This window comes from Carcharodon carcharias, chromosome 4 (genome assembly GCF_017639515.1).
Source record: "Carcharodon carcharias isolate sCarCar2 chromosome 4, sCarCar2.pri, whole genome shotgun sequence".
NCBI classification, from domain to species: domain Eukaryota; kingdom Metazoa; phylum Chordata; class Chondrichthyes; order Lamniformes; family Lamnidae; genus Carcharodon; species Carcharodon carcharias.
The window spans coordinates 180,959,948-181,104,126 of NC_054470.1; the positions used below are offsets into that span (position 1 = coordinate 180,959,948).

At 45.3% G+C, this 144,179-nt stretch overlaps 1 protein-coding gene across 1 annotated transcript; it reads left to right on the top strand.

Annotated features, from left to right (window-relative positions):
- Positions 1-3,851: 3,851 nt before the first annotated feature.
- Positions 3,852-81,839, top strand: LOC121277488 (15-hydroxyprostaglandin dehydrogenase [NAD(+)]-like). Its single transcript, XM_041187046.1, has 7 exons — positions 3,852-4,044; positions 19,518-19,641; positions 46,408-46,514; positions 50,067-50,163; positions 72,274-72,350; positions 75,986-76,149; positions 79,881-81,839. Exons 1-7 carry the CDS (start codon positions 3,952-3,954, stop codon positions 79,987-79,989), a joined length of 771 nt encoding a protein of 256 aa, XP_041042980.1. The 5' UTR covers positions 3,852-3,951; the 3' UTR covers positions 79,990-81,839.
- The last annotated feature ends 62,340 nt before the right edge of the window (positions 81,840-144,179 follow it).

The window sequence follows — 144,179 nt, forward strand, 5'->3', positions numbered from 1 at the left end:
CCCTTTCCAGGGCAAGATTGTGTAGAGCTACCTCTATCACTGACACACGATCTGGGGGGTACTGGAGTGCGCCCCCTGAACGGTCCAGGCATCAGAAGCACATCTTGAGAAGACCAATGGCTCTCATTGCCACAGCCCTTGTGGAGGCGTGGCTCCTGTTGTAGCGCAGCTCAGCTTCTGTTCTTGGATGGTGGAGAGACGTCATGAGCCACCTTCTGAGGGGATAGACCTTGTCACCCAGCAGCCAACCATCCAGCCGAGCTGGAGCACTGAATAGCCCCGGCACCTGGGAGTGTCTGAGGATGTAGGCACTGTGGGAGCTGCCTGGGTACCTTGCACAGACTTGTAGAATCAGCATCCTGTGATCACGCACTATCTGCACGTTCATGGAGTGGAAGCCCTTCCTGTTGACGAAGGCACCGGGCTCACCTGCTGGAGCCTTGATGGCCACATGTGTACAGTCTATAGCACCCTGGACACGGGGGAAGCCAGCAATGGCCGCGAAGCCTCTGGCTCACTGTGTCTGACTTGCCTGGTCCCAACGGTAGTGGACGAAGGTCAATGCCCGTCCGAACAGAGCGTCTGTAACCAGCTTGACACAAGTGTGGACAGCTGATTGGGAAACACTGCAAAGATCACCCACTGACCCCTGGAAGGAGCCAGAGGCATAGAAGTTGAGGGCAGCTGTGACCTTTAGAGCCACTGGCATGGGGTGTCCACCCACACAGATCTCAGGCCCAATCATCTGACAGATATAGTTGACTGTCTCCCTTGAGAGACGGAGCCTCCTTGAGCACTGCACCTCAGACATATTGAGGTAGCTGTTTCACCACCTGTACACCCTGGCAGCAGGATAATGGCGTCATGTGTGGCCCCTTCTGCCTTGGACTACCACTTGGCCCTGCACCCCTTGTGCCTGCACGTCTCCTCCCAAAGCTGGATCCCCTGAAAGCTGATTATGCTCTCCTGGCTTCCTCCCCCTTCTAGCCCTCCCTTCCTCCTCAGAGGAGGTGCTTCCAGTGGAGAGTTCAACTCCCATTCCCAGGCTAAGGGAAGGCTTCCTGAAACTTGCAGGCCCAATAAAGATTCTTCACTGCAGTGTGCTGACCTGAAGGTTGAGAGTTCAGTCCAAGCAGCTGGTATGCATTTTGAAGTATTGCAGATCACACAGGCAACTATCAGTAACTTTAAAAAATCAATATTTGACAGAGCACACTCGCAACCCCACTGACCCCTCTTATCCTGCCCATGGATGAGGTTTATACAAACATGTCCTGCCCGTTGCGCCCATGCAACGACCCAAAGATCACATGGGTGCCGAAAAATAGCCATCAATTGGCACCTGAAGGGCCTTAAGTGGCCCGTTAATTAACGGCGGGTGCGCACCAGATATCATCACGCGCCCACCCAAAAAGATCACGATGGCGTGCGGTGACATCAGGACGCTCGCCTGACATCACCGCGCATCATTTTACACATCGGCATGCAAGTCCCGCCCCCACACGCTAGCGGGAAAATTCTGTCCCTGGAATTCTCTCCACCCAAAAGGCTGTGAATACTGGGGAACATTTGGAGGTTCAGAGGCAGAGATCGATAAATTCCTATTGGGTCATGATAACAAGTGTAATTGGAACTGGGGTGCAGATAAGCCTTGGTGTAATAGAATAGATTTGAGGAGCTGAATAGCCTACTTTGACACTAAAATCCTTTGATACGAACGCATTAATGAAGTGTCCTCTCACCTCTTCGCCAACATTAAAAATTGTCACTTTAGATGTCATGGAACTCAGTGCTGCCAGACATCTTAATATCTAGAAAATAAAACTTGCAAAAAAGAACATACAGAACATGAAAACTAAAGCAATTTTTAGTGGTGTTTTTATAATCTAGCAGCTAATGGTGGTGTTTCTTATTTTGAAAATGTAAGGCTTCCATGAATTAGTTGTCGCTAACCTAACCGCTCCTGCACATGAACAACTGAGTGTCCATCCAACTGAAGGATGGAAGGAAAGTTTCCAAGCTGTTGTCGCTTCTGCAGGTCACAACATGTTCCCCTGAGTATGATAAAAACAAAAAACTGCGGATGCTGGAAATCTAAAACAAAAGCAGAATTACCTGGAAAAACTCAGCAGGTCTGAGTCATGAGGACTCGAAACGTCAACTCTTTTCTTCTCCGCCGATGCTGCCAGACCTGCTGAGTTTTTCCAGGTAATTCTGTTTTTGTTTCCCCTGAGTATGATGCCGGTCTGCCACCCTAGATGGCGCTGATGCTTCATTCAAGCCACAACAAAGGGGATCCCTCGTCACTGCAATTTCATTCATCCTTCTTATGGGGAAGTTGGCTCCTTTAAGGGAAGCTTCATTGGCAAATGAACATGAACTTTGCCCTGATGACACCTGTCACATAACATTGCACCGTCAATGCTATTGCTAGAAGGACTTGACATTAATCCGGTATAATCAGTTACATGCTGGCAAGTTGCCTGGGGATGTCAAGCAAGTTTTCGTAAATTACTGAACTCATTTAAATAAGGTGCAAGGCCCAAGGCTGGATCTGACATGGCAAGGTGTGTCAATGGGCCTCAATGTAATCTTGTGACACTAGTTACACCCTGCACCTTGGAGTGGAACAACTGCAGTGAGGGATGTCATTAAAGGAGTATGCGCTCAGATAGATAATTTCCAATATTAATGTGGAGCTAGGAGCATATTATAAAAATATTAAAACTATTTTAATACATGTGACTTAAACATTAGACTGCATTACATCTGCAAGCCCTGGCCAAATAAAAATCGCCACCCCCACAACCATCTCTCTCCCTGCGACTGAAAACTGCAATGGACTAAAAGTTCATCCCCTGCACCTGAACGGATGGGCCTAAGGCACAAGCAATATTGGGCCCTGAGCCTCAAAAGGGTGACTAGGAAAGGGAGGGCAACCTGGACACCGGGAGCCAGGAGTCGATCAGTAAGGGGCAGATTTGTACCTTGGGATTGGGGGTTGGGAGGGGTGGGCATTGGGGAATTGTCGGGACAAGAGGCAAGGTAGCAGTCAGGGGTGGGGTTGGCAGGTTCAGTGGGCTGCAGTTTTAATGTGGAGCCTGGAAGAATACTCCCGCACCTCCAGACTCCACTTTCTGGTACTTTTTGGCTATAAATTCATCCTTTTGGTGGCAGACTGCAGCAGTCCCCTTAAGGACAGTGCACTAGGCCCCGCGTAGACCTGATTTTCCTGTCTCTGGCTGAGTTCAGGGCAACCCAATTTGGCGTGGGGGACATCAAAAAAGACATGACGTCCTTTATTTGCATATACAAAGGGTTAAATGTCTGCTTTTAGTCACGGGCGTTAAATGGCTTTTGTTTTCCTGTGCCAATACGTGCGCTTTCAGCATGGTGCCTGGCCAGCAACCCGGAAGCTAGGGCACCCATTTAGTTCTTGACAAATAGGTGGGGTGACATCAGGTTTCTCGGTCTTGACCTTCATTCCTTCTGCGCAGGGGAGATCATCGAGGGTGCAATAATTCTTCACTGTTAAACAATGATTTCGAATACGACGTAGTTCGAGAAATGCACCTCCTATTCACAGCGATGTTTAATTAGTAAATATGAAGAAATAAAGCTCTCCCACCTCCACACAGGGTGCATGGAGGGTCATTCCATGCATGGACATGAGCAATCTCTGAATTAGCACTTGATCTGCAGAACAGTGTCAATTCTGGCGAGGATGAGTAAGCTAGATCAGAATCGCCAGGCAGTAGAAAAGGCAGCATGAAAGGATTTGGGAATGTGGCTGCCACTTCTTGAAATTGTTGCTGCAGCAGGCGTTTCCTGGCTGGGTGCCAGCTTTGAGGAGTGTTAGAGCAGCAAGTCGCCTGCCTTGTTCATTCGAAGACAGGTAGAAGAGGAAAGCACACAGAGAACTCAGCAGCGGGGGAACCCTTGGCAAGCGGAATGATCCTGAAGAACTGCGTGGGTTTGATAACAGGCGCATCACAAGGGCTGGGGAAGGCATTTGCTGAAGCCTTGTTAAAGAAAGAAGCAAAGGTAACACAATGGTACCTCATACGGAACCGGTGGAGTGGGGAGGGGATGTGAGGGGGTGGGGGTGGGCTGCGGCTGTTGCTTTGCTCAGAGCAAACCAGGAAAGTCTGATAAGTATTTGTTTGCCAAGTGCAATGGTTAAGTAAATATTTTTTGCATTTCCGCCTGCAGTTTAGCCTTCAACTGGAGAAGGGAGGAACTGTGCTTGTGCTGCACAAATATTATGGATTCCATCATTTCACCATGAACAGAGAATGCGTTGAGCAGATTTTCACTTTTTTAAAGCAACAGCGTTGAGTGGGTGGGAGAATATCTGTGTTTTGAGGCACGCCATGGGGGTGGGGTTTGAAATGCAAGGCTTTTGTTTTATTTGTGAATCACTGTGCTGGACACCTTGTGAAATATCCACCCACCTGTTCCTGGTCCCATCCTCTTCCTATCTATTTCTTACCTCTCCTGATCCAGTCCACACCCCCGGTCTCCCAATCCCATGCGAAAGCTTGTTAGCAAATTAGAGAAAGTTCAGCATCAAAGCCATCGGGTCCTGTTCTCTGTCGGGTGGGGGGGGGGGCATCAATGCAACTAGTTGTCTTCCCCTTGGGGTAGGGGAGAGAGGGAATGTCACATGAGCTCTGAGTCAGTGCGGATGTTTGGGAAAGGTTTTTACTATAAGTAATAAACAGACTCATGTACCTAAATTTAGCATGGGACAAGTAACACACATTCTTAAAAATAGTGGTGAAAGACACAAATTCTCTTCATGTTCCCAGATAAGATCAAAACCCAACGTCAGGACGGAGGTGGAGGACATGGTGTGATCCAAGGTGATCCAGAGCGAACACATCTGTACCAAGTGTTTGCAGCTCGGGAAACTTGGGATCCGAGTTAAGGAGCTGGAGTCTGAGCTGCAGACATTGCTCCACATCAGGGAGGGGGAAAGTTACTCGGACACTTCACTCCAGGAGGTGGTCACTCGCCTCAGATTAGGTCATTCAAATTTGGTTTGTGATCAGGGATAGGAGGGTGTGACAGCAGGTGAAGCAGGTATGAGGGCCCAGGGGGTAGTGTTCAAGGAGCCTTGGCCCCTGTGACTGTCCAACCAGCTACAAGGTTCTTGCAAGCTGCATGGATGAGAGCGGGGACTGCAGGGAGGATGAGCCAACTGACCACGGCACCATGCCCTCATTCAAGCTGGGGGAGGAAATAGGAATGTAGTAGGGGTAGGGGACAGTATGATTAGGGAGATAGATACTATTCTTTGCAGCCATGAGGGTGAGTCCTGAAGGCTGTGTTGCCTGCCTGGTGCCAGGGTTAAAGGCATCTCCTCAGGGCTGCAGAGGAACTTGGAGTGGGAGGGGAGGGATCCAGTTGTCGTTGTCCACATTGATACGAATGACATTGATAGGACTAGAAAGGAGGTTCTGCTGAAAGAATTTGCACAGTTAGGAGCTAAATTAAAAAGCAGAACCTCCAAGGTAATAATCTCGGGATTACTACCTGAGCCACGGGCAAAATGGCATAGGGTAAATAAAGTCAAGGAGTTCAATGTGTGGCTCAGAGAGTGGTGGGGGGCAATTCATGGGGCACTGACACCAGTACTGGAGTAGAAGGGAGCTGTTCCAGTGGGACGGGCTTCATTTGAACCATGCTGGGACCAGTGTCCTGGTGAAGCAAATAACTAGGGCTGTAGAGAGGGCTTTAAACTAAATAGATGGGGGGAGGGTTCTGGAGAGGGGATACCTAGGTTAGCAAAGCAAAAGGATATGGCAGACTTGCAGGGCAGCTGTTTAGTTAATGATACCCAGAGTGTGACACGGAGGGGCAGAGTGTACAAACATAAAAAAACAGCAGCAAATAGGGTCAAAGGGGGAAAAAATGGTAAAAAGATAAAATTAATGGCTCTTTACTTAAATGCACATTGTATTCGGAACAAAGTAAATGAATTAACGGCACAAATAGAAGCTAATGGGTATGATCTTATAGTCATTATGGAGACACGGTTACAAGGAGATCAAAGCCAGGAACTAAATATTCAGGGGTATATGACTTTTCAAAAGGAGAGGCAGGAAGGAAAGGGTGGTGGGGTAGCTCTGTTAGTATGAGATGGAATAAGTGCAATAGAAAGAAAGGATCTTGGATCGAAGATATAGAATCTATATGGGTGGAGGTAAGAAATAACAAGAGGCAGAAGACACCGGTGGGAGTAACCTGTAGGCCCCCTAACAGTAGTTCTACTGTAGGACAGAGAAAAAATCAGGAGATAACAAAGCTGTGTAAAAATGGCAGTACATTAATCATGCGTGAACTTAATCTTCATGTAGATTGGGAAAATCAACTTGACAAAGGTAGCCATGAGCAAGAAGTCATTGAGCGTATTTGGGACAGTTTCCTCAAACAACATGTTGTGGATCCAACCAGGGATCAGGCAATTTTGGATCTGGTAATGTATAATGAGGCAAATTTAATAAATGATCTCAGAATAAAAGAGACCCTAGGAAACAGTGACCATAATGTGGTAGAATTTAGCATTCAGTTTGAGAGTGAGAAACTTGGGTTGGAAGCAACTGTGCTAAACTTAAATAAGCGTAATTACAAAGGAATGAGGGCAGAGTTGGCTGGAGTGGCCTGGGAAAGCAGTTTAGCAGAAAAATGGTTAATGAACAATGGCAGACGTTTAAGAAAATAGTTCATGACTCACAACAAAGATATATCCCAGTGAGTAAGAAGGATTCTAGGAAGGGGATAAACCAACTATGGTTGAACAAGGAAGTTAAGGATAGTATCAAATTAAAAGATAAGATATACAATGTGGCAAATATTAGTGGTAAGCCAGAGGATTGGGAAAGTTTTAAAAACCTACAAAAGATTACCAAAAAATAATAAAGAGGGAGAAAATAAACTTTGAGGGTAAACTAGCAAGTATTATAAAAATGGGCAGTAAGAGCTTCATTAAATATATAAAAAGGAAGAGAGGGGCCAAAGTAAACATAGGCCCCTTAGAGAACGAGGCTGTGGAAATAATAATGTAGAAACAGGAAATGGCAGATGAGTTGAGTAAATGCTTTGCTTCAGTCTTCATGGTAGAAGACACTAACAGCATTCCAATGCTAAGTAATCAAGGGGCAAAAGAGGGGGAGGAAATAAATATAATAACTATCACTAGAGAAAAATGTACTAGGGAAACTAATGAGGATAAAGGCCCATAAGTCCTCTGGACCTGATGAGCTGCATCCTAGGATATTGAAGGGAGTTGCTACACAGATAGTGGATGCACTGGTAGTAATCTTCCAAACATCCTTAGATTCTGGAAAATTCCAGAGGATTGGAAAATTGCCGGTGTAATACCCTTATTCAAAAAGGGAGGGAGACAAAAAAATAGAAACTATAGGCCAGTTAGCTTAACATCTGTCATTTGGAAAATGTTAGAGGCTATTATAAAGGATGTAATAGCAGAGCATGGCTTCATGAAGGGGAAATCATGCCTGACAAATTTATTGGAATCCTTTGAGGAGTTAACTAACAGGATAGATAAAGGGGAACCAGTAGATATAATATGTTTGGATTTCCAAAAGGCATTCAGTAAGGTACTGCACTTAAAGCTATTTAATAAGATAAGAGCCCATTGTATTGTGGGAAGTATATTAGCATGGGTAGAGGATTGGATAAATAATAGAAGACAGAGAGTTGGGATAAGGGGGGCATTTTCAGGACGGCAAACCTGTAACTAGTTGAGTGCTACAGGGATCAATGCTGGGGCTGCAATTATTTACAATATATATTAATGCCTTAGATGAGGGAGGTGAATGTACTATTGCCAAATTTGCGGATGATACAAAAATACGTGGGAAGGCAAGTGGTGAGGATGACACAAAGAGTCTACAGAGGGATATAGACAGGTTAAGGGAGTGGGCAAAAAAGTGGCAGATGGAATATAATGTGGGAAAATGTGAGGCTATGCCTGGCTTGTTTGGGTGGTGAGTGACCCCATGGTTGGGTTGAGGACAATGAAGGTGAGTGTGAGAGACTGAATGGTGATTTCCCTTGACCTGACAGTGAGTGAGGGCCCTGTGGATGTGTGATGGGTTTGTGAGTGAGAATGATGAGAAGAGTGACTTACCCTGACAGGACAGAGGAGATCATTCATCCTCTTGCGGCGCTGGGCAGCTGTCCTCTTTTGCAGGGCATTGGCATTGACCACCGCTGGCACTGCCTCCCAAGCCAGATTGGTGATGTTGTTGCCATCGTGCAGCCAGAGCGGGGGAAGAGAACATCATGGTGCACCTCCACTGTGTCCAAAAGGCACTCAAGGGATGCATCATTGAACCTGGGAACTGCAGTCTTCTTGCCTTTTGGGGCCATGCCTTCTGTGCAGCAGTGGTGGTGATCTGGAAGTACTGAGAGGAGTGCGCCCAGCTGCAGTTTAAATATGGCGCCCTCCATGGAAACGACGTGTTTCCCAGGAATGCATAATGAATGCGGTGGGTTTGGGGCAATATGGCATGAGAAGCTGCCATTGCGGCTTCTACCGTGCTTAGTACAAATCTGGGACGATTCTGCCCTATGTGTGACTCCAGACCAACAGCAACTCTGAAATGGCCTAGCAAGCCACTCAGCTGTACAAAATCACTACAGAAAAGTCATAAAGGAATAAAACGGGATGGACCGCCTGGCATCAGCCTGAGCACCAGAAATGACAACAGCACACTGAGCCTGTAGGGATGGGCGTGAGAATCACTATCAGAGGCTCACTCACGTTCGGAGCCATACTCCAGACGTAACAGGAATGAGTGAATATAACAAGTAACGTGTTAAAAAAATTTTATTGAGTAATGATTATAATAATAATAATCATAATGATATGACAGTTATAATTGATAATATATAAAAAGGAGAAAAATAAATATAAAGTAAGAAAGATAACTTTATTGAAAGGAGAAAGCACTTTACATATATCAGAAGAAAAGAAGAAAGACAGATTTTCCTAAAGCACAAAGAATAACCCCAACTTAGTCTGTTACACGACAGCACCCTAAATCAGTACATAAAAAATCGGTACCATCTCTTTGGTAAATGCATTACCAATTCGCTGAGTAACCTTACGGGTGGGCACTACGGTCAGTTACTCCGCTCTTGGCCCTTCTCGCCATCTTCAGTGGTGGCTGTTCCACTACAGCTGCAGCAGCGGGTCCTTGAAGTAGCGTCCCTTTAAGCCGAATTTCTGGCTCCATTCCAGCCTTCCAAGGCCTGGTATAGTCCTTTCCCAGAACAAGTCTCAGCTCTCATTAGCTGTCCTCACGGGTACTGCAAGGCCATGCAGACTTCTCAATATCCAATTTGTTTATGCATCTGTTGATGGTGTCTTCCCATCTGGTCATCCTTCAAGTGTTATGCCCATCAATCAAACTTCATATTCTGATGAGCATGCTAGGTGACCACCATAAAGTTACTCATCATCCTGACCTGGAATCCAAGGGTCACTGAATCCAGGAAGAAAAAGGACTTCTGATAAACAAAAGGCAGCTTATTTAAGTACTCTAGCTTGAAAAATGGAAAACAAAAATGTAGTCTAAATACCAGCTGTGCATGGCCAGAACCAAAAAACAAGGGCTGGGAAAATGGTCAGTACTGATTATTATAGTTTAATTGATCAAAGCACAATCACAGCTGGGTTTAGATCAATGTCTACCAAGTAAGATTTAATACAAAATAACTTTAAGTGTTCACTATAGGCTTAAAATCAAGAGCAAAGCAGAAATAAAATACAAAATTGCAAAAATTTGTGGCTGCAGGCCTGAGGCCCACAAACCCAGATGACCCTGCAAGTCTTCCTTGCTAACGTCTGGGGACTTGTGCCAAAATTGGGAGAGCTGTCCCACAGACTAGTCAAGCAACAGCTTGACATAGTCATACTTACAGAATCATACCTTACAGATAATGTCCCAGACACCACCATCACCACCCCAGGTCTGTCCTGCCTGGTGGCAGCACAGTTGTATGCAGGAGGGAGTTGCCCTCAACATTTACTCCAGACCCTATAAAGTCTCATGGTATCAGGGCAAGCATAGGCAAGGAAACCACCTCCTGGTTACCATCCACTGAACAAACCTCCCTCTCAGCTGATGAATCAATACTTATCTATGTTGAACATCACTTGGAGGAAGCACTGAGGATAGTAAGGGTGCAGAATGTACTCTGGGTGGGGGACTTCAATGTCCATTGCCAAGTGTTTCTTGATAGCACCACTACTGACCGAGCTGGCCAAGTCCTGAAGGACACAGCTGCTATATTGGGTCTGCAGCTAGTGGTGAGAGAACTAACAAGATGGAAAAACCAACTAGACTTTGTCCTCACCAACCTACCTGCCACTGACGACTGTGTTGATAGGAGTGACTGCTGCACAGTCCTTTTGAAGATCCATCTTCACATTGAGGATATCTTACATCATGTTCTGTGGCAGTAGCACCGTGCTAAATGGGATAATTTCAGAACAGATCCAGCAATTCAAAACAGGGCATCCATGAGGTGCTGTGGGCCATCAGCAGCAGCAGAATTAAACTCAACTACAACCTGTAACCTCATGACCCGGCATATCCCCCATTCTACCATTACCATCAAGCTAAGGGATCAACCCTTCAATGAAGAGTGCAGGAGGGTGTGCCAGGAGCAGCACCAGGCAAAACAATAAAATTAAGTCTCAACCTGGCGAAGCTACAACACAAGAACACTGACAAGCCAAACAGCATAATCAAAAGATCCACCTATAGGGACAACCAAACTGATGAAAGATCACATTTCCCCTGCTACTGCCTGTCAGTGCTTATTAACGCCCCTAGGGGTACCCCCCTTTTCTCTCTTTCTCTCTTTCTCTCTTTCTCTCTCTCTCTCTCTCTCTTCAGCACAAGCAGCTCTTGTAGCAGACCCTTCCACATTTTCAGGAAAATCTTGTCATCCCGCACGGGATGCGGTTGTCCTGAAAACCGTACATACGTCTCACACTTCCGCTCTGCATAGTCCATTATGGACTCACCCTTCTGTACGACGGACATTATACACCTCTAATTCGTCTCTCCCTCCCTCAAGGTTTCCTTAACTGCCTCCTCAAAGTCCCTGTGCAGGGCTGTCGCCCTCTCCCGATCTGGGACGTCCCCAGGTTTGGCCCAGTCTCCACTTCTAAACTGCAGGGGTAATCTTCCCTAGATATCCCCTGGGCATTTAGCCTTCACCAGTATATGGGTATCAAGGGGGTGCATTGCATGGAAATCTTGCATTTCCCGCAGGTTGGTCCAAAAATCCACTATGCCGAGTTTTAATTCTCAGCAGTTCTTTAAGCATAACCTGCTTCTCCCCCGGGCTGAATGGTATGTGCTTAACTTTCTCCGTAACCCTCTCAATCTCCTCATCCTCCCGCTATTCCTCAGCCTCCCTTTCTCTCTTCGGATTTTAATTCGTCTTTCCTGACTTTACTGTTCCTAACAGTTACTGCCATAGGGGCCATGGGGTTCAACGGGCACAGTGGGGCAGTTGGTTCGTATGAGGGCGGTTTTGTCCCAAATCCATCATAGGTTTCTCCTTTGGACCTCTCCCCCTCTTGATCAGTATCACTACAAGCTGCCACCACTGCTCTGATCTGTCCTGAATCTGACTTTGTCTCTCTCTCTCTCTCTCTAATCGACTGGAACTTAGTATTAACCCATCTGCACAACTGCAGGTACAAGATAATAATAACCGTCACCCCTTTCTTTTCCTTATCCTTTTTCTGCTCTATCCACCACTGTTTTTGTTCTCCGGGGGCTCCCTGTGGATTCCACCCCTCCTTCCACAGGTTTGTGATTAGTCTTGGCTGCTGTTCCTCTATGAACCTCGCAACAGGGTCCCCAGTTCCCCAATCGAGTTCCATAGCGCTATTTTGTTTCCCTGATGGCATTCTGTTCCTATTTTCCATCTATCTCTGCGCAGTACATTCGCACAGTCCTAACAACTTAATTATCTGAGGTATGTGCGATTTCACTGGGACCTGACCTCCCTGCACGGCTTCGGCTAAGGTTATAATTCAAACCGTAACCCACCAGCACGGCTCCGCCCTCCTCTTACTGGGTCCTGGCCTCCCTGCGCGGCTTCGGTTATGGTTATATTTCAAACCGTACCCTACCAGCATGACTCTGCCTCCTATCTCTACTAATGGTCCGGCCGTCCCTGCGCAGCTTTGGCACTGCTAGGCTGCCTGCACGGCTCTGCCTCTTATCCCTGGCGCCTCCTATCTCCTGTCCTGAGTCCTCCTCCTGATTCTTTGATACTTGACCGGACCGTTCTCGGGTAGGCTTACTGCACTAACTACAGATGGTAAATGAATATACTCACCCACTTTGCAGAGCTGACCCGAGCATCCAATCCAAGTATCCCACCGACTGTGCCAAATTGTTGTGGTCATTTTGACGAACGGACCACAGGAGTCTCAGGTACAGGTCACGATTGTTTATTCGAGCAATTGCAAGGGGAGCACCATCTCAATACATCTTGAGACAGTACTCTGCTAAACTTCAAGTATTCAACATATTTATACATTATTGGTCACATACAAGAACAGTTTCCAGATTCCGATCTCATCAACATATAGGTTAACTTTACATGACATCACTGGTAACAAGTACATCCCTATTTGTTTTCACCCAGGCAGAGACCTTCCCCTATCTGTTGAAGAGCACACGTAATCTTAGTTGTTATTGCCATCCTCTGACTACAGTCCAGCTCCAAGGCCTTTCTGTTTGCAGGACCTTAAGGCTGCGCAAGGTTCATCTGGTAACCTTTAACTGCCAATGTGCTTGGAGATTTTAAGTAATTCATTCCCTTTCAATAAGTTCTTACCATTATATTCCCCCCTAACAATGGACAAAATATCTGAACTCAAGAGCTGAGGTGAGAGTCACTGCCCTTGACAATAAGGCAGCATTTAGCTAAGTGTGGCCTCAAGGAGCCCTAGCAAAGCTGAAGTCAGTGGGAATCAGGGGAAAATTCCCCACTGGTTGGAGTCACACCTAGCACAAAGGAACATGGTTGTGGTTGTTGGAGGTCAGCCATCTCAGCTCCAGGACATCACTGCAGGAGTTCCTCAGGGTAGTGTCCTAGGCCCAACCATCTTCAGCTGCTTCATCAATGACCTTCCTTCCATCATACGGTCAGAAGTGGGAATGATAATGGTAAGTAACATTTGCGCCGCACAAGTGCCAGGCAATGGCCACCTCCAACTAGAGAATCTAAGCATCCCCCCTTTTCGTTCAATGGTATTACCATTGCTGAGTTCCCCACTATCAACATCCTGGGGGTTTTCATTGACCAGAAACTAAACTGGACTAGCTATATAAACACTGTGGCTACAAGAGAAGCTCAGAGGCTGGGAATCCTGCGGTGAGTAACTCACCTCTGACTCCTCAAACCTGTTCACCATCTACAAGGCACAAGCCAGGAGTGTGATGGAATACTCTCCACTTGCTTGAATGAGTGTGGTTCCAACAATACTCAAGAAGCTCAAAACCTTCCAGGACAAAGCAGCCCATTTGATTGGCACCACATCCACAAACATTCACTCCCTCCACCACCGATGCACAGTGGCAATAGTGTGTACCATCTAAAGGATGCACTGCTGCAACTCATCAAGGGTCTTTCTAAACCCATGACCTATTTCCAGCATTTTCTGTTTTTTTAATTTCATATTTTTAGCATTCGCTTTTGAAAGTATTTAATTGGCTGCAAAATGCTGGAAGGTCATGCAGCTTCGACAGCACCTACCAAACTCGTGACCGCCACCATCTAGAAGGACAAGGGCAGCAGATAGATGGCAACACCACCACCTTCAAATTCCCCTCCAAGCCACTCACCATGCTGACTTGGAAATATATCACGGTTCCCTCAATGTCACTCGGTCAAAGTCCTGGAATTCCCTTCCTAACAGCACTGTGGATGTATCTACACCACACAGACTGCGCATGGTTCAAGAAGATGGCTCACCACCACCTTCTCAAGGGCAATTAGGGATGGGCAATAAATATGCTGACCTCACCAGTGACGCCCACATCACTTGAAACAATTTAAAAAACCCAAGAGCTGGAGCAATTTGAAACAATTGTTAGCACATTGTCATATTGCTTATTTAAAAGAGAAAGAGAGACTTGCATTTCAATTGTGTCCCAAAGCACTTTGCAGCCAATAAAGTGCTTTTGAAATGTAATCAATGTTATAATGTAGGAACTGTGGCAGTCAATTGGTGTTTAGCAATGTTCCACAAACAGAAATGTGATAATGACAAGATATTTTGTTTCTGCTGATGTTGATTGAGGGCCAGGACACTGAAGATAATACCCCTGCTCTTTTTTGAAGTAGTGTCATGGGATCTTTTACATCCATTGAGAAGGCAGGCAGGGCCTCAGATGGATGTTTTATATGAGAGATAGCACTTCCAGCAATGTAGTACTCCCACAGTAATGCATTGAAATGTCAGCCTAGATCTTGTGCTCAAGGCATTTAAATGACAACCTTCAGACTCAGAGATAAGAGTGCTACCAACTGACCAACAGCTGACTCCAAAGGTGCTATATGAATGCAAATTCTTGAATAATTACTGTTGAGGAGGATGGAAAATTAACTGCTTAATAAAAATGATAACGGTAGAATTGTGAGTGCATAGCTGAAGAGATGCTGAGGGTTAATTTAGGATGTTGAGGAAATGTCTAATGGTAACTTCAAGTGTAATCATAACTGATAAAGAGAAATACATCATTAAGACAAAAACCAAAATACCTGGAAAAACTCAGCAGGTCTGGCAGCATCTGCGGAGAGGAACACAGTTAACGTTTTGAATCCGATTGAACTTTCAACAGAACTAAGAGTTAACTAACTTAGTTCTGTTGAAGGGTCACTTGGACTCGAAATGTTAACTATGCTCCTCTCCGCTGATGCTGCCAGACCTGCTGAGTTTTTCCAGGTATTTTTGTTTTTGTTTTGGATTTCCAGCATCCGCAGTTTTTTGCTTTTTGCTTACAGCATTAAGACCGTTAGAGATATGATGAGGGAGTGGGGAGAAATAGTAGCAAGTTGAAAAAGAGGGGACGTGAGGCATTTCCACTGCTGGGCAAAGCAAACATAAAAATTACAAAAGTTACGCTAATAAAGCACTTTTGAAATGTAATCAATGTTATAATGTAGGAACTGTGGCAGTCAATTGTGTATAGCAATGTTCCACAAACAGAAATGTGATAACGTGATAATTCACTTACTAAATAGTGAAACACTGAGTATGTCTGTAGCAGAGATTGCTTCCAGGATGATAAAGAGTTGCTAGGGAAACAAGGAGACGCACATTAAAGCACAATACCTGACACCTGCTTTGGTACAGCATTTCAATGGATTGAGTTGGGGGCAAAGACAGAGAACAGGCTTAACTGTGCCAACGATGTATCCAGATAGTAAAACCAGACAGAAGGTGGAGGGAGGGGGAAAATTGGGGAGGTAGGAGGAGGGGTAAACAAATTTAGACATTAAAAGCGTGAACGTCAAAAGCAGTTAATAGAGAATGGTGGAGCAGGAGGCACAGGAGGCAAGACTAAAACAATAAGAATTTGCATTTGTCTGGTGCCTTTAATATAATAAAATATCCCGGAGTCCTTCACACGAGCATTATGAAACAATATTTGGCACTGAGCCTTATAAGGAGATATTAGGCTACCAATGATGAGACAAAGGAAATCATAGACTGACACGAGGCTGGAGTTAGAGAAAGGCTGTGTTCTGGGAAGGATACAGGTTTGAGGAGGTTACTGAAATGGGGAGGACCAATTTATATTGTGCCTTTTGCAACTGAAGGATATAATGCAGTGTTTTACAGTGCATATGCCCTGTAATCACTGTTGTAATATAGGAACAGCCAATTTGTACATAACAAACTCCCACAAACAGCTTTTTTGCTTTCTCCTGGTTTTCATGGTTGGGGAACAAATATGGCCAGGACACCATGGAGAATTCCCCTGCTATATTCATATCGTACTGTAATGTTTTTCATATTCACCTGCGGAGGAATTCAGTGCCTCAGTGTAACGTTTCAATGGAAGGATGATACCTCCAACAATGCAGCACTCCCTCAGCATTGAACTGGACTGTTGCCTTGCTAATATGCTCCAGAGTGTGAATATGATCATCTAATTCAGAGGCCAACACTTAGCCAAGACCGATAAGCAATCTTCCAATTGTCGCTTGGTAGTACAGAACTTGAGAGTTGCTGAGAAAAGAGACATGCTGGCGAAGCTTTTCACCTTGCACTGATCAGGACAGATGAAAGAATACCAAATTTCAAAGGGAACAACAATTTATACTACATGACTGGTTGGCAAGTGGACTCTGATTGGTCAAGGCATTGCCATGGAGAGTGCACCAGGGAACAGTTAACTCCCAAGCTTTTGTTTAAATTCAAACCAGGCAAGTCGACTCTGATTAGTCAAGGCATTGTCATGGGGAATGAACCAGGGAATGGTTGTCCCATGAGCTTTTGCTTAGTTGGAAGAGGCACGTGGATATATTCTTTTTCTTTTCAAAGGCCGGGGCCGTGTGTGTGAATATATGTAGCTTCAAGCACATGTAAGTGAGCCACCCTGTGAGCGCAACTGATAATCTTAAATTGGTGGCTAGAATAATTCTTAGCACAATCAGGATTGTTCAGTAACTATTGTCCAATCACAGAATCATACCAAATGTTTGTTGCTATGTTTTGACATTTGCAGGCATGAGCTGGTTGAGTATGGTCAACACTTTGCCTGTTGGGAACAGCTGAATGGGTATGCTGTTTGATATGAAGCCCCAGTTGTTAGGACATATGGCTGCATACCCGTCGTCACACAAGCACGGAAATTCACAAACCACTTTACTCCTTTGTGTGATAGGCAGAACACCTTTTGGCTTGACGGCAGCATCCTGTTAGTGGAGAGTACCACTCGTGTTGCTCCTGAATAGTAGCAGCATGAAACAGCTAGCTTCACCTGTTGCACACATTTTTCAGGCACCTTTCCCTTTCTGGGCACTTTTCAGGACCGAAAGTGGGGGCCTGAGGTCCACTCATGAGTTTCTGTGAAATACGGCGAGCAATAGTCTGATCAGGGTAGCCATTATCCTGCAGGAAGGCTTTGATGTGCCCAATTACTGCATCAAGGTACACAGTGAACAAATGGCTTGGGCTTATTTATGGTTGCCAATAAGGCCAATCTTATAGCTCGTGGAGCTGTTGGAATCCCAACACATATAATGACCAGTGAAGCTGGTACGTTTGCTATATTTGAATCTGCAGCTGCATGTAAGAAGTTCCTTAATTCCATAATGGACTTCATCCTGGGCTCAAATTCCCCTTTCAAATGGAGCAGTCAAATGAGCTCCCTTTCCTTGGTGTGCTAGTATAGAAATCTGCCAATGGGTTCTCTACTACTGTCTACTGCAAGCCTACGTTCACTGGTCAATATACACTTTGGGATTCCTACAGTTTGACACGCTGTAAGATTGGCCTTATTGGTAACCTCATAAATAAGACCTGAACTGTTTCCTCACCATGCAAGCTTGATGGCCATGTGGAAATGTGATGTTGTGGCGATAACAGAGACCTGGCCCAAGGAAGGGCAGAATTGGGTGTTAAATCTTCCCGGGTACAAGGTGTTCAGAAAAGAGAGGAAAGGAAGGAAGGGAGGAGGGGTGGCGGCATTGGTTAAGGAGAGCATTGCAGTGGTGGAGAAAAAGGATGTCCCAGCGGGTTCAAGGACAGAATCAGTTTGGCTAGAGCTAAGGAACAAAAAGAGTGTAATTATATTGCTCAGTGTAGTTTATAGGCTGCCAAATATTGAGAAGGACGTAGAAAAACAAATTGCAGGGAAATTGCAGAGAGATGCAGGTATTATAGAGAAGTTACAATGGGGGACTTTAATTACCTGAATGTAGACTGGGACAGTGGTAATGTAAAGGGCAGAGAGGGGCAAAAGTTCCTAGACTGTGTTCAGGAAAATTTTCTACAGCAGCATGTGTCCAATCCAATAAGAAAAGATGCACTGTTGGACCTGGTTCTTGGTAATGAGGTGGGCCTATTAGATCAAGGGGAGAATATTTCCTATGGCAGATGGGCTGGGTGGGAGCGGGCAGGGCTGTGCGCCGCCATTTTATGTGGGCGGCCAATTAAGGCCCGCCAAGCGTAACACATGGCCAGTAGCGCTCAGCGGGGGGAAGGAGGGAGAGTCGGGGCCTGCGCTCTTTCATGCATGTGCATGAAAGAGCAGGGAGATTGAATGGGTGACAAAACTTTTTAATAAATGAAGTAAAAATTTATGTTTTAGGATGATGATAGAAAAGGACGATAGGCCACCCAGAGTAAAAATAATTAACTGGACAAGAGCTGACTTTGATGGGGCAGGAACGGAGCTGGACTAGGTAGACTGGAATGAAAGATTGGTGGGAAAAACTGTAGCTGAACCTTCAAAAAGGCTACTTTCAAAAAAGAATTGCTTTGGGCACAGTCAAGGTATATTCCACCAAAAGGGAAAGGTAGGGCAAACAAATGCAGAACTCCCTGGGTGAAAAAGGAGATGGAAATTAAGGTAAAGAAGAAAAAGTGTGCTTATGACATGCGTCAGATAAAAAATACAGTTGAGAACCAAAAGGAATACAAAAGGTTCATTGATAAGGTGGAAGTTTTGAATAGACTGTCGGTACTTAAAGTTGACAAGGCACCTGGACCAAATGAGATGCATCCAAGCATATTGAAGGAAATGAGGGTAGAAATTGCAGAGGCACTGGCCATAACTTTTCAGTCTTCCCTACATTCATGGGAGGTGCCAGAGGACTGGAGAATTGAGTGCGATTTCACTCTTGCCTAAATCTTCCAAGCAGAGGCCCTTTGTTTTGGTTTATGCCTAAGTTATGATAACTTACACATCCAAATTCCATTTCCCAGGGATAAGTAGATTGGTAGCATGATTTGGCAATGTTTCAGTGGATGATAATTGATCCATGCCTATCTAAAGACTTATCTACAAACATCACATGAAGCACAAGTGAAACAGCCACTAAAAATGCTGAATTTTTATAAAATGGCTAAGTGTTATACAAACTTAAATTAGGCATATCTGAGTTCCACTCAGCTGCATGCACAAAGTTCAGACCTGAGCAGATTTAATGGTTTTCCAACATCACAATTATGATAGCATTTTAAAAATACTTCACTGGCAATGCAGCATGTTGGGACATACTTAGAATGTGAAATGCTCTTTCCTTCTTTTGTTGGAAATAAGGATTTCTTTTAATAGTGGCAGATTCTTCTGCCAAATACCAATAAGTGTTGAAGGTACTTCTGCCACTCTTACACTCAATGTGCAATGGATTATTGAAATAATTGGTTTTTCATCTCATTCTGCATCATCTTCTTTCTAGGTTAGTGTAAAGGTCTATTTTTCACCTTTCAGGTCGTGATATGTGATATCAATCATGCACAAGGTGTAGCTACTAAAGCAGAGTTTGATCAGGGATATGGGCCTGATAGAACTGCATTTATTCCCTGTGACGTCACATCACTGTCCCAAATGAAAGGTCAGTAAAAACTATTTTACAGTTTGCACACTCAAAGATTTCTTGGCTGAGCGCATTGAACAGTCTGAAAGTAAAACTCCTCCAATATTTATACATTACTTGAACGGAATCTCTCTCAAATAGCAGCTTTGTTGTCCAAGGATTGCTAACCATGGCTTGTGCTATGATTTCACTATGGGGCAAGGTGATGAGGCAGGCCTCAAGAACTACCTCAGTTGGTACAGTGATTGGACCAGCCCTGTTAGTGCTGTTATGCACTACATTCCAGCCATCTAGCCAACTGAGCTAACCAACCCCTATTTGCATGTATTAAACATTGTTAAATGAAATGCCAAAAATTGTTAATACCATGTCTCGAATGGATCCCCAAAAATTTGCAAGGCACTAGTATGAGTCTTGAGTTAGAGGAGCACAGTTTTGGGAGTAAAGTGTGGAGGTGGAATCAGGCACTACAGAAGGAAGCCATTCTGCCCATCATGTTTGTGCCAGCTCTTTGAAAGAACTATCCAATTAGTCACACTCACCTGCTATTTCTGTATTGCTTGGACATTTCTCCTCCTCAAGCACTTATCCAATTTCCTTTTGGAAGTTATTATTTGTTGTTTCCGCCACTCTTTCAGCTGGTGCATTCCACATTATAACAACTGACTGCATAAAAAAATCTCCTCATCCTCCACCTGCTTCTTTTGCCAATACTGTCTGAAGTCAGTGTCCTCTGGTTACCAACCATAGAGCCGGTGGAAACTCAACCTTATTCACTCTATCAAAATCCTGCATTATTTTGAACAACTCAATTAAAACATCTTTATTCCTCCTCAGCTCTGAGGAGAACAACTCAGGCCTCAGCAGAGAACTGAGGTCATGCATTCCTAGTACCATTCTAGTAAATGTCCTCTGCACTTTTTTCAAGACACTGAAATCCATCTATAGGCATATAAATAGTAAAAGGATGGTAAAAGGAGGAGTAGGGCCAATTAGGGACTTAAAAGGGAATTTACACATGGACAAAGGGGCCATGGCTGAGGTATTAAATGAATACTTTGCATTCGTCTTTACCAAGTAGGTAGATGCTACCCCAGGCCATGGTGACAGATGAGGAAACTCTGTCACTAGAAGGGTTCAAAATTGACAAGGAGGAAGCGTTGAATAGACTGTCGGTACTTAACGTTCACAAGGCACCGAGACTGGACCAGAAGCATCCAAGGATATTGAAGGAAGTGAAACTAGAAATTGCAGGGGCACTGGCCATAATCTTTCAGTCTTCCCTAGACTCAGTGGTAGTGCCAGAGGACTGGAGAATTGCAAACATTACACCCTTGTTGAAAAAAGGTTGTAAGGATAAGCCCAGCAATTACAGACCAGTCAGTTTAATTTCAGTGATGGGCAAGATTCTAGAAACAATTATTCAGGATAGAATTAGTAGTCACATGGAAAAATATGGGTTGATAAGGAAGAGCCAGCATGGATTTCTAAAGGGGAAATTGTGTTTGACTAACTTGCTGGAGTTTTTTGAAGAGGTAACTGAAAAGGTCGATGAGGGTAATGCTGTTGATCTGGTGTCCATGAACTTTCAAAAGGCATTTAACACAGGGCCACACAACAGGTTTGCAAGAAGAGTTATTGCTCATGGAATAAAAGGAACAGTAGCAACGTGGATAAAAAATTGGCTGAAAAATAGGAAGCAGAGAGTAATGGTCAATGGATGTTTTTCAGGCTGGAGGAAAGTTTGTGGTGGAATTCCCCAGCAGTCAGTATTGGGGCCCTTGCTTTTCCTGATAATGATCTAGATCCTGGTGTGCAGGGGACAATTTCAAAGTTGTGGATGATACAAAGCTTGGGAGTGTTGTGAACTGCGAGGACAGTGTAGAACTTCATAAGGACATAGACAAGTTGGTGGAGTGGGCAGATAGATGGCAGATGAAGTTCAGTGCGGCGAAGTGTGAGGTGATGCATTTTGGTAGGAAGAACATGGACAGTCAATATAAATAAGGGGTGAAATCTTGAAGTGGGCGCAGGAGCAGAAAGACTTGGGTGTATATGTGTATAGATCACTGAATGTAGCACGATGGGTGGAAAGGGCAGTTAATAAAGCATATAGTATCCTAGGCTTTATTAATAGGGGCATAGAGTACAAGAGCAGGGAGGTCAAGCTGAATTTATATAAGACCCATGTTAGACCTCAGCTGGAATATTGTGTACAGTTCTGAGCACCATATTATAGGAAGGATGTGAAGTGCAGAAAAGGTTTGCAAGAATGGATCTAGAGATGAGAAACTTCAGCTACAAGGATAGATTCGAGAAGGTGGGACTGTTTTCCTTGAAGAGGAGAAGGCTGAAAGGAAACTAGATAGAAGTTTTCAAAATCATGAGGATGCTGGACAGAGTAGATAGGGAGAAGCTGTTCCCACTCGTAAAAGGATCAAGAACGAGAGGGCACAGATTTAAAGTGATTTGCAAAAGAAGCAAATGTGATGTGAGAAAAAACGTTTTCACACAACGAGTGGTTTGGGTCTGGAATGTACTGCCTGGAAGTGTGGTGGAGGCAGGTTCAATCGAGGCATTCAAGAGGATATTTGATGATTATTTGAATAGAAACAAGGTGCAGGGGTATGGGGAAAAGACAGCGCAATGGCACTAGGTCATAATGCTCATTAGAAAGCTGGTGCAATGGGCCAAATGGCCTCCTTCTGTGCCTTTAAGATTCAATGATTCTGTGAGAGCACAGGGAAAGGGCCCTGGACTGAGACACCTGCCTTTATCTTGTGCAGAAAAGTTTCATATCTGAGTGACACGAACACTGCTCATCAGAACAAGGAGCCTTAGGCAGGAAGACATTCTTGGATGTTTATTGACAATGTGAACCGTATGTACAAGTGATTAATACCCATGCCCAGGCTGTACAATTATATATTCGTAACTTTTTAACCTACCGCTCCCCAGACATCCACAGCGGAGGTGGAGGCAGCCTGCTGACTGTTACCCCCTGTCTGGGATGACCTTGGAGGCGTCCTCTGGAGGGCCAAGCCTTGGAAGGCCCCTGCCTGCTTTCGGTGTCCTGTTGTGTGGCAATGGAACCCTGCTCGGCCTCTTGAGCTGAGGCTGCTGGGGTGACAGGAAAAGGTGATTCGGATGGGTTGGACTCTCCTGGAGTCTCTTGGATGGATGCTCCTGGGGAGGGGGTGGGGGGGGGGTGGGGGGGCGACACCTGCTGATCCTTCTCCCTATGGCTGCCCAAGGTCCCCAGGCTGACTCCTGGAGGAGAAGGGGTAGCTGCAGTGAGATCGAGCTGCCCCACACTCCTCTCACATACACTGTCGGAGGCCAACTATGGCATCAGTGATGGAGTTCAGCCCACGCAGCAGGGCACGAGTGACAACCTGGACCAAGGTCTCCATGGCAGCAGCCATCCTACCAGTGTTGACCTCAGTCCATTGGCATGCCAGCACTATCACCTCAGCCTGAAGTTGGTGTACTTGGTGACCACTCTCGTGCCTTTGGAGGCGGCATGTTTGGCCAGTTCACCTGGCAGCATGAGGCGGACGGCACTCTGGATCTCCCTGGCTGAGATGGTGTGGCACTTGTTGTAGTGAATGAGGTGCGAGGCCTCGGAGGTGATGCACTCGAAAATGTTGACAACAAAGGAATTTATTACACTCATGGTCTTGAACGAGATCCTGCTGGGAGGGTAGACCTGGGTCAGCACCCTGTACATGTAAGTGGAATTGCTCTGCTTGCAAGATTTCCTCTGTTTCTTGGATAAGTCTTGGTGATTTTAGTCAGCGACTGCTTTGACATCTTGCACCGCCCTTGGCTGCAGCCACCGAATGCCACCTCAGGCACTCCACTCAACTTGGACCAACTCAATGGCGGACGGACTCCTCCATCATGCCTTGCATCTGAGGAGTGCAGCGGACCAAGCTTGCCCTTGCAACTCCAGCAACTGTGACATGACTGAGCCCCGAGGCTCGTCATCCTGATTGGAGGCCCTGTGTCATGGACTCCATCGGCTGTTTCCCAGATGTGCCTGCGAAAGCAGAGGAGATAATTAGTGCATGGCAGTTGCCTATGAACAGGATACATCAGTCACAGCATGGTTGTCTGATGGATGTTGAGCTGCTGGACCCTCACTTGGTAGAGCAGCGCAGACCTCACTGTCAGCACAGGAATGGTCCAGATCCGCACCGGCCAGCTGGGTGGGCCTGTATTCAAAGTCTGCGACCTCTCCTTCTTGTTATGTGCCAGCTTATCCTGCATGAATAGAGATGGAGAGAATGTAAGCAGGATGCCTGCCAGCCCAGATGATAAGTATGCCTGACATGTGTGGTCGTGAGTGGTCCCATAGACAGGATGAGGACAATGAAGAAGTGTGTGAGAGAGTGAATGGTGATGTCCCTTGAACTGGCAGTGAGTGAGGGCCCTGTGGATGTGTGATGGGCTTGTGAGTGGGTGAGTTGAGAGTGTGAGAAGAGCGACTTACCCTGATGGAATGGAGGAGATCATTCTTTCTCTTGCAGCATTGGGTGGTTATCCTCTTACGAGGGACCACTGGTGCTGACCACCACGGCCACTGCCTCCCAAGCCTGGGTTCATCACGCCACTGCCCGCCCTGCAGGACATCATGGTGGGCCTCCACGGCATCCAAAAGGCCTTCCAATGATACATCACTAAACCTGGGGGCTGCAGGCTTTTGGCCTTTCATGGACATTTTGCCTGCAGCAGTCAGGGGCTGGAAGCACTGAGGTGTGTGCGTGCGGCTAGACATTGAATATGGCGCCCGGCGGGATGAAACAGCAAGGTGATGGCGTGGCGGACAAATGAGAGCCCGCCTGCCATGGAAGCGGCGTGTTTCCCAGGAATGCTTAAGTAATGCGGTAGGTTTGTGATGATACAGCATGAAAATATTGTTTTACCCACCCGCTACCGCACTTTGTGCAAATCTAGGACGATTCTGCCCTTTGTTTCCTTTGCACAAAAAATTGCTCCCAATTGAAAGGAAGGGATGCAGCTGTGCTTTTGCTGAAATTTAACAACATGGTATAAGAAAAAAAAACCTCCTGCTTTACAGCCAATAAAGTATTATCACTGTTGTAATGTGGGAAATACAGCAAATTGGGGATAGCAAGCTCTTAAAATGAAATAAATGACTAGATAATCTGCTTCTTCAGTGTTGTTGATTGAGGGATATTGGCCAGGACATGAGAAAGCTCCCTGCTCTTTTCTAAAATAGCAACACTGAATTGTCTGAGAGGACAGTCACAGCCTAGGTTTAATGTTTTACCTGAAAACTGACATCCCCCAGCAGAGCAGCAGTTCCTCAGTATTGTAATTGAGTGTAAGCCTAGATTTTTGGGCCCAAGCCTCTGGTGTGGGAGTTGAACGCACAACTTTCCTGACTCAGAGGTATGTGCATGTTATATCGTGGCAGATGATGTGTGCCAGGTGGATCAAATCCACGAGGGAAAATTGATCACGTGGTCACAACTGTTTTGCAATTTTTATTTTATTTCAAGATGCCTGCCTAGAATTCAGACATAATAAGACTATCATGACTTTGGAGGTTTTTAGAAAACTAAATTAAACAACTGTTAACAAAAGAAAAGCTTTCAAGCACATACATAAGTCTATAAATTACTAATATAATAACGCCTAAAACTCCTAATTAATCTGGCTCCAGTTACCCCTCTGTTCAGGCAACAGTAAAAACAAATAGATTTAAATAGACCCAGGCAAAGCAAAACGATTACCTGGACAGTGATATTCGAAGTGAGTTTTCTTAGCTTCGGTTCCTGTAGACAGCAACTTGATACACAGAGGTTGAAAGCTTTTCACACTTGTGTTAGATCTTAGAATGCCTTCTTCCTTACACATAACCTCATCTCCATTATACATGTTTCTCCCTTTTTAATGCAAATTCCATTGCTCTGATATGTCTTTGCAACTTTACTTTTCTCATAATATAAATCTTTCATAGTACTAATTTTATCAATAATCTTTGAGAAAAATGAACACAGTTTGTCTCCACTTCTTCTGGCTATGTGTAACATCTTACCATCCCTTAGAAATTCAAACTAACCTAATTTATCTAAAAATGCAAATGTTCCTTATGCCTCACATTCTAAAACTTCAGCCATGTTTACATATTTAGCATTTCACTCTTAGTTTCTTAATGATAACTCAAAGCCTCCAGACCAGCTGTCTCCAATTCAATTAAATCCCACACACACGCGCACACACACACACACACACACAAACACACACATATACACACAGAGAAACTAATCCAAACCCCACTATTCACCCACTTCTACAATAAATCACAATAATGTTATGAAAATTGTTATATTTTCACAACAGTACACTATAACTGGGCCAAGGCTGACACAGTAAGAGGAATGAAAGGAGCTGAGAACAATCACAGTTGTTGCTATGGTTTCCCTTCTGTTGCTAAATTCACAGGAACAATTATTTGTATAAAGATGATATTCAGAATGCCTCTGAGTGCAAAGGAAATTGTTAAGGTGTACAATTTTCTTGCAGAAGAGATAAAGAGCAATTTAATTACTTCTGCCAAACTGACACAAAGGATAAAATGAGAAAAGGCCAGCTAAAGTGGCTTAGTTTAATTAAAATGATCAGTAGTGCCATCTTGGTAAAGCAACAATCGTTGGGATGCATTTGAATTCAAAATGATGTTTGATTTGCATCAATCATGATTTTGAAAAAACTAACATATGAATAAGATACAGCATTGACACCAGAGGAATTAAAAGCTTCTTGTTTAAAATGTTAGAGGGATTTGATAGAGTAAATACAGAGAAGCTACATTCTCAACCATTGCAATCAAGAACAAGAGAGACATCATATTAAAATTAGAGCCAGGGTATTTCGGCGAGAATCAGAGAGGCTCTTTTTCAGACAAAGGATAGTATAAATATGGAATTCCCTCATCCAAAAGGCTGTGGACATTAGGATACTTTCAAGACTGAGATTAATAGATTGTTGCCAGGCAAGATTACCAAGGGGCATGGAGCTAAAGTGGCATAGTTGTATTGTCACAGGATAATGCTCTGGGGACTGGGGTTCAAATCCCACCACAGCAGATGGTGAAATTTGAATTCAATAAAAATTCAATTAAAAGTTTTATGATGACCATTGTCCATTGATGTAAAAATCCATCTGCTGTGATGGCCTACGCTTCTAGCAAACCATTCAGTTGTATCAAACCATTAAAAGGAATCAAACCGCAGTGTCACCTGGCATAGACCTAGGCACTGGAAAAGACAATGGCAAACTCAGCCCTGTCAATCCTGTAAAGTCCTCTTTATTAACATCTGGGGGCTTGTGCCAAAAGTGGGAGACCTGTCTCACAGGCTAGTCAAATGACATAGTCACACAATCATACCTTACAAAAAATGTCCCAGACACCATCACCATCTCTGGGCATGTCCCTTGGACAAGGCAGACTTCAGCAGAGGTGGTGGCACAATGGTATATGGTCAAGAGGGTGTTGCCCTGGGAGTCTTCAACATTGAGTCCAGACACCATGAAGTCTCATGGCATCAGGTGAAACACGGGCAAGGAAATCTCTTGCTGATTACTGCACCCCACCCCCACAACTCTTGAATCAGTAATTAACCATGTTAAACACCATTTGGAGGAAGCACTGAGGGTGGCAAGGGTGCAGGATGTACTCGGGGTGGGGGATTTCAATATCCATCATCAAAGTAGCTGCGCAGCACCACTACAGATCAGGCTGGCAAAGTCCTAAAGGACATAACTGCTAGACTGGGTCTGTGGCAGGTGGTGAGGGAACCAACAAGAGGGAAAACCACACTTAGCCTCATCCTCACCAACCTGCCTGCCGCAGATGCTATGATACCATTGGTAGGAGTGACCACCGCACAGTCCTTGTGGAGACAAAGTCCTGTCTTCACACTCAGGATACCCTCCATCATGTTGTGTGGCACCACCAAGGCGCTAAATGGGATAGATTTCGAACGCATCTAGCAAATCAAGACTGGGCATCCATGAGGTGCTGTGGGCCATCGGCAGCAGCAGAATTGTACTCAGCCACAATCTATAACCTCATGGCCTGGCATATCTCCTGCTCTACCATTGCAACCAAGCCAGGGATCAAACCTGGCTTAATGAAGGGTGCAGGAGGGCATGCCAGGAGCAACACCAGGCATACCTAAAAATGAGGTGTCAACCTGGTGAAGGTACCACTCAGGACAACTTGCATGCCAAACAGCATAAGCGGCAACTGATAGACAGAGTTAAGCAATTCCACAACTAAAGGAATAGATCAAAGCTCTACTGTCCTGCCACATCCAGTTGTGAATGGTGGTGGACAATTAAACAACTCACCAGAGGATGAAGCTCCACAAATATCCCCATCCTCAATGATGGGGGAGCCCAGCGCAGCAGTGCAAAACAAAGGCTGAAGCATTTGCCAGAAGTGCTGAATGGATAATCAATCTTGGCCTCCTCCAGAGGTCTCCAGCATCACAGATGCCAGTCCTCAGCCAACTCAATTCACTTCACGTGATAGTAAGAAGCGGCTGAAGGCACAAGATAATGCAAAGGCTATGGGCCCTTACAATAATCCGGCAATAGTACTGAAGCCTTGTGCTCCAGAACTTGCTGCGCCTCTAGCCGAGCAGTTCCAGTACAGCTACAATACTGGCATCTACCCAGCTATGTGGAAAATTGCCCATGTGTGTTCTGTACACAAAAAGCAGGACAAATCTAACCTGGTCAATTACCTCCCCTTCAGTCTACTCTCAATCATTAGGAAAGTGTTGGAAGGGGTCACCAACAGTGCTGTCAAACAGCACTTGCTTAGGAATAACTTGTTCACTGACACTCAGTTAAGGTTCAAGCAGGGCCACTCAGCTTCTGACCTCATTACAGCCTTGGTTCAAACATGGACAAAAGAACCAAACTCCAGAGGTGAGGTGAGAGTGACTGCCCTTGACATCAAAGCAGCATTTGACCGAGTGTGGCATCAAGGAGCCCTAGCAAAACTGGAGTCAATGAGAATCAGAGGGAAAACTCTCCATTGGTTGGAGTCACACCTAGCACAACGGAAGATGGTTGTAGTTGTTGGAGGTCAATCATCTCAGCTCCAGGGCATCACTGCAGGAGTTCCTCAGGGTAGTGTCCTAGGCTGAATCATCTTCAACTGCTTCATCAATGACCTTCCTTCCAACATAAGGTCAGAAGTGGGGATGTTCTCTGATGATTGCACAATGTTCAGCACCATTCACAAAACTTCAGATACTGAAGCAGTCCATGTCCAAGTGCAGCAAGACCTGGATAATATCTAGGCTTGGGCTGACAAGTGGCAAGTAACATTTGTGGCACACAAGTGCCAGATAATGACCATTACCAACACGAGAGAATCTAACCATCACCCCTTGACATTCAATGACACTAACATCGCTGAATCACCCACAATCAACATCCCGGGGGTTACCATTGACCAGAAATTGAACTGGACTAGCCATATAAATACCATGGCTACGAGAGCAGGTCAGAGGCGATGAATCCTTTGGTGAATAACTCACCTCCTGACTCCCCAAAGTCTGTCTACATCTACAAGGCACAATTCAGGAGTGAGATGGAATACTCCCCAATTGCCTGGATGAGTGCAGCCCCAAAAACACTTAAGAAACTTGACACCATCTAGGACAAAGCAGCCTGCTTGATTGGCACCCCATCCACAAACTTTCACTCCTTCCACCACCGACGCACAGCCAGCAGTGTATACCATCTACAAGATGCACTGCATGAACTGACCAAGAATCTTTAGACAGCACCTCCCAAACCCACAACCACTACCATCTAGAAGGACAAGGGCAGCAGACACATGGAAACACCACCACTTGGAATTTCCCCTCCAAGCCACACACCATCCTACTTGGAAATATATCGTCGTTCCTTCACTGTCGCTGGGTCAACATCCTGGAACTTCCTCCCTAACAGCACTGTGGGTGTACCTATGCTGCACGGACTGCAGCTGTTCAAGAAGGTGGCTCACTACCACCTTATCAAGGGCAATGAGGGAGTGGGCAATAAATTCTGACCTAGCCAGCGACGCCCACATCCCATGAATGAATATAAAAAACAATGGGTGATTGGATTTGAGGAACATTAAGCAACAGTGTAACTGAATGGTGGAGCAGGCTTAAGGGGCTGAATGACCAACTGCTGCACACGTGCTTCAGAAACTTAGACAAGAAGCCACTAGGAAATCAAGAATTTATAGTGCCCTATTTCAGAAATCATTTATATTAGAGCAAAATAAATTTACAGATGAATGCCAGGCCACATGAATGATTTACTTTATTGGGTTCCTAGCTTTCAGAAACCAGTTCAGATTTTACAAGCAAATCCTGCAGAATGCACCACAGATTATAAATTCACTAGGGGTAGCAAATGCCAGGCTTTTGAACAAAATTTTACAGATTTAAGTAAATGATCTTTGCAAATGGTGAAAGATCAAACATCTGTTCAGCTATCCTCGTTCCCTTATCATTACTGCATTGACTCATCCCCATTGAGTTTCTGCTTTTGAAATCATAAGGGCTTTTTATTCAGTCTGTTTACAATGGTTCAAACAGAAGGGAGAGAGCTGCTTCACTGTTCCTAATCTGCATTAGACCCGACAGGAACAGGAGCAGTTGAAAATTCATGAATTACCCTGAAACTGCCCAACTCAAGTCACTTTGAAATTAAAATTTAGTTCACATGCTTTGTGAGCCAAATGATATAGTGACTGCATCTAAATCAAACACATAAACACTCAAGATTAGATCTGGGAGGCCTACAGGTAGGGCCTTGGTTTGGGTTGGTGGGGGGATGGGGGAGGACCAAGGTAAAATGGGCATCTGAGTGGGGAGAAGGTGGGGGGGACGCAAGTTGTCAGCTGCCCGCAATTAAGTTTAAAGGGGAGGCACCCATACTCCTTCCGAATCTGTAAAAATTAGTTCTGTGTTCCTTAACAATCAGGGTCCTGCGTATGTCAGAGGACCCAATTTGGATGGTAAAGCAACTATACACCAGAATAGGCCTGGCCAGCAGAAACCCCTGTTTACAGTAACAAAATGGATGGCCAACCATAGAATTTCTGCCCCAAGGAGTTGGGACTCACCCACGAAAATAATCTAATATACAAAGGCTGAAAAAAAAATTAAAATACTAAGGGCTGAAAATACCTCAAAACAAAACACTGGCCCAATGCTGTGCAAGAAATGAATATGTAATTGTTGCTTGTTATCACATTTTTAATGTTTGTGTTTACATTTGAAAATTGCAGCCTCTATAGGTTTTTTTTCAGTTTTGATAATCAAAGATCTTCTTTTGAAAGGTTTATTCAGAAACCAAATTCTCAGCATAAAGAATATAAAAGCTTGTCTTTAATTGTATAATTGCTAGGAACTGTTCCTTTGGGCTCCTTTGGTACACTTTGCCTTAGATTGGCTACCATTCGGTTATCCCGAATGCACCACTTTCTATATTGTAATTGATAACCCTTTGTTCCCATTGTTTGTTTATTTTACTCTCAAGCAATTCAAAAGCAATAAGAAAGCATTGTCAATATGATCTTCCATTTATTTTATTGGCGGTGCTAGTCTTTACATAAGAAATAAAAACAGGAATAGACCATTCGGCCCCTTGAGCCTGCTTCATCATTCAATAAGATAATGGCTGAAACGTTTTGAATTCCACATTCCCATCTACCCCGATAATCTTTGATTCCTTGCCTAATCTACCTCTGCCTTAAAAATACTCAATGACCTCTCCTCCGCCGCCTTCTGAGGCAGAGAGTTCCAAAGTCGCACAGCCCTCTGAGAGAAAAAATTTCTCCTCCTCTCTGTCCTAAAAGGGCGACCCATAATTTTAAAACAGTGCCCCCTAGTTCTGGACTCACCCACAAGAGGAAACATCCTTTCTACATCCACCTTGTCAAGGCCATTCAGGATCTTGTATACTTCAATCAAATCACCCTTGACTCTCCTAAACGCCAGTGGAAACAAGCCCAGTCTGTCCAACCTTTCCTCATAAGACAACCCACTCATTCCAATATAAATCTCAGTAAACCTCCTCTGAACTACCTCCAACGCATTCACATCCTTCCTTAAATAAGGAGACTAAAACTACACAGAGTATACGAGGTGAGGTCTCACCAATGTCATGTAGAACTGAAGTATAACATCCTTACTTTTATGTTCAATCCATCTCGTAATGAAAGATAGCATTGTACCTGCGTGTACCTGCATAGTAATGTTTTGTGACTCATGGGTTAAACTTTGGGTTTAACTTGAGAATAAGCTCCCTGAGCCTGTATGTGTATGTGGAATATCATTTCTTCTGTTCCAAATACTATTCAACTAGTATTCAATATGAAACTAGGGTCTTAAATCTAAACAAAGGAAGTACTAGGCATGAGGGGCAAATTGACTGTGGTATATTGGGAAATTAAGAGGTGTTATGGTAGACAGGCAATGGCTAACATTTAAAGAATTAATATGTGCTTTATAACAAATTCACATTCCTTTGAGACACAAGAACACATCAGGAAAGATGATCTAAACGTGGCTAACGAGAGAAAGTAAGGATTGCATTAGATCATAGGAAGAGGTTTGTAAAGGTGCCAAATAACGTAGTAAGCCTGAGGATTGGGAGGATTTTACAGCTCAGCAAATGAGGGCCAAGAAACTGATAAAGAAATAGAATATGAAAGTAAACTAGCAAGAAATGTAAAAACGAACTGTAGAAACATCCATAGGTATGTAAAAAGAAAAGATCAGCAATGATAAATGTGGACCCACTACCGGCAGACAACAGGAAAATTTACTATTGCTGAAAAATAGATGCTTTTGACAAAGCTTTTTGTCTTGCACTCAGCAGGACATTTCGCAAGAATACCAAATGTAAAAGGAACAACCTGTATGAGGAAAATGCTGATTGGTTGGGAAATGGACTCTAATTTGTAGAGGCATGTCGTGGAGAGTGCACCAGTTGATGGTGACTAAAATTAACTGCCAAACATTGCTTGAAAGTTAAACCAGGCAGCTTGACTCTGATTGGTCAAGGCATTGCCCTGAGAAATGAACCAGCAAATGTCACTTGTCTTCTTTAGCTGAAACAGGCACAATGTGTGTATATGTTCTTTCTGTCTGCAAAGAACAGGGCCCTGTGTATTAATATATGTAGCTTCTATTAGACACAAATGCACCACATTCGCAGTATGTCCTTATTCAAATCACTTAAAGCTAACATACTGCTGCAGCAAGTGATTAGGAAGGAAAATGGCATGTTGGTCTTTAATGAAAGAGGATTTGAGTACAGGAGTAAAGGAGTCTTGCTGCAATTTTATAGAGCCTTGGTGAGACCACACCTGAAGCATTGTGTACAGATTTGGTCCCCTTACCCAAGGAAGGATATACTTGTCATGGAAGGAGTGTAGCAGAGGTTCACTATACTCATTCCTGGGATGGTGGGATTGTCTTATGAGGAGAGATTGAGGAGATCGGGCCTGTATTCTCTGGAATTTAGCAGAATGAAAGGTGATCTCATTGAAGCATACAAAATTCTTAGCGGGCTCGACAGGGTAGATGCAGGAAAGATGTTTCCCTTGGCTGGAGGGCCTAGTACCAGGGGACACAGTCTCAGAATAAGAGTTAGGACATTTAGGACCAAGGTGAGGAAGAATTTCTTCACTCAAAAGGTAGTGAATCTTTGGAATTCATTACCCCAGAGGGCTGTGGGGGCTCAGTCATTGAGTATGTTCAAGAAAGAGATTAATAGATTTCTAGAGATTAAAGATATCAAAGGATACGGGGATAGTGCAGGAAAATGGCATCGAGGTAGAAGATCAGCCATGAACTAGTTCAATGGAGGAACATGCTTGAAGGGCAGAACGTCCTACCCCTGCTCCTATTTCACAGTATTTCAAAATTGTTACGGTGCAGAAGGAGGTCATTCAGCCCATCTTACCTGCACTGGTTCTCCAAATGAGCATTATGACTTAGCACCATTGCCCTGCCTTTTCCCCGTACCTTTGCACATTGCTTCTGTTCAAATAATCATCTAATGCCCTCCTGAATGCCTCGACTGAACCTGCGCCCACTACACTGCCAGGTAGCGCGATCCAGACTCGAACTGCTTGCTGTGTGAAAAGATTTTTCTCACATCACATTTTCTTTTTTTGCAAATCACTTTAAATCTGTGCCATCTTGTTCTCGATCCTTTTATGAGCAGGAACAGTTTCTCTCTATCTACTCTATCCAGTCCCTCATAATTTTGAACACCTCTATGAAATTTCCTCTTAGCCTTCTCCTCTCTAAGAAGAACTGTTCCAACCTCTCCAATCTATCTTCATAACTGACGTTTCTCATCCCTAGATCCATTCTTGTAAACCTCTTGTCTCACTAGGAACAGGGGTAGGACATTCTGCCCCTCGAGCCTGTTCCTCCATTGAACTAGATCATGGCTGATCTTCTACCTATATTGTCTCTCAATCTTTCCTCAAGTGTGGTGCCCAGAATTGTACAGAATATTCCAGCTGAGGTCTAACTCCTGTCATATAAGCTCAGCATAACTTCCTTGTTCTTGTACTCGATGCCCCTATTAATAATGCCTAGGATACTGTATGCTTTATTAACAGTTCTATCCACCTCTCCTGCCCCTTTCAACGATCTATGCACTTATGCTCCCTGGTTCCCCTGCTCCTGCACCCTCTTAAGAATTGGACCCCTTATTTTATATTGTCTCTCCATGTTCTTTCTACCAAAATGCATCACCTCACACTTTTCTGCATTGAACATCACCTGCCACCTATCTACCCACGCCCACCAACTTTTCTATGTCTTTTTTAAGTTCTACACTGTCCTCCTTACAGTTTACAATGCTTCCAAGTTTTGTATCATCCGTAAACTCTGAAATTATTCCCTGCACACCAAGATCTAGATCATTAATATATATCAGGAAAGCAAGAGTCCCTGGGGAACTCCATTACAAACCTTCCTCCAGCCCAAAAACTATCCATCGACCATCACTCTCTGTTTCCTATTACTCAGCCAATGTGGTATCCATGTTGCTACTGTCCTTTTTATCCCATGAGCTATAGCTTCGCTCACAAGTCTGTTGTGTGGCGCTGAATTGAATGCCTTTTGAAGGTCCATGTACACCACATCAACAGCATTACCCTCACCAACCCTCTCTGTTACCTCTTCAAAAAACTCCAGATAGCATGGTGCTAATATTATCAGTAATCTTTGGGAAAAATAAACACATTGCTTGTCATAGCTTCTCTGGCTAGGTGTAACATCCGACCATCTCTTTGAAATTCAAGCTACCCTGATTTATCTACAAATACAAATTCTCCTTACCTCACATTCTAAAACTTCAGCCAATTTATGTATTTAGCATTTCAAACCTAGCTTCTTTTGATGAGTCAAACCCTCCAGACTAGCTGTCTCCAATTCAATTAAATCACACACACCACAGACACAGAAACAATTCAAACCCCACTATTAACCTACTTTTACAATAAATCACAATAATAGTGTGAGAATTATTATACTTTCATGACAGTGTGTCAGGCCCATTTATTGGAACTTGCATAGTCAGAGGGTTTATTGTCCTGGCATGCCTCACGGTTGACAATCATTGATGGCCGCTGGGGCCAGAGAGACATCTCAGCACTTGTATAGCCAATGACGTTGTTGTGTGTTTGCATTCCGTCTTTATTGGATATTCATGGTTGTGACATGATGTGCCATATACACAGTAGGGCTTATGGTTGAACGTGCAGTCTCTGGTGGTACTCCCTTACATGCAGTGTCAAGGAGAATAGCTGGTTACTCATAACTGACACAAATGAACTGCTGTCTGGGCACTCATAGCCCTGTCAAGATGGACCAGAATCTAAAGCATCAGTCATGCCAGTTATTGTGATGCATGTACACGTGTACAGCGGTTGTCTCCGGGAACAGTCTTCACTCGCGATTGTGTGTGACAAAGAAATGCTTGCCCCTCTTGGTGCTGGAGGATGTGGCTTTCACTCTTGCCTCCGGGGACAGGTTGACATAGTAGACGTGCATTTCGAAAAAGGGCTTTTCAGTGATGGAATGCTTGCCCAGTTAGATACCTCACACCAGTGCAAAGCAAGTTAAAATCAAGTTGGTTCTGGCAAGTCTCCAATGGCCCTCACATCTTGGAAAGGTGCCACCACATACCTGGTCTCATTTTCAAAACCCTTAACATCATCCTCGTCGGAATTGGAGTGCCTCACCTCCGTTTGTTTGTCTGGCAATTTTTTTTCTTCTTCATTCTTCCATAGGACGTGGGCCTTGCTGGCAAGGCCGGCATTTGTCACCCATCCCTAATTGCCCATGAACTGGGTGGTTTGCTAGGCCACTCGGGGACCAGGATTTTATGTGTCAGTTTCGGGTGCGCAGCAGACTCGGGAGAACATTGAATCGCGCTTGATGATGGGGGTTCAGCGCCAGCAGGGACAGCAACGGCGGGGGTGGGGGGGGGGGGGGCGGGGGGGGGGGGGGCAGGACCACAGAAGATGCCACTCACCTGCTGTCAGAGTGTCAGAGTGTACAGGCAGCGATCCAGCTACCTCAACATGTCCAAGATCCAGTACCGCAAGAGGCTCCTCCACTCTAGGGATACTGTGACATCTTAATGCCATATGATTGGGCTAGAGATCGCCTCAACTGTGTGGGGGGGGTAGAGGGAGGCGGGGCACCCTATGCCAGTGGCTCTGAAGGCTACAGTAGCCCTCAATTTTTATGCACCTGGTCCTCTCCATGGTCAGTGGGGACCCGTGTGGAGTGTCCAATCAGCTGTCCGTAGCTGCATCAAGCTAGTAACTGACGCTCTGTTCAGACGGGTCCTTGCATTCATTCATTATCGGACAGACCAAGCCAGCCAGGCTGAACAAGTGCTGGACCCCCCAGCTTCCAGGGTGCCATACATTGCATTTATGTGGCCATCAAGTCGCCAGTGGGTCAGCCTTTGTGAATAGGAAGGGTTACCACTCCATGAACATGCAGATAGCATGTGATCACAAGACACAGATTCTGCAAGTCTGTGCAAGGTACTCTGGTAGCTCCCATGATGCATACAGCCTGCGTCACTCCCAGGTGCCAAGGCTGTTCATGGCTCCAGCTTGGCTGGATGGTTGGCTGCTGGGTAACAAAGGGTATCTCTTGAAGAGGTGGCTCATGATGCCAAACCGGCACCCTAGGACAGAGGCAGAATAGAGGTACAATCGGAGTCATGCCTCCACAAGGATGGTGGTTGAAAGGACAATCAAGCTACTGAAGATGAGGTTCTGCTGCCTGGACCATTTCAGAGGACATGTTGCTTATCCTCGTGGTCTGCTGCACTCAGCACAATCTGGCACTGGCAAAGGGGGGAGTCCTTTGAGGATGAGGGATAACAAGGCAGCTCCACACGCCTCAGAGGAAGACTCAGCAGATATATCTGATGAGGAGCCCAGGCAGGCACAGGGTGAGGATGTGGAGGCAGACGCGATGAACCTTTAGGGAGGCAGGGACACCAGGGAAGCCTTGGTTCAATGCTCCTTCAGCTAGACTGCCAGGGCAACTCAGTGCAAGGGCCCCACCTCCGTCACCCACATTCCTGAGAAGGCAAGGCCATGACCCCAGTGTCACCTCACAACCTCTGTAAACCTGCTGCCCCTGCTGTTCATAAGGCACTGCAGAGGCCTGCACCTATGGAAATCATGAAGGACACTCAGGCCATTGAAACAAAATTTTGCTTTTTGTCTTTACCAGAGTTGCAAATAAGGAACAAATCATAATATGGCTGCCAAAGTCACACAAAAGCAATATTTAGCACTGATGAAATGAACACGTCACCTGTGATAATCCCATCCTGTGCTCGTGATGCCTTAAACTTAGGCTTGCGAGTGCTGCATCTTGGCGCCCCCCCCCCCCCCACCCCCCTCCCCCCGCACCCCTCTCTGGCAGTGGCATTGGAGGCAGATTGCTGATCCTGCTGTCGTCCCATCCCCTGATGAGCTTGGTTGTTGCCCTCTGGCCCTCAGAAGATGCTATGGTCTCTGGTAGAGGGGCAGAGAAGCTGCTGCCCTTGTCTGGAGTGCCATGAGAGGAGTTAAGAGGGATGACAGGCAGCCTGTCTGGGCATCCCTGCTCACCATTGATGAATGGACGCCTAGCAGAGAGGCTAGGCACCTCATCCATCTCTCACACTGACAGCGACCTTCTGAGGTCACAGCCGGTGTGTGGGCTTGCAGGTCCGAGCATGACCACAGGAACCCCTGATTATGTTTCTGGAGCTGCCTCTCCATGAGAGTTGGCACTCTCTCAATGGAGGAGGCAGTGTGCTCGGAGCTCTGAGTCAACACAGTGCGAACACTCCACATGGGCTCCTGCATTACAGATAGCAAGGCACGTAGACCCTCAGATCTCCACCAGATCTTCCCACGCATCCTGCTGGACATCCAGCATCTGCCACCTGATGGACAACTCCAGAGGTTCGACATCAGCCTCGGACTGTCCTCTGACTGCTGACGCCCTGGGCACTCTCTGCCTCCACCAACTCCTCATGCAAGTGTGATGTGCCCTCACCACAGTGCACTCCAAATGGAGTGCTATAGCCCACCCATGTGCCTGAATCTGCACTGGTGCTTGGCGCAGAGTGGACATGACGTGGGTGCATCGTTCGGTGGTCCCTCCTTGGATGTCAAGGGGGGATCCTCGGGGTCAGCTGCATATCGTGAGGATGGCGCTTCTGAGGGAGAGACAGAATATGTCAGTTAAGAACATCATCACTAAGTGTCTGTGCAAACACGGTGGTTGCTTACCAAAATGGACACGTGCATCACTGAGGCACTGAGTGACCAAGCGATGGGTATTCTGGAATTGACCTTTTCACTGGAGGTGACACAACCCTGCCCCTCTTGCACACTCCCCCAGTCTCTCATCTGCTCACCGCACTCTTACCGTCCGCCAAGACTCCTGGCTCTCCGAGACATGTGGACCTTGCTCCTCGCTTGCATTCCACATCCAGAGCAACCATCTCAAACTTGGACAGGATCAGGATGTTGAGCACCCCACCACCCATTCGTGTTCACTCCAGCTCATTATAGCTTCCTTTCTGAACGTAAATAAGTGCATTCATTAGCCCATCCTCTACCTGCAACACCATTACAGCCTTGCGACCTAAGCCCCCCTACTGGAGGGCCAGTTTGAGGTGCGTCTCAGATTAGCACTCCTCACCCTTCTATACACACAAGGCGAGCATCAACATCTCCCACCCTTGGCAGGCACAGGGATATGTGGCGCTATGCATCACACATCCAAGAGCGCCGTGACTTACGGCTACCCTCCAAGACATCCATACTTACTTCCATGCCAAGTTGGTATCCTCCCTTGCAGAGAGCAGGACATCATTGAACTGTTTCTGGCACTGAATCTATGTGCAGCGCACAACAAGACGCCCGGACACCTGGACAGCCACCTCTGGCCAGGCCTTCTTCATCTGGTGTGGTGATCTCCTCTCACCATCCCGCGGCATGAGTGTTTCACGCCTGGCACTCAGTGCCTCCATTAGACTGCGCAGGCAGTCATTTAAGAATTGTGGGGCTGAGTGCCCACCAGCATTGGCAACCCGCCTGCCGTGTGCCCACCAGTTTCTCAGGCCATCACTTAAGCCAAATTTTCCAGTCACTCATTGACAGCTCCGTCAGGCTCCTCCCCAACTCCTGGCAGTCTTCAGGGAGCTGCCTGGGCTCGTTTCATACCCCCCCTCTTGGTCACCATTCGACCCGGCGCCTGCCAGGCTCCCACCCCCTTCGGCAGCGCTGCACCAATGTCCAGGCACGTTTCATGCTGCCCAGCCCTTAATTAGCGTGAAATCCAGTCGCACCAACATTCATGGGCAGAAACAGACGTCACTTCTGGGCCCTCCAATCACACATGGCCATGAGCGCGAAACTCAGGCCTTGGAGCAGTTAGGAGTCAACCACATTGTGTGGGTCTGGAGTCACATGTAGGCCAAGCTGAGTAAGGATGGCAGATTTCCTTCCCTAAAGGGGCACTGGTAAACCAGATGACAATTGATGTCTTCATTACTGAGGTGAGCTTTCATTTCTAGATTTTTGAAAAATTATTTGAGTTTAAAACTGCCATGGTGTGTTTTGAACACGCAGACCCAGTGCGTTAGCCTGGGCCTCCGGCATTACTAGTCCAGTGAAATTACCATTATGCCACCACCTCCTTATTACAGTGTTGTGCAAATGCGCAGCAGATCGTCACAACCTGTGATACATTCGGTGGTGCAGATTGTAATGCTCCACTGGACCAAGTCAAGGCAATTCAAGTGCATTTTCACTAAGCCTTTGATCGGCTTTATGATTGCACTGGCCGTACTATGAGCTGCATTGTACCACACCCCCGCGGGGGCTGTTGGGGTGGGGGGGGGGCCACACTGGTGTAATGAGCCACATCCTGAGGATATAGATCTTGACACCCAGGATCCACCTGGGAACTTGGGCAGGGGCCTCATAGAGCTCTGTGAACTGGCAGTGGCGTAATATATAGGGGCCAAAGGCGCTTCCTGGAGAGTGAGGGCATGCTTACGGAATCCTGTGTGCGCAGTCACTGACCAGCTGTACTTTGAGGGAATAAAAGCCCTTGTGATTGACATAGTCTGCTGGCTGCTCCTGGGGAGCTCCAATGGCCACATGGGTGCAACCAATCAGCCCCTGCAGGTCGTGCAAGCGGAGTGATGGCCCCGAAGCCCATTGCCATTGAGGTCGGGCAGTCTGCCTCAGCCGAAAACGATGAAATCATTAACCCTTCAGAGCAGGGCACTGCTCACCTCCTTTATACATCTTTGTGAGGCAGCCTTGGAGATGCCACGTACGTCAATTGTGGACCCCTGGAAGGAGCCGGTGGCATAAAATTTCAGCGCTGCAGTCAGCTTGAGGGCGACTGGCATCAGGTTCTCTCTAAACCCATGTCCTGTCGAAAGGTCGGTGACCTTTTCATTGGAGAGCCTCAACCTTTCCTGGCATTGCCTGTCAGAGCTTTGAAGGTAATTGGTGCTCATTTGGAACACTTGCTGATGCTCCATTTCTCATCGGCGATGAAGCCTACCCAGGTTGCCTCTTCCTGACCAGCCTCCCCCCCGGTACTGCCTGCTTACGGCTTGATGGCCTCTGTTGTTGTTTGTTCACAGCCCTCTGTCTCTGGTTAATCCTTTCCTCCTCCCCATGTGGTTACAGAAAGACTGGGTGCGTGAGACCCATTGCAACTATACAAAATGAGCAGTGGGAAGAAGGCAGGCAAAGATATGAGCATCTCTGTGTACATGGCCGCCATCCGTAGAGTAAGCCATCATCCATAGAGTAGCTAGCCAATGGGAATAACTGAGTCTCCCTTGTGCCATACCCAAGAGTCCTCTCTCCCCACAGTGACCTCCTCCCACTTAAACTTGGACTTCTGCCAGTTGAACCTGTAATTACAGCCATGTCATCGGACACGCCCAAGATAATCCATTGGCTGTCAGTCATCACCGTCCAGCCTCCCTCTGGCACACTCGAGCTTCAGCACATCGCCTTTGGCACTCCCAACCTCACCCTGTGCCTTCCTTCAATCACCCTTGAACCTTTCACCATCACCCTTGACCCACCCTTCACCCTTGTCCTGCCTCCTGTGATCCTGGAGCCTCCCTTCCTCCATCATCCTTGACCTACCCTCAGTGGCCCTTGACTTATTAATCAAAAGAACCTGGAACGTTAGCTAGTCTCAGTAATAATGACCATGAAACCATAATTGATTGTTGTAAAACCCTGTCTTGTTCACTAGTGCCCATGAAAATCTGACATCCTTACCTGGTCTGGCCTACTTGTGACTCCAGACCCACAGCAATGTGGTTGACTCTTACCTGTACAACCTTATCTCAGTATTGTACACTTATAAAGTGTAAAATCCCTGTTGTAAATATTTACAAGGTACTAATGAAGCAATGCAAGGAAAATAAACTGATAAATAAAAGGTAAATAAAACTCAGATAGAAGTGTCATAGAAATGTATGGTCTTTATGAATGCTCCCTCATTTAAATATTTCATTTCACTTTGAGTATGAAATTTGGAGACAATTCCTAAACGTTCAGATTCGGACAAAGTTTGAATTAACAATCAGGCCCATGCAGACCCTTCAGTGTATAACACAGCAAAAACAAGATGTGTTATTTTTGTAGAGGTTTAATGTCCGTCAACTCTGAGGTATAAGACCTGGATTTTTCTCTGATTTAGCCCCAAATTGGACGGATAGCAATGGAAGCTTTGGGGAAAATCAAGCATTGGGGTCCATAGTTGCTTCCCCACCCCATTCTTATTAATCTTCCCACACCCCTACCTTGACCACCACTGTCCATCTCTTCCCTGCCTATCACACAGAAATGCTGGAAGAGAGGCCAGATTCCATTTCCCTTCATCTGCCAATAGTCCCCAGGGTAGCGGGAAGAAGGTCTCAAAGGCTTCTCAAGAGAAAGAAGGACAGGAAGAAAGGCTCAATGCCTCCATTTTGGACAAAAGCTTCACTCACTGAAGGTCTCATGAACAGCCTAGGTTTTCAGTACAAGATCTGCTGCAAGCATTCAGGGTCCAGAAGGTGTGAGTTCAGGTTGCACTACATGTGCTTGAGTCCATAATCTAGGCCGACACTTCAGTGCACTACTGAGGGAGCTCTACACTTTCAACGGTGCCGTCCTTCAAATGAGGCATTAAACTGAGGCCCTGACTGCTCTCTCAGTTGGTGGTAAAAGACCCCACAACAATATTCGAGTAAGAGCTGGGAAGTTTTTCCTAGTGCCCTGGACAATATTTTTCCCTCAACCAACTTCAATAAAACAAGTTCTGCCTCTCTCTGTGCAGCCTCCTCATTGTCCAAGGGTAGATAATCATGGCTTGTGTCATGGTATTACTGTGGCACAAGGTGAGGAGACAGGCCCCAAGGATTACATCCCAATATCGGGATGAACCCTTGCTGTTGGCATTATTCTGCATCAAGCTCTAACTATCTAACTAACTAGAATCACTCATAGAAATTTTATGGCGCAGAAGGAGGCCACTTGGCCCATCATGTCTATGCTGGCTGAAATATGAGCCTCCCAGCCTAATCCCACTTTCCAGCATTTGGCCTGCAGCCCTGCAGGTTACGGCACTTCAGATGCGTATCCAGACAACTTTTAAATGAATTGGTGGTTTCTGCTTCTACTATCTTTTCAAGCAGTGAGTTCCGGACCCGCACAACCCTCTGGGTGAAAAGGATTTTCCTCATTCCCCGCTTTAATCTTTCTACCAATCACTTTAAATCTATGCCCCTTAGTTACTGACCACTCTGCTAAAATAAATAGCCCCTTCCCACATCCAGGCTCCTCACAATTTTGTACATCTCAATCAAATCTAGTCACCCCGCACCCACTCCACCCTTCCCAGAAAACAAATTATTCAGTCATTATTAAATTGCTGTTTGTAGGATTTTGCTGTGTGCAAATTATCTGTCCCATTTCCTATATTACAGCAATGATACAACCAAAAGAACTTCACTGGTTGAAATGCGCTTTGAGATGTCATACAGGGTGCTGGCTAAATGCAATCCTTTCTTTCTCTTCCATCTTAGTAACTGGCCTCATGCCTCTTCTGGTGCTGGAGCCTTGGTCTTACAGCAACAACACTTGGATTCACCTTGGGATCACTCGCTGGCTCTCCTTCGCTGGCCAGGAGCTGGGCAGGAATGTATAATGTTGCCCCAAACCAGGGAAGTTGGCAGGGATCATGGCTGGACTGAGGTGGACGGCAAAGGAACATCCAATCACTATTATTAGCTTCAAACTAAATGTCGTTCATTTTCGTTCAATTTTGGCTTACAAAAGGAAGGACCCTGAAACAAGCTCACAACAAAAACTTTTAGCATGCATAGAGTGGGTGCAGTGCCTGTTGACTGAGATAGAAAAATCTGGATGATGGAATAGCAAAAGACAGCCTGGCAAGGAGGTTTCATGATTAGCCTCTCTTGAGGTCCTGAAGGCAGCTTTAAATTTAGTGGAGGTGAATGCTAAGACCTCTTATTGAGTGGAACCAGGTCAGGAATACCCCAAAATTGGCTGCTTCATTGCCACCAGCACAGATCCCTGTTGCCTAACACCAGGCCGGTTAGAACAGCACTTTGAGTCAGGCACTAAGCCCATGTAAAATACAAATTGAGGTCCTATGATGTACATAGGATCCTGAACACCAATTTTGCACTGAACTGGGTGGAGTGGCTTCCCTCAGCTGGCAGTTGGGTTGAAGAGAAACTCCAAAAGGGTGAGTTCCTGTTTAGTGTTATTGGTCTGGAGGAGCAGGGTCTGCCCCGGGATCTACAAAACCAACCTGGTCCACTACAAAAACAGAATTACCTGGAAAAACTCAGCAGGTCTGGCAGCATCGGCGGAGAAGAAAAGAGTTGACGTTTCAAGTCCTCATGACCCTTCACCAGAACTGACGTTTCGAATCCTCATGACCCCTCAGCAGAACTGGTTGAATCCAAGGAGAGGGGTGAAATATAAGCTGGTTTAAGGTGGGTGGGGGGGTGGGGGGGGGGGGAAGAGAAGTGGAGGGGGTGGGGTGTGGTTGTAGGGATAAGCAAGCAGTGATAGGAGCAGATAATCAAAAGATGTCACAGACAAAAGAACAAAGGAACAAAGAGGTGTTGAAGTTGGTGATATTATCTAAACAAATGTGCTAATTAAGAATGGATAGCAGGGCACTCAAGGTATAGCTCTAGTGGGGGTGGGGGGGCCATAAAAGATTTAAAAATAATGGAAATAGGTGGGAAAAGAAAAATCTACATAAATTATTGGAAAAAGCAAAAGGAAGAGAGAAGAAACAGAAAGGGGGTGGGGATGGAGGAGGGAGTTCAAGATCTAAAGTTGTTGAATTCAATATTCAGTCCAGAAGGCTGTAAAGTGCCTAGTCGGAAGATGAGGTGCTGTTCCTCCAGTTTGTGTTGGGTTTCACTGGAACAATGTAGCAAGCCAAGGACAGACATGTGGGCAAGAGAGCAGGGTGGAGTATTAAAATGGCAAGCGACAGGGAGGTTTGGGTCATTCTTGCTGACAGACAGCAGGTGTTCTGCAAAGCGGTCGCCCAGTTTACGTTTGTAGAGGAGACTGCATTGGGAGCAACGAATGCAGGAGACTAAGTTGGGGGAAATGCAAGTGAAATGCTGCTTCACTTGAAAGGAGTGTTTGGGCCCTTGGACGGTGAAGAGAGAGGAAGTGAAGGGGCAGATGTTGCATCTTTTGCGTGGGCATGGGGAGGTGCCATAGGTGGGGGTTGAGGAGTAGGGGGTGATGGAGGAGTGGACCAGGGTGTCCCGGAGGGAACGATCCCTACGGAATGCCACCAAGGGGGGTGAAGTGAAGATGTGTTTGGTGGTGGCATCATGCTAGATTTGGTGGAAATGGTGGAGGATGATCCTTTGAATGCGGAGGCTGGTGGGGTGATAAGTGAGGACAAGGGGGACCCTATCATGTTTCTGGGAGGGAGGAGAAGGAGTGAGGGCGGATGCGCGGGAGATGGGGCGGACACGGTTGAGGGCCCTGTCAACGACCGTGGGTGGAAAACCTCGGTTAAGGAAGAAGGAGGACATGTCAGAGGAACTGTTTTTGAAGGTAGCATCATCAGAACAGATGCGACAGAGGCGAAGGAACTGAGAGAATGGGATGGAATCCTTACAGGAAGCGAGGTGTGAAGAGCTGTAATCGAGGTAGCTGTGGGAGTCGGTAGGCTTGTAATAGATATTGGTGGACAGTCTATCACCAGAGATTGAGACAGAGAGGTCAAGGAAGGGAAGGGAAGTGTCAGAGATGGACCATGTGAAAATGATGGAGGGGTGGAGATTGGAAGCAAAATTAATAAATTTTTCCAAGTCCCAATGAGAGCATGAAGCAGCACCGAAGTAATCATCGATGTACCGGAGAAAGAGTTGTGGAAGGGGGCCGGAGTCGGACTGGAACACGGAATTTTCCACATAACCCATAAAGAGACAGGCATAGCTGGGGCCCATGCGGGTTCTTCCCACCAGGATCTCCCATGTTCCCACCCCAAATGGACGTATACTCTTCAGACCTGGATGCCAACTGGATCACTGGTCATCGCGGTGACCTGGAGCCGATGGGTTGCCCCACAAGATGATGTCTGATGTCACCTTCCTGATGCAATGGCACCCAAATGGAACAGATCTCCTGCCTGGAGTACCAGCCAGAGATTTCCTGCCCTTGCTGTGCCATCCTATTGGTTAGGTGAGAAGGCAATGGAGCCTATATGGGACGCCTTAACAGTATTGCAAGCTAGAAAGAAAAGAGCCTGAAACAGAAAATGCCAGAATCTCTCAGCAGCTCATTCAGCATCTGTGGTGAGAACAGACAAAATTTCAGATTACAAACACATTCTTTATAAACTGAAGGAGAGGCCTCAGCTGATGTTTTCTCCCCAACACATAAGACAGTGCAGTTGGGTATTTCAATCAAAGCTGTATTAAAAACTTGCACTAAGCAAATGAAAGCTGTACGAATTCCTGACATCCTAAAACCTTCCACCAATCCAAAGATTTTAAATGCCCATCCATTGTAGAATGCTAGAGGGAAATTGCAGTTTCTAAATCTGATCAAGCAAATCAAAATTCGTTCACCGTTTCTTCCAGATGTTTTTTGTGAAACGTTGCAGATGTTTGGAAGACTGGATGTACTGTGCAACAATGCTGGGATAAACAACGAAAATTCCTGGAAAAAGACTATTTCTGTCAACCTGGTAAGTACCGGATAATGAAAAGTTATTTCCTTGCCAAATCTATCCTAATTCGGAGGCAATGTTTTTCTCTTAAATATATAAAGCCCTGCCTTTGAAATCATTCCTTCTTTTGTTGCTCCATTATATCTTCACTCTTGCTAGATTCCTGTCTCACACTGATTTTCCTCAGCTAAGGTGGCCATGTCAAATACATTTCCATCTTCTTCCATACACCTCCCTGTGTCTTTGTTTCTCTTCAACTCCATTTAGAGTAAAGCATTCAATTCTAGTACCACACTTCAAGAATTACAGAATCACAAAGTGCAGTAGAGGCCCTTTGGCCCATTGAGTCTGCACCGACACGTGAGAAACACCTGACCTACCTACCTAACCCCATTTACCAGCACTTGGCCCATAGCCTTGAATGTTATGATATGCCAAGGGCTCATCCAGGTACTTTTTAAAGGACATGAGGCAGCCTGCCTCCACCACCCTCCCAGGCAGTGCATTCCAGACTATCATCACCCTCTGGGTAACAATGTTTTTCCTTACGTCCCCCCTAAACCTCCTGCCCCTCACCTTGAACTTATGTCCCCTTGTGACTGACCCTTCAACTAAGGGGAACGGCTGTTCCCTATCCACCCTGTCCATGCCCCTCATAATCTTGTACACCTCGATCAAGTCGCCCCTCAGTCTCCTCTGCTCCAATGAAAACAACCCAAGTCTACCCAACCTCTCTTCATAACTTAAATGTTTCATCCCAGACAACATCCTGGTGAATCTCCTCTGCACCCCCTCCAGTGCAACCACATCCTTCCTATAATGTGATGACCAGAACTGCACACAGTACTCCAGCTGTGGCCTCACCAAGGTTCTATACAACTCCAACATGACCTCCCTACTTTTATAATCTATGCCTCGATTGATAAAGAAGGATATATTGCACTTGGATGGGGTAGAGCATAGATTCACCAGGATGACGGCTGATATAAAAGGGTTCAATTAGGAGCACAGATTACATTGAGTAGGTTGGCATTGACGGCACCAAAGGAAATTAAATGGTGAACTAATTGATATGTTTAATATGATTAAAGGAGTTGATGGAGTGGATAAAGAGAAACTATTTCCTCCCTTGGGGCAATCCAGAACAAAGTGGACATAATCGTAAATTTAGAGTGAGGCTATTGAGGAGTAATGTCAGGAAGCACTTCTTTACATAAAGGGGAGTAGAAACTTTTTGAGTTTGGTGATCAATCGAAAAGGTCAAAACAGTTTAACAGATTTCTTGTTTTTTATTATTCCTTCATGGGATGTGGGCATCGCTGGCAATTGCCAGCCTTTGTTGCCCATCCCTAATCCCCCTAGAGCTGAATGACTTATTCAGCCATATCAGAGGGCAGTTAAGAGTCAACCACATTGCTGTGGGTCTGGAGTCACATGTCAGCCAGACTGGGTAAGGACAGCAGATTTCCTTCCCTAATGGACATTAGTGAACCAGATGGGTATTTCATGGGATGTGGGTGTTGCTGGCAAGGTCAGCATACATTGTCCATGCCTCATTGCCCTTGAGAAGGTGGCAGTGAGCTACCTTCTTGAGCCGCTGCAGTCCATTTGATGTAGGTACACCCACAATGCTGTTAGGGAGGGAGTTCCAGGATTTTGACCCAGTGACAGTGAAGGAATGGCAATATATTTCCACAAGAAGATGGTGAGTGGCTTGGAGGGGGATTCCAGGTGGTGATGTTCCCATCTGTTTGCTGCCCTTGTCCTTATAGATGGTAGCAGTTGGTGGTTTGGAAGGCACTTTCGAAGGAGCCTTGGTGAATTCCTGCAGTGCATCTTGTATTTGGTACACACTGCTGCTGCTTGTTAGGCAAGGGAATCAAAGCAGCTACATGGAATTTCAATGCAGATCAGTCATGATTTAACTAAGTGGTGGAACAGACTCAAGGAGCTGAATGGCCTCCTCCTGTTCCTATGTTCATTACTGTGTGTAGGATGTTACTAGCACTGAAGGTCTGCAGCATTTTGCTTGCATAATAATAGATTATCGCACACTCAAGAAATTAGCCAGGGAAAGTGTTTTCAAATGTTTTGATAATGAAATAAGTGCACCAAACTTTTTTATTTTCTAGATGCTAGTCCCAGTCTTATTCATTGCCTGAATAATAGAAAACTTTCTCTGACTTGTGTTCAAAGTTTTATTGTTCAGCCAAGTAAACAATTGCAGAGAAGGACAATTTATGGACCTTTCGTGATTGAGGGTGTGTTAATAGATCAGTAGGGTGTAGTCAATATTGGTTTTATTATGTTATGCATTATGTGACGCAGTGGGTAGCATCCCTGCCTCTGAGCTAGAAGCTCTGGGTTCAAGCCCCACCCTAGGACTTGATGGCCAAGGAAGGTGCATTCATAACACAAACAAGGTTGAATGTCAACATGCAAATTCTTCCAACATATGGCAAATGACACAAGCAGGTGATATTCATGATGGGAAGAATGTTGGAGCCTCTACTGTGACAATCCATAGCTTCAGACAACAATATGCATGTAAAAGTGCATGTTGCTACAGCAACTCAGACTGCCTAAGTGATCTCTAACAGTGCATAAAGTATGTGATGAATACCCTGTTTGCCAAAGCAAGGTGTTGAAACACAACTATCAAATTTTTAATGCAGTTCCAAATTCCCTCTAACAACTACAACAAGTTTCTTACAGAATTTTTGCATTTACGTAACACCAGTAATGCTAAAATAAAAGTCTCTCTGTTGCTTCAGAGAACATTGAGGGATTGGGTCACCGGAAGACCCAATCCAAAGAGTAAATTCTGAATAGACTTTGGAAGGGAAGGGGATAGGTAACAAGAAGGAAGAATTTAGGATAAGCACTTAAGAGTGAAGGGCCCAGGCAACCCTTAGTGATAACAAGTTGCAACCTCACAGGAGTGTTTTCAAACAGACTTTGACACTGAGCCACATAAAGGGACATTAGGCAAAATGCTCACTCAAAAAGATAAGTTTTAAGGCACATCTTAAAGGATGAAGGAAAGATAGAGAGATGGAGAGATTTAGAAAGGGAATTCCAGAACTCAGGGCCCTGGCAATTGAAGGCGCGGCCACCAAAGATGGAGTGCTTAAAATCAGGAATGCCCAAGCCTTCAGAATTGGAAGAGTGCAGAAGCCTCGCCAGAAGGAAAAAACCTTTTGGAACAGTGCTCTTATCGCCCAGTTTTTACTGGTGTTCCATCTTAAGGTATACAAGACCAGTTCGGACCAGCATTCTTCTTTCCCAGTTTTCACTGTTTTTTTTACCTTCTGAGTCAGGGGGTTGTAGGGCTGGAAGCGGTTACAGAGGCAGGGAAAGGGCAAGACCTTCAAAGGATTTGAAGACTCGGATAAGAGTTTTAAAATTGAGGCATTGCTGGACCAGGAGCCAATGTGGTTTATCAAGCACCCGGGTGAGAGGTGAATGGCGCTTACTGCTGAACATGCAGCTGTGTCTAATTCACTCAATGAATTTTACATCCGACATGTTTTTGTGTGTGTGTGTTTGTGTGTGTGTGTTCTTATGCAGGTGGCATTGATACAAGCAAGTTATCTGGCTTTGGACCATATGAGGTGTGATCGTGGTGGACAAGGTGGGAGCATTGTGAACATCGCTTCCATGTCAGGTAAGAATAGAAAGATGTCACATGCCACAGAGTGTTTTTTTAATATAGTTAACATTTTCTAACATGAGAAGTTAAAACAATATCCGTTGCACAGGGAAACTGGAAAAGCTGGGATTGTGCTCCTTAAAGGAGAGCAGGTTAAGGAGAGATTTGCTGGAGCTGTTCAGGATCATGAAGGGTTTTGGCGGACTAAATAAATAAATAGCTGTTTCCGCTGGCGGAGGGTCATTAACCAGAGGGCACAGATTCTAGCTTACAAGCCAGAGGTGAGATAAGGAGAACTTCTTTTCGTGCAGCCAGTTGTTATAATCTAGTATGCACAGGGTGGTGGAGGCAGAATCAACAAAAGTGAACTCTATGGGGAGGATTTTCTCCCATCGGGGGAGGGAGGGTTGGGCAGGAGCGGGCGCGGGCGCAGGCAGGCGCGCAGCCAATCACCATCCGTAATTTTAAGAAATGTCCCCTCATGTGACGGTGTCACTTGAGCTGGGACATGTCAATGAATTTTAATTTAAAAATTCATTTAATTTATAAACCCTTCATGAGACCTCATCCCGCCCATGGATGAGGTTTCATGATAAGGGCAAAAGCTGCCTGGGCTCTTCACCTGGCCCCCCACCACCACCAACAACCACGCCCCCCCCACCGCCAACCTTAAGGTTGGACGGGCAGCTCCATTAATGATCTTAACTGGAGCTTAAATGGCCAACTCCAGTGCGTGCCGGCTGAACTGAGGATCTGAATGATTCACGGTGATGTTGGGACGCACACCCGACATCACCGTGCGTCAATTTACACGTCAGCGAGTGGGGCCCATCCCCCGCTGGCTGAACAGAAGGTTCTGGCCTGTACATACTGGGAGGGGGGACAAAGGGTTTTTTTTTATTCATTGAAAGGATGTGAGCATCAGTGGCTAGGCCAGCATTTATTGCACCCATTTGACATAAATTGCGCTCAAAAGCAATCATTTAACTATTATAAATAACATAACTAACATCAATGTCACCATTGCCCCAAACCACAGCCCTCAAACATTTGTGATTAGCGGCATTCAGACACCCAAAACCATTATAGGCCAGGGTTTTACGTTCCCGCCCACCCGGTGGGATATTACAGTCCATTCGAACCGAATGAAGATTTAAATAACTCGCTGCATCCACTGGGGTGGAGACATGCCTCATTGGGACTGCACATTCGTGGCCATAGCCTTTATTTTCCATGTTTCTGCATTTCCATATCTTCAGACATCATAAAACTGAGCTAACTTTAGAAAAAGCAAACTCTATTTTAACATCTGTTTTAATAATCTAGTTTTATGTATTTTTTTGTAACCTATAACTTGTGCAGCACAACCTGCAACGCCCTCCCCCCCCATACATCTGTCCCCACGCTCCCCTGCCCCAGAGATTGCAGCAGTGTTCTACCACTACCACCACCCACCCCACACCTCTGGGGTAATGTTCTTCCACCCCTGAACACCATATCACTCCCCAGGTTCCAGCAGTTCTCTTCCCCTTTCTCTCCCTCTCCCACTCCCTCCACTCCTCTTCCCCTCTCCTTCCCCATCTCTCTCTCCTCCCCCACTTTCTCTCCCCCTTTCCCCTCTCCCCTTCTCCCTGCCCCTCCCCCACTCTCTCCCCTTCTGCTTCTCTCTCTCCTACCCCTTCCCCCCCTCTCCCTCACCCATCTCTCTCCCCTTCCCGTCCCCCTCCTCCTCTCCTCCCTATCTCTCCCCTTCACCCCATCTCTCCCCCTCTCTCTACCCGCTCCCTCTCTCTCCCTTCCCCCTCCCTCCTACCCACCCCCTTTCTCTCCTCCTCCCCTCCCTCTCCCGCTGTGCCCACTTGCCCCCTCTCCCTCTCTTCCTCTCATCAACCTCTCTCCCCCTCCCCTCCTCCCTCTCTCCCCTCCCCGTCTCTCTCCATCTCCCCCTCTCCCGCTCCCTCTCCCTCCCCCTCCCTCTCTACTCCTATCTTCCTCTCCACCTTCCTCTTTCTCTCCCCTCCCTCCACCCCCCTCTCTAGTCCCGCACTCCTTCACTCTACCCCTTCCCCCTATCCCCCTCTCCCTCACCCCCTCTCCCCTCACTCTCTCTCTCCCCCTCCCTCTTTCACCCTCCCCCTCTCCCCTAACCAGCCCTCTGCCTCCCTCTCTCCCTCTCTCCCTCTCCCCCTTCTCTCCTTTCCCCCGCCTCTATCTCTCCTCCCTGCTCCCTATGCCCTTCTCCCCTCTGCCTCTCTCTCCCTCCCTTCTCCCTCCTCTCTGCCTCTCCCTCTCCCTTTCCCTGACTACCCTTCCAGCTTCCTTCTCCCTCCACCTCCTCTTTCCCCTCTTGACCTCATCCTCTTTCCCTCCCCCACTCCTCCTCCATCTCTCTCTCTCGCCCACCTCCTCCCCTTCCTCCTCCCCTCCCCTTCCTCCCCTCCTTCAACTTCCTCTCTGTCCTCCACCCTCCCCACCACCATCCCTCTTTTTCCCTCCCCTGCCCCCTCCCTTCCTCCCTCCCTGCCCCTCCCCCATCTCTCCACCCATGTCCTTTGCTGCACGTCTCACCTCTTCCCCCCAGCTTCCCTCCCTTTCTCTTTCCCCGCCTCCCCACAACCAGAGTCCAGGTTGCAGGGCCGGCTGGAATCAGAAGTGATGGTGATGCCTGCCCTGCTGCAGTTTTGCAGCCTGCATGGGAGCAACGATGGTGCTGGCAACAAGGTGGGAGTATTGGGGGGAGGGAGGGTAGCGGTGAAATCAGGGTGTGACAGCGGGGAGATTTGTGAAGGGGGTGGAACTCGTGAGGGCCTGGAATTCGGTGGGACCTGGAGGTCGGTGAGACCCGGAGTCCAGTGGGGCCCGAGTTTGGCAGGGCTGGAAGTTTGGCAGGGCCCAGGGCCTGGAATTTGGCAGTGATGGCGGAGCCTGAGGCCCGGAGAAGGGGCCAGGAAGAGTTTGGTGATGAGAGAGAGAGAGGGGGAAAGAGTTTGAAGGCTGGAGGGAGAGAGGGGGAGAGTTTAGACCCTGAGACTAAGGGTGGGGGCGGAGTTTAAACTTTGAGACCGTGTGTGGGGGGAAAGGAGTGGAGAGTTTAGACCCTGAGACTGGGGACTGGGGAGGAGAGAGAAGAGAGTTTAAGCCCTGAGATTTAGGAGGTGTAAATTATAGACTCTGAGACTAAAATGAATTAAGAACTGATGAGGATCTGGTGGTACTCTTAAGAATTTGCTGTATAGTGGAAAAAAATTTTGGATTGAATGAAAAACTGATTAAATTCAGATATTATTTAAGTAATTACTTTCCTGGATTTTTCAATACAGATTGCTGAGGGCATTTTATAGCTCTGAGCGCATTGTTCCATTTGATCGTATTTGATGTCAAAGATGGCAAAATGCGGCTGATTTGCATTGGAATTATATCTCCGTTCCTTCACTGGATCAAAATCCTGGAACTCCCTTCCTAACAGCACTGTGGGTGTACCTACACCACATGGACTGCAGCGGTTCAAGAAGGCAGCTCACCACCACCTTCTCAAGGGCAATTAGTGATGGGCAATAAATGCTGGCCTAGCCAGCGATGCCCACATCCCATAAATGATTTTAAAAAACCAAGCTCATTCCAAATTAGAGCATCTGATGTCAAATGATCGCTGATCATTTTTGAGCACAATTAAATGCAAGAATGGTGTCAAACTTTTGCGGTAAGGTTGTTGCTATGTTCCACCATGGGGTCAATTTGCCTGCGAACTGGCTGCATGCTTATCTGGCGGTGGGTGAGTTGATAACAATATACTGCAGACACAGAGACCAATATGAGGTGAAGCACATGCTATTTATTTACACAGACAGCAGCGCACTAACATGGTGTGTGCTTCTCCAACCAGACCCTACTGTAGACTAACATTAACATCGTAGTGTGCGCTACACAGCTATTGGGTCGTACTGTCACGTGGTCAATTTGTTCACATTCGCTTAAAGATGTATTGCACCTCAGATAACCGTAGTTGTGGAACTAATTGGACAGCTTTTTTCAAGATCAATGGTACTTACTTTTGTACAACACCCGCCACTTAACACCTTTTTGCCTACATAACCAATGAATGCATTTCAAAAATAATGCATTGTGAAGCAACTGAGGACAGCCTCACTAACGTGCCAAGCGTGTTAGTGCTCAGGAATGCAGACCATTTAGGCCTGGTAATATTCCCACTTTTAAGCCAATTAACTTTCATTTGAATCGTTTCTGTGTAGTTCAGTGGTAGCGCTCTCACTTCTGAGTCAGCAGGTTCAAGACCATCTGTGAACGCGAACACATAATCAAGGTTGACACTTTAATGCAGTGCTGAGAGAGTGCTGTGCTGCCAGAGGTGCTGTTTTCAGATTAGATGCTTAAAAAGTAGCAACACAGGCTAGCACAGTCAAAAAAAGTGCAAACAAAGCACTGGGATTCATTTAGTAAAGTATAGAATTCAAAAGCAGAGAAGTTATGTTAAACTTATATAAAATCTTGGTTAGATCACACTTGGAGCAATGTGTACAATTTTAGACTCATAGATGTTTACAGCACAGAAGGAGGCCATTCGGCCCATCGTGTCTGTGGCAGTCAACAAAGATCTGACTACACTAATCCCATTTTCTAGTGTTCGACCCATTGTCCTGGAGGCTATGGCAATGCAAGTGAAGATCTAAGTATTTCTTAAATGTTACCAGCATTTCCGACTCAACCACCCTTTCAGGCAGTGAGTGCCAGACTCCCACCGCCCTCTGATTGAAAAAATTTATCCTTAACTCCCCTCTTAACCTTCTACCTCTTACCTTAAATCTATGCCCCTTGGTTATTGACCCCTCTACTAACAGAACAATTGCCTTCTTATCCACTCTATCTATGCCCCTCATAATCTTATACACCTCTGTCAGGTCCCCTCCCAACCTTCGCTGCTCCAAGGAAAACAACCCCAGCCTATCCAACCTTCCCTCAGATCTCAGACCCTCCAGCCCAGGCAGCATCCTAGTAAATCTCCTCTGCATCCTCTCCAGTGCAATCACATCCTTCCTATAATGTGGTGACCAGAACTGCACACAGCACTCCAGTTGTGGCCTAACCAGCGTTTTATACAGTTCCAGCAGTTTCATACATTTTCATCTCCATTTTACAAAAAGGATATAGCATAGCTGGAGAAAGTGCTAACAAGATATTGCAAAGTTGCTACCAGAACTAAGTGGGGTGGGGGCAGAGACTGTCAGGAAAGGCTGAACAGGCTGGCGCTCTTTTCACAATAAAAGGGGAAACTGAGGGGCGGCTTGAATGATTTTGAAGAATTATTTGATAGATCAGACCTAGAAACAATGATTCCTCTTTTGGGATTCTAAAACTAGGGCCTGTAAATGTAGGACTACCCTTAATAAATATAACAAAGAATTGAGGAGGCACCTCTTTGCTCAGAAGTGGAAAAGTGAAACCTTGTCACATGCAGTGGGTGAGGTGTGTAACATAGGTAAGCATTGATAGCAAGGGAAGCTAGACTGGCTGGCTGGCTGGCAGAAAGCAGAGAGTACGCATAAATGGGTATTTTTCTGATTGGCAGGATATGACGAGTGGAGTCCCACAGGGGGTCGGCACTGGGGCCTCAACTTTTTACAATTGACATCAATGACTTAGATGAGAGGAGTGAAGAAATGGTAGCTAAATTTGCAGACAACACAAAGATAGGTAGGAAAGTATATTGCGAAGAGGACATGAGGAGGCTGCAGATGGATATAAACAAGATGAGTGAGTGGGCAAAGATCTGGCAAATGGAGCTAAATGTAGGAAAATGTGAAGTTGTTTACTTTGGCAAGAAGAACGCAAAAACAGAGAACAGCTGCATAACTCTGAGGTGCAGAGGGATCTAGGTGTTCTAGTACGAGTCACAAAAAGCTAGTATGCAGCTCCAGCAAGTAATTAAGAAGGCTAATGGAATGCTATCCTTTATTACGAGAGAGATTGAGCATAAAAGTAAAGATGTTGTGCTTCAGTTCTACAGGGCATTGGTGAGACCATACCTTGAATACTGTGTGCAGTTTTGGCCTCCTTATTTAAAGAAAGATGTATAGATTGATACCTGGAATGAGTGGGTTGTGTTATGAGGAAAGGTTGGATAGACTGGGCTTGTTTCCACTGGAGTTTAGAAGAGTGAGGGGTGATTTGATTGAAGTATATAAGGTCTTGACCAGCCTTGACAAGATGGACATCGAAAGGATGTTTCCCCTTGTGGGTGAGCCCAGAACTAAGGAGCTCTGTTTTAAAATTAAGGGTTTCCCTTTTAGGACAGAGATGAGGAGAATTTTTTGTCACTCAGAGGGCTGTGCAACTTTGGAATTCTCTGCCTCAGAAGATGTTGGAGGCAGGGTCATTGAATATTTTTAAGGCAGAGGGAGATAGATTCTTGTTAGGCAAGGGAATCAAAGGTTATCGGGGTTAGATGGAGTTGTGGAAATTGAAACACGAGAAGATCAGCCATAATCTTATAGAATGGCGAAGCTGGCTCGAGGGGCCGAATGGTCTCCTCCTGTTCCTATTCTTTATGTTCTTATGTTCTCATAAGCATATGAGGGAGGAAGGAATTGAAGGATATGTTGATGGGGTTAGATGAAAGGAGTAGAATGGGAGGAGGCTCATGTGGAGCATTACCTAAATTCTGTGTAATCAGATCTTTTACATCTGCCTGTTCAGGTGGGTCTGAAGGTTTCCATGGTGCTTTTTTGCAGAAGAGCAATGAGTTTTCCTGCTCTTCTCAAATACATTTCCTCCTGCAGCAATACCACCAAAGCAAGTCATTCTCCTTGTTGCTGTTTGTGGGATTTTGCTATGTATAATTTGACCACTGCGTTCATCCAGAAAAGAACAGTGACTGAACTTCAAAACTGCATTAAACCAGAAAATAGTGGAAATTCTCAGCCAATCTGGCAGCATCTGTGGAGAGAGAAAGAGTTAATGTCACAATAACTCTGTTAGATGTCGCCAAACCTGCTGAATACTTGCAGCATTTCCTGTTTTTTATTTCATATTTCTAGCATTCGCTTTCAGAAAGATTTACTTGGCTGAAAAGCAATGGAAGGTCACGCTCCTTCAACAGGAACTTCCAAAGCCGTGACCTCTACCACCAAGAAGGACAAGGGCAGCAGACGCATGGGAACACCACCACCTGCAAGTTCCCCTCCAAGCCATTCACCACCCTGACTTGGGAATATATCAGCCATTCCTTCACTGTCACTGGGTCAAAGTCCTGGAACTCCCTTCCTAACTGCACTGTGGGTGTACCTACACCACATGGACTGCAGCAGCTCAAGAAGGCAGCTCAGCACCACCTTCTTGAGGGCAATTAGCGATCGGCAATAAATGTTGGCCCAGCCAGCAACACCCATGCCCTGTGAAAGAGTTTAAAAAAGAAACATGCAATAGAATGGAAGATTTTTCCTTTCTTCTGTGAAGAGAGACATGTTGCACCCATTGTGAATTACCCAAAAGCCCGGGGAGCCTATTTTTCTCTGTTGCTTTCTCTATGGCAATGCCTCAGCCTATCAGAATCAACTTGCCAGCCACCAGCACCCTTTTCTCCTGTAGTGTAAATTGTGATAGGTTGAAATTTGGCATTCTTGTGTTTGTCCTGATGAGTGCAGGATGAAAAGCTTCAGCAGCAGGTCTCTCCTTTCAGCAACATTCAAGCTCTGTACTAACAAGCGACAGTTTGCTTCTTTCTAATTCTTTTCAATATTTATCTCCAAAAGTGAGCCTTCCACACCTTTTTGAGATACTCTCACTATCCCACGTTTAATGCATTGCTGCCTTGCCTATTGCAACACTCCCGAGGCCAAGTTGATCCCTGCGGCTGATAGTCGCCCCAACCCTTTTGAACAATCCTCTTCCTTCTCCCATGCTTGTCAAAGCTCTCCCCGTTTTCCTTTAGAATGGTCCAGGTCTTCCTTTTATCCGCCCTGATCTTTCCTACTTCCTAATCTCCCTTTCTGCTTCCCTTCCAAACATGTATCATTCTTGTGGGATTATTTTTATAGCATTGCTACTTTTTATAATGCAGAAACACAAACACTGTTTTCTTATCGAAAGGAGGAAGTGAGGTTTGTACAGATAGTCTGCAGGTTTTCTCAATAATATTACACAACACAAACTATGTAATTTTATTTTGCACTGTTATCGAATGTTAAACCTATGAATTGCAGACACCCTTAGGGACTTGCATTGGCTCTCCATTTATTGCAGGCAACCTTATTTTCAAAATGGTCATTTTAAGAACTGTTTCAAAATTTCAGTGGGGTGATGAATTCTTTATTCAGTATCCATAACGGCAGAGAAACCGTTTCATCCCCTAGAGTGGAACCGCACAAGCTTTCAATTCCAGACACAAGAAGGCCTTCACTGCCACTGCAGATGCTGAGTAAAGAGCTCCCCTATTTCTCAAAGCCTTATCTTTCACATAACCTGTTGCAACTTACGCTATACGTACATTGACCTCAGTGAAATCTGGAAGCTGAAAGGAAGCAAGATACAAGAGGCATCATCAATGATGCTGTCTCAGTGGAACTTTGAGATGCAGCAGCTTTGAAAAAGACTGTGTCCCATGTTTTAAGTGATCTGATGTAATTAATGCCTGTGGCTCAGTGGATAAAAGCCTCACCTCTGATATTAGCAAATTGTGGGTTCAAATCCTACTCCTTGATTTGAGCACTGAAAGCTAGTCTCACACTCCAGTACATGATTGAGGCAGTGCTGCACTTTTGGATGAGACATTAAACTGTAGCCCAGTCTGCCCTTTCAGGTGGATCCCATGGCACTATTTTGAAGAAGAGCAGTGATGTTACCCCAGGCGTCCTGGCCAAAAGCTCAATCAACAACCTTAATCAGATTATCTGGTCATCTTTTCTTATTTTTTCATGGGATGTGAGCATCATTGGCTGGGCCAGCATTTGCTGCCCATCCCTAATTGCCCTTAAGAAGGTGGTGGTGAACCGCCTTCTTAAGCTGCTGCGGTCCATCTGATGTAGGTACCCCCACAGTGCTGTTCGGGAGGGAGTTCCAGGATTTTCACCTTATGAAACTGAAGGAACAGCGATATAGTTCCAAGTCAGGATGGTATATAGCTTGAAAAGGGGAACTTGCATATGCTGGTGTTCCCATAGGTCTGCTGCCCTTATCCTTTTAGACGGTAGAGGTTGCGGGTTTGGATTTCCTGTTGAAGAAGCCTTGGTGAGTTTCTGTAGTACATCTTCTGTATGGTATGCACTGCTGCCACTGTCCATCAGTAGTGCAGGGAGTGAATGTTTAAGGTGCTGGATGGGATGCCAATCAAGTTGTCTGCTTTGTCCTGGGCTTCTTGAATGTTTTTGGAACTCCACTCATCCAGGCAAATAGAAAATAATCCATCACACTCCTGAATTGTACCTTATAAAGGGGATCAGGTTTTGGGGAGTCAGAAGCTGAGTTACTCACCGCAGGATTTCTAACCTCTGACCTGCTCTTGTTGCCATGGTATTTATATGGCTAGTCCAGTTAAATTTCTGGTTAATGGTAAACCCCAAGATGTTGACAGTGGGCAATTTAGTGATTATAATGCACTTGATTGTCAAGGGGTGATGGCTGGATTCTCTCTTTTTGGAGATGGTGATTACCTGGTACTTGTGTTGTCCAGGTCTCGCTGCATTTAAAAATGGACAGCTTTAGTATCTGATGAGTCACGAATGGTGCTGAACATTGGGCAATCATCAGCGAACATCCCATTTCTGACCTTATGATGGAGGGAAGAGAGTTTCAACTGTTCATCAATGACCTTCCCTCCATCATAAGGCCAGAAATGGGGATACCTTCTGACATTTGCACAATGTTTAGCACCATTCATGACTCTTCAGATACAAAAGCATCTCCATGCCTGCATGCAGCAAGAGCTGGACTAAAGACTGAACGGGACCAGCAAATACTATAGCTACAAGAACAGATCAGAGACTGGGAATCTGATGTGAGTAATAACTCACCCTCTTATTCCCCAAAGCCTGTCTACCATCTACAAGGCACAAGTAAGGAGTGTGATGGAACCCTCTCCACTTACCTGGATGAGTGCAGTCCAACAGCACTCGAGAAACTCAACATCACCAAAGACAAAGCAGTCCACTTAATTGGCACACCATCCACCACTTTAAGCATTCTCTCCCTCCATCACCAGCGCACAGTGGCAGCAGTGAGTACCATCTACAAGGTGCACTGCTGCAGCTCACCAAGGCTCCTTCAACAGCACCTTCCAAACCTGCGAACTCTACCACCTAGAAGGACAAAGGCAACAGATGCATTGGAACACCACCACCTGCAAGTTTCCCTACAAGCTACTCACTATCCTGACTTGGAAATAGATCGCCATTCCTTCACTGCGGCTGGGTCAAAGTCCTGGAACTCCCTCTCTAACAGCACTGTGGGTGTACCTACACCACATAGACTACAGCGGTGCAAGAAGGCATCTCACCACCACCTTCTCAAGGGCAATTATGGGTGGGCAACAAATACTGGCCTAGCCAGCGACACCCACATCCTTGTGAAATAATAATAAAAAATAAATATATATATATATATATATATATATGGTATCCCTAAATGTTATTTTCTGACAGTTACTAAACTCTAATCTATTTTTTATCAACTCTAAGCCAGGTTAATACCAAAGCTTTGGAGAATGGTCCTTGTGGCTGGAGGGACTTACCTCATCAGCTGGATAATTGAACATGCGTTAGGCAAACTTCCCTTTGTTTTTGTTTTCAGTCAGCTCATTTGGCCCAAAACTGGATGAAGCTAGGCTGCCCACCGGGACATAAACTGAGTACGGGACACTGATGTTGTCGCTATGTGTCATTTCCCCTCCAGGGACTCCCAAACAGCAACAGTGGCAAAAACAATCAAATACGTATTTTTTTAATTTGCTATTAATAGTGGTAGCCTTCCCTATTGTGAATCCAACTGGTAATTTTTGCTTTGATCCAATTTTTAATGCTCTTACATTTGGATGTTGAAACCACCTACCCACTCAGAGCCTCCAGCACTTTATTATCCCAGAGGAAGCTAAAGTAAAATATACTGCAAGAAATGGTTCTGCTTTTGAAAGCCCCGTTCCTCAACCATTTTGCCTGCTAACTCTGGGATTTTCAACCTTTCTGCTGCTGAGAATCTGCCCCCTCGTGTTATAAGGAGTCTCTGGAACACACATGTATTATCTTCCTTGCACATAAATTAGTTACAGAATTAAACAGGTGAGCTTACTGTCCATCGTCTTTGATTTAATCAAGGTGAAACTTGTTGCTGATGCTAGGCACCAGGTTGAGACTTGGGCGAGGGGGTGTGGTGTAATGTGCTGCCACCTGCGTGAGTGGCAGAGCTCAGTTGCCACAATGTTCCCTTTAAACCACGTGGCCATGAGGCAACCTGGAAGTTCCTGCGCAGGCCGCCACAAGTTGACCCCTTTAGGGTTACAGCCACACGGAAAGATTCAAAGGGCCCGTGCACACAAACAAATCACCCAGACATTACAAAAAAAAAATTGGAAGTTTGGTAACCAGCCACTGGCTGGATGGAGTGGTCATGTCACTTAAGTCTGGGCTTAGTAATTGATAACAGCGAGGACGCATAGGCAGGGGTCAGCATTCTACACTCTCTCTTGGTATTTTTGGCAGACTACTTGAAACCTTCTTGCAGACCCCCAGAGGAACCGCAGACACCCGACCCGGTTCAGAATCACTGTTCCAACACCAGATTTTAACCCAGTCCAGCCCCATACAAACAGGGCTGATGAGTCATGAGGATGCCCAGGGAGCGGGAGGGAGGGTTGGGGGTCCAACACATTGCACCTAACTCCCGCAGCTTCCTCTTTCAACTCTTTTCGGAGGCGACGGTGGTCTCATGACAATGTCACTGGACTAGTAATCCAGAATCCCAGGCTAATGTCCTGTGGACAAGGGTTCAAATCCCATCACAGCAGCTCGTGCAATTTAAGGTCAATTATTATAAACCTGCAATTGAAAAGTCAGTCTTAGTAAGGGCGATCGTGAAAAAGTTGTTGTTGTAAAAGCCCACCTGGGTCACTAATGTCCTTTAGGGAAGGAAATTTGCCATCCTTACCTGGCATGGCCTACATTTGACTCCAGACCAACAGCAATGTGATCTTAACTGCCCCCTGAAATAGCCAGGTAAGCCACTCAGCTCAAGGGCAATTCGAGATGGGCAACAAATGCTGACCTTACCTGTGATACCCGCATCCCATGAAAGAAAAAAAAATTAAATACACTCCTTGTAAAACTCTCCTCATAAAGAAACAATTTTAATTTTTAAACTGATAACCCTGTTACTGGCTCCCCAGCGATTGGCAGACATGTGACTCTACAACATATAAGACATGTAACATGCAAATAAGGTAAAACATGCATCTGTGTGAAGCTCTCCAGCAACATTCAGAAACACAGTGGAAATAGCTGTAAATCAGGAAACTGAAGGGAGGGAGGAACTCAGGAAAATTACAATCACCAGAGAAGTGGTACTGAGCAAATTGTTGGAGCTGTGGGCTGACAAATCCCCGGGTCCTGATGGACTTCATCCTAGGATCTTGAAAGAAGTTTCTAGTGAGATAGTTGATGCGTCGTTATAATTTTCCAAAACTCCTCGGGCAGAATTTTGCCCTTGATGGGAGCTGATCGCCGCCGCCAAAACGGGCCCCACCGCCATTTTAAGTGGGCGGGCCAATTAAGGCCCGCCCCGCGTGACGCCCGACAGGAAGTGCTTTGCGCTCCCTATGCAGGTAGTGGGGGGGTGGGTGGGGATTCCCCAACTGCAAGAGTGCTCTCTTTCACGCATGCACACAAAAGAGCACACATCTCCCCTGAGGCTAAGTGCTGCCTCAGGAAGATCGCTGAAAGGCAGTGAAACATGGAGAATAGAAAAATTTTAAAATCATTAACATGTCCCCCTCATGTGAAAATGTCACAGGAGATGGGACATGTTAATGAAATACGCAAAAACTTTATTTCACATTTTTAATTCCGATATCAAACCTCATCCCGCCACTGGATGAGGTTTGTAAAAAAATCACTTACCCGCCTGCCTGTTGGGCCCGTGTGCCGACCCGAAGTTCGCACGGGCCCCTCAAAATCCTGGTCGATTGGTCACTCAATGGCTTTAACAAGGCCTTTAATTAATGGTGGGCGCGCATCACGCTGCATAGTGCGCCCACCGACTGAAACATCACGATGCCGCCTACTGACGTCAGGGCGCTTGTGCAATGTCAGCACACAACATTTTACGCACTGACATGTGGGCTCCACCACCCACACGTCAGCCTGAAGATTCAGCCCCTTAGATTCAGGGAAGGTTCCATTAGATTGGAAAGTAGCAAATGTAACTCCTTTATTCAGAAAGGGAAGGAGACAGAAAGCAGGAAACTACAGGCCAGTTAGCCTCACATCTGTCATAGAGAAAATGTTAGAAGCTATTGTTAAAGATGTTATAGTAGGGCACTCAGAAAAATTCAAGGCAATTAGGCAGAGTCAACATGGTTTTGTGAAAGGGAAATCATGTTTAACCAATTTTTTGGAGTTCTTTGAAGTCACATGTGCTGTGGATAAAGGGGAACCAGTGGATGTGCTGTACTTCGATTTCCACAGGGCAGCTGATAAGGTGCCACATCAAACCTTAGTGCAGAAAATAAAAGCTCATGCTGTAGGGGGTAACATATTGGCATGGCCTGGCTGGCTAACAGGAAACAAAGAATGTGCATAAATGGGTCTTTTTCTGATTGGTGAGATGTAACGAGTGGTGCGCCACAGGGAACAGTGCTGGGGCCTAAACCCTTTATAGTTAATATAAATGACTTGGATGAAGGGACCAAAGGTACAGTTGCTAAATTTTCTGACGACACAAAGATTGGTAGGAAAGTAAGTTGTGAAGAGGACATAAGGAGGCTACAAAGTGACCTAGATAGGTTAAATAAGTGGACAAAGGTCTGGCAAATGTATAATGTGGGCAAATGTGAAATTGTCCATTTTGACAGGAAGAATAAAAAAGAAGCTTATTATCTAAATGGTGAGAGCTGCAGAACTCTGAGATTCAGAGGGATCTGGGTGTACTAGTGCAAGGAATCACAAAAGTTAGTATGCCAAGTACAGCAAGTAATTAGGAAAGCTAATAGAACATTATCATTTATTGTGACGGGAATTGAATACAAAAGTGGGGATGTTATGCTTCAGTTGTACAGGGCTTTAGTGAGACCACACCTGGAATACTATGTACAGTTCTGGTCATCTTATTTAAGGAAGGATGTAAATGCATTGGAAGCAGTTCAGAGATCTTTGACCAGAGTAATACCTGGAATGGGTGGGTTGTCTTATGAGGAAAGACTGGACAAACTATGCTTGTATCCTCTGGGCCAGGATTCTGCCCTCATTGGGAGGGCTTGGCGAGGGTGAGCAGAAGTGGTCAGGAAGCCAGCCGCAGCTCGTGGCCAAGCCACATCCAGAATTTGATGCTAGTGGGCCAATTAAGGCCCGCCCAGCGCAAAACGTGTGCTACAGTGCTCAGCACTGCCTGTGTGGGGCGGGGTGGGGGGGGTGGGGGAGGGGTTGGAATGAGGGCGAGCGTAGAAGTTTGCGCGTGCAAGCGCACGCAGGAAATGCTCCCTGAGACACCGAGCTGCCTCCAGGAGATGAAGACTTCTGAAAATTAAGAATAAAGGATTTTAAAATGTTAAAAAAAAATCATGTCACATCATGTGACTCTGTCACACGAGCAGGGACATGTTACGAATGAAATGTTAAAATTTTTGTTTAGTTTTTAATTGCTGTCGGAAGCCTCAGCCCCACCCGTGGATGAGGTTTCCTAAAAAATTCAAAGCCCGCTTGGCCTTTTTTGCCTGCCCACCAACCATAAGGTTGGATGGGCAGCGAAACATTTAATTCAATTAGATCTTTAATGGCTTTAATAGACTTGTTAATTGTCAGCAGGTTTGCTACTGACCAAAATATCTCACATCATTTTACATTCATTCGGACCAGCCACACACCTGTCCGATGAGCGCAATATTCTGGCCCTGGAGTTTAGGAGAATAAGAGGCGACTTGATTGAAATCTATAAGATCCGGAGGAATCTTGACAGGGTGGATGTTGAGAGGATGTTTCCTCTTGTGGAAGAATCTAGAACTAGGGGGTCGCTGTTTAAAAAAAAGGGGTCGCCCGTTTAAAAAGAAGATGAGGTGAATTTTTTCACTCAGAGGGCCGTGAGCCTTTGGAACTCTTTTCCTGAAAAGGTGGATGGAAGCAGAGTCTTTGAATATTTTTAAGACAGAGGTGGATAGATTTTTGGTGAGCAAGGGGGTGATAGGTTACCAGTATTAGGTGGGATGCAGATTTCAGGTTACTGTCAGATCAGCCATGATCTTATTAAATGGCGAAGCAAGCTCGAGGCGCTGAATGGCCTACTCCTGCTCCTTGTTTGTATTTTCACATTGTAATTGCATCTTGACAGGCCTCAGCTTGTCTCATTATAATCTGATGAAATGCTGGGTATGGCTGCAGCTTAAATGAGACCATGTTCATGTCCCATTACACTTCCAATGCAACTATTTGTTTCGAAAGAGAGCTCTGGTGTGCAGTTTTGGCCTCCTTACCTCAGAAAGGATATACTTGCCACAGAGGGAGAGCAGCGAAGGTTCACCAGACTGATTCCTGGGATGGCAGCGTTGTTGTATGAGGAGAAATTGGACCGACTAGGCCTGTATTCACTGGAGTTTAGAAGAATGAGAGGGGATCTCATTGAAACACATAAAATTCTGTCATGGATGGACAGACTGGATGCAGGGATGCTGTTCCCTTTGGCTGGGGTGTCTAGAAAAAGGGGTCACAGTCTCAGGATATGGGTAGACCATTTGGGACAGAGATGAGGGGAAACGTCTTCACTCAGAGGGTGGTGAATTCTCTGCCACAGGAGGCTGCGGAGGCCAAGTTACTGAATATATCTAAGAAGGAAACAGATAGATTTCTAGACGCTAAAGGCATCAAGGGGTATGGGGAGAGAGCGGGAGCATGGCGTTGAGGTAAAGATCCAGCCATGATCATATTGAACGGCAGAGCATGCTCAAAGGGCCGAATGACCTGCTCCTGCTCTTGCTCCTATTTCCTATGTTGCTGTGCCTCTGAGAGGGTCTTGATTTTCAGTTTTCATGGAGAAGCGAACTGAATTGGGGAATGTGAGACCAAAGGAAAACACAGATCAAAGAACCTGAAATGCAATATATTATAAGGAAGTAAACTTATGCAGTCACAACAAAGCAGTGACCTTGCTCATAGAGCCTTTTAATCAGGAGGCTTCTCAGTTGTGTGTTGGAGCTGTCAGCTTCACCAAGTCCCTTAGTGTGTGTCACAGAGTCTAGGCCCAGAGTTATTTGTGCAGCTCGCGCCTTGTCCAAGAATAATAAAATGGGGCTTTTCCATGTGTTTTTCACTGAAAGATTATTGTTTAGACTGCTGCCTTTGGAAAAGATTGGTGAGGTGATAGCCGATGCAGTTCAGCTTACACGATAGATAAGAATCCAGTCTTGGCAAAAAATGCTGCTACTCGGAAAGTAAACATTTCATAAATCCTGATGTTTATTGAAAAAGCTCAAAGGACATTGACATTTTTATTAGGAGTACTACCGGAGGAACACAGTCAGTCCAGCTTCTGACTGCACTGTTTCAGTACAATGAAGGGAGGCCATGAACTAAGCAAATAAGTAACTGCTTGCTATGTATTTCTTGTGTACTACTTAATGTGTTTCCCTTCATAACAACAATGAAGACACTTTTAAAAATACCTTAATGCTATATAAAATTCAAGTTTTTTCTTTATTCTTTCATTATGTCAAAGCTAAGCAGCTAGCTTAGTGGACTAGTCACCATTGGATTGGTAACCCTAGGCCCAGGCTAACGTTCTGGGGAACATGGGTTCAAGTCCCACCATGGCAGCTGGTGGAATTTAAATTCAAGTAACAAATCTGGAATGGAAAGCTAGTCTCAGTAACAATGACCATGACAACTATCATCAAGTGTTGTAAAAACCCATCTTCACTAATGTCCATTAGAGAAGGAAATCTGCTGTCCTTACCTGGTCTGGCCTACATGTGACTCCAGACCCACACCAATGTGGTTGACTCTTAACTGCCCCCTGAAACGGCCTAGCAGGCCACTTAGTTCAAGGGCAGTTAGGGCTGGGCAACAAATACTGGCCCTGCCAGCGACGCCCACATCCCATGAAAGTATAAGAAACCCCTGCTGGTTTTTAATTAGCTGCAACTGACAGCTCATTCGATACAGAAATTGAAGAATTAGGTCAAAGAAGAAACATTGCAAGCATTCTCAGTCGTAATTCAGATCGTATAGTCTGTTTGCACTGTATTTGCAGCGACATAACATGCCCCTGTACATTCAGGAGCAGATTTCATTGCTAGAGTCAGTGCCCCAGTGGGCAGTAGAATCGGTTAGGAAGAAAAGGGCATGGGTCAGGAGCTTGTGCGATGATTGCAAAATAAATCATGGTTGGAGAAATGGAATGAGATAAAGGGTAAAAGATGAAGATGAGGGAATTTGGAGAGAGTTTTCAGGCAGAGACGTAGAACAAAAGAGCTTGCAGGTCCTGGTAATCATCCATGCCCACTGGCGTAGGGCGGGCTCAGTGGCGTGAATGGACAATATGGCGAGAATGCCAAAAATCAGTTTCACGACATCGTGAAGCCAATTTTTGTTTCTTTTCATTCACTCATGGGATATATTGACCATCCCTAATTACCCTTGCTCAGAGGGCATTTAAGAGTTAACCCCATTGCTATGGAGTCGTATGTAAGCCGAACAGGTGAGGGCAGCAAATTTCCTTCCCTAAAGGATATTAGTGAACCAGATGGGTCTTTACGACAATCGTTTTGTGATCATCATTAGACCTTTAATTCCAGATTTTTTTTATTTAATTCAAATTCCACTATCTGCCATGGTGGGATTCAAACCCAGGTCTCCAGAGCATTACCCTGAGTCTCTGGAATATGAGTCCAGTGACAATACCACTACACCACCGCCTCCCCACTTGTCCATTCAGCCCAGCGTTGGCGGGCTACGTTCCCCGCCATTGGACATCGGGAACCTCATTGTAATACATCAGCATACCATTCTAAGGCTAGCCCGCCGGACTCATTCCACCCACACACACCCCCACCCCCCACCCCCAGTGCTGGATCGTCAATCACACTGACATGTTTCACAACAGCATATAAAAGGTGTGCACTATGAGGGGAACATGGAAGTGAGTACACAGTAACATTGCAGAGCACTCATGAGGGGCGCCTGTTGGACTTCAAGGTTGAGGCACTTGTGGAGAGGGGGTGGCAAAGGCTGCCTTGTAGTTGAAGGTAGTGCACAAGCACATGGGGGGTTTGGGTGAGGGAAGCGGCCACACATTAGGGACACCTTGTACAAAGTGGCCATTCCTCTGCAACTGAGACAGTTCAGGTGCAGCCACATTGATATGATTGGAGTTGGGCCTCCAGCTTAATTGCCCACTCAAGCAACGCAGAGGCATCAGAGTGCCAGCAAGTGCTCCAGAGCTTGTTACCCCTCTGGCACAGACTGCAAACTAATGAGTGTTTTAGTGGACTGCAGAACAATTGGATGACTGGACACATTGTACAATGTCCTTACTAAAACCGGCCATGGAGCAGTCACTGGTGGAGACGCTCACAGCCCCTTGCAATGTCACCATCCCGATTTGGGCCAGTCTCCCCCATGGTTCACACTAACAGTGCAGCCTTGCGGTGCAGGTTAGGAGAATGCCTGTGCCTGAGCTGAGAGCACAACATGCAGTCCAATGGACAAAGCTGCTGCCAATCTGTCAGGTGGAGCGGGGCGGAGGTGGGTGGGGTTTCAGGCAGCCATGCAGCGCACTAATCTCTGGCCATCCAAGTGGTGGTCAACACTCTCCGGGATGCGTTAAGGGGCTTTCAGACTTAACCAAGGGAGGTTCTTAGTAGACCCAAGCTAATACGGCGTCTCTATCTTTCATCCTGCGGGAGGAGTATATAAGGAGCATGGAGCCTGGTGAACTAGCTGTATGCCTCATGGCGTACAGATAGCAGAGGCAACAGAGAAGAGAGTGACTGAGTCGCCTGGCTGTGCAGAGGGAGGAGCAGCACCCTCTTGGAGTAGGGCCAGCTGGGGCTTCCGCACACACTGCCAAAGTGCCACAGTGAGCTGTCGCTGGTCAGCACCTAGCCAGCACCAGGGTCTGGGCAGGTTTCATGCCTGCAGATGACCAAGAACCAGAGACACTGAAGACTGTGCATGTCTAGGGAACAAGTCAGTCACATCTGCCAGATATGGCAGGATTTGGCACCACGTGGACATGGAGGGCATCCACTGCCAGTGGCTGTGAAAGTGGCAGCACTGCTCAATCTCTATGCCAATGGCTCCTTTCAGGGCTCCACAGGTGACCTCTGCACGATCTCACAAGCCTGTACCCAGAAATGCATCCATGAGGTCACGGATGCCATCTCCAGGAGGACACGACTTTGTGTATTTCGCCTGGGACCAGAAGGGAAAGGATGCAAGAGTGATTGGATTTGCCCAGATCTTGCATTTCCCACAGGTGCAGGGCGCTATCGACTGCACTCATGCGGTGCTCAGATCTCCGTCGCAACACAGGGTCAACTATGTCAACCGCATGAGATTCCACTCACTGATTATGCAGCTGGTGTGTGACCACCACCAATGCATCCTGCAGGTCTGCGCATGGTTTCCATTCTCGTTCGGCCACGGATCCCTGAAGCTTTCCAGAGTCCACAGAAGCTGCAAGGATGGTTCTCAGGGACAAGGGTAGAAGCTGTGGCTGATGACACCCGTGCAGCAGCCTCAGACTGCAGCAGAGCGATGGTATAATGAAGCTCACACTGCAACTCGTAACTTGGTGGGGAAAGCCATCAGGATGCTGAAAATGAGGTTCCAGTGCCTGGACCAGTCTGGTGGAGCCCTGTAATATAGTCCACAGAGGGCGTCATGAATCATTGTTGCCTACTACACCCTTTACAACCTGGCGCTGCAACGCAGAGAGGAGCTGGCTGAGGAGGAGAGGCAGGAGCTGGAGGTCTCCTCCAATGGGGATATCGTCGGTGATGAGGGTGAGGAAGTCCTTGAAAGCAAAGATGACGGCGATGAGGCTCTCGCACTGGCCACATGAGACAGGCGCGTTCGGGGGGCCCTCATAACTGCTAGATTTGTGGAGGATGATGACAACATGCAGTGAGGAGGCCCCATAGATCCTCACGTTGCATCTATGAATGCTTGACTCCAGTCTGGCTTATGGCAGGGCACATACCCGCTGTGATAATGCTCCTGTCATGGAGAATCAGTGCAGGCCTGAATAGTCGTTCGATTGCAGGAGGACGATGACAACATGCAGTGAGGACACTCCATAGATCTTCACACAGCCTCTGAGAATGTCTGACTCCTGTCTGGCCGAGGGCAGCTCGCTTGCGCTCTATGTTCAGGGTCGTATCATAGAAACGCAGCAATGAAATTTAAAAGCATCAGATCCTTTGTCTGCCTGCAGCACCTGACCCCCCCCCGCCTCCAGTAGCACAGCATCACTGGCCACAGATGCTGAAGAGATGGGGGACAGTCACAACTTAAAGACTCTGAGAGCACACAGAGAGAATGATAGAACTGTATGATGCCTGGCCACAACATTCTGGCAGCAATGACAAGCACCGCCGGGATGCAGGCATCAGTAATGTCTCCAGGGAATGTGAAGCTGGACCATCACTTTGGTCCGAAGGCTGCACAAAGAACAGGGAAGAGGCCTGAATTGAGAAACCTGCCTTTATCTTGTGCAGAAAAGTTTCACATCTGAGTGGTTAGAACACTGCTCATCATAACAAGGAGCCATAAGCAGCGAGACATTCTTGGGAGTTTATTGACAATAGTGAACATTATGTACAAGTGATTAACACCCATGCCTATGACATGTAACTTCCCCTCATTAAATGCCATTTAGCATAGTTTAGCTCACTCACTTATCATATCCATCAAGCAGATTTCAAACCTTTTCTTCCCACTTTCTGTCTCCTGCCTACCAACCATCATCCTACTTGTCAAAAGGTTACTTCCAAATCCATGGATTTTCTTTGCAAATAATCCCTTGCCTTTTGGATGTTAAATTGACAGGCCTGCGGCTATTTGGTTCCTTTGCCCTACCTTCCCTAAATAATGAAGCAACTATAGAAAGTTTCCAGACCAATGACATGAATACCAAATCAAGAGAGCTTTGAAAGGTTATGGTGAGCACTCTCACCTTGTTATACTGTGGGGTGGAAACCATCAGAAGTTTTTGCTGAGCGAGTGGGTACGCGCCCGACCTGCTCAAGCGTAGAATGATGCACGATGATGTTGGGTGAGTATCCCCATGCCATCGCGCATTCGCGTGATATTTCAGTCACCAGGCGCACGCGGAAGTTGGCAGCATGCCCGGCGACAATTAACAGGCCTGTTAAGGCCATGAAAGTGATAATTAAATGCAATTTTTTGCTGCCCGTCCAACCTTACAGTTGGCAGGCAAGCGAATGGGTCAAGCAGCGTTTGGATTGTTTTATGAAACCTCATCCACGGGCAGGATGAGGTTTCCAACAGGAATTAAAAATAAAACCAAAATGTTTAAGTCTCATTTATAACATGTCCCTTCTCATGCGGCAGTAGCTCTGTGCCTCCAGGGGACTTTCAGTGCGCACACCCGTGCTAATGCGCAAACTTCCGCGGTTAATTGGCCAGCCAGCATGAAATCGCTGTCGGGGCCCAATTTTGGGCGTTGGTTGATTTCACAACCGCTCCCGGCCCTGCCAACCATGCCCACTTGACGAGGTAAAAATCCTGCCCTGGAGATTTATCAATCTTAAGTCCCCAGATTTTCTCCATTCCCATTTTGTTTCTTATACTGAATCATGACAATTCACATACAAGATAACTGAAGTCCAGTGGAAGATTAGGTCAAAATGAAGATGCTGATTCATGCTATTTTACCCTGTAATTTGTTTAATTTATTCAGGTTTCATACCAGCAGCGCATTGTCCAGTGTACACTGCTTCAAAGCACGGAGTACTTGGCTTTACTCGATCTCTTGCTGTAAGTATTGTAAACAACAACAGTCGATCACCTGATACTATCAGGACAGGTCATCATATCCTGCAATGTACAACATTTACTTCAGCAGCACTACATGGAATTCACAACACAGAAACAGACCATTCAGCCCAACTGGCCTGATACGGTGTTTATGCTCCACACAAATCTCCTCCCACTCTATTTCTCTTCAGCCAATCAGCATATCCTTCTATCACTTTCTCCCACATGTGTTTATCCAGCTTCCCCTTAAATGCTCTATTCACCTCAACTACAGCTTCCACATTCTAACCACTCTCTGGGTGAAGAAGTTTCTCCTGAATTCCCCTTTTCATTTATTAGTGATTTATTAGTGACTATTTAATATTTATGATCCAGAGTTTTGGGTTCCACAGAATTACAAGCATCTTCCCTGTGATGAATTTGGTTGTAATTTCCTTCAAATCTCATTGCAATGGGAATTCCAGACATTTGACTTTCTCAAACAAACCTTTTCCTCGACGTCAGTCACTCAATAGAAAGCTGCATTGAAGATTTTAGTCACACTGGCCCAGATTTTGGTGGCAGTAATGGTGGCGGATCTTTCAACATTCACCATTATTACTATTCCGAAACTGGCAGCAACTCCTGGCGTCCGCTCATGAGCAGTTAAACAGGGAGATCAGAAATTTCTGTCAGTGAGTCTCCACTTTTCGACAGGGGCTGCACTGTTGAAATTCCCCAAGCTGCAATCAAGTAGAAATTGTTGAACTGTTGAGAACTTGCCTTCTTTTCTCTCTGTAAAATCCCTTGAAAAAGTTATGCCTTGTTGAATGAGATGCAACTAGGTTTAACAGACTACAAAGTACATGGTTATTCATGAGCAGCTTCATTGTCCCCAAAAAGCTAGTTTTATATTTTTGGAATGCCAAAGTTCTCCATTATGATAAAAAAAATTCACATACTAAAAATAATTTTAAAATATATTTGTCTATAATACTTCAGCATCTACTTTAATCCCATGCTTAAATCCCAATAATTTACTTCACTCTTTGTAGAACTTTCATTAAAAGTGAATGATAATCAACATTTTTAACTCCGTGGTTTGCTGTCTGTGCGAATGCTAATGTTTACCCTGCTTGATGACATCACTGTTGTTGGAAGCCTGGAGATCACTTTGACTTGGCACCTGCATTCAAACTGACATCGGGAAAGGGGAAATCCATGCCACAGAGGTCACTAGACCTTTTTTTTTAATTCATTCATGGGATGTGAGCTTTGCTGGCTGGGCCAGCATTTATTGCCCATCCCCAGTTGCCCTTGAGAAGGTGGTGGTGAGCTGCCTTCTTGAACCACTGCAGTCCATGTGGTGTGGGTCCACCCACAGTGCTGTTAGGAAGGGAGTTCCAGAGTTTTGACCCAGCGACAGTAAAGGAACGGCGATATATTTCCAAGTCAGGATGGCAAGTCACTTGGAGGGGAACTTCTTGGTGGTGGTGTTCCCATTTGTCTGCTACCCTTGTCCTTCTAGATGGCAATGGCTGTGTGTTTGGAAAGTGCTAACTAAAGAGCCTTGGTGAATTTGTGGGCATATTTCTTCGAGATCAGTAACGAGCCCTGTTGCTTCTCTGTTGCCCATGCAATCTGGGCCACAATCTTGTTTCTGTCATCATAGGATGGATGGAAAAGAGAAAAAATGTTTGAGATGTAAAGAATACAATGGAGGCTTTGATTGAGATGCATATATATTCATCTTCATGAGGTAGTGTGTTTGAAGGGACAATCTGCATTTCAATTCGTAACCCTGACTACACATTGCCCACCTTTCAAGTCTGGCAACCCACTGGAAGCCTAGAATTGGTAAGTTTAACCTATAAACTCAGACATCATCTAGGCAAAATCAAGTATCCTAGGCACTTCCCATTCACTACCACTGTACAAAATTTAACAACCAATCGTAATTTTTAAGTGCAAAATGCCAACTAAGATACAAACTATACCCCAGTTTATACTTTTTATTGCTCATCACATTAAATATAATTAATGTACTGTCAAATGACACTTGAAAATAGCTGTTAGAAATTTAATTACATTTTCAGAAGTATGACATTCACCTTCTCTGCTGAAGTGGGTTTGTGTATTGTTCTATGGCAGCCTCATGGTACTTCCATCAGCTAACCAAGTATGATCCTGGACAGTGAGTATCAATAGACTCTGAAGGGGTATTGCCGCTGAACTTGATGTTGTCTTCACCTAATGTGCATTTGCAAATGCACATGTTTTCCATCTGAGCCTAGTAGATGGCAATCAGGACCACCAAGGCTAATTCTAGCACTCCCACTGCTGGGATCAGCTAACTTGGCACAGATCAAAGGTTAATACTGGCACCTTTGTGTCCTGTCTAACTCAAAATCAGGAGTTCTGGCACATGTGAAGAGATCTCTTTGATGATACCAAATGAATGATTGTAGATTGAGATGGTATTCAATGTTGGGTTTATGAATTCACAGTACTTTTGATCTTAGACTGAGTTAATGAAATGTGAAACAATGAGTCAAGTGCACTTTCAAGAGAAGCATATTGATGTGACAGGGTGGGAAGGGGCAGAATCCTCCATGGATCACATATTACCCTCCTCTTTGCTGCTTCTCCTGCCAGTTGCCAATGCAAATGGTCAGAATTCTTTCATTACATGCATGACAGAAATATTATCAGCGCTGGCCATCTTTCAACATCTAACTGTCTTTATGGAACTTCTCTGAGACCTGCAACATGATCTATCATGCGAAACTGTGCTCCACAACTGGAGTTACTGAAATCTCAGCGGACTGATGTGTAGACCTCTCTGGACATTCTGGAATTCTAAAGTAAAGCCAGGAATTTCCTTGAAGTTTTCTGCACCACACCATCTTAACTTTGCCGGAAGTGTGACGGAAGCTTTGTTTAAACGTGAAAAGAACAGAGCTTCCCTGTATTTCCAGCAATGTTACAGTGGTAATGTCTGAGCAGCTCTGAGGACCTTTCAGCCCATATAGCACAGAAGAAGGCCATTCTGCCCATCATGCCTGTGCCAGCTCTTTAAAAGAGCCATTCAATCAATCATATTCCCAGTTCTCTTTTCTTTTCCTTTGAGCATATATCCAATTGCCTTTTGAAAGTTATTACTGAATCTTCTCCCACCACCCTTTCAGGCAGTGTATTTCAGATCATAACAACTGGCTATGTAAAAAAAATCTTCTTATCCCTGCCCTTTCATCCATTGTCTTAAAACTGCAGTCCTGAAGAAGAGCCATACTAGACACAAAACATTATCTCTGTTTCTCTCTCCAGAGATGCTGCCTGACCTTTTGAGTGTTTCCAGCATTTTCTGTTTTTATTTCAGATTTTGCTTTTAATCTGAGTCTCCCCCCCACCCCCCCAACCCCACTCCCTCTCTCCAGGCTAGGGGTGTTAATGGCAATTGTAACAACCCCACCTCCCCATCCTGCCAGCAACACCCACATTGAGATTTGCTGACTGCACTGAAGAGGGAGCAAAGCTGCAATCTTCCTGTTCTGATCAGTCAGACATTCAGTGGATCAGCAAACTGAAGCATTGGAGGAATGGAGAGAAGCAGCAATTTCTGAAAAAGAGCTAATGACAATCCCTCTTTCCTCCAGGAAGCTTCTAGATTTGGAAATTATGGGATCCGAATAAACGCTCTCTGCCCAAGCTTTGTCAACACTCCAATTCTTGACACTATAAACCATGAAGAAAATCTGGGAAATTTTTATCAATTCAAGGACAGCGTCAAGGATTCAATAAATATCTTTGGAGTACTAGAGTAAGTTATCATTATGTAATCCTGTTATTGTGATGTTATGTAATCATATCACAAAATATCTTCATCTGATTCTAGATGTTTTTCATTAGATTCTCTAGGTCACTAGGATCAAAGAGAAGTGGGGTTAAAAACTGATAAATTATCTGCAGCTCCTGGGTACGTGAGCTCCTGAGGGGGTTCATGTTTCCTCATCAATTACCTCCTTTTCTTTTATTCATTCTTGGTATTTGGGCATCACTGGCTAGGCCAGCTTTTATTGCGAATCCTTAATTTCCCTTGAGAAGGTAGTGGTGAGTTGCCTTCTTGAACCGCTGCAGTCCATGTGGTGTAGGTATACCCACAGTGCTATTAGGAAGGGAGTTCCAGGATTTTGACCCAGAGACAGTGAAGGAACAGCGATATATTTCCAAGTCAGGGTGGTGAGTGGCTTGGAGGGGAACTTGCAGGTGGTGGTGTTCCCATGTGTCTGCTGCCTTTGCCCTAGATGGTAGAGGTCATGGGTTTGAAATGTGCTGTCTAAGGAGCCTTGGTGAGTTCCTCCAGTGCATCATGTAGATGGTACACACTGCTGCCACTGTAGTGGAAGGAGTGAAAGTGTTAAGGTGGTGGATGGGGTGCCATCAAGCAGGCTGCTTTGTCCTGGATGGTGTTGAGATTCTTATCTGATGTTGGAGTTGCACTCATCCAGGCAAGTGGAGAGTATTCCATCACACCACTGACTTGTGCCTTGTAGATGGTGGATATTATTCCAGATGCTCCACTTGATCTGGCTTGAGCAACAATTCAGTACAAAGTGAGTTGAGATGAAGACATAAAGTTTCACCAGTTCACCACTTCATTTGGAGCAACTGTACTGACAGGTCACTTTAGTAAAACAGACCTCCGTGAGAGTAAAGCTGTGCAATTATAAATAAAGAAAATGCGATCAGAATTCAATTAGTTTTAACATAATTACGGGAAAGGACAGAAATAGAACAGGAGTTAAAGTTTTACATTGGAGTAAGATCAATTTTGCTAAGCTGGCGAGTGATCTAGTGGACTGGGGGAACAGCTACTTGAAGGTAAATCAGTGTCGGGGCAGTGGGAGACATTCGAAGGGGAAATTCAAGATGTTTGAAGTAAACATATTCCCACTAAGAAAAATGATGGGATGGCCAAATCTAGAGCCCCCTGAATGCCAAGGAGCTCACAGGGTAAGAGAAGGTTGAAAAGGAAAACTTATGTCAAGCACAGAGAGAATTCAATGCCACAGAAAGCTGAGAGGAGTATAGAAAGAGGGTGAAATCAATAAGGAAATTAAGAAAGCAAAGAGAGGGCATGAAAAAATATTGACAAGCAAAATCAAGGACAACACAAAGACAGAGAACAAAGTACAAAGAAAAGTACAACACAGGAACAGGCCCTTCGGCCCTCCAAGCCTGCGCCGATCATATCGCCCGTCAACTGAAACATTTTGCACTTCCAGGGTCCATATCCCTCTATTCCCATCCTATTCATGTATTTGTCAAGCTGCCTCTTAAACACCACTATTGTACCTGCTTCCACCACCTCCTCTGGCAGCGAATTCCAGACACTCACTACCCTCTACGTAAAAAACTTGCCCAGCACATCTCCTCTATAGTTTTCTCCTCTCACATTAAATCCATGTCCCCTAGTAATTGACTCTTCCACCCTGGGAAAAAGCTTCTGACTATTTATTCTGTCCATGCCACTCATAATTTTGTAAACTTCTATCAAGTCGCCCCTCAATCTTTCGCTCTAGTGAGAACAATCCGAGTTTCTCCAAGCTCTCCTCATAGCTATTAACCTCCAGACCAGGCAGCATCCTGGTAAACTTCCTCTGAATCCTCTCCAATGCCTCCATATCCTTCTGGTAATGTGGTGACCAGAATTGCATGCAATATTCCAAGTGTGGCCTAACCAAGGTTCTATACAGCTGCAGCATGACTTCCCAGCTTTTATAATCAATACCCCTGCCATCGAAGGCAAGCATGCCATATGCCTTCCTGTCTACCTTATCCACCTGCATTACCACTTTCCGTGACCTGTGGACCTGTACACCCAGATCCCTCTGCCCGTCGATGCATTTAAGGGTTCTGCCATTTACTGTATAATTCCTGCCTGTATTAGACCTTCCAAAATGCATTATCTTGCACTCGTCTGGATTAAACTCCATCTGCCATTTCTCCACCAAAGTCTCCAACCGATCTATATCCCGTTGTATCCTTTGACAATCCTCTTCACTATCTGCAACTCCTCCAACCTTAGTGTCGTCTGCAAACTTACTAATTAGCCCAGTTACATTTTCCTCCATTTCATTTATATATATTACAAACAGCAAAGGTCCCAGCACTGATCCCTGCGGAATTCCACTAGTCACAGCTGTCCATTCAGAAAAGCATCCTTCCACTGCTACCCTCTGTCTTCTATGACCAAGCCAATTCTGTATCCATCTTGCCAGCTCACCTCAGATCCCATGCAATTTTACCTTCTGTACCAGTCTGCCATGAGGGACCTTGTCAGAGGCCTTACTGAAATGCATATATATAACAACCACTGTCCTTCCATTGTCGATCATCTTTGTCACTTCCTCGAAAAACTCAATCAAGTTAGTGAGACATGACTTCCCCTTCACAAAACCATGCTGCCTCTCACTAATACGCCCATTTTCTTCCAAATGGTAGTAAATCCTGTCATGAAGAATCTTCTTCAATAATTTCCCTACCATTGACGTAAGGCTCACCGGCCTGTAATTTCCTGGATTATCCCTGCTTCCCTTCTTAAACAATGGAACAACATTGGCCATTCTCCAGTCCTCTGGGACCTCACCCATAGCCAGTAAGGACGCAAAGATTTCTGTAAAGGCCCCAGCAATCTCCTCCCTTACCTCCCTCAGAGTTCTGGGGTAGATCCCATCTGGCCCTGGGGACTTATCCACCTTAATATTCTTCAAGATGCCTAACACCTCCTCTTTTTTGATCTCAACATGATTCAGGCTATCTACACACTCTTCCCTAGACAAATCGACCGTTAAGTCCTTCTCTTTGGTGAATACTGATGAGAAATATTCATTTAGTATCTCTCCCATTTCTTCTGGCTCCACACACAGATTCCCACCTCTGTCCCTGAGTGGGCCTACCCTTTCCCTGGCTACCCTCTTACTTTTTACATATGTATAAAAGGCCTTGGGATTTTCCTTAATCCTGGTTGCCAGTGACTTTTCATGACCCCTTTAAGCCCTCCTGACTCCTTGCTTAAGTTTCTTTCTACTTTCTTTATATTCTCCACGGGCTTCATCTGTTCCCAGCCTTCTAGCCCTTACAAATGCTTCCCTTTTCTTTTTGACTAATCTCACAATATCATAAGACATTTTATCAATACATTAGGAATAAGAGAATAATTGAGAAAACAGTAGGACCCATAAAAGACCAAAAAGGTAACCTATGTATGGAGGCAGAGGATGTGGTTATGGCTCTTAATGAATACTTTGCATCAATCTTCAAAAAAGAGGTGGATGATGCAGACACTGCAGTTAAGGAGGAGAAGTGTGAAGTATTGCATGTGATAAACATAGGGAGAGAGGAAGTATTAAGGGAACCAGCGTCCTTGGAAGTGGGTAAATCACCAATCCAGATGAAATCTATTTCAGGCTGTTCAAAGAAGCCCAGGACTGAATAGTTATTTTTTTTAATTATTCCTCATACCATTGAATTCCATCTTCTTTATTACAGACCATCAGTTATAGCCGAAGGTTTTATACAACTACTTGAAGATGACAGTTTGAATGGAGCTGTAATGAAAATCACAACAACTAAGGGTGTTCATTTTGAGAACTATTAGCCAAGACCGTGCCTCTCAGCAGTGGGCTAATCGTGACCCAATTAGCCTATTGGCCAGAAATGGCTGTTTTCAAAGTTTCCTACACTGGTTCCAAGCTTACATTCCTTGCTACTGCAGAAAATTGGAAAATTTTGAAATATATGAAAAGGCAACTTATGGTATTCCATGTAAAACCATAATATATATGGGGGAAAGATAATATGACCCTTTCTGACCGGATTTTAAACAGTATGTCATTGTCAGCCAATGCAAATAATAGAAAATTGTTATTTTTAATCAAAATTGTTACAAACATTTGCACAATGGTGATCATCAATTGGAATTGATATAGGAACAATAAATCTCTGTGTTGCCAGCCAACCAGCACAATAACTCTTTAGTGGCATTAATCCAAGAATGTTGGGATCGTCATTGTTTTTACTGGGGGAGGGCAGGGCCACGATCGTTAAATTCTCACTTCATTCAACGACGGTAATGATGGAATCGGGTCCATCATGGGCGGAATCTTAAGGCCCCTGCCCCTGGTGGGATTTTATGGTCCCGCTGAAGTCAATGGACTTTGGAACGACTTGCCGCGCTTTATGGTCCTGCCACCACCACAATGGGTCTGTAAAATTCGGCCCATGTCCCTGCTGGCCATTTGAAAGAATTATCCAATTAGCCCCACTCCTCTGCTATCCCCATAAAGGTGCAAACCTTTCCCCTTCAAGTGTTTATTCAATTTCCCTTTGGAAGTTATTCTTAAATCTATCAAAGTCCCAGCTAAAGTATGGTGTGTTTTGAGTTACACTGCAAGTCACTTATTCCAGAATTTCCTCTTTATTTTGCACTGTTCAAGGGTTCCTACTGTGTAAACGTGTCAAAAGCATTACTTGTTTGCATAATAACATTGCTTAGGGCCATTGTCATAACTTTATTCTTTTACTAGACAAAGAGAAATGAGCAGTAATATTCATGGACATCCGTTATGCACAGGCACCCAGAATATACAGGAGCATAAATTTTTCAATTGATAATACCGCTTCATGAAAACTAATTTGATAATCTACCCTATTTTCCAATATAGGCAAGCTCCCGTTATACACAGGTTTTCAATATATGCTGGTTGACAATATACTATACTACTTGCTATCTGCATTTATCTCAGTGTATATCGGTTGACAATGTCTATCCACTTGCTATGTGGCAGAGTCTGCAGATCGCACTTTGGACTTATCAACCAACTCAGAATCCATTGATATAAAAACAAAATTTTGCAGATCCTGGAAATCTGAAACAAAAACAGGCAATGCTGAAAAAACTCAGCAGATCTAGCAGCATGTGTGGAGAGAGAGTCCGTATGACCCTTCTTCAGAGAATCCATTGAAATGGAGTGAAAACAAGTCATCCTCGAGCTCAAGGGATTGCCTTGCTATGTGTTTCCCTCAGTATATACTGACTGGCAATGTACATACAAGTTTGTAATATCTAGGAATCTTATTTGTTTCTCTCTATTTTGTTGGTTCCATGGTAATTAATGCACCTTGATATCTTCCTCTCTTGCACTTTCTATTTCATTGAATTCCATACACTTCCTCCGTGCAGAGGATTTCAGTATACAGTTGCGCAACAATGTATATATTCCCTGTGTCTAGCCATTGTCAATATATATTGGGTAACAAAGTATGTACGCTCCATGTATATAGATCTTTCAATATATATATATACATATATAGGGTAACAATATATATATGCTCTCTGTATATAGATGCATTCAATATATATATTGGGTAACAATATATATATGCTCTCTGTATATTGATGTTTTTAATATATGTTGAGTTACTGTCAAGAAGATGTAATAATTCTCATAATGTTATTGGAATTTATTGTAGCCTAGAATAATAGTGGGATGTGTCTATGGGCAGAATTTTGCCCTTGGAGGGGGTGCTCAGCGGGTTAGGTCGGTCGGGAAGCTGACCACCGCCCACGACCAGCACCGCAGCGCGATTTCACGCTGGTGGGCCAATTAAGGAAAGCGGGGGTAATTGAAGGTATCGCACATCACTTAAAGTTGGAAGTGATACCTGACACCAGGGCCTCACAGCTGGAGGTTGTGCAACTTCAGTTCTAAAAGAAGAGGCTTATATTTGGACAAGCAAAGGAATTGAGAAAACTTGAATTGGAGGCCGACGAAAAGGAAAAAAAATTGGAAATGGAAAAAAAAACTGGAACTAGAGGCAGCAGAAAATGAAAGGAAAAAGGAGAGATTATTTCAAAAAGAAATGGAAATGCAGAAACTAGACCTCCAGAGGAAAACATTAGCAGCGGAAAAGAGAAAAAGGAAAGAGGCAGATCTTATCGACTTGAAAGGGTGGAAATTTAAAGAGACCTCAGATACTGAGGAAAGTTCTGATGATGAAAAACCTTTGGGCTGAATGTTCCCCCCTGTTGGGAGGGTTGTGCAGGGGTGGGCTGGAGCGAGCGCAAACCCGATCGGCGCCCCCAATCGGGTCCGTGCCGCCATTTTACGTGAGTGGGCCAACTAAGGCCCGCCCAGCGTGACGCTTGCCCGGAAGCACTGTGCAGGCATGGGTGGGGGGGGCGTGGGATGCCTTGAGTCGGGGCAAGCGCACAAAAGAGCACAGAAATCTCACTGAGGCGCAGAGCCTCAGGGAGCTCAGTTTAAGATTTTAAAATTTAAATAAAGGACAAAAAGAACTTTTAAAACATGTCCCCTCATGTGACAGTGTCACATGAGCTGGGACATGTCGCTGAATCTTTTTAAAAATTTTTATTGAATTTTAAAACACTTCATGAAATCTCATCCCGCCCGTGGATGAGGTTTAATGAAAAATGCAAAGGCCGCCTGGGCTCTTCATCTGCCACCACTCCTCCTCCCCCCGACCTTAAGTTTGGATTGGCAGTTCATTTAACTGTTTTAATTATTTTTAACAGGCCTTAATAGGCGACTGCCAGCCCGCCGAACTGAAAATCTAAATGGCGCGTGGTGATGTCAGGACACCCAACCAACGTCACTGTGTGTCATTTTAAGCCTCAGTGAGCAGGCTCCGCCCCCACTCACCGACCGGAAAATTCTTCCCTTTAACTTTAAATTTGTACAAGCTCTTCCAAAACTTGAGGAAAGAGACGTTGAAGGATTCTTTACTTCATTTGAGAACATAGCTAAACAGATGAAATGGCCATGGAAAACTGGACATTGTTATTGCAATCTAGGTTGGTGGGTAGAGCGCATGAGGTATATGCTTCACTGTCAGAAGAAATGTCTGTGAATTATGATATGATAAAAAAAAGGCTATTTTGAGTGTATATCAGTTGATTCCTGAGGCATACAGGCAGAAATTTAGGAATATGAAAAAACAAACTGAGCAAACTTATATTGAGTTTGAAAGAGTAAAACAAAGTAATTTTGACTGGTGGATATGGGCATTAAAAATAGAGACAACATATGCAGTTCTTAAAGAAGTAATTCTTTAGGAATAATTTAAAGATTCAATTCCTTCGGCAGTGAGAACTCATGTAGAGGATTAGAGGGTTCAAACAGTAAGACTAGCAGCAGAGATAGCTGATGATTATGAGTTAGTTCATGGAGCTAAAACTTTTCTTCATCACTCTTTCAAATCGGTAAAGGAGAGAAAGTGGGAAGGTGAAAGGAAGGTGGGTAGTCAGGGAAGGGAAGGAGTAGTGGAAATTACCAGGAAGTTTTTTTCTCAGAATAAAAAGCAAGATACTGAGGGTAGAAGTGACATTCGATAATTGAGTTATTTACATTGTCATAGAGTTGGAGACACAAAGTCAGTTTGCTGGAAATTGCAGAGAAAATCCGTTGGAATTATTGGGGTGCAGAAAATGTTCTGGAAGTAAGAGTACTGTGGGTTCTGAGGTTCAGGTACAGGAAAAAAGCGGTGGTTTGTGTGCAGGTAAAACAGAAAGAATCAGTGATAGGTAAAGAAGTGGGAATGTGTTCACACCTTTACCCAAGAGAATTCGGAGGAGCAGGTTGCAGAAATGTTTAGAGATTTTGTGTGTGAAGGGAAAATCTTTCCATGTGCACAGGGTGGAGTAGAAGCACAGGGGTTAGTCAATCCTTAATGTTGTGGGCTAGTGACATTTGTTGTCCAAAGGGAGTATTGCGGGAACAGGTGATAATAAGTGGGGTTCATGGAGATGCTAAAACTATTCCATTGTGGAAGGTTAATTTAAAGAATAAGTGTAAAGCAGGCGAAGTGACTTTCAGAGTGGTGGAAAAATTGCCCATTTCAGGGCTTCAATTTATTCTGGGTAATGATATAGCAGGTCACAAATGTGAGTGATACCTATGTATCTGAGCGGCCTGTAGAGGTGTCTTCAACAGCAGTGTTACAGAGAGACCATCCTGGATTGTTTCCAGATTGTGTGATAATGAGATCACAGGCTCATATGTTGAAACAAGAAAAACAGGAAAGACAGGCAGTTCAAAGGCAGGAAGAAGGTGTTCAAATACAATTAGCTGCCATTGTGTTTAATAGTATTATTCAGGAAAACAAAGCAGACCACAATTCAGCTCAAGTGTTTAACTCAAGGCAGTTAGTGGAGTTACAGAAAAAGGATTTTCAATTAAAGCAGTTACTCAGAAACAGAGGCAAAATATATTCCAGAATGTTATTCCCATTAAGGTAATATTTTAATGAGAAAATGGAGGCCATATCATGTTTCAGCAAATGAAAGCTGGAGGGAGGTACATCAGATTGTTAGCAAAAACAAAAAACCTGGAAAAACTCAGCAGGTCTGACAGCATCTGCGGAGAGGAACACAGTTAACGTTTCGAGTCCATATGACTCTTCACCAGAACTAAAGAAAAATAGAAAAGAGGTGAAATATAAACTGGTTTAAGAGGGGTAGGACAGGTAGAGCTAAATGGAGAGCCAGTAATAGGTGGAGATTGCCAAAAGATGTCATAGACAAAAGGACAAAGAGGTGTAGATGGTGGTGATATTAGCTAAGAAATGTGCTAATAGGTGACATTAAGGGTAGAAAGCAGGACGAGCAAGGTACAGATAGCCTTAGTGGGGGTGGGATGAGGGGGAAGGGATCGAAATAGTCTAAAAGGTAGAGATAAAACAATGGATGGAAATACATTTAAAAATAATGGAAATAGGTGGGAAAAGAAATATCTATATAAATTACTGGAAAAAGGGGGATCGGAAAAGGGGTGGGGATGGAGGAGAGAGTTCATAATCTAAAGTTGTTGAACTCAATATTCAGTCCGGAAGGCTGTGAAGTTCCTAGTGTCACCTATTAAGACATTTCTTAGCTAATATCACCACCGTCAACACCTCTTTGTTCTTTTGTCTATGACATCTGTTGGTTATCTCCACCGATGACTGACCCCCTATCCAGCTCTACCTGTCCCACCACCCCACCCTCACCACCCCCACCCCACCCCCACCCCCCACCAAACCAGCTTATATTTCACCTCTTTTCTATTTTTCCTTAGTTCTGGTGAAGTGTCATACGGACTCGAAACGTTAATCGAGTTCCTCTCCGCAGATGCTGTCAGACCTGCTGAGTTTTACCAGGTATCTTTGTTTTTGTTTAAGATTTCTAGCATCCGCAGTTTTTTGCTTTCACATCAGATTGTTATCCCATTTGGGTATAGAAATGAGGGGGAGAATTTTCTCTGCATCTGGCCGGCCGGTCGGGAGCAGGCACGGGCGGGCGCGGAGCCTATCGCTGCCCACGATCGGCTGTGCCCTGCCATTTTACATGGCTGGGCCAATTAAGGCCCACCAGCATGACACGCGCCCAGTAGTTGTCAGCACTACCTGTGCAGGCAGGGATAGGAGGGAGAGTTGGGGTCTGTACTCTTTCATGCATATGCGCAAAAGAGTGCAGAAATCTCCCTGAAGCACAGAGCTGCCTCAGGGAGATTAAGTTCAGTTTTAAAGGTGGAAAAATTTTAAAAATTAAAAATTATTCAGACATGTGACAGTGTTACATGAGCTGGGATATGTTTATGAATTTTCATTAAAATTTTTATTTAATAAATAAACCCTTCATGAAACCTTATCCCGCCCAAGGATGAGGTTTCATGAAAAATGCAAAGGCTGCCTGGGCTCTTCACCTGCCCCCCAACCTTAAGGTTGGACAGGCAGCCCTAACAATTACCTAAATTAGTTTATTAATGGCCTTAACAGGCCTTTGACAGATCGGCGGGCGCGCTGCCAGCTCCAGTGCCTGTCCGCTGAACAAAAGATCAGAATGACACGTGGTGATGTCAGGACACATGCCCAATGTTACCATGGGTCTTTTTACAGGTCGACGTGCGGGGCCGAACAGAAGACTCTGCCCAAGATCCTGAGGGTAGTTTATGAAATTCCAAAGGGAGGACATTTAGGAATGATACAGATGAAGATACAGAAACATTTCTATTGGCCTGGGTTGCATAGGGATGTAGTCAAATTTTGTGGAACATGTTACAAATGTCAGGTGATAGGGAAACCACAAGCAGTGATTAAGCCAGCACCTTTAATTCCAATTCCAACATTTGAAGACCTTTACTAGGGTCATGATTGATTGTGTAGGACCATTCCCTAAGATGAAAAGTGGCAAATAATACTTACTGACAATAATGGATGTGTCTATCAGTTTTCCTGAAGCAATACCTTTGAGAAACATTCCAACAAAGAAGATTGTGGAAAAATGAACTACATTTTTTACAAGATATGATTTACCTAATGAAATACAATCAGATCAGGGTTCAAATTTCATGTCACAGCTGTTTAAGGAAGTAATGAACGGTTTGGGCATGAAGTAATTTAAGTCAACAGCTTATCATCTGGAGTCACAAAGGGCTTTGGAAAGATGGCATCAAACTCTAAAAACGACAATGACGATATACAGTCAGGGTTATCCATAGAATTGGGATGGGGAATTCCATTCTTGTTATTTGCTATTAGGGACATCCCCAATGCAACAGGTTTTAGTCCTTTCAAACTAGCCTATGGTCATGAGATAAGGGAACCACTGAAACTGATTTATGAGAAACTGGTGGGTCAAAATCCAGAAACTACTCTCTTGGATTATGTATCAAACCTCAGGAGAGAGATTAGACAGAGCATGTGAGTTAGCTAGGGAACATTTAAAGATATCACAGCAAGTGATGAAAGTGAAAGCTGACAAGGAGGCTACAGGTCAGAACTTTATTGCTAGAGAGAAAGTGCTAGTTCTGTTCCGGGTACTAGGTGACTCATTAAAGACAAGGTTTAGTGGGCCTTACAGGATTGAAAAGAAATTGAGTGAAGTAACTTAATTAATAAATAATCCAGAAAGAAGAAAGAAGCAGAGGGTGTGTCATGTAAATGTGCTTAAAAAGTACTTTGCCAGGGAAGAGGACCAAAAGGAGGTGTTGGTGGTCGTAGATAAAGAGATAGGAGTAGAAATGGAGGATTGTGAAGTTAATTTTCCTCTAATCAAATTGGGTAATGAGGGGGTACTTGAAAGTTTAAATGTAATATTGAATTGCCTTCCAGACAAGTGCCAAAGTGATTTGAAAAAACAAAGCTAGTTGTAGAAATAAGTTGGGAATGACAGATTTAGCTATATATGATGTCTCTGTAACAGTTTTATCTGCGGTAAGGCAACATCCATATCGATTAAATCCGGCAAAGTTATCACAAGTACAGAAGGAAATTGATTTCATGCTTCAAAATGATATCATTGAGTCTAGTTGCAGTTACTGGAATTTCGCCTTTTGTGTTGGTACTGAAACCTTTTGGAACATAAAGACTGTGGGTGGACTATCGAAAGGTGAATGTGGTGACAAAAGCGGATTCACATCTTATGCCATGGTTGGCGGATAGTATTGAGAAAGTGGGATAATCAAAAGTTAGCACAAAGATTGACTTCTTAAAAGGAAATTGGCAAATACTTTTACTGGAGAGAGCAAAAGAGATATCAGCTTTTGTGACGCCAAATGGACTATATCGGTTTAAAGTCATGCTATTTGGTATGAAGAATGCACCTGTGACATTTCAAAGACTGATGAATAAAGTAATTGTAGGTCTAAGCAGGTTTTAGCAATGTGGTTGCTCCACTGGTTGAGCTATTTAAAGAAAAACAAGAAGGTTCAATGAATGTAGGAGTGTTGGAAGGCATTTGACAGTTTGAAATCTGTACTAACTACAACACCAATTTTGGCAGTACCCAATTACACCAAGCAATCTTAGTTGGCTGTTAACGCGAGTGATAAAGTCATTGAGGCTGTACTGTTACAAGAAGATAACACTGGAATTGAAAAACCGATAAGGTATTTTTCACGGAATTTGAATGTACAACAGAGAAAATATTCAATGATTGAAAAGGAGATTGGCTTTGGTGATAGCATTGCAGCATTTTGAAATCTATGTGGCAATCAATTCATCAGAAACGATTGTTTATACAGACCACAATCCTTTAAAGTTCAGGACAAATTTCGAGACACAAGTGCAAGTCTGTTCAGGCAGAGTTTCTTACTGCAACCATTTAATTTACAGATTAAACATGTTGCTTTGTCAAAAGTTTGAAACTTAAAGGGAAAATTGGACATTTAAAAGCCTGGATTCTGAACTGGAATGATTTCTGTTGATGCAAAGGATTTGTATATGTATTGTAATGTTAAAGCATACAAATTGTAATGTAATAGTGTGTATATGTATATATATGTGTGTGTGTGTGTGTGTGTGTGTGTGTGTGTGTCTGTGTGTGTGTGTCTGTGTGTGTGTCTGTGTGTGTGTGTGTGTGTCTGTCTGTGTGTGTGTGTGTGTGTGTGTGTATGTGAGATTTAATTACATTGGAAGCAGCTAGTCTTTGTGCTTTGATTTAAGAAGAGATGTTAGGTTTGAAATGTTAGTTAGATAAACATGGGGAAAAATTATCCCCCCATTGGGAGGGGGAAATGTGGGAGCGGACGGGCCTTCGACCACCCTCCCCAATCGGGGGTGCGCCGCCATTTTACGTGGGCAAGCCAATTAAAGCCCGTCCAGCATGATGTCCACTCAGAAGCGCTATGTGCTCCCTGTGCGGGCGGGGAAGGGGGAATTCCCTCAGCCAGGAGTGCCGGGGGGTGGGGGGGGAGTTTGGGGGGGTGGATTCCCTCAGCCGCATACGCGCGAAAGAGCATACACATCTCCCTGAGGTTAAGTGCTGCCTCAGGGAGATCGTCTCCGATTTAAAACTTTAAATACAGAGGTTGAAATAATTTCCTTGCCATGTCCCTTCAGGTGACACTGTGATTGAAAGATGTGATGAAAATTTAAATACCCTCATGAAACCTTATTCCGCCCGTGGATGAGGTTTCATGCTTTTTCCAAAGCCCACCAGGGCTCCCGGCCTGCCCGCCAACCTTAAGATTGGACGGGAGGCTCCATTACTCCTTAATTACTTTTTCAATGACCTGAAAATGTAAGTGAAGCGGGGTGATGTCAGAAGTTCCACCCGGCATCATCCCGCATCATTTTACGCGTTGGCGAGCAGGCCCCGCCCCCGCTAGCCGACTGGAAGATCCTGCCCATGGGGAAGTTTAGAAACATGGGTGTCAAGGGAACATTTGCATTTTGAACTAAACCAGACTAGATTGTTTTCAAAGGAGAGGTGAAATGTGTCACCTAGCCAGGTGAAGTTTAGAAACGTGTTTATTTTTCCCAAAGATTACTATATAATACTATGAGAGGGTTTTATCATCAGGGAGATAAAGTCCAAAGACATAGTGAAACAATGGGTATTTGCATTCAAAGGGGGAAATATGTATAAAGGAGCAAAGGCTGTGTGCCGGTGAAGGCAATTTTAAGATCTTACAAGTATGAAAAGCCTTCAGCATTTATGCCTTAAGCTGCAGTCTTTACAGGACTGAAGTTAAGAAAACTCACTTGGAAGTTGACTTGTTCAGTTTCTTTGTCCAGGTCTTTTAAAATCTATGTGTCCTACTGTTGCCTTAACAAAGGTGTAACTTTGAGTTAAATTGATTAGAGGGCTTAGAACTGATCACAATTTGTAGATCTATGTATGCATTTAAAATCATTTCTCTTATGAATAAATGTTTAATCTAGTTTTATGAAAACCTATAAGATTTGGTGGTCTTATTACTACTGAACTCAAGCCACGCATCTCAAAATTTATACAAATTGAAAATGAGTTGTGATAGTTGTTTCAAGTTTCTGTCTGGGATTTGAACAGCTCAGCATTTACCATCGGCTGTGTCATAACTAACAATGAACATACACTCCTTATATGCATAGGCTGTCAGTATATGTTCCTTAGCAATGAATGTACACTCACTTTTTTTCTTTGATTTCTTCATTCAAGGGATGCTGGCAATGCCAGCATGAGTTGCCCATTCCTAATTTTCTTTGAGAAGGTGGTGGTGAGCCACTTGTTCAATGCTACAATCTGATATAGCAGTTTTGATATGACCAGGCTCGATGTGCTTTTGTCCTATCTGGTACCTAGGTCTATGCAGGTGGTCCGTTTATATTTATTTCTCTCATGGAGAGATGGTGGTGCAGTGGACTCAAAATAAAGAGGTCCAGGCTATTGCTGTGGGGGCAGGGGCTCAAAACACACAACAGCAGCTGTTGGAATTAAAGTTTAATTATTTTAAAAATCTGGAATTGAAAATTAAGTCTCAGTAATTGTAACCATGAAACTGTCATCAGTTGTCATAAAACTCCAGACCCACAGCAACGTGGTTGATTCTTAACTGCCCTCTGAACAGGGTCAACTAGGGATGGGCAATAAACGCTGGCTTAGCTAGTGATGCCCACATCCCATGAATGAATAAAAAAAAACCCTATCTGGTTCACTAATATCCTTTAAATAAGGAAATCTGCCAACCTTAACTGGTCTGACCTACATGTGACTCCAGACCCACAGCAATGTGGTTGACTGTACGCTACTTTCAAGGATAATTAGGGACAGGCGTGAATGGGTAAAACAAAAACTTTTTCATAGTAGCTTGATATAACGGAGTAGCTTGTCAATCACATTGCTGTGGGTCTGCAATCAAATTGAGGCCAGACGGAATGAAAGCAGCAGGTTTCCTTCCATAAGGGACATTAGTGAATCAGTTGGGTTTTAATGTCAATCCAGTAGTTTCATGGTCATCATTACTGATACCAGGGGTGAAATCTTGTGGCGGTAACACAGCTCACCTATTTTAGGGAAGGCTCGCCACATTTTGGCGCCAAGAGCTGCTGGCCAATCAGAGGCCAGCAGCTTTTCTGTACTCAGCAGCGCCACTGGGGAGGTGGTGGCTACTGCCAGTACTACACCAATCCAAAACTTTGGCGCAAGGAGGCATCCAAGACACAGGTGAGTGGTGGCAGGAAGGGGGTGGATGGTGTTGGCAGCAAGGACAGGGTGTGGCTTTTAGTGGCCCTCCTCTTCCCAATACCGGCTCCCTCAGTCTGGAACTGAGTGCCTTTAAATGGGGGGCCTCTCATGTTCCCCACTTGGCGAATCCCCTGCCGGCTGCTGGGTTAACCAGCGGCAGAATGAGTGGGCATTAATTGCCTGCTTAAGTGACTCAATTGACAGTGGTATGGGAAGGCCACCATGGGCCATGGGCTTAATCAGGGTGGAACCAGGAAGGTGGTGGTGTCTTTCCTTGCCATCTTTCCACCCGATTAAATGCCATCCCCACCACCAAAGACTACTTGGGGGAGGGCACAAGATTCCACCCAAGCTTGTTAATTCCACATTTATTTAATTAACTGAATTTAAATTCCTCAAGTTCTCTATTGGGGTTTGAACTGACGTCTACTAAATTATTGGTCTAGGCCTCTGGATTACTCATCCAGGGAAATGACCAGTAGGCTTTTGTACTCTGCATCCCTGCGGCTAAATATATATTGGGTAATAATGTACATGCACACCCTGTATTGATGGGCTTCCAGTATATATTTGGTTACAATGTACAACCACTCTGTATGGAGAGGGGCTCGATATAAATGGGCACATACTGGCTGTCACTGAATACATTGCTTGAATGCGTGAAGTTATAAACTTGCATACAATAGGTATCATGAACTCTGCAGCCTCTATGGGGACAGGTAAAAGCATGTCGATTTTTTGCACAAAAGAATAATAAAAATGCTAAAGCTTCCAAAATTTGCTGTTTTCTCTCTATTTTAATGATTCTCTGTGGTCAGTGCACCTCTGAACTTTTAAAAGTCCTGATTTTCTTTTTCTATTTAGAACCATAGAGCCATAGAAAAGTTACAGCACAGAAGGAGGCCATTCAGCCCATCTTGTCCATGCCAGCCCAAGGACACCCAGGTGCCCTTTCTAATCCCATCTTCCTGCACCCGGTCCATAGCCCTGCAGCTTACAGCACTTAAGGTGCAGATCCAGGTACTTTTTCAAAGAGTTTAGAGTTTCTACCTCTACCACCAACTTGGGCAGCGAATTCCAGACACCCACAACCCTCTGTGTAAAAAAGTTCTTCCTCATGTCCCCCCTACACCTTCTGCCACTTATCTTGAATGTTTTCTTTCATGGAACATGATAATAATGGAGCCCAGCACGTCAGGGTCAAAGGACAAGGTTGCAACATTCACAACCATCTTCAGTCAGAAGTGCCAAGTGGATGATCCATCTCCATCTCCTCCTGAGGTCCCCAGCATCACAGATATCAGTCTTTGGCCAATTCGATTCATTCCACGTGATACCAAAAAACAGCTGAAGGCACTGGATACTGCAAAGGCCCTGACAACATTTTGGCAATAGTACTGAAGACTTGTGCTCCAGAACTTGCCACCCCCTAGCCAAGTTGTTCCAGTACAGCTACAACACTGGCATCTACCCAGGTATGTGGAAAATTGCCCAGGTATGCCCTGTCCACAAAAAGCATGACAAATGCAACCAATTCAATTACCGCCCCATCAGTCTATTCTCACTCATCAGCAAAGTGATGGAAGGTGTCCTCGGCAGTGCTAGCAATAACCTGCTCCCTGCTGCTCAGTTTGGGGTTGGCCAGAACCAGTCAGCTCCAGATTTTATTATAGCCTTGATCCACAGATGGATGAAAGACCTGAACTCCCGAGGTGAGGTGAGAGTGTAGCATCAAGGTAGCATTTGACTAAGTGTGGCATCAAGGAACCCTGGCAAAACTGAAGTCAGTGGGAATCAGGGGGAAAACTCTCCATTGCTTGGAGTCATACCGAGCACAAAGGATGTTGGTTGTGTGTTGTTGAGAGCCAATCACCTCACTCCCCAGAACATCACTGCAGGAGTTCCTCAGGGTAATGTCTTAGGCCCAACAATCTTCAGCTGCTTCATCAATGACCTTCCCTCCATCATAAGGTCAGAAGTGAGGATTTTGCTGATGATTGCATCCCCTATTACAACGATGAAAACATTTGAAAAGTACTTCATTGGCTGCAAAGCACTTGAGATGTCGGATGGCCATGAAAGGTGCTATATAAATGCAAGGCCTTCTCTATGATTGCACAGTAAGTTTTTGATAATATTATTAATTTTTAGTGTTTGTTGCCAGTCTGACATGACATCTATGGATTTTATTTTAACCACTTTTTAAACAGTTCAGTTTGAATTTTGTTATTGAGACAATGGGCAGTCAAGGCAATTGGGGTTACAAGGGATCAGAAAGGCAGTTGCTTGTGCGAGATTACACTTAATGGATTTATGACTTTAAGTTGCACGCAAGTCTTGGTTTGAGTAGTTGTGGATTGTCTTAATTATATTGTGGACAATTAAGAGCCTTGTTATCAGCTTTGAAGAAATGACGAAAAAGCAGCTTGAACTTAGGATGACACATTATCTTTAAACAAAATGCAATGATTTAATTGATTTAACCATATTTGTAGGGCAGAGTATCTATTTCAGAGGGAAACTTTTCTTTCTGTTTTGACTTTATGGTAGGAAGTGTTATTAATATTTGTTCTTAATGACCTTAGTATCTATGAGGCTTGGGGAAACAGGTCTTTCCTGTCTACCCTTTCTCGTCCCCTCATAATTTTGTACGCCTCGATTAGGTCACCCTTCAGCCTCCTCCTTTATAAGGAAAAGAACCCTAGCCTATTCAATCTTTCCTCATGGCTGCAATTTTCAAGCCCTGGCAACATTCTTGTAAATCTCTTCTGTACTGTTGCCAGAGCAATTATGGGGCAGTTTGGGAGCGGGTGCGGGTGGACACGGAGCCGATCGACGCCCTTGATCAGCTGCCCACCGCCATTTTGCGTGGACGGGCCAATTAAGGCCCGCCCAGCGTGACGCGCACCTGGAAACGCAGGATCCAACGCCAGGGCAGTAGACAGTAGATGCCCCCGGACACCCTCTCCCGCACCCCACCACCCCCTCTCCCCAAAAAGAGTCGCCTCCGGGGCCAGGCAGCAGCTGCCCCCGGACACCACACCCCCGAAAACAGTCACCTCTGTGGCAGTGCGGCACTTAACACCAACCTCCCTGTGCCACTGAAGCCTGCAAAGCAACAGGCGACCCTGGTGAGCTGTGGAAAACACTGCCATTCACTCACCTCAGTTCCCCCAAAGTAAAGGCCTCCAAGTGCACGTCGCCTGTGTGCTGTTGTGAAACAGGTCGACATGTTTTCCCGCCAACACGGACGGACGATCTGGCGGATGTCCAGGGCCTGGCAGAACGGCCCTTTAATGAGATGTTGATGTACTACAATGAGCTCCCAACCAACCGTTGGCGGGAAATGCTGGCCCGCTGTCGGCAGGCTGTGTGAACGATCACGACCTGCCTTCCCTTCATCGTTAACCAGATCACGCCATATTGTCCGCACCCACCACTTATCACGCCCGCTTTCAGCTGTCATGGAAAATTCCAACCTAAGTTAGTTAGACACAATCTTCCTCCAACAAAACGGTGTTGACTATCCCTGATCAATCGGTGCCTTTCTAAGTTACGGTTTACCCTGTCTCTGAAAATTGATTCCAATAACTTGCCCACCGCCGGAGTCAGGCTGATTGACCTATAATTTTCTGGCCTATCCCTCACACCCTTTTTAAATAATGGTACAACATTCACAGACAAAATCTAGAATTGCGCCCCCTCTCCTTGGGCTTGTTACGTGCTGGCTGAAAAAGTTCTCTTGAGTGCAATTTTTCTAGCCTTCTAGCTACATAGGTAGAGTGACACCAGATGACCTGCACTGTAAGCCAGTGGAAGAGGTGAATTTGGACTATTTCCAAATAAGCAATGCCAGAATCATGAAAGGCGGGGATAAAAGTTGGAAAATTGGAATCTTTGTTGGCACAGTGTTACCATGACTTCTGTGGTATGACTCTCCTAGGATACGGTTCAACATCACCTCTGAGACAGAAGAAGAGAAAAGACATTGCCTGTGTTGACAATGCTCAAGGAATCCTAGGAACTTGAGGGAGGAGAGACTTTTGTGTTGCCTTCACTGTTTTTTAAGCATTTGTAAAATCTTGCTTAATAAATTCTACTTGATTCAAAAATACTAATTAATCACACCTTGTTCGCTCAGGCACATCTGAGGGCCCTCGTGTTGGAAATTAAGAATTCAGAACTTAGAGATTTTAATTAGAAGGATTTTATACCTCGAAACCCTAAAAACATACAGCACATGTTTGGTACCATTCATGACTCCTCAGATATTGAAGCAGCCCATGCCCACATGCAGTAAAACATGGACAACATTTGTGCTGATAAGTGGCTTGTGAAATTCATGCCACACAATTGCCAGGCAATGACCACCTCCAACAAGAGAGAATCTAAACATTGCCCCATGATGTTCAATGGCATTACCATCACTAAGCCCCCGCCATCAACATCCTGGGAGTTACCATTGACCAGAAACTGTACTGAAGCAGCCATTTAATGCTACAAGAGCAGTCAGAGGCTGGCAATTATGCATTGAGGAATATACCTGCTGATTCTCTAGAGCATGTCCACAATCTACAAGGTGTAAGTCAGAAGTATGAGAGAACACCCTCCACTTGCTTGAATGACTGCGGCTTCAACAACACTCAAGAAGCTTAACTCCGGACAAAGCAGCCCAATTGATCAGCACCCCATCCACCACCTTAAATATTCATTCCCTCCACCAGTTGTGCTCAGTGACAGCAGTGTGCCCCAAATAGAAGATGTGCTGCAGCAACTCGACAGGGCGGCTTTGACAGCACCTACCAAGCCTGCGACCTCTACCATCCAGAACGACAAGGGCAGCAGACACATGGGAACACCACCATCCTGAACTTGGAACTATATCACCGTTCCTTGACTGGGTCAAAAACCTGGCTCCTTAACAGCGCCGTGGGAGAACTGTACCAAATGGACTGTAGCAGTTGTAAAAAGCAGCTCACCACCACTTTCTCCGGGGCAATGAGAGATAGGCAATAAATTCTGAATTGAAAAAAGGAAACCGAGGTGTCTAATGTTTCCTGGTTAATTCAATCAAAATTCCGTTGCATGCCATTTTAATGCTATGTGAAATAGTTTCCCAAGTATCTCAAAACAGCAGAGAAATTAGTTCTCATGTGAACATGTTAACCACGGGAAATGAAGCCCTTGAAGGTATTTTGCACAGTGACATCTCTTCACATATCTCACTGTAAGATCAGAATGATTGTCACTAGTCTGCTAAAAACACAAGTTTAGCCAAATATAGAGAGTGGGGCGGTTGGGGGGAGGGGTGGGGGGGGTGGTGTGGGGGTTGTGGGTGGGCATGAGAAATGAAATCAAAATGCCAGCAGTACATATCCTGAATTATGTATAGCATGAGGTGCGTCATCAGTGCCACAAGTCAGAGTCTGATCAGATTTAATCGATACCAGCAGAGTAATGTTACTGTTGCAAAAAGTGGCAAATAGCATTGACCAGTTGCAGCTGTGTCTGAGCAGGAAGAGGAAGAACAAGAACTAGCAGCAGGAAGGTGGAAAGGTTTATCACCCCTTAGCAGCAGACACGTCGACACTGGGTTCAAATAACTTGATTGTACAATAAGGTTTCAGCCCAGCAAAGAGGAAATCACAGAGGGATGCACATTGCAGCTTTTAGGTTTCGATTGAACTTCAGGGGCTCCAATCGTTCTATTTGTGGCTGTTAAAGTTACTGTACCCATTAGTTCTTCAGTCACTGGGCCTCTGCAGGCATTGCAAGGAGATTACTCTGACATTGGGTCAGCAGGTAAGGCTTTTTAAGCTCAGGGAGAAGCTGTTAATCTGTCCCTTTCCAGAACACTTGACTGTCTTCTCAACAAGTCCCTCTCTCCAAAATGCATCCGTTTGTCTCTTGAACTCATTTTGACTGTTTAGTTCAGTGGCAACTTGTTCACTGCTTTTATTATCATCAGTGAAAAAGATCTTCCTCGCTCCACCTCTTACCGTCTCACCTCCTAGATTTTAACTTCTGACTTTGAGCGAAGGGATAGAGAGAGGTAATATAGACTTAATGGCATGGTTCAAGGGACCTGGGAGTGCATGTGCGTGGATCTTTGAAGATGGTGGGAAGGGAGGAGCTAGCAAAGCATACATAATTTTGTGCTTCATAAATGCAGGCATTGAGTACGAAAATAGGGAGGTCATGCTGAACCTTCATAAAAGCTCTGGTTAGACCACAGCTACAACACTGTATCCACAGTTCTGGTCACCACACTTCAAGAAAAATGTCAGGGACCTTGAGAGGGTGCAGAGGAGATTTACCAGAATGGTTCCAGGGATGGAAGGGTTTTAACGACAAGGTTAGGTTGGAGAAGCTGGGGTTGTTCTCCTTGGGGCAAAGGAGGTTGAGAGGTGATTTGATAGAGGTGTAGAAGATTATGAGAGGTTTAGGTAAGACAGGCAGGGAAAAACTGTTCCCATTAGTTGATGGTGCAGGACTGGGAGATACAGCTTTAATATGCGAGGGCACATGAGGAAGAACTGTTCTGCACAGCAAGCGGTGGTGATGACCTGGGCAGAATGTTTTGCTCGGCAGGTGGGCGTGCGGCCCACCCACTCGAGAACGAAATGATGCACGTTGACCTCGGCCGAGCGTGTCGACGCCAATGCGCACTCTCAAGATATTTCGCTAGGCGGGCGCGCAAGGGAGATGGAGCCAGGTCCGCCATTAATTAAGGGGCCAGTGAAGGCCTCTAACACACCAACTGTCTCCAGCTTTACGTAGTCCGTGCAAATTTTCGGCCGTCGCACGAGCAGGCGGGCAGGCCACAGTTTGAAAAAACTCATCCCTGGATGGGTTAAGAAGGGTCAGCAGCGTTGTCAATGTGAGTAGTGAGGAGTTTTGGAGATCGTGTGCTGCTGGTTGCTTTTGTGAACTGGGCAGCTTCATCTCGCTTCAGGGCTGCATTCTGAGCATTTGTAGGATTCATTTCAGGGCTCATTGTTGTCTTCCAGACCCCCAGAGGATTCAGGCCGTGTGGGTCCTTCCAGGTATGAGACAGCCTTCCTTAACCCTGATAATGGTGATTGTGGTCTCTGCTGGTGGCTCCTCCTCTGAGGAGGAAGAGAAGGGCAGAAGGGAGAGAAGGCCGGGGTGTCCCAATGCAGCTTCCATGGGAGCAACCTGTGGAAGTTGAGGTGCAGGCACAAGGGAGGCAGGGCCAACTGGTAGTCCAAGGTGGAAGGGGCCAGAGAAGACGCCACTATCCTGCTGCCAGGGTTTACAGGCGGCGATGCAGCTACCTCAATATGTCTGAGGTGCAGTGCTGAAGGAGGCTCCGTGTCTCAAGAGAAACAGTGACCTCCATTTGTTAGATGTTTGGGCCTGAGATCAGCTCTGACTGTATGGATGGGCACCCCATGCCAGTGGCTCTGAAGGTCAACTTCTATGCCTCCGGGTCTTTCCAGGGCTCAGTGGGGGATCTGTGTGGAGTCTGTCTATAGTTGCATCAAGCTGGTGATAGAAGCTCTATTCAGGCGTGCATTGACTTTCATTCATTACTGTATGGACAAGGCCAGCCAGGCAGAGAAAGCCACAGGCTTTTCAGTGATTGCTGGGTTCCCCCACATCCAGGATGTCCTCAAGTGCACACATGTGGGCATCAAGGCGCCAGCAGGTGAGCCTGGTGCCTTTGTCAACAAAAAGGGCTTCCACTCCATGAATGTGCAGAGAGTGTGTGATCACAGGATGCTGATTCAGCAAGTCAGTGCAAGGTACCCTGGCTGTTCCCATGATGCTTCCATCCCGAGACACTCCCAGGTGCATGACGCTCTTCAGTGCTCCAGCCTGACTGGGTGGATGGTTGCTGGGTGACAAGGGTTATCCCCTGACACATGACACCTCTCCGCCATCCAAGAACAGAGGCCAAGCAGCGGTACAAGAGGCTTCACAAGGGTGGTGATAGAGATCACCATAGGTCTTCTCAGGATGTGTTTCCAATGCCTGGACTGTTCAGCAGGCGCACTGCCTACCAAATAAGAACCAGCACCACATGCGAGGGCTGCAGGCTCCATCCTCAATCCCAGGGAGGAACATTTCCTCGGCCATCAACATACACTGTGTCTGTGCAATAAAGTTTCAGGAGACACATGTCCATCATTACATAATGGCCTACTCTCACCTACAGAACAAATGAAGCATGCAGAGGCCAATAGCACAAAATAAAATCTAATTTAATTGCGCATGTGAAACATAGCTGAAATGAACATAAACCGGTGTTGTTAATCACACCATTAAAAAAGTTAAAGCAATATGGTGGAACAAAATATCTCCTGTGGTAAGATTGTCTTGTGCTTAAGGTGCTTGACATTTACGTTGTGGGTGCTATGTCTAGGTGCACCCCCCTCGCTGGCACCAGCATTGGAGACAGCCTGCTCACTCTGCTGTATTGGTGGCCTTGATGACCTTGGCAGTCATCCTCTGGCCCGTTGTGTGCACCCAGACTAGATGGCAGTCTTATGCCCACCAAATTGCTGGTATCTGCGCTGGTGCCTGTTTGACAGAAAGGGTGTGACGCAGGTACATGCCGAGCATGGTGGTCCTCCGGGGTCAGGGGTGGGCTGTCAGGGTCCTCATTGCAAGCACCTGCTGGTGATCCTAAAAGGGAGAAGAAGGACATGTCATTAGTTTAAGTCATGACACTGTCACTGAGCATTCCAGGTGGGACAACAGATATCTGCATCATGGCGTCCTTGTCTTTCCATTATCACTGGGGACACCAGTTTTGAAGTTCACATCAATATAGAGATGAGACTACAATGGTTGCAAGAGCCGACATTCTCACCTCAATGCACTGCATGCTTACCTTCGTCTGGCACCCCCAATCTCACCGTGGCTGGCTGACTGAGGTGCCTCTCGAGCTCCAGTGCCTCCTGCTCATTGCCTGTCAGGATTAGGAGGTGTGGGTGTCCACCGCCAGTTCGGAACCTCTCATTATTGTTATGGGATGTCTTCTCCTGAAAGAATAGAGGAGCATTGATTAGAAACTCTGTCACTGTATCACCATTGCAGCCTGGCCAACCCCAGCTGAGGAACACCTGGCAGGACTCCGCCGATGTGTGACCCTTGAGCTGCAAGGCACAGTCCAAGCAGCCAGGGCTCATCTTCTTGGCCAGCTCTGGTGTAATTGTCAGTTGCCACTCACTCAGACACCTTTCACGGGGGATGTGGCCAGTCCTCAACGGTTCTGCACACTGACCCATGCCAGCACGGTACTCACCCTGCCCGATTGCAGCAGATCATTGATGCACTTCCGGCACTGCACCCATATGATCTTCACCACATCGTGGCTGTTCACCCTGGATGCCGCCTCCTCCCAGGCCTTTTTGGCGAGGTGCGGGGCCTCCTCTTCCTGTCTCTGGGGACAAGGGTTTCCCTCCTGGCAGCCCCCTACTCCAGGGCTGCGAGGCATTCGTCAGAGAAACGAGGGGCCGACTGCCCTGCTGACCTGCCCTCCCGCCTGCCTTGTCCAGCCACACTGGGAGCCATCGAGACTTCAGCATCCTTCCACGGCAGCCTTCCAGGGGCTGCATGGGCCGCTTTTGAATCGGCCACCGGGTCACCATTGGACCCGGCGGGCATCATGCCCCCATCCCCGCCTGCCCCTTCTCGGAGCTGCCCCAGCTGCCTTTCGTGGTGCGGTGCCAATTGCGGGCAGTGACTGGCTTTCCGACCACCCCCGCCCGCCCATGCCAAGCCCACCCTCCAAGGGCAAAATTCTGCCCCTGAAACTCACTGCCCATGAGGGTGCTGGAAGCAGAGGCAATCAATGATTTCAAAAGGAAATTAGGCGGACACTTGAGGGAAATAAACTTGCAGGGTTATGGGGATAGAGTGGGGGAATGTGACTGACCGGTTTGCTCTACAGAGAGCTTGCATGGAGTCAATGGACCGAATGGCCTCCTTCTACGGCATAAATGACTCTATGGCTCTAAGCTTCTAAGTTTGCAATCAAACCCTTCACCATTGTGAACAAGGTAATGACGAGCTGGTTAATGTAATGTTCAAGAGCACAGAGTGAGCTGCAGACAGAGTGTCTCCAGGGGCAAGACTTTGGGGGATATTGAAGTGCGGGCGCACTGAGGTGGGCCTCCGATCGGCACCCCCAATCAGGAGCGTGCCGCCATTTACGTGGGCAGGCCAATTAAGGCCCGCCCAGTGTGACGTCAGCATGGAAGCGCTATGCCCACCCTGTGCGAGATCCCTAAACCCAAGAGTGCACTCTATCGCGCATGCACATGAAAGAGCGCACTCATTTCCCTGAGGCTAAGTGCTGCCTCAGGGAGATCAGCTCTAATGTGCAAATTATTAAAAATAAGAAGAAAAAAATTCCCTGACATGTCCCCTCATGTGACACTGTCACATGAGTTGGGACATGTCCATAACTTTTTTAAAAACTTTAATTAAATTAACCTTAATTTTAAGTTGGACGGGCAGGTCCATTAATGAGTTTAATGACTCTGTCACTGGCCTCATTTGATCACTGACAGGTCGGCGGGTGCACAGCTATTGCAGTACATCCACAGTGCTATTGGAGATGGAGCACCAGGATACTGACAATTGACAAGACAATTGATATCATTTTGAGTGATATTATTGAGGTTTCAGAAATGGAATATATTTTTCTTCCACATAAATTTCTCTCTGATATTCAGGTTGTCCCTTTTCCTACAATCTATTACTTATTGATTTTGCTGAGCCCCCGCCTGCCTGAAAATTGAAATGGGGCGCGGTGACATCGGGAGTTCACCGACGGGAAAATCCTACCCCAGGCACGAGCGCTGACTTGGGAATTTTGTGCAAGCGGGAATCTCTCTGGTAAGTTTTTCTCAAGATGTGATTTAGATTGGCACACAGATTGTGGCCTGAATTTTCCTGTTGGCAATTTGGGGGGGGGGGGGGGGGGGGGGGGGGGGGGGCCCCACTTGCCGATGCAAAAATGGCACGGGGTGATGTCAGGAGGAACCCCCAACGTCATCCCGCCCCATTTAAATATTCAGGAAGGCGGGCGGACAGCTGATTTCGCTGTCCGCCCGCCGACCTGTCAATGGCCAATTGAGGCCATTGACAAGATCATTAAGGTAATTAAAGGCCCTGCCCGTCCAACCTTAACCCCAGCGGGCTTCTGATAAAACATGAAACCTCATCCACTGGCGGGATTCATTTCCATTTTAAAAATCTTTAATAAACTTTATGTGAGATTTATTAACATGTCCCATCTCATGTGACATTGTCACATGAGGGGGACATATTAATAATTTTTATATTTTTCTATTATTAATGTTTTTGACAGTGTCAGTGATCTCCCTGAGACAGCATTTAGTCTCAGGGAGCAGTGCACTCTATCGTGCGCATGTGAGAAAGAGCGCACTTTGACAGATGGGTATTTCCTCCCCCCCCCGACCCCCGCACAGGAAGCATATAGCGCTTCCCTTCGGGCAGACCGCCTTAATTGGACTGCCCACTTAAAATGGCGGCGGGGCCCACGTCAGTGGCAGATTTTGGCTGCCCGCCCACCGCCGAGCCGATGGGACCCACACGCCCACCAAGGGCAAAATTCTGCCCTGTGACTTCGAGCTTTAAAATTGCAAGCTAATTGAGAAGCCTCATTACCAGAAACTGCTTGGCAGTGGCAGCTACCTGTCAATCAAATGCAAGTGAACCACTGTAGCCTGAAGCTGACTTAGCAGATGCAACTTGGTTGTGGGTCTTCAGCCCTCTATAAAAGTAGACAGGTTTTGCTGTTGCACAGAGCGTGGAGCACAAAGTGAGCTGGGGAGTGACACCAAGGTATGAGTGCTACTTGGGAACTCAGTGCAGAAGGGGAAGGAGGCGCTGTCTTTTAGACCTTTGTTCAGCCTCCAGTAGCTGGTTCACAGACATAAATTAGGTGAGCAGCCATGTGATTGGTTGGTAGATTTTAAGATTTTATCCCTTTAAGTGGGGGAGGTGGTTTAATCTTAGCAGATGTAAATATTGCATTAAATTTATAGCTTAACTTGTTATTATGCTTAATATAACAATAGATAATATTTGAGTCATATTTCTAAACTTCATTCTCCAAGCTCATAACAAGTAGATGTAGCATACTTGGATTTCCAAAAGGCATTTGATAAGATGCCACACAAAGATTGATACACCAAATAAGAGCTCATAGATTTAGGGGTGATCGATTAGCATGGATAGAGAATTGATTAACAGACAGAAAGCAGAGGGTAGGGATAAATAGGCCATTTTCAAGTTGGCAGACGGTGACTTGTGGAGTGCTGCAAGGATCAGTGCTGGGGCTTCAGCTATTTACAATCTAGATTCATGATTTAGATGAAGAGTCAAAGAGTAATGCATCTAAGTTTGCTGATGATACCAAGCTGGGTGGGAATGCAAACTGTGAGGTCACAGGGAATTTTCAGAGATTAGACAAGTTAATTGAGTGGGCAACAAGATGGTGGATGGTGTATAATGTGGGGAAGCGTGAGGTTATGCGTTTTGATCGTAAGATTAGAAAAGCATATGTCATGCCCAGTAAAGACATGTCGTATTCATAGCTTTGCACATGAACTGAGCTCGTATGGAAACTTCTAGAAGTGCCTTGTATTTGTTTAAAATGGACACTGATGAACCGTTAAGATGGCTGCCAAGGGGTCAAGTGACCTTTGCGTATTCAACATGGACTATCAAGTTTCTAGAATGTTTCAAGTTGAATAACCATGGGTGGGGGCCTCCCTGGAATGGACATACCAAGACTAATGTTATCTGTAGTATTCATACCTGCCATTGTTCAAAGCTTACTCAAAACACAGAGCCAATGGAATCCAAGACTCTATGCCTCCAGTTTGTGGTTCAACATAGGAAAGCTGATAAGACCAGTTATCCACAAGTAAAGTGTGAAAGACCGCCATATAACTCCTGTTATATATCAATGGCCTTTTAGCTTTAAGTCATTCTGGGTGGATAATGGCTGTTGACCATGTGACCAAAACTGGCAGCTAATAGAAATCCTTTATTATCCCAAAGCCCAAAAGAGACCTGGGCAGACTGCAGAACACTGACAAGACGACAATTGCAGAGAAAGATTGTGCCATTTTAACCTTTTAAGGGCCATCAGTCATCAACCAGTCTGAGAACTAAACCCAGAAACTAGCTGCAAGTCATCCAGCAGCCAAAGCACTTAACTTGTTCCAGTTTCAAAGTTTACCTGAGAACCAATCTCCTAGTTATTCAACTACAAGGAACCTTGCAACCTGCTGTGAACCCTTTGCTTTACAAGACTCTTACTTCAACTTTAAATTATTGAATCCATTCAAGAAACCACAGACCTGCCACGTGGGAGACCAGAAATTGTAAATCAGAGACTGAATACACTGTGATCTGTAAAAATGCACTATCTTTATCTGTATCCCACCTTTATGCTTGTGTGTGCGTGTGTGTGCATGAGGCTGAGTGTAAGACTTTGCATGCAGCAAGCAATCAGGGAAGCAAATGGCATGTTGGCCTCCATTGCAATTATACAGGACATACTTATGTTCATTAGGATCCCTCTGATGAATTGAGATGTATGCTCTCCTTCATTGATAATTATCATATTTTACTGTGTACATGAATAATAGACATCCATTCTATTAACACACAAATGGCTTCTGATGGTCCTTCATTTTCTGTTTATTTATTTTCAGAATGTGGACATCACTGGCAAGCCCAGTAGTGACTGTCTATCGCTAGTTAGCCTCAGAAGGTGATGATAGGCCCAGTTGCAGCTGGGGGGCATGGGAGTATTTTGGAAGCCATGGCAAACACGTCTGCAGGAAGTGTAAGCAGCTTGAGGAATTCTGGATCAGGATTATTGATCTGGAAGCTGACATGCAGACACTGCGCAACATAAGGGTGGGGGTGAAATACCTGGATACTTTTTTCCAAAAGACAGTCACACCTCTTAGAAGAAGGTCACCTGCTTTGGTCAGCAGTGAGGGACAGGAGGATGTGACTGTCAGTGAGGCAGGTAATGGGACTGAGCAGACAGTAGTGGAGGAGCCTCAGACTTTGCAATTGTCAAGCAGGCTTGAGGAACTCACAATCTATGTAGATGAAAGCAACGCCTGCAGGGTGGATGAGCTGGCTGGCCATGGCACTGTGGTACAGGAAGCAGTTCAAGGTGGTGGGGAGCAAAAAGGAATGCAGTGCTAGTAGGGGATAGCACAGTGAGGGTGATTGACATTGTTCTCTGGAGCAAAGAACGAGAGTCCAGATGTCTATGTTGCCTGCTCGATGCTAGGGTCAGGAACAGCTGCTCAGGGCTAGAGAGGAACTTGCAATGGGGCAGGGAGGATCCAGTTGTCGCGGTCCATGTAGGTACCAATGACATAGGTAGAACTAGGAAAGAGGTTCTGCAAAGGAGCTACCAAAGTAAGAAACAGAACCTCAAAGGTAATAATCTCTGGATTATTACCTGAGCCACGTGCAAATTGGCACAAGGCAAATAAGATTACAGAGATGAATGCTTGGCTCAAAGACTGGTGGGGAGAAGTGAGTTTCATTTGTGGGGCACTGGCATCAGTAGTGGGGAAAGTGGGGGCTATACCGTTGAGATGGTTTACACCTGAATCATGCTGGGACGAGTTTCCTCGCAAATCACATAACTAGGGAAGTAGAGAGGGCTTTAAACTAAACAAGAGGGGTGAGAGATCAAGCTTGGGTAGAGGTAGCAATCCAAGATGTTGAGTAAGGAGAGCAAAATAGTAACATGAGAAATGAGGGTTAGAGCATGGCAGGAAAGTACAGAGAGAAAAAACCTAAGAATGCATCAACAGTCAAAACTAGATGTTACAAAGGTATCTAAAAGACAAAACTGAAGGCTCTCTATCTGAATGCATGTAACGTTCATAACACAGTAAATGAATTGATGGCCCACATTGAAGTAAATAAATATGATCTAACAGCAATTACAGAGACCTGGCTGCAGGACGACAAAGATTGGGTGCTTAATATTCAAGGGTACATGACATTCAAGAGGAATAGGAAGCCAGGTAAAGGTGGAGGGGTAGCATTGTTAATCATAGGGGGCATTGGTGCAATAGTTAGAGATGACCTTGGTTCAGGAGATCAGGATGTAGAATCAGTTTGGGTGGAGATGAGGAATAGTGGGGGAGAAAAGTCATTAGTGGGAGTGATCTGCAGGCCCCCTAACAATAGCCACAGTGTAGGACAAAGCATTCATGGGAAAATATTGTGTGCTTGTGATAAAGGGACGGCAATAATCATGGGTGATTTTAATTTACATGTAAACTGGAAAAATCAGATCGCCAGCAGTTGCCTGGATGATGAGTTCTTAGAATGCTTTCTTTGATAGTTTCTTAGAGCAGCATGTTCTGGAACCATCCAGAGGGCAGGTTACAAAAACAACAAATGCTGAAAAAACTCAGCAGGTCTGACAGCATCTGTGGAGAGAAAGACAGGGTTAACATTTCGAGTCCGTATGACTCTTCTTCAGAGCGGATCATACAGACTCGAAACGTTATCTCTGTCTTTCTCTCCACAGATGCTGTCAGACCTGCTGACTTTTTGTTTCAGATTTCCATCATCCACAGTATTTTGCCTTTATTAGAGAGCAGATTAAATTAGATTTCGTATCGTGTAATGTGACAGGGTTAATTAATGACCTCAGAGTAAAGACACCCCTGGGTAGCAGTGACAGCAATATGATTGAATTTTACACCCAGTTTGAAAGGGAGAAGAGTAGGTCTAAGACTAATATCTTAAACTTAAATAAGGACAGATATGTGGGGATGAAAGCTGAGCTAGCTGAAGTGAACGGGGAAACTAGGCTAGAGGATAGATCAATAGAGAAGCAGTGGCAGACATTTAAGGGAACAACTTAAGAGTGTTCAGAATAAGTACATTCCTATTATGAAGAAAAATTCTAAGGGGAGGACCCATCATCCTTGGTTAACTGAAAAAGTTAAGGAAAACATCAAACTTAAGGAAAAAACATACAACTCTGCAAAGATGAGTGACAGGACAGGTGATTGGTCAGAATATAAAGAACGACAGAGAATGACTAAAAGATTAACCAGGAGAAAGAATTTAGAGTATGAAAGGAAGCTAGCAAGAAATGTAAAAATGAATAGCAAGAGTGCATTCCAGGCTGTCACCACCCTCTGAGTAAAAAGGTTTTTCCTCTCATCCCTCTCTAAACCTCCTGCCCCTCATCTTGAACTTATGTCCCCTCATGACTGACCCTTCAACTAAGGGGAACAGCTGCACCATATCCACCCTGTCCATGCCCCTCATAATCTTGTACACCTCGATCTGGTCACCCCTCAGTCTGCTCTGCTCCAATGAAAACAGCCCAAGTCTATCCAACCTCTCTTCATAACTTAAATGTTTCATCCCAGTGAAGACAAATGTAGGTCCCTTACAGTCAGAAACAGGGGAATTTTTAATGGGGAATAAAGAAATGGCTGACCAACTAAATACATACTTTGGTTCTGTCTTCACAAAGGAGAACACAAATAACATAGCAGAAATGTTCGGGAACACAGGGTTTAGTGAGAGGGAGGAACTGAAAGAAATCAGTATTAGTAGGGCAATGGTGTTGGGGAAATTGATGGGATTTAAGGCCAATAAATCCCCAGGGTCAGATAATCTACATCCCAGAGTACTTGAGGAAGTGGCCCTAGATATGGTGGATACATTGGCGGTCATCTTCCACGATTCTATAGACTCTGGAACGGTTCCTACAAATTGTAGGGTAGCTAATGTAACCCCACTATTTAAAAAGGAAGGTAGAGAGAAAACAGGGAATTATAGACCAGTCAGACTGATGTCGATAGTGGGGAAAATTCTAGAGTCCATTATAAAAGATTTAATAGCTGAGCACTTGGAAAACAGTGGCAAAATCAGACAGAGTCAGCATGGATTTACAAAAGGGAAATCATGCTTGACAAATCTACTGGAATTTTTCGAGGATGTAACTAGTAGAGTTGATGAGGGGGAACCAGTGGATACGTAATTCCCTGAAAGTGGCGTCACAAGTAGACAGGGTTGTAAAGAAAGCTTTTGGCATACTGGCCTTCATAAATCAAAGTATTGAGTATAGGAGTTGGGATATTATGGTGAGGTTGTATAAGACATTGGTGAGGCCAACTTTGGAGTATTGTGTGCAGTTCTGGTCGCCTAACTACAGGAAGGATATCAGTAAGATTGAGAGAGTGCAGAGAAGATTTACTAAGATGTGTTGCCGCGTCTTAAGGAGTTGAGTTACAGGGAAAGATTAAACAGGTTAGGACTTTATTCCTTGGAGCGTAGAAGAATGAGGGGAGATTTGATAGAAGTTTACAAAATTATGAGGGGTATGGACAGAGTAAATGCGAGTAGGCTCTTTCCACTTGGATTAAGAGAGATAAACATGAGAGGACATGGCTTTAGGGTGAAAAGGGAAAGGTTTAGGGGGAACATTAGGGGGAACTTCTTCACTCAGAGAGTGGTGAGAGTGTGGAACGAGCTACCATCTGACGTGGTAAATGCGGGCTCACTCTTAAGTTTTAAGAATAAATTGGATAGATACATGGATGGGATAGGTCTGGAGGGTTATGGACTAGGTGCAGGTCAATGGAACTAGAGAAATAATATTTCGGCACAGACTAGAAGGGTCGAATGGCCTGTTTTCTGTGCTGTAGTGTTCTATGGTTCTATGGTTCTATGATGTGGTTTATTTGGATTTTCAAAAGGCTTTCGACAAAGGCCCACATAAGAGACTGATGTGTAAAATTAAAACGCATGAGATTGGGGGTAGTGTATTGAGATGGATAAAAAATTGGTTGGCAGACAGGAAACAAAGAGTAGGAATAAATGGGTCTTTTTCCGAATGGCAGGCAGTGATTAGTGGAGTACTGCAGGGATCAGTGCTGGGACCCCAGCTATTCACAGTATATATTAATGATTTAGATGAGGGAACTAAATGTATTATCTCCAAATTTGCAGATGACACAAAGCTGGGTGGAAGGGTGAGCTGTGAGGAGGATGCAGAGATGCTTCAGTGCGATGTGGACAAGCTGAGTGAGTGGGCAAATGCATGGTAGATGCAGTATAATGTGGATAAATGTGAGGTTATCCACTTTGGTAGCAAAAGGAAGGCAGATTATTATCTGAATGGCTATAAATTGAGAGAGGGGAATATGTAATGAGGCCTGGGTGTCCTCGTACATCAGTTGCTGAAGGTAAGCATGCAGGTGCAGCAGGCGGTAAAGAAGGTAAATGGTATGTTGGCCTTCATAGCCAGAGGATTCGAGTACAGGAGCAGGGTTGTCTTGCTGCAATTATACTGGGCCTTGGTGAGACCACACCTGGAATATTGTGTGCAGTTTTGGTCTCCTTATGTGAGGAAGGATGTACTTGCTATAGAAGGAGTACAGTGAAGGTTTACCAGACTGACTCCTGGGATGGCTGGACTGACATATGAGGAGAGATTGAGTCGGTTGGGATTATATTCGCTGGAGTTCAGAAGAATGAGGGGGGATCTCATAGAAACCTATAAAATTCTAACAGGACTAGACAGGGTAGATGCAGGAAGGATGTTCCCAATGGTGGGGGAGTCCAGAACCAGGGGTCACAGTCTGAGGATATGGGGTAGACCATTTAGGACTGAGATGAGGAGAAATTTCTTCACCCAGAGAGTGGTGAGCCTGTGGAATTCGCTGCCACAGAAAGTATTGAGGCCAAAACATTGTATGGTTTCAAGAAGGAGTTAGACATAGCTCTTGGGGCGAAAGGGATGAAAGGATATGGAGAGAAAGTGGGAGCAGGCTATTGAGTTGGATGATCAGCCATGATCATGATGAATGGCGGAACAGGCTCGAAGGGCCGATTGGCCTACTCCTGCTCCTATTTTCTATGTTTCTATGTTTTTCTATGTAAATGGAGAACAGCTGAATAATTCTGAGGTGCAGAGGGATCTGGGTGTTCTAGTACATGAGTCACAAAAAGTTAGTATGCTGGTACAGTAAGTAATTAAGAAGGCTAATGGAATGTTATCCTTTATTACAAGAGGGATTGAACATAAAAGTAACGATGTTATGCTTGGGTTCTACAGGGCATTGGTGAGACCGCACCTCGAATACTGTGTGCAGTTTTTGAAACATTTCCAGGTTTATGTCTGCTCTGTAATCAATCACTAGCTATAAGGGTGTTGCAGGTCTTTTCTTATTTAAGGAAGGATGTAAATGCATTGTAGGTGGTTCAAAGGAAGTTTACTAGATTAATACCTGGAATGAGTGGGTTGTCTTATGAGGAAAGGTTGGACAGACTGGGCTTGTTTCCACTGGAGTTTAGAAGAGTGAGTGTTGATTTGATGGAAGTATACAAGATCCTGAATGGTCCTGGCAAGGTGGACATTGAAAGGATGCTTCCTCTTGTGGGTGAGTCCAGAACGAGGGGTCACTGTTTTAAAATTAGGGGTCACATTTTTAGGACAGAGATGAGAAGATATTTTTTCTCTCAGAGGGTTGTGCAAATTTGGAATTCTCTGCCTCGGAAGGTGTTGGAGGCGGAATCATTGAATATTTTTAAGGCAGAGGTAGATAGATTCTTGTTAGACAAGGGAATAAAATGTCATCGGGGGTAGAGGGGAATGTGGAAATCGAAACAGAAGAAGATCAGCCATGATCTTATTGAATGGCGGAGAAGGCTCGAGGGGCTGAATGGTCTACTCCTGTTCTTGTTTCTTACATCCTTATGTTCTTCTTGAACAGCTGGCCATGTTTTGATACAACTGAGCAGCTAGACCACACCAGAGCAGTCAAACATGTGGCTGTGGAATGGAATGTGGGACAGCAGGTTTTCATCTCTAAAAGAGCAATAAGGAATCAATAGTGTTTGACAATAATACAAACAGCAGCTTTGTGAAGCCAGCTTTTTGAAACATTCCCAGATTAATGTCTGCTCTGTGTGCAAGCACTACACTGCAAGGGAGGTGCAGCTCTCTTTGCAGAGGTGTGGCACAACTGACAATCTCCCCTTCCACCCGCCCACTAATCCCAAGACCAAGAGGGCATGATCCTTCAGTCATACCCAGGCAGATTCTCCGAGGGTCCCACCAAAAAGCTGTTGAGGTTGGGGGCCAGTTGATTATTTCAATATTAAGATGAGCAGACTTTTTTTTAGGCAAAGATATTAAGGGGCTTTGGAGCCAATGTGGGTTAATGGAATTAAGATGCAGATCAGCCATGATCTTATTGAATGGAGAGACGGGATTGAGGGGCTGAATAGACTAATCTTGTTTCTCTGTTCTTACATGGCATCGTGTCAGAATGTGGTAAAACATGTAGGGCTGAATTTTGAAGCGCAGGCACGTACAGGCATGCTTCTGAGCGGCGCCCCCAATCGGAGGCTTGCCGCCATTTTACTTGGGCAGGCCAACTAAGGCCAGTCCAACATGACGTCTGCAAGGAAGTGTGATGTACTCCCTGTGCAGGTGGTGGCGGGGTGGGGGGGGGGAGGGGTGGTGGGGGGGTAGAAATCGAGAGTACACTCTTTCTCGCATGCGCACGATAGAGCGCACTCATCTCCCTGAGGCTAAGTGCTGCCTCAGGGAGTTTGGCTGTAAATGTAAAAAAGATAAAAGTAGAAAAATAAAATTTCCCTAAATGTCTCCTCATGTGACAATGTCACATGAGTTGGGACATGTCCATAATTTTTACAAAACCTTTACTAACATTTTTTAAAGCCGACATGAAACCTCATCCCGCCCACCACCCCCCCCCTCATCTAGTTCCCACCGGGGCTGCTGGCCTGTCTGTCAACCTTAAGGTTGGACGGGCAGGCCCTTTAATTACTTTAATTGATCTGTAAATGGCCTCAATTGGCCATTGACAGGTCGGCGGGCGCGCAGCTGATTTTGTGGCGCTCCCGCCCTCCTGAAAATTTAAATGGGGCGGAGAGACGTCGGGAGGTCCCCCCGAAGACACCGCCCGTCATTTTACACATCGGCGAGCGGGCCCCGCCCCCACTCGCTGATTCGTAAAATTCTGCCCATAAGGTTTGGTCCTCATTGCTCTGGCATGCCTTCCTCGTGCAGCACAACGTAAGGCTGTGATCGTGGAGCTTGATTATACATTCACCAATGATAGGTTTGAAGGCAGTAGGCCTCACAAAATCCAGCAGGTGCCGTGCCTGCCTCCTATCCACCCCATTCCCCCTGTGGGAAGGAAACAGGAGATGGGGGAGCTGTGTCACTGGCTAAGCCAGCATTTATTGCCCTAATTGCCCTTGAGAAGGTGGTGATGAGCCACCTTCTTGGGCTTCAGCAGTCCACGTGGTGTAGCTACACCCACAGTGCTGTTAGGGAGGGAGTTCCAGGATTTTGACCCAGCTACAGTGAAGGAACAGCGATATGTTTCCAAGTCAGGATGGTGAGTGACTTGGAGGGGAACTTCCAGGTGGTGGTGTCAATTGAACATCTCAAAACAGAGATGGAAATATTTTTGTTTGGTAAGGGTAATGACAGATATGAGTTTAATGGCTGACTTCCTATGTTCCTATGGCAGACACTTATATGCAATAATGATGCCACAAAGGGGTTTGTTGACCCGGGCATCTTTGAAAAGGACTCCATCGAAGCAGAGAAGAGGAGCTCTCCCCCCACCTGCTGGGATCAACACTTATCCCGCAATCAATTTCATTGGAAGTAATGACCTAATCATTTATCCCATTGCCATTTCTGGGAGCTTGCTGTGTGCAAATTAGCATTCGCTCCCTACATTACACCAGGGACCACTTTTTGAAATCATTTTGTTGGCTGCAAAGCACTTTGGGACAGCCTGAGGTTGTGAAAGGTGCTACATAAATGCTAAGTCCATCCTTTTTTAACTGTCTCCTCTCGTTAAACCTCCCCCTTATGCGATGGCTCTACACAGCCGTAAGTTGTTTGAATTATTAGTTATGGGAAGCTTCAATGATCAGAGGCAGGGTTATGTCTTTGGGTTTACATTCTGAATTTTCAAGTCTCTAAAGGCAAATTTCACATCCCAAAAAGAGAAATAATATATCAGTGGAGGAAAGCTGAAGCATCGGATAACAGAACTCATGGCGCTACCTTGTGGTAGCATAGCGTCATTTCAGCCAACCTAAACTGAATAAATAAATGGAGAAAAACCGTTAAGTTCTTGCTTCCTAATATTGCGTGGTTTTATTTTAAGACTTGTGTTCCTAAAAAGTCTAACAGTTTCTGTCATCAAGTCAGCTTCTATAAAAAGGAAGCTCTAGTGAAGGTTGTTTGATAGACACAGAGAAGAAGCACTGTTCACTCTCAGAGGATAAGGTGCAAATGGGGCTGAAACAAACTGGGCCTGAAACTTTTCAAGCTGGGGTCTTTCAAGAGACTTCAGCTGGTGGAAGGGCTGAGGGGCTGTTGGTGGGAGGGCTGATTTAAGGGAAACTGTTCCTTGCTAAGCTGCTCTCAACGAGCTCTGGCACCTAGAAGCACTGGTCAATGTCCTTCCTTCTCCCCCTCGCCTTCATGCTCCTCTTGCTCCTGTACTTGTAGCTGCTGAGGGTGGTAAGGGCTGAGCCCTCATGAGGGCAAAGTTCTGCAGCGTGCAGCAGCCGACCACACACATGGATACCCACCCAGGCGCCTGGATGATCTTTCATGTGGGGGCTTGGTTCTTGTTTGTAGGCCAGGCCCGGCAGGTTCCTGACACGCCCAGAGGGTAGAACCCTTGTCCCCCAATAGCCAGCCTGCAACTTGACGCCCCTGATTGGAATAAAGGACTGCCAGATGCTTCGATTGCTGCCCAGGATAGTGGGCACAGACCGACAGGATGAGCAGCTTGTGGAAGCGGAAGTTAAAGATAGTATCAAAATGAAAGAAAAAGCAAATAATTCCACGAAGATTCAGGTCAGAAGATTGAACAGAACATTAAAAACAGCAAATAATGACTAAAAGAATGATAAGGAGGGAGAAATTAGAGTATGAGAGAAAGCTAGCTAGAAATATAAAACAGATAGTAAAGGTTTCTAAGGTATTTAAGAAAGAAAAGAGTAAATAAAGTGAGCTTTGGTCCTCCAGAGAATGAGTCTGAGGAATTAATAATGGAAAATAAGGGGATGGTGGATGAATTGAACGGATATTTTGTGCCTGTCCTCACTGTAGAGGATACAAGTAACATCCCAGAAATAAGGGGTGAAAGCGAGGGAGGAACTGAAAACAATTCCCATCACCAGGATAAAGTAACTGGGAAAATTATTAGAACTAAAGACTGACAAGTTCAGAGGTCCTGATGCATCCTAGGGATTTAAAAAAAAAATAGCTGCTGGGATAATAGATACTGTCTGTCCACGTTCTTCCTGCCAACATGAGTCAGCTCACACTCCTGTGACTGGAACTTAAGCTGCCACTTGTCTACCCAATCCATCAACATGTTTATGTCCTTTTGAAGTTCAAAAATGTCTCTATCATAGTTGACAATGTTTTCAATCTTCGTATCATCTGCATTGGTTTTGATCAGTCCAAAATTCCCAAATTCCCAAAGATCACAACAGATTGGAAAATAGTGAATGTAACTCCTCTATTCAAGAAAGGAGGGAGACAGAAAGCAGGAAATTACATGTCAGTTAGTTTAACACCTGTTGTAGAGAAAATGCTGGAATCTATTATTAAGGTGGTTATGGCGGGGCATTTGGAAAATCTTAATGCAATCAGACAGGATCGATATGGTTTTGTGAAAGGGAAATCATGTTTGACTAATTTATTCAAGTTCTTTGAGGAATTAACAAGCAATGTGGATAAAGGGGAACCTGTGGATGTTGTGTGCTTAGATTAACAGAATGCATTTGATAAGGTGCCACATCATTACACAAAATAAGAGCTCATGGTATAGAGGGTAACATATTAGCATGGATGGAGTATTGGTTAGTTAACAGGAAACAGAGCAGACATAAATGGGTCATTTTCAGGTTCTCAAAGTGCAACGAGTGGAGTGTCTTAGGGATCAGTGCTGGAGTCTCAACTATTTCACAGAATCACAGAATCTTTACAGTGCAAAAGGAGGCCATTCAGCCCATCAAGTCTGCACCAGCTCTCTGAAAAAGCATTCTAATTAGCCCCACTCCCCTGCCTTATACCCGTAACTAAGAACAAAGAAAAGTACAGCACACGAACAGGCCCTTTGGACCTCCAAGCCTGCGCCGATCATATTGCCCATCAAACTAAAAACTTCCGGGGTCTGTATCCCTCTATTCTCATCCTATTCGTGTATTTGTCAAGCTGCCTCTTAAACACCACTATCGTACCTGCTTCCACCACCTCCTCTGGCAGTGAATTCCAGACACTCACTACCCTCTGTGTAAAAAACTTGCCCCGCACATCACCTTTTTAATTTTCTCCTCTCACCTTAAATCCATGTCCCCTAGTAATTGACTCTTCCACCCTGGGAAAAAGCTTCTGACTATCTACTCTGTCCATGCCACTCATAATTTTGTAAACTTCTATCAAGTCGCCCCACAATCTCCGTCGCTCTAGGGGGAACAATCCGAGTTTCTCCAACCTCTCCTCATAGCTAATAACCTCCAGACCAGGCAGCATCCTGGTAAACCTCCTCTGCACCCTCTCCAACATCTCCATATCCTTCTGGTAATGTGGCGACCAGAATAGCACGTTCTTTCTTTTCACATAGCAATCCAATTCCATTTTGGATATCTCAATCGAACCTGCCTCCACCACCATCTCAGGAAGTTCATTCCAGACTCCAACCACCTCTGGGTGAAAAATGTTTCCTCACATCACTTTTACTCCTTTTGCCTATTATTTTGAATCTATGCCCTTGAGGTCTTGATGCTCTACTGAGCAGGAACAGTTTCTCACTATTTACCATGTCCATGCCCTTTGAATGGATCTTGAATACCTCAATCAAATCTCCTCTCAGCCTTCTTTTCTCCAAGGAAAACAGTCCCAACCTTTCTGATCTATCCTCACAGCTACAGTTCTTCATCCCTGGAATCATTCTGTTGACTCTCCTTTGTACTCACTCAAATGCCTCACATCCTTCCTCAGGTACAGTGTCCAGAACTGGACGCAGTATTCCAGATGAGGCCTAAATAGTGTCTTATACAAATTCAATATGATCTCCTTACTCTTATATTCAATGCCCCTATTAATAAAGCCTAAGACACTATGTGCTTTATTAAATGCTCTCTCAACATGCCTTGCTATTTTCAATAACTTATGTACATATACACCAAAGTCCCTCTATTCCTGAACTTCCTTTAAGGTTTCTCCCTTTATTTTATACTGTCTCACCATATTCTTCCTGCCAAAATGAATCACCTCACATTGAACTTAATCTGCCACTTGTCTGCCCATTCCACCAATACATCTATGTCCTTTTGAAGTTCAAGAAAATCCTTATCACAGCTGACAACATTTCCAATCTTCGTATCATCTGCAAATTTTGAAATCATGCCCTGAACATCACAGTCTAGATCATTAATATACATAAGGAAGAGCAAGGGTCCCAAGCAGCCCATATACAAAAGCAGCAAGACCTGGTCAATATCCAGGTTTACTGACAAGTGGCAAGTAACATTCGCACCACATAAGTGCCAGACAATGACTATCTCCAACCAAGAAGAATCTAACCATTTCCCCTTGACATTCAATGGCACTACCATTGCTGAATCCCCCACTATCAACATCCTGGGGGTTTCCGTTGACCAGAAACTAATCTGGACTAGCCATATAAATACTGTAGCTATAAGAAACTAGGAATCCTTCAGTGAGTAACTCACCTCCTGACCCCCTAAAGCATGTCCACCATTTACAAGGCACAAGTCAGGCGTGTGATGGAATACTCCCCACTTGCCTAGATGAGTGCAGCTCCAACAACATTCAAGAAGCTTGACAACATCCAGGAAAAAGCACCCCACTTGATTGGCACCCCATCCACAAACACTCACTCCCTCCAAGAGTACAAGGACCTACAAGTCCTCAGACAGCACTGACCAAGGTTTCCAAGATACCACAGCCCACCGAACGAAATATCAAGTGATGATGTCGGGACACACACCCAACCTTAGCACACATCATTTTACATGCCCATCCCCACATGCCATTATTCTGCTGCCCCATATGTTCGTATGAATCGCTTACAATTGATAAAGGTACAAGGCTTCTGATAGGGAGCACAGAATCCAGTGTGGGTGAGGAGTCACACGTAGGCCAGACCAGGTAAGGACAGCAGATTTCCTTTCCTAAAGGACATTAGTGAACCAGATGGGTTTTTACAACAACGGTGATATCGTACTTCTAATTCCAGATTTTTATTGAATTCAAGCTCCACCATCTGCCGCAGTGGGATTTGAACCCAGGCTCCCAGAGCATTGTCCTGGGTCTCTGTCTCTAGATTACTAGCTCAGTGACCACTATGCCATTGCTCACTCACTCATTCTTATACTTACACACACACACACACACACAAATGCACACTGCCACTCACACACACTGTCACTCACACACTCACACACTGTCACTCACACACACACACACTGTCACTCACACACACACACTGTCACTCACACACACATACACACACTGTCACTCACACACTCACACACTGTCACTCACACACACACACACACACACACACACACTGTCACTCACACACTGTCACTCACACACACACACTGTCACTCACATACACACACATACACACACTGTCACTCATACACTGTCACTCACACACACACACACAACTGTCACTCACACACACACTGTCACACACATACACACACACACTGTCACTCACACACACACACACTGTCACTCAAATACACACACACACACACACTGTCACTCACACATTGTCATTCACACACACACTGTCACTCACACACACACACTGTCACTCACACACACACTGTCACTCACACACAGTCACTCACACACACAGACACTGTCACTCACACACTGTCACTCACACACACACGCACACTGTCACTCACACACACTCTGTCATTCACACACACTGTCACTCACTCACACACACACTCTGTTACTCATTCACACACACACTGTCACTCGCACACACACACACACACACTGTCACTCACACACACACATACTGTCACTCACACACACATACTCGGTCACTCACACACACACACACACACACTTTCACTCACTCACACACACACAGGTGTGTCACACACACACACACAGACACACACACACATACTGTCACACACACACTGTCACTCACACAAACACACACACACACACACACAGTCACTCACACACACACACACTCAGATATACTTTCACACACACACTGTCACTCACACACACACACTGTCACTCACTCACACACACATACACACTGTCACTCACATACACACTCTGTCACTCACCCACACACACTCTGTCACTCACTCACACACACACAGACACACTGTCACTCACTCACACACACACACACACACTGTCACTTACACACACTGTCACTCACACATACACACACTTTCACACACACACACACTGTCACACACACACACACACATTCACTCACACACACATACACACACTGTCACTCACACATACACACACTGTCACACACACACACACACACACATACACACACTGTCACACACACACACACTGTCACACACACACACACTGTTACACACACGCACACGCACACACACACATGCACACACACACGCGCACACACACATACACTCACACACACGCACGCACACACACACACACAGACACACTGTCTCACACACACGCGCACACACACACACAGACACACTGTCACACACACACACAGTCTCACACACACACACGCACACACACACAGACACACTGTCACACACACACACAAAGACACACACACAGTCACACACACACAGACACACTGTCACACACACGCACACACACACACACACGCACGCACACACACACACATACACACACATACACACAGACACACTGTCACACACGCACACACACACACACATGCACACACACTGTCACTCACCCACACACTGTCACTCACACACACTGTCACACACACACTGTCACACACACACAGACACACACACACTATCACACACACACTGTCTCTCACACACAGACACTCTGTCACACACACACACACACACACACTGTCACACACACACAAACACTGTCTCACACACACACAAACACACACACACACACAGGCACACTGTCACACACCCTCACACACACACTGTCACACACACACAGACACACACTGTCACACACACTCACACTGTCACACACACACAGGCACACTGTCACACACCCTCACACACACACTGTCACACACACAGACACACACACACACACTCACACACACTGTCACTCACATACACACACACAGACACACTGTCACACACACGCACACATGCACACACACACGAACACACACACACACGCACACACACACACACAGTCAAACATGCACACACAAACACACACACTGTAACTCACACACACACTCACTCACTCACACACACACACACACTCACGCACGCACACTGTTACACACACACACGCACACACACAAACTGTCACACACATAAACACACACACACTGTCACACACACACACACTGTCACACAAACACACACTAACACACACACACATACAAACACACTCACACACACATTGTCACTCACACACACACTGTCACTCACATACACACACACACAGACACTGTCACACACACACACACACACACACACACACACGCACACACACTGTCACTCACACACACACACTGTCACTCACACACACACACATACAGTCACTCACAAACACACACACAGACACTGTCACACACACACACACACACACACACACACGCACACACACTGTCACTCACACACACACACTGTCTCACACACACACACACACTGTCACACACACACACAGTCACTCAAACACACACACACACACATAGTCACTCACACACACACACTGTCACTCACACACACACTGTCACACACACACACACACACACTCTGTCACACATACACACACACACTCTGTCACACACACACACACTGTCACACAAACACACGCACTAACACACACACACACACACTGTCACTCACACACATACTGTCACTCACATACACACACACACAGACACTGTCACACACACGCACACACACACACGCACACACATTGTCACTCACACACAGACACTGTCACTCACACACACATACAGTCACTCACACACACATACAGTCACTCGCACACACACACACAGACACACTGTCACTCACACACACACACACAAACACACACACTCACACACACACACACTGTCACTCACACACACACACACACTGTCACACACACACACATAGTCACACACAAACACACACTGTCACTCACACACACACACACTGTCACACACATACGCACACACACTCTGTCACGCACACACATACACACACTGTCACACAAACACACACACTGACACATACACACACACACACTGTCACACACATACACACACACACTCTTTCACACACACACTCTGTCATTCACACACACACACTGTCACACACACACACACTCACACACACACTGTCACACACACACTGTCTCACTCACACACACTGTCACACACACACACACACACACACTCACACACACACTGTCACACTCACACACTGTCACACACACACACACTCACACACACTGTCTCACACACACACAGACACTCACACACACTGTCACACACACACACACACACTGTCTCACACACACACACACACACTGTCTCAGACACACACACTCACACACTGTCACACACACACTGTCACACACACACACACAGACACACTGTCACACACACACACACTGTCTCACACACACACACATACACACACACACATACACACACTGTCTCACACACACACACTCACACACACTGTCACACACACACACACACACACTGTCACACACACACACAGACACACTGTCACACACCGTCATACACACTGTCACACACACACACACACAAACACACACACACTGTCTCGCACACACACACACACTCTGTCATGCACACACATACTGTCACACACACACACACTGTCTCTCTCACACACACACACACACACAGACACTCTCACACACACTGTCACACACACAGACACACTGTCACACACACACACACAAACTGTCTCACACACACACACACTCTTTCACACACACACTGTCACGCACACACACAGTCACACACACACACAGACACTCACACACACCCTGTCACACACACACAGACACACTGTCATACACACACACACTGTCTCACACACACACACACATATACACACTCACACACACACACACACACACTGTCTCACACACACACACTCACACACTGTCACACACACACTGTCTCAGACACACACACTCACACACTGTCACACACACACTATGTTACTCACACACACTGTCACACACACACACACTCACACACACACACTTTCACGCAGACACACTCTGTCACTCACACACACTGTCTCACACACACACACTCACACACACACTGTCACACACACACTGTCACACAAACACACACACACACACTGTCACACACACACACTGTCACACACACACACTCACACACACACTGTCACACACACACTCACACACACGCTCACACACACACACTCACACACACACTGTCACACACACACTCACACACACACTGTCACACACACACTGTCACACACACACACTCACACACACACTGTCACACACACACTCACACACACGCGCGCTCTCTGGGCAGAAATTTTGGCTTGGCTGGTGGGCATGCACCTGACCCACTCGAGCATGAAATGATGCACCTTGAAGTCGGCCGAGCGTGCCGACATCAGCACAAAATTGCGTGATAGTTCAGTCAGCAGGCACGCGCTGGAGTCAGCAGCGCCCCCGCCTATAACTAAGAGACCTGTTAAAGCCATTGGATAATCAATAAAATTAAACTTTTCGCTGCCCATCCAATCTAACCTTTGCATTTTTTGGAAACTTCATCCATGAGCGGGATGTGGTTTCCAAAAGCAAATAATAATAAAATAAAAATGTTAAAATTTAATTAATGACATGGGCTATGACACAGCAGTTGGTAAAGCTGAGTTACTTAAAAACCCGAAAGGGAAGCTTTAAACAACTGTCATAACCTTTATTTTAAGTGGTATGTTTGAGATGCGACTCTAAATTCAGGAATCAGACTAGCAGTCCTCGAGAGGTTTTACATTAAACTAAATGAAACATTTTATTAAGTAACAACACATTAAACACATAAACATGGCTACAAATTACTCCTATCATAATTTTTAACAGCTTCCCAGACTAATCTCCACTAAGGCAACAACAACCCATAGACATTCAGCAGGCACCAGGCAAAGCATTTTCACCTTAAAAATTCAGAATGAGGTTCCTTTCACTTTCGTTCCTTTGCAGACACAGTGGTCGGTTTACAGGCTTTGATGTTACATTGCCTCTGCTCTGCACACACAAAACTGCTATGGGTTATATCCAGCGCATTTCATTGAATATAAATTCTCATTGTGTCACCAGCTTCTTTGAACTCCACCTCGTCTAACAATAAAACCCCTTTCATAGTACCAATTTTATTAGTAATATAAACATTGCTTGGTCTCTGCTAGCTAGGTGCCAGGATTCGCTCCCCTTCTTGAATGCTCTATTCAACAAAATGCGAATGCACGCTACCTGTCTTACATCTCAAAACTAGTACACATCAAAGCACCCAGACTAGCCGGCTTTAATCCAATTAAGACACACCTACAGACTAAACCCCTATTTTAAAAAAAATAATTTCCAATAATATTATATACATTAATAGCTTCATGACAAGATGTCCCTGCTCATGAAACAGAGTCACATGAAGGGACATGTTTTATTACTTTTTTATTTTCCTTTTTAAAAACGCTGCATCTCCCTGAGGCAGCTCGGCGCCTGAGGGAGACTTTGCAGCGCTCACTCATGGGCAAGGAAGAAGTTGGCACTCGGCCCGCTCACCATCCTCTCCCCAATCTGCACAGGCAACGCTCAGCGCTGCTGCTCACGTTTCACGATGGGCGGGCCTTAATTGGCCCACCAGCGTGCAGTCACGGTCCGGTCCCAATCGTGGGTGGCTTCCTGAACACCCCTGCCCACCCCCTTCAAGGGCAAAATTCTGCCCCCCCCCCCCCCCCACACACACACACACACACACTCACTCACTACTCTAACACTTACTCATTCTCTCACACACACTCCCTCACACACATGCACTCACTCACTCTCACACTCACTCAATCTTTGCAGCCTTAGTGAAAAAGCTCGGACTCATGAAGTTCCTCTTCCTAACTCTGCCTCCTCGCCCTTCATAATATCCTAGTAAACCAACAATGCCCCTTTCCTATTACATTTCTATTTGAGTGTGCTCAGAACTACACAATCCATGTCCTGCTATGGTCTTACACACTCAGCCCCGGGCCCGGGAGGTCTGGATATTTTCTTGCAGAGGCGGAGTTCGGGACAGCTGTGAAGGTGGCAAGACACACTTCCCCTCGGGCCCATCTAACACTCCAGCTGCCCCGGGTCTCGCTGTTGCTGTAACCACTGCTCTCCCGGGCCACCGTGGCCCACTCCACCTCCTTGACTCCTGTAGGTTTTAGGGAGCCAGTGCCGATGTGGGAGGGCAAGACAGCAGCCAAGGGTGGACTACATCACCCAGAATGCACCCTGGCTGTCAAAACAAATGGTCCTGCAAGCTTGGGCTCTCGCTACAATAACCCCCTATAATATAGAATTTTATCCTGGAGTGGAGTGTCAACTGCACGCTTGTTTGTGAAGACTTCTTTTTTTCATTCGTTCATGGGATGTGGGCATCGCTGGCTGGGCCAGCATTTATTGCCCATCCCTAATTGCCCTTGAGAAGGTGGTGCTGAGCTGCTTTGAACCACAGCAGTCCCTGTGGTGTAGGTACACCCACAGTGCTGTTAGGGAGGGAATTCCAGGATTTTGACCCAGCGACAGTGAAGGAACGGTGATATATTTCCAAGTCAGGATGGTGAGTGGCTTGGAGGGGAACTTTCAGTTGGTGGTGCTCCCATCTACCTGCTGCCCTTGTCCTTCTAGATGGTAGCAGTCGTGCGTTTGGAAGTTGCTGTCTAAGGAGCTTTGTTGAGTCTCTGCAGTGCATCTTGTAGATGGTAGACACTGCTGCCACTGTGTCTCGGTGGTGGAGTGAGTGAATGTTTGTAGATGGAGTGCCAATAAAGCCGGCTGCTTTGTCCTGGATGGTGTAGAGCTACTTGACTGATGTGGGAGCTGCACTCATCCAGGCAAGTGTGGAGTATTCCATCACACTCCTGACTTGTGCCTTGTAGATGGTGGAGGGGTTACGACAGAGACTACACTTCAAATGTAAGTTATTGGTTGTAAAGCCCTTTGGGATCTCCTGAGTTGGTAAATGGTGCTGTATAAAAACAAGTTCTTCCCTTTTTTAATGCTTTAAGGTAATGATTATGATATTTACCAGGGGCTTTTACTAGCCTCCCACCAACGTTCGTCTGAGAGAACCCCGCCAAGAATAGGCTAACATCTCCTCCTAATTTCAATGTATAAATGGTTCATCCTGGCTGAGATGGGACAGCTACGTCTCACTATTTTTAAAATAGACATCCCACAATCTGGCTTATCTTGATGTAATACAGTGCCTGGTTCAGGAAGTAAGAAGCCGCTTCAGACCATTCAGCCCAACTGGTCAGTGTTTGTGCTTCACATGGTTTACTTTCCAACCACAAAGCAGTAACAGATGTGGTATTGCACACGGAGTGAAGAGCAATTAGTGTCTTAGTGAAGCAGTGTTAGTGGATTGGGGATAATTGGACCAGGGTGTGCAGATGTAATTCAATTCTCACTGTGAAATTTTGCATTCCATCCTTGCTCTTATATAATTGATTATTCATAGTTGAATAAGGAAAAAAAAGGTTGAAATTTGGAAAGCAGAGGAAGAATTTGTTGGTGTGTAGGTATTTCTCCATAGGAGAAACTAAACTGAAGTACAATGCTGCCACTGCCAGGGGAGCGTAAGAACAACGTGACATGTTTACATTGACCGTTTCCATTGTAAACGCAAACAGGAATTTATCATAAAAGTTGAGCTCATGACCTTATATTTATGGTCCTGACTCTAAGTTAACTGGCAAATGAGTTTGCTTCAAACCGGAGCACTTGAAATGTAACTCATTCCCAAATTCTTTCCATGGGCACTGAAAAGTAAATGATTAAAGTATTCCAAAAACATCACCCAAGTTGATGTGGTACATCAAAATCAAGCCTTTCTCACATTACCTGGTTCAAGCGTGCTCTTTGAAATAACAGGGCATTGAACTGAGTTCAATTGAAGTGAGTAGCATAAATCTCTGGTCAGAACAACACTATTGATCAAAAATAGAAAAGAGAGTAATAATGGGTTATAACAATCTGTATTTGTTTTGATGAGGTTTCACTTAGTCTATGAGTGACTTGAGATAGTCAGAGTATTGTTTTAAATGAATTTATTTTGAACTATTTACCTCCAAGATCCTCTGCATCATGATAAATACATTGACCTCTGGACACAGGCTGTTCTGTGTCTTGCTCTCTTGGAGTCCCTTGATCATCTGATGCTTATCTCATCATTAACATCATTGTCTAATTAGCATAACCATTAACCCCTTACTCTAAATCTCCCCCAAGTATAATCTCAAAACTATTACATCATTTTGTTAAAAAATTTACACTACCTTCCCACCCTCTGTAATTTCTCATGTATTGTTTACTCTTTCCATCAAACCACCTCTCCCCAAGTCATTGTCACAAAAGGCATCAATCCCCAACAGTGTCCTCAGCTCCCTTGGAGGATGTATGTTTTCCATTATCTTCTCTTTGGAAGGCAAACACATTGGTGGAGTGGGATAGCAGATTCACACGACAGCTGGCTCCTGGGCTGTGACTCTTATGACAGCCTGGAGTAAAGGCGGTGAAAACCAATCGAGTAAAAACTGATTCAAGAGGGAAATCTTCACGACTAGAGAGAATGCAGAGGAGATCTACCAGGATGTTGCCTGGTCTGGAGACTTTTAGTTGTGAGGAGAGATTGGATAGTTCTGTCGAAGGGTCATGAGGACTCGAAACGTCAACTCCTTTCTTCTCCGCCGATGCTGCCAGACCTGCTGAGTTTTTCCAGGTAATCCTGTTTTTGTTTTGGATAGACTGGGGTTATTTTCCCTGGAGCAGAGGAGATTGAGGGGGGACATGATTAAGGTGTATAAAATTATGAGGGGCATATATAGGGTGGACAGGAAGGAACTTTTCCCCTTGGTGGAGGGATCAATAATCAGGGGGCATAGATTTAAGATAAGGGACCGGAGGTTTAGAGGGGATCTGAGGAAGAGTTTTTTCGCCCAGAGAGTGGTAGGAATCTGGAACGCACTGCCTGAAAGGGTGATAGAGGCAGAAACCCTCATAACATTTAAGGAGTATTTGGATGTGCACTTGCGATGCCCTGGCATACAAGGCTATGGGCCTAGTGCTGGAAAATGGGACTAGAATAGTTAGGTACTTATATGACCGGCGCAGACTCGATGGGCCAAAGGGCCTTTTTCTGTGCTGTAGACCTCTCTAGCTCTATGACTTGAACAATCCCAACCCCTTGAAAAGGAAAACGAGGAACTGACATTCTCTCTGTAATCTTCTCCTGCATTGCAGACTGGGGAAAGGTGACAGCACCAGCTTGAGAAAATGAAGCTCTTTCAGCACCAACAAAGAACTTTGCAGCTGCATCATTCACCGCTGCTGTAAAGACAAGAGAAATATTCAATACCTGAGACATGAATAAATGAGGTAAACAAAAAGAAGAATAAAGAACATCCTGAAGACACTGCTGGGTGTGAGGAAAGAAAGACTTCACCTCCTTCTCTTAGGGCAGAATTTTCTGGCGGGCAGGGGGGAGGGGGGTTGGTGCAGGCACAGGCGGGCGCGGACCCAATAGCCGCCCGTGATTGGGTCCGCGCCGACATTTTACGTGGATGGGCCAATTAAGACCCGCCCAGTGTGAATCGCAGCTCCTGAGGACAGTGGGAGTGGACGGGCGGCGGCGGGACTGCAATGACCACTGGGTTCAGTAGCGACCTGGCGGCCTGCAAAAAGTTGCTGCAGCCTTTCTGAGACTGTGAATCACGGCCAGTGGAAGGGCTCCCCAGAGCCCTGCTGGTGAGCAGGCCAGGCAGGAGGGTAGGGCGGGAGTGGGGGCACTGTGCCCCTTGATTTTCCGATGAGTGCCTTGCTACCCTCCTCGAGGAGGTGGCAACATGGCAGGAGGTGCTGGCACCCCAGGACGGGAGGAGGAGGCCCCCCACCTCCCCCCCCCCCCCCCCCCCCACATGACCAAACGTGCCTGGGGGGAGGTGGCGGAGGTGGTGAGCTCCCACAACGTGGTGCGGCACACCTGGATCCAGTGTCGCAAGCGCTTCAATAACCTGCTGCACTCAGGAAGGGTGAGTACCATGTTGGCATTGGTCACTTAACCCAGCAGGTAGGCTTTCCCACCTGGTGTCCTCCCCCACCCAAGTCTGAGTGCAGTTACTGCATTGAATCATTGACGGTATGTGTCCTTCGCTGGGTGGGCCAGCAGATTTTGCCCATGCCGAGGTCACCCTGAGAGGGTGGTGAAGAGATGGGTTCTGCCCCCGTGGCATGTGGTACACTGAGACCTGCATTACTGTTTTGGGGCAACCTGGAGGAGCTGCACCCAGGCGCAGAGCTGGAACTCCAGGACAAGTCAGGGTGATGACATACTGGGAGGGGAGCTTCAAGGTGGTGTGGCACCAATCTATCTGCAGTCCTCTGCGCTCCACATACTTGTGCCTCCTTGCTATGGAAGGTTAGACCGCGTGGCGCCTAATGTGACGTAGGCAACATTTGGCCAAGGGGGAAGTGAGGGGGACAGGCCCAGCGTCTTTGTGTGAGTGTTCGGCAGCAGCGTGGTGAGGGGTCACTGGAGCCCTGCAATGTCCCACTCTGGTTGGGGTGGGCCGTCCGCGAAGAGAGTCCAGGTACAAGTAGCACTGATCAATGCTCTTCTCTCTTTTTCAGGAGAAGAATGCACATAATGCAGCCGGGTGGGTGAGGACTGGTGGAGGGCAGGCGCAATTGGCAATTCTCAGCCGCTTCGAGCAGGAGGCCCTAGAACTGGGGAGGCGCCATGTGCCCAGGTCCACCGGTGTGGGTGAGACTGGGGTGCCAGGGGCAGGTACGTTTGCCCAGCAGTGAGGTCACCATTGTTCTCCCAAAAGCCATGGCAGTGCTGAATGTTCTGTGATTGAAGTTTGCAACATGGCTTGACCATTGCTTATGGAAGGATGAGCACATAATGATCCGGGGGACAGGGATGCACATTGACATTGTCTCCACGTTAACTGATCCAATGTCCTTGTTCTTCCTTTCAGCATCATTGGAGCAGGGCCAGGAGGAGGAGCAGCAGAGGCCCCCTCTCACACCTGAGGGGCCTGAAGTCTCACCAGCGTCACACCATCTCTGCCAGGCAGGCACCAGCACAGATACTAGCACCTCGGTGGGAATTAGAACATCAGCTAGTGTCCCAGGGCACAGTGGTGAGGGCATTTCACAGTTGCTGGAGGAGAGACAGAGTGCCCATGCTGCCAGCAGTCGGAGGACTGCAGGGGACCAGGCACATGCTCAGTCGGTGCCTGATGATGTGCCTCTGGAGTCGTCCGCGATGCAGCAGCTGCAGGAACTGCGGCCGGGTGTGTGGGAGCATCTGGGGGAGATACATGACGCTATGCTTGGTTTAGTGTCCGTGTTGGAGGAGTCTACATGGACCATCACAGCGCCATGCGTCCTCCATGGAGAGAATGGTGACTCTGGTGGAGAGGCTCCTCCAGAAGACCCATCAGGGCTTCCTGGGGATGGGCTCGGACCAGCAAACCCTTACATTGGCATTGGCCTCAGCTGGTCAGTGCCAGTGTGGGAGATGGTCTGGGCATCAAGTCTCCCAGCATGGTGCCCATCCATCTACAGTGAGCAGCGAGGTCCGAAGTGACCTCACTTTGGCACAGAAGCTGCCTGTCATCTCTGCGGGCTTCTCTCAGGGCGCTCTGGATGAGGGCAGCAACTCCTCTGCCCCTCTGCCAGTGACCGTAGCATCCGGTGAGGCTACGACGACTGGGGAGATGCCAGCTGTGGAACTGGCCACTCCCTCCCAGGCGGGTCCAGCACAGGCTCCACAGGCCAGAGGATGACCACCAAGGTCATCGAGGCCAACAGGACAGCAGGGTCAGCAGGCTGTCTCACAAGCCACTCCCAGCGAGGGGTCAGAACCAAGACGTAGCACCCGAAAACGTAAACATAAGGCACATTAGGCACACCACGGGTTTATCACTGGTGCTTTTGTGTTGGCCCGAGATGAGGTCTTTATGAGTTGGTGTGATTTTGAGCACCTTTTTCATTTTGTTTCATTAAGTTTCTTTGGTTGCAATATTAAATACAGACATGTCACCATGGCTGAGGTTGCCTCTTTTGTTCAGCAGGTGGATGATTTCCAATAATGTAATGAGTGTTTTCTGGGGCATTCAGCTTTATTAACAAGGACCTTAGTTAATGTTCCTAACCAGGCAGATTTTGCACTTAGATCTCGAATATGGAGCATACAGCCCAGGTTTGTCCTGGAGGTCTTTATGTGGTGTGCTAGCTGAAGATTCATTGGATTAAAGCATCCCGGGTGTCCCTGCCTCCCTGGAGTATGCCCGGGTCAGCGTCTACCCCCTCAGCATTTCCCTGTGCATGTTCACCCTCGGACTCACTGCTGGACTCATCATGTGCAGCCGCAGCCACTGCGTCTACATCTTCATCGTCCACAGCGTCGCCCCTTTCCAGCGCAAGACTGTGGAGAGTGCAGCATGCAACCACTATCAGCGACACACGATCTGGGAGGTGCTGGAGTGCGCCCCCTGAGTGGTCCAGGCATCGGAAGCGCATCTTGAGAAGACCAATGGTTCTCTCCACCACAGTCCTTGTGGAGCCGTGGCTCCCATTGTACCGCTGCTCAGCTTCTGTTCTTGGATGGTGGAGAGGCATCATGAGCCACCTTCTGAGGGGATAGCCCTTGTCACCCAGCAGCCATCCATCCAGCCGGGCTGGAGCACTGAAGAGCCCCGGCACCTGGGAGTGTCTGATGATGTAGGTGTCGTGGGAGCTGCCTGGATACCTTGCACAGACTTGTAGAATCAGCATCCTGTGATCACACACTATCTGCACGTTCATGGAGTGGAAGCCCTTCCTGTTGACGAAGGCACCGGGCTCACCTGCTGGCGCCTTGATAGCACCCTGGACACGGGGGAAGCAAACAATGGCCGCGAAGCCTCTGGCTTGATGTGTCTGGCTTGCCTGGTTCCAACAGTAGAGGAAGAAGGTCAATGCCCGTCTGAACAGAGCATCTGTAACCTGCTTGACACAAGTGTGGACAGCTGATTGGGAGACAAAGGTCACCCACCGATCCCTGGAAGGATCCAGAGGCATAGAAGTTGAGGGGAGCTGTGACCTTTAGAGCCATTGGCATGGGGTACCCACCCACACAGTTCACGGAGATCTCAGGCCCAATCATCTGACAGATATAGTTGACCTTCTCCCTTGAGAGATGGAGCCTCCTTCGGCACTGCACCTCAGGCATATTGAGGTAGCTGCTTCGCCACCTGTATACCCTGGCAGCAGGATAGTGGCATCTTCTGTGGCCCCTTCCGCCTTGGACTTCCTCGTGGCTCTGCGCCTCTTGTGCCTGCACCTAACCTCCCAAAGGTGGCTCCCCTAGAGGCTGAATGTGCACTCCTGGCCTCCTCCCCCTTCTAGCCCTCCCTTCCTCCTCAAAGGAGGTGCCTCCAGTGGAGAGTTCAGCTCCCATTCCCAGGCTAAGGGATGGCCCAAAAAAGATTCCTCACTGCAGAGTGCTGACCTGAAGGTTGTGAGTCCAGAACTAGCAGCTGGTATGCATTTTGAAATATTGCAGATCACACAGGCAAGTATCAGTAACTTTGAAACATCAATATCTGACTGAGCACACTCACGACCCCACTGAGCCCTCTTATCCTGCCCATGGATGAGATTTATACAAATGTCTCCTACCCGCCTGCCCATTGCGCCAACCCAAAGACTGCGTGGACGCCGAAAAATCGTGGTCGATTGTCGCCTTAAGGGCCTTACATGGCCTGTTAATTAATGGCGGGCGCATATTGGAGATCATCGCGCGCCCGCTCAATGAAATATCACGATGGGGTGTGGTGACATTGGGACACGTGCCTGACATCACCGCGCATCATTTTACGCATGTGCATGCAGGGCCCTACCCCACATGCCAACGGGAAAGTTCTGCTCTTAGGGTAGGATTTTCACTTTCTGTAGGTAATGGTATCATTTTCACACTTGCTTCAGCATAAGGCTGGGGCGCTGCAGACAATGGGATTGCAGGATTAGCATGAGAAAGTAAGATTGCACCATCATCAACAATGGGATAAACCTCCAGACCTGGGTCTATATGGAACCAAAAATTGGCAGGAAAGACTATAGCTGAACAATGGGCTACCTTCAAAAAAGAATTAGTTTGGGCACAGTCGAGGTATATTCCATCGAAAGGGAAAGATAGGGAAAACAAATCCAGAGCTCTCTGGATGAAAAAGGAGACTGAAATTAAGATAAGGAAGAAAAAGTGTGCTTACAATAGGTGTCAGGTAGAAAATACAATTGAGAACCAAGAGGAATACAGAAGGTTCAGAAGGGAGGTGGAAAAGCATATTAGAGAAGTGAAGAGGGATTATAAGAAAAGACTGGCAGCCGACATAAAGGGGAATCCCAAAGTCTTCTACAGGCATATAAATAGTAAAAGGGCAGGAAAAGGAGGAGTAGGACCGATTAGGGACCTAAAAGGGAATTTACACATGGACGTAGGGACCATGGCTAAGGTATTAAGAGAATACTTTGCATCCGTCTTTACCAAGGAAGTAGATGCTACCCAGGCCATGGTGACAGATGAGGCAACTGTCACTAGAAGGGTTCAAAATTGATAAGGAAGAGTTGTTTAATAGACTGTTGGTGCTTAAAGTTGACAAGGCACCGGGCCTGGATGAGATGCATCCAGGGATATTGAAGCAAGTGACAGTAGAAATTGCAGGGGCACTGGCCATCTTTCAGTCTTCCCTAGACTCAGTGGAGGCTCCAGAGGACTGGAGAATTACAAACATTACACCCTTGTTCAGCAAAGGTTGTAAGGATAAGCCCAGCAATTACAGACCAGTCAGTTTAACTTCAGTGGTGGGCAAGATTCTAGAAACAATTATTCGGGATTGTATTAGTAGTCACATGGAAAAATATGTGTTGATAGGAAAGAGCCAGCATAGATTTCTAAAGGGGAAATCATGTTTAACTGACTTGCTGGAGTTTTTTGAAGAAGTAACCGAAAAGGTCAATGAGGGTAATGATATTGATGTGGTGTACATGGACTTTCAAAAGCATTTGACACAGTGCCAAACAACAGACTTGTGAGAAAAGTTATTGCTCATGGAATAAAAGGGACAGTAGCAATGTGGATATAAAAATGGCTGAAAAATAGGAAGCAGAGAGTAATGGTCAGTGGATATTTGTTGGGCTGGAAGAAGGTTTGTAGTGGAGTTCCCCATGGGTCGGTATTGGGACCCTTGCTTTTCCTGATATATATTAATGATCTAAATCTCGGTGTGCAGGGGACAATTTCAAAGTTTGCAGATGAAACAAAGCTTGGGAATGTTGTGAACTTCAAGAGGACATAGACAAGTTGGTGGAGTGGGCAGATAAGTGGCAGATGAAGTTCAATGTGGAGAAGTATGAGGTGATGCATTTTAGTCGGAAGAACATGGAGAGACAATATAAAATAAGGGGTGAAATTTTGAAAGAGGTGCAGGAGCAGAAAGACTTGCGTGTATATGTACATAGATCATTGAAGGTAGCAGGACAGGTGGAGGGAGCAGTTAATAAAGCATATAGTATCCTGGGCTTTATTAATGGGGGCATTGTGTACAAGAGCAAGAAGGTTATGCTGAATTTATATGAGACCCTCGTTAAACTTCAGCTGGAATATTGTGTATTGTTCTGGGCGCCACATTATAGGAAGGATGTGAACAGATTGAAGAGAGTGCAAAAGAGGTTTACAAGCATGGTTCCAAGGATGAGAAATTTCAGCTATGAGGATAGATTGGAGAGTTTGGGACTGTTCTCCTTGGAGAGAAGAAGGCTAAGGGGACTGGACAGAGTAGATAGGGAGAAGCTGTTCCTGCTCAAAAAAAGATCAAGAACAAGCGGGCACAGGTTTAAAGTGATTTGCAAAAGGAGAAAGTGTGACATGAGAAAAACTTTTTCACACAATGAGTGGTTCGGGTCTGGAATGCACTGCCTGGAAGTGTGGTGGAGGCAGGTTCAATTGAGGCATTCAAAAGGGCATTAGATGATTATTTTAATAGAAACAATGTGCAGGGGTATGAGGAAAAGGCAGGGCAATGGCATTAGGTCATAATGCTCATTTGGAGACCTGGTGAGACACGATGGGCTGATTAAAATTGAAATGTGCCATTAAAATTCTGTGATTCTGGGGAAATTCAATTCTTTATTACCTCCTTCAACAAAAGGTTAATTCTCCGCAAAAGAGACAAAGAACACTTCACAAGCATTGGCAGTGGAATCAGTGTGGTAAGACCTTCCTCCAACACATCAGTTGTTTCTGTGACAGCTTCATTCACTTGAACTCTGTTCTGAAAGAGCCAACCAAGGTCTAGAAGCTCCTCTAGCAGATGCCTTTGTTAGCACATCCTGTTTCTTCCTCTTCTAGCCTGTCTGCAGAGAGGAGTGGGAGATACGCAATCTTCTCTGGGCCAATGGATGGTGTTTCTGCAATTAAGACTCCTCACTGAGTAAGAGGGGAGACAGTGGTGTAGTGGTAATGTCTAGTAATCCAGAGTCCCAGGCTAATGTCCAGAGGACATGGGTTCAAATCACACCGTGGCAGTTGGTGGAATTTAAATCTAATTAACAAAATCTGGAATATAAAGCTAGTCTCAGTAATAGTGGCCATGAAACTATTACCAGTTGTTATAAAAACCCATCTGGTTCACTAATGTCCATTTAGGGAAGGGGAAATCTGCCATCCTTACCTGGTCTGGCCTACATGTGGCTCTAGACCCACCAGCAATGTGGTTGACTCTTAACTGCTTTCTGAAATGGCCTAGCAAACCACTCAGTTCAAGGACAATTAAGGATGGGCAACAAATGCTGACCCTGCCAGTGACACCCACATCCCAATGAAAGAATTAAAAGAAGAGTGGAATTCCACTTCTGCTGCAGTTTTGAGCTTTTCCAATCCTCGGAGCAGCTTTGGAATTCTTCCCTGAATACTGCTCCATTGTCCACTATTGTTACCTCGCCGGCCTTTTGTAGAAGACAAAGCCCTAAACACGCTGACCTGCTAAGCAAAGAACTTTCTGTAAGATATAAATATATATAAATATATCTTCACGGGTTATAGTGAACTGAACCTTCACTTTGGAGTCTGTAGCTTTATTGTAGATGGCTGGTTTTCTACTTCCTTAATCCAATCCTGAAGCCAGACCAATTTGTCTAATAAGACTATGACCCCAACCCCAGTGCCCAGTTTAAATTCTGCTTTTTACCCTTTAAATTCCAACTTTACAGACCAGGACTACTTATTGGGGTCTTCAATTTCTCCTCGAAAATTGTCAGATCTAAAATGCTATATTTCCAATTTTTTGTATTCATTCATGGGATGTGGGCATCATTGGCTAGGCCAGCATTTATTACCCACCCCTAATTGTTATTTTTCAGCTGGCATTTAAGAGTCAACCACATTGCTGGACTTCAAAATGGTTGGAAGCTTGTTCAAGCTTTCTTCCTCTAATTTGAATTTTAGGTCCTCAGAATTGTTTAAAATGTCCAGGCTTGCCTCAGAGAAAGCATTTGAATCCCCCACTGGACAGTCTTCACAACGCAGCTGCCATTTGGTGCTGCATCTGGAAAATTTTAAAATAAATGGAAGGGTTTTTCCTGGCCCTTGGTTTTTGCAGGCGCTTGCATAGTCTTTTCGGTGGGCAGGGTTTCCAACATTGGGTCTACACAGTGGATTGACTCCTACCGGGCCTCAACATCTCCCTGAAGTATACCCCGATTCTGTTCTTGCAGCTCTGCCTACCTTGCAAATAATTTGGCCTTCTTTAACGTTAAGTCTTCTTTGGTTTGCGAAAAGCTCGACAGCGTGTTATCGAGCATGCCGACTACAATGAGGTCACGAGTTAATTCATGCTTTAAAGCTCCGTATCTGCAACTTCAGGCCAGTCAATACAAGCTGTTAATAAATGAATCAATAGATTCACCTAGCCTTTGACTCCTTTGGTTGAATCTCACCCGTTTGATGACCGGATTCTTCTTAGGGCTGAAGTAATTATTGAAGGCCTTCAAAAACTTCTCGTAGTATGCCAAGGTCTCTTCAACTCCTTGTCTCAGCAGAATGTCATCAGCTATGGCCCCAATCAGATATAAAAGAGTACTGACCTGGTGTTTTTGTGTTCTCTCTTGTAAGCCTGAAGCTGTTCGGTACCTTTCAAACCATTGCCTCCAGAGCTCCCATTATTGTCCTTGCTGTGGACCCTTGATGTGTTGGGAGGGCTAAGGAAGGGCTGCTCATTGGGTGCCAACATCATGCATGGTTCACTGTCTACAACCAAGATACATTTTAGTTTGTTCTTCTACATTGCAAAGTTGAGCTGTTCTAAGGGCTTCATCCATGGGTTACCAATCTGTGGTCTCAATTTCTTAAGGTGCAGTGCTCCCACATGTTTTGATGAGGTTTCGCTTGCTCTATGAGTGACTTTTTGTTCTTCTTGAAACTATTTATTTAGAGCTACTTAAGTCCAAGAACTTGTGGTAAGTACATTGTTCTCCAGACACAGATTGTTATGTGTCTTGCTATCTTGGAGCCTCTTGGTCACCTGACTCTGATGTCATGCTTCCATCATCATTGACATTATTGTCTAATTAACATAACGATTAATCTTTTACTCCAAAGTATTTACTTAAAGTGTCATTGAGCATCCCGGTACTAAAAAAGGATAAACAGATTAGAGTGTTGCATATTTTATATCTCGGATCTAGATGTAGAGATAACACTGGTTTCTATGTGTGCAACAGGTTTTATTTACAGTGCTTTAAAATGTCTACTCAATGCTTCAGCTCCAGCTTCCATTTTTTTGCTTTACTCTGAATCCACATCCAGGCTTAACTGATCAAGAACAATGAGCATCAATAGTAAACAGACTCACATAATCAAACATGGAAAAATTTAACACTCCAAAGAGCGCAAACAATGCTTCAATTCAGGGAATCTGAGATTGGGGCTTCCTCAATAATTTATTCTTTTCGCATCATTAATTTTCTTAATTAATTTATTTCCCCTCCCCCTCCTCTTGCATTGGTATTCTCACTTGCACATCTGGCTGATAGTCTATTATTCATGGGAAAGCCTTGATGGGAATGAATACCACAGTGACCCCAATCCTGCCCTTAACCAATGTCTATAGCAAAGCAAATGTCCCCGAGAGAGAGTTGGACCCTGGTTCTTGACTGGGGCCAAGACCGTAGAAACATAAAAACATAGAAAATAGAAGCAGGAGTAGGCTATTCGGCCCTTTGAGCCCATTCCACTATTCAATATAATCATGACTGATCCTCTATCTCAACACCGTACTCCCGCTCTCTCCCCATGCCTCTTAATGCCTTTAGAGTCTATAAATCTATCTATTTCCTTCTTAAATATATTCAGTGATTTGGCCTCCACAGCCTTCTGTGGTAGAGAATTCCATACCCTCAGCACCCTCTGAGTGAAGAGGTTTCTCATCTCAGTCCTAAATGGCTGACCCCATACCCTGTTACTGTGACCCCTTGTTCTAGACCCCGCAGCCAGAGGAAACATCATCCCTGCATCCAGTGTGTTCAGCCCTGTCACAATTTTATATGTTGCAATGAGGAAATACTGGGCCTACTAGGCCTGGGTTCACTGGAGTTTAGAAACTTTGAAGAAGCCCCACCAATTCTTCTAACCGCCAGTGAATACAGGCCTAGTAAACCCAATATTTCCTCATACAACAATCCTGCCATCCCAGGATTCAGTCCAGTGAACCTTTGTTGCACTCTCTCTATAGCTAGTATATCCTTTCTTAGGTAAGGAGACCAAAACTGCAGCAGTACTCCAGGTGTGGCCCTGTACATCATCATTTTCTTCCTCAATTCTCTGCTCGAAGGCAGGTCCTTGGCAATTATACTCCAGGCCACAGCAAAGGGCCATGATTTCTTTACTGCTGGTGGGTAAGGAGGAAGGTGCTGAGTATACCTCAGCTGGAACAGGGATTGAACCCTGTTGGTTTTAATCAGATCCATACACTAGCCTTCTGGTCAACTGAGCTAACTGCCCCCAAGTCATATCATATAGAAGGTAACTGTCTTTCTGGATAGCACTTGCTCGATGTGATCTCCTGGACTGGTTCCAATTGCCTGAAAGGAGTCAGAGTAACCCAGGTAGGAATAATCAGGAAATGCTGTTTGAGTGCACAGAGAACAAAGCTAGGACTTTGGTGGATGAGGGGATCTTAAGGGTTAATCTTTCTCTAAAGTGTAGATTTTGTTTATATTTAGAAATTAACTAAAATTACTGTTTAAGAGCTATGAGGTAAGTTAAGTTTCTTCCAGGCTTAAACAGTGATATACAAGCTCTCTGAGTGCAGCTGTAGCTAGTTAGTTAGGTAGTTAGCATAAACTGTTCTCTGAGCTTTTGCAGAATTGACTCATCTCTGTTTTTTCAGAGAGTGTAAATACAGAGCTGCTTAAGTTCACAGAGTGAGCAGCTGGGAGTTTGGTGAGTGAGGGAGTTAGGTGAAGAGGGGAACTATAATTTAATTCAGAAAAATAAATTCAATTAACATAATAAAGATAGCAGGTTGGGTGATATGTCCCGGCTGAAACATGTGGGAAGTCCTGGATGCCATCTCAGTCCACATCTGTGGTAGGTCTCTGCGGCTTGAGGAACTTTGGCTCAGAGATAATAAGCTGAAGGCCAAGCTGGAAACATTGCAAAGCATCAAGAAGGGGGAAAGTTAACTGGACACTTGGTTCCAGAAGGCAGTCACACCCCTTAGCTGAGTGTTGTCTACTTTGGTCAGTGGTTAGGGACAGGAGGGTGTGACTGCGAAACAGACAGGTAAGGGGGTTGAGAAGGTGGGAATAGAGGAGCCTTGGTCTTTGCAATTGAGTAACAATTTTGAAGTTCTTGCAACTTGTGTGGACAATAGCGAGGGCTGTAGCGTGGATAAGCAGGCTGACCATGGCACCATGGTACAGGAGGCCATTCAAGTGGTGGGTGTTAAAAGGAATGTAGTGGTAGCAGGAGGCAGCATACTAAGGGGAATAGATACTGTTCTCTGCAGCCAAGGGCAAGAGTCAGAACTGCCAGGTGCCTGAGCTTGGGATATCTGCTCAGGTCTGGAGAGGAACCTGCAGTGGGAGTTGTGGGATGGGGCTGTGGAGGTGAGTGGGAGATGGTGGGAGTGGCCAGTGCAGTGCAGTGGTGGGATCCAGTTGTCATGGCCCATGTAGGTAACAATGACATAGGAAAGACCAGGAGAGAGGTTCTGCGTAGGGAGTATAAGGAATTAGGTGCTAAATTAAAAACCAGAGTCTCAAAGGTAATAATCTCTGCATTATTACCTGAGCCATGTGCAAATTGGCAAAGATAAATAAAATTAGACAGATGAATGCGTGGCTCAAAGACTGGTGTGGGAGAAATAGGTTCCAGTTTGTGGGGCACTGGCACCAGTACTGGGGGAAATGGGGGCTGTACTGTTGGGACACACTTCACCTGAACCACGCTGGGGCTGGTATCCTGGCAAGTTATACTGGGAAGTAGAGAGGGCTTTAAACTAAATGAAGGGGCAAAGGGAATCACATAATGGAAGATTGAGTAACTTAAAGGGGACTGACAAGACAGTAGTTCAAGGTAACAATAAAGGTAATAATTTTTATATGTTCTTGGGATGTGGGCATTGCTGTGCGAGGCCAGTATTCATTGCCTTTGAGGGCTATTAAGAGGCAACCATATTGGTTTGGGTCTAGAGTCACATGTAGTCCAGACCAGGTAAAGACAGCAGATTTCCTTCCCTAAAGAACGTTAGTGAACCAGATGGGTTTTTACAACAATTGACAATGGTTTCATGGTCATCATTAGACTTCTAATTCCAGATTTTTATTCATTTAAATTCTACCATCTGCTGTGGCAAGATTCAAACATAGGTTCCCAGAGCATTGCCCTGGGTCTCTGGATTACCAATCTACTGACAATACCACTACACCACCACTTCCCCTTAATGATATTCAGAGTATGGCAGGAAGGGACAGTGATTGCAGACTTAAGAGTGCGCCAGCAGATAGGGCCAGAGTTTATAAAAACCGTAAAAAAAACTGAATTAAGGGCTGTTTCTGAATCCCCGCAGTATTCGCAATAAAACAGACGAATTGTCAGCTCAAATAGAAATGAATATGTATGACCTGATAGCCATTAAAGAGATGTGGCTATAAGGAAACCAAAACTGGGACTTGAAAATCCAAAGCTATGTGACCATATCCAAAGGAAAGAGAAAGGGGACTTTCAAAGAGAGCAAGCAAAAAGGCAGGAGAAAGAAAGGAAGCTGGAACTGGAATTCCAGGCAAGGGAGAAGGAGTGAGAAAGGGAATACCAGCTTAAAAGGCTGGAAGTTAAAAAAGAGATCTCAGGTTCTGAGGAAAGTTCTGATGAGGGAAAAAACCTTCAGCCTAAAACTTAGTGGTGAGATGTTTAAGTTTGTGCAAGCTCTCCCAAAGTTTGAGGAAAGAGATGTCAAGGCATTCTTCATTTCATTTGAAAAGGTAGCTAGGCAAATGAAGTGGCAAAAAGAAATCTGGACATTACTTTTACAGAGTAGGTCGGTAGGCAGAGCTCATGAGGTTTATGCTTCACTTTCTGAAGAGGTATCGGTGGATTATGATGCAGTAAAAAAGGCTATTCTGAGTGCATATGAGTTAGTCCTTGAGGCATACAGTCGGAAAGTTAGGAATATGAGAAAATAGCCTGGGCAAACTTATATTGAGTTTGAGAGAGTAAAACAAAGTAATTTTGACTGGTAGATATGGGCATTAAAGATAAAGACAACATATGCAACTCTTAGGGAGGTAATTCTCTTGGAAGAATTTAAAGATTCGCTTCCTCTTGCAATTAGAACCCATGTTGAAGACCAGTAGGTTAAAACAACTAGACAGGCAGCGGAGATAGCTGACGATTATGAACTGTTCCATAAATCTAAACCTTTTATCCATCATCCCCATAAACTCAAGAAGGATAGAAGATGGGAAGGGGAGTAGTCAGGGAAAAGAAGGGCCAGTTAGGAATTCTCAGGAAATTTTTCCTCAGACTAGAAAGGAAGAGGCTGAGAGTGGAAGTGATATTCAAAAGCCTAAGTGTTTTCATTGTAATAAGGTAGGACATGTTAGGGCAAATTGCTGGAACCTACATGGTAGACCTATTGCAGTAGTAGGAGTGCCTAAGGACTCCTCAGGAAAGGAAATGGTTGTTAAAACTGTAGCAATAGTACAGGTGAAATGTTTTCCCTCAGAATATACAGGAAAGGGGATATGGTTGAGGGTACTCCAGAGAATTCTTCTTTGATTACTGGTGAAGGAAGTCAGGCTAACAGGGTCTGGATATTTAAGTGTTCCCTTACACCGCCAACAAAATAAGCAAGCAGATTAAACTTTTGAGAGATACAGGGGCAGATCAATCATTGATGTTGGCTGATGATACAATTTGTTACAGATAGTTTTAAGAAGGAAAAAGTATTAATAAGGAATATTAATGGAATTTATAAAGCTGTTTCTTTGTGTAAAGTTAACTTACAAAAGCTTTGTAAATGGATTGTTACAGTGGGAATTATTTCTAGATCACCTATTGAAGGGGGGATTTTATTCTGGGTAATGATTTGGCTAGTGCAGACAGTAATGTGGCAATGACTGTATTGCAGCAGGTGCTTGATCATGCTGATCTTAACAAACTTCAGGAAACTTCTGTGGCCAAAATTGAGGTGCTTATTGCAGATAACAAGCAATTGTAGGAAAAACTGATTAACGTAGAAAAAAAACTTTCATGTATGAAATAGGGGTTTGCTAATGAAAGAAGAGAATCGGTGAGATCAATTGAGAACCAGTCACAGAATGAGAACTTGACTGAGAACTTGAGATGTCTATATGATAAACTTGCAGAGGCAAATTTAACAAAGGTCAACATGCAGCTAAATCTTGATGAACTTCAAGCGTCAATAGTTGCTATGAAATATCAGTGAAAGTGCCTTGAGCAAGAAAAGGAATTGTTGGTAAATCTGAATAATTGGTTGAATGCAGAATTAAAGCCTAAAACTAACAAACTGTTAGAACTTCATCGGGAAAGGAGCAACGAGATTCTCAATCTTCGAAGCAAACAGGACAAAAGGAAGGGGAAGATGTGTGATATGGAGTGTCACAGTTCCAAAATTGTTCCTGTGAAGAAAAACTCTTTGCTGAATTGTGGTCCAGTTGAGCAGAAAACTGACCCAAGTGAAATCACTGCTGTGTCAACCTTAGTAATGGACAGTATGAAAGCAACTAAAGTGCCTGCAGAATTGGAAATCAAGAATTGCCATCAAAAAGGACTGAAATCGCAAAATGGTCTGGAAAAGTCAATGAGCAGAGACACTGATTTACAAGTGCTTGCCAGTGCTAATTTACAAAATACAGCTTTTGAAATCCAGGCAAGTGGACAGTTTGCAAAAGAGCATTCAAAACCTGTAAAGGAGTGGAATGATGTAGTTCATGGGTTATGTAAAAGAATTGAAAGTTTGGAACAAGCTATGAAGCTCCACAGGGAGAATATAATTGATATTGCTCAAAGATAAGTGGAAAGGATCTGTTCAAAATGGGATTTGGAGAAACAATAATATCATAAAAAACTTAAAGTCCAAACCAAGCAAGAGTATGAAAAAGAAAGGACAGGAACCTGGAAAAAGGTCCTGTTAAGTGAAGTTAACAGTGAGGGGCAAAGAGAAATGCTCCAAGCTTCAGATTTAAAGAGACAAAAGCTGCCAAAAGCAAATTTAAAGTGAGAACAGCTTGCAAGAGGTAAGAAGGTCCGAAGAGACAACTGAAGGTCTGTAATTCTTTATTACTGGCATGTGAAGCAGTGGTGTACTGTTAACGCTGAGTTGGTGAAAGAGAGTGCATGGAAGACAGCTTGAGTGCATGTGGTGACCCAGCGAACAGAGCAAAATCAGAAGAAGAGTTTGAAACCCTGGAGGTGAACACTTGCAGAAGGCATCTAAGGGAAAACATTGGTTTGGGAGAAGATTCCAAGGTGAGGTCTTAGAGATGATGGAATTCAGTGAGATTGGTTGGTTCACAGTGTGACAAATGTCTGGGGGGAGTTGCGGAGAGATCAATAGCATTTGGTTGAGATGGCATCTGTCACTTGGTTTCAGAATGTGGTGTGTCTGACCATAGGGTTCCATAGATTTACATGTCCTGTGTACTTACTGTGTATATTAGAGTATAAGATAGCTTTTGTAACTTTTGTTATCCTTATAAATTTGTATACATCTGTAAAGATATAGTTGTAGGTGAAGAAGTATTGTAATATAGTTCATCTTTTTCTGTTGAATAAATTTATCCCTTTGTTAAAAGTTCATCAGCTGACCCCTGTGACTCTGTTCAGTAGCTACCCTCCACGTATCTAAACAAACAAATAAAAGTTAGGGTCTATCAAGCTGAGTTCCACTCTGGGATCAGGCTTGTCCAGGGGTAACCTCAGCTGGGGACATAATAAAAGGAAACAATGAAGGTATGAGGGGCAAATTGACTTTGGTAGATTAGGAAACTAGGTTAAAAGGTATGATGGTAGACAGGCAATGACTAACATTTAAAGAACTAATGCATAGTTTACAACAAAAATACATTCCTTTAATGCACAAAAACCCACCAAGGAATGTGTTCCAACTGTGGCTAACGAACAAAATCAAGGATTGCATTAGATCAAAGGAAAAGACATATAAAGTTCACAAAAAAATGCTAAGCCTGAACATTAGGAGCATTTTAGAATTCGGCAACATGGGACCAAGAGAGATTAAGAAAGAGAAAATAGAATATGAGAGTAAACTAGTGGGAAACATGAAAAAGGATTGTAAAATCTTCTACAGGTATGTAAAAAGGAAAAGATTAGCAAAGGCAAATGTAGGTCCATGACAAGTGGAGTCAGTAGAATTTATAATGGAGAATAAGGAAGTGGTAAAGAAACTAAAATACTTTGTGTTTGTCTTCACAGAGGAAAATGCTAAAAACATCTCAGAAATAATGGAGAACTAAGGGACTAGTGTAAACGAGGAACTGCAAGATATTAATACTAGTTAAAAATAAGTACTAGAGAAATTAATGGGACTTAAATTTGATAAATCTCCTGGACCTGTTGAAAGGGATAGTTATAGAGATAGGTAAGCACAGCAGATTTCCTTTCCTAGGGACATTAGTGAACCAAATGGGTTTTTACAACAATCAACAA

Excerpts from the sequence above, each read along its gene's own strand:
- LOC121277488 (XM_041187046.1), top strand. The coding sequence starts at position 3,952 with ATGATCCTGAAGAACTGCGTGGGTTTGATAACAGGCGCATCACAAGGG. Across the intron at positions 4,045-19,517 it reads TGTTAAAGAAAGAAGCAAAG|GTCGTGATATGTGATATCAA; the intron begins GTAACACAATGG and ends TTCACCTTTCAG. Across the intron at positions 50,164-72,273 it reads GAACATCGCTTCCATGTCAG|GTTTCATACCAGCAGCGCAT; the intron begins GTAAGAATAGAA and ends TAATTTATTCAG.